General features: G+C 38.9%; 2 protein-coding genes across 2 annotated transcripts; both read left to right on the forward strand.

Annotated features, from left to right (window-relative positions):
- The first annotated feature begins 1477 nt into the window (after window positions 1-1477).
- Window positions 1478-78440, forward strand: HTT (huntingtin). The gene is made up of 67 exons (XM_074148136.1): window positions 1478-1578; window positions 7911-7994; window positions 8451-8571; window positions 12378-12437; window positions 14421-14500; window positions 14920-15058; window positions 15307-15448; window positions 16960-17138; window positions 17647-17851; window positions 18704-18751; window positions 22007-22087; window positions 22502-22866; window positions 24503-24626; window positions 24910-25028; window positions 25981-26092; window positions 26755-26895; window positions 27583-27741; window positions 27832-27929; window positions 28316-28455; window positions 29324-29387; window positions 29790-29890; window positions 31369-31515; window positions 32529-32649; window positions 32852-32928; window positions 34310-34461; window positions 34840-35042; window positions 35868-35994; window positions 36687-36814; window positions 37475-37585; window positions 38168-38245; window positions 38859-39082; window positions 39669-39747; window positions 39885-40046; window positions 40968-41023; window positions 41813-41961; window positions 42636-42772; window positions 44827-44943; window positions 46802-46924; window positions 47466-47704; window positions 48937-49079; window positions 51103-51310; window positions 51920-52061; window positions 53316-53495; window positions 54968-55144; window positions 55402-55478; window positions 56712-56850; window positions 57521-57643; window positions 58489-58702; window positions 58902-59047; window positions 59477-59654; window positions 59938-60033; window positions 61206-61393; window positions 62617-62743; window positions 63904-64004; window positions 66284-66438; window positions 66820-66959; window positions 67124-67206; window positions 68790-68920; window positions 69100-69229; window positions 70004-70159; window positions 73299-73489; window positions 74071-74185; window positions 74413-74626; window positions 74774-74879; window positions 76231-76393; window positions 77105-77265; window positions 78227-78440. The coding sequence occupies exons 1-67, from the start codon at window positions 1478-1480 to the stop codon at window positions 78438-78440; spliced, it is 9291 nt and encodes a 3096-aa protein (XP_074004237.1).
- A 17179-nt stretch (window positions 78441-95619) lies between these two features.
- MSANTD1 (Myb/SANT DNA binding domain containing 1) lies at window positions 95620-138165 on the forward strand. Its single transcript, XM_074148187.1, has 5 exons — window positions 95620-95635; window positions 105166-105258; window positions 118945-119209; window positions 129153-129437; window positions 137925-138165. The coding sequence occupies exons 1-5, from the start codon at window positions 95620-95622 to the stop codon at window positions 138163-138165; spliced, it is 900 nt and encodes a 299-aa protein (XP_074004288.1).
- The last annotated feature ends 6014 nt before the right edge of the window (window positions 138166-144179 follow it).

Here is a 144179-nt window from a genome sequence, read left to right on the forward strand (position 1 = left end):
TAGGTTTATTTTCAGAGGAATGTTTCAAGCGATTCATCTTTAGCTTCATTAGCATGTAAATAAACTTTATTTATAAATATAATTATTTACTAATTGGCAGGGATGTGATCAATAAGGTGATTTTGTTAGGACTTACGTTGACCTGAACAGCCAGAGACCTGAGCTTCGCTTCGCTTCTCTTCTCCATCCCTTCTGGCAATAACCAAGTTGGATACTAAGTCATTAACTGGGAATTGCTGTTCTTCAGAGTTCCAAGAGCTGGAACCGATTCCAGGTGTTCCAGATGCAGCTTCAATGGCCAGTTCTTACCCGCTGTCCCTTAAATAGACATTAAAATTGGTGGTTGTAATTGCGAACTTCACCGTAGCGTTGACTTAATTAAAAAGTGCTTAATAATAGAATCAATGATTTAAATGTTGCATACTGTGTGTTTAATATGTTCTCTAGTATCCCCTGATAAACTCAGCTCCAGCCCGCGGGAGGACAGGGGCTACGCTGCCAAGCTTTAAGTGTCCTGTTCCAGTAAGCGTTTCTCTCTGCTACGTGCAGCCTGAAATAAGACTGAAGTGCCGGGATCGCCCTTGGCAAGCACCGTGGGCCAGCTGGAGAGGCGAGCGGGCGAGCTGCAAGGGTCCCCCGGCACGCCAACTCGCTGTGAAGGCGCACGGAGCGTGGGCTGCTGATGGGTTACGATGGGCGCCGGGGTCCCACCTCTGCAGCTTCCCGCAGGGAAGGGCGTACCTGTACCCTCGCCCGGTACGGAGCGGAGGGCGGCCGCGGACCTCCCCCGCCCGGCGCCGCTGCGGTGGCGGAGCGGCTGCCTCCCTCCCCAGCAGGGGGCGCTGTGGTGCGGCTGGCGGGCTCTAGGACCCAGCGCCCCCTCCCCGCTCAGCCGCGGCGGGACGGCCCTTAGCCCTCCGCACGCGCTGGCGCCTGCCTCAGCCGCTGCGCTGTGGCATTCGGGAAGGGGCGGAGCCCTCTTTCTGATTGGGCAGAGAGCCTGTCGCTCTCCCTCCTGCCCCCGCGTGCCCGTGTGTATATGTACGTCAGGGTGCGCGTGACACCAGTCCGGGGGTGGATGGGGGTGGGTGGTGTCTGCGGAGCGCGCATGCGCATTCCCGCGCAGCTGGGGTCCCGCGGGACCTTGCCCCGAGGTGGGCGGGGCAGGGGGCGGGGCGGTGGCGTGGAGACTGACGGGAGGGACCCAAGATGGCGGCGGGGCGGCTGGGGAGCGCCTGTGGCCCCCTGCGGCCTCTCCCTCATTCATTGCGGCAGTGAAGGGGCGGCGCGGCGCGGGCTGCGGCGGCGCCTCGGCTGGCCTGAGGGCGCCGGGCGAGCGGGAGAGAGCGAGTCCGTGAGGAGGAAGAGGAGGAGGAGAGTCGGGCCCGCGAGGAAGAGGGCGGCCGCCGCCGCCGGGAGCCTGTGAGAGGGCGGGTCGGAGCGGCGGGTCGGTGCCGCCGGCGCGGGCGGAGCGGACATGGCCACCATGGAGAAGCTGATGAAGGCCTTCGAGTCGTTGCGTTCCTTCCAGCAGCAGCAGGGTCCGGCTGCCATCCCCGAGGAGCCGCTCCAGAGACCGTGAGTGACCTGCGGCCGGGGGCCGGGGGGGCTCCCGAGGTGCTTCGGCGGCACCTTCCCCTGCCCCGGGGGGAGGCCGCCCCGCCGAGCCTCCGCTCTGGACCGGCGAGCAGTCGGAGAGGCAGTTGGCGGTCCCCGGAGGAGTTAGTCCTGAGGTGCTTCCCTGTCCTTGGCAGGAGGCTGTTCTGTGGACGTGTCTGGGAGCGCTGCCTGCACTCTGTTTAAGTTTTAAGCTCGGAGTAACTTTCTGGGCAAGCACATTTGAAAATACAGCGGTATGGGTAACGAAGGGAAAACACAAGAATGCTCTGGGTTTCACAGACGGGTTCCAGGAAGCAAAACCTTATCTTCAGCTAATAAACTGCAGGAAAACAGGCAAAAACCCTTAAGCATAACTTAAAGTACTAAGCCTATTGCATCTGAGGGGAGTTAGTGTGGATGTTTGTTCCTGGCAAACTTCATTTAAAGTCTTGTCCTGTGACTTTTTGTGCAAAGAGCTAAGAGGAGTTAGTTTAAGTATTTGTGGTACCCTTTTGCTTTCTTAAGCACCAGGAGCAAATGCGTTACATCCATGCGATATTGAGGTTTCCCGTGGGGCTGAGAAGGGCGAGGAGCTGTTCAGCGCCACGGTGCTGCCCCTCACGTTTCCAAAATCCTCTAAAAGTTAACTCTTATTAAACAGGTGAAAAGACACTTAAGGTCTTTACAGGATAACTACATGAGTCATGCTGTTGTTTTTCTCTAGCTACTGGGGAGACAGGAGAAGCAGAAGGGTTGAGGAGCAGGTAACTTCTAAATTGGCAGTTTCATAGTGTTTTGGCAGAGGATGCTAAGCAGTGGAGCTGGGCTCTTGGCCACCTGCTCCCACAGTACATTCTGATATGGATGCCAACTAAATTATCATGGTTGATACTGCTTGGAAAGTGTTCTCTCAAACAATCTCAATGCATTTTCACACTTTTGGGTCATAATACATGAAAAACAACAATCTTTTTCACGAGCTAATGGTTTTTAGATGCCTTACTGGTCTGCAGACCAGTAAGGCATCTGTTGTGTGCATTTTTTGTGCTAGTACTTTGTGTGGCATGGAGAATAGATGGCCATCTATTTCCAGTCTTTCCTATATGTAGTTGAAAAAGTCTGTCTAAAAAGTTACTGATGAGATAGGTCATGGTATTTCAAGAGAGTCCTGAAAATTATTTGCAATGCTTGTGGAGGGATGTTATACTTGGTTTGAGGGTCTGAATTTACACATACTCTTCTCAAAACATTAAAAAATTAGGGTTGTAGTTGTCTGTATTGACTTTATTTTGCATTTAAAAATAGGCTGTGTGTTTTCAGAAAGCTGATGGTATTGTGTGTCCCCAGGAGCTCTACAAATTCAGTAACAGCTCTAAGCCTCATTAAAGTCTATGAAAGGGTATTGGGGCAGTCTTTGCTGAAGTTTCCCAAACTTTTAGTGAAATACCAGCTGACATTGTGAATGTAATTAACAATACTGTCTGCACTTTTTTTTTGTTTGTTTGTAATTAACTGTAAAGGAAAACTGCCTCTGTGTTTTCCTTGCATTTCAGGAGAGGTGTTCATCTTCATTCTGGTTCTGTACAAATAGGACTTAAATATTTTGTAGTCTGTGTGGTAACTTCCTACCGTTCTATCTCTTTACTGTTGTAAAAGGATGCGATTTTACCTCTCGGTAATGAAAGAATAAATTAATTGATGGATATCATAGCACAAATGCTACTGTTTTGCTCTTTAATTACTTCATTAGATATGTATTTGACATTGTCCATTAGATTAAAGTTGCCTAAATTAGACAAGTGAGAAGCTGTCATTCCTTGAGTTATAGAGTAATCTCATTATTACAGGTAGTGGTAGAGATTTTTTTTGTTGGACTTTTTTACTACAGTAGAAGTAAAACTACCTACGTCCCTCTATTTTTTTTCTTCTCCCAAAATAAGCTACCTTAATTTAAAGCAATACAATGTTACCTCTACATGATTAAAAATAATAATTAAAAAAAAATTTCCTGTTGGAGTAGGCAAAAATGGCCTTTTAAATGTTTTTGGTAGAAACTGAGCATGTTACATCTGGTTAGTGAATAAGTCCTACTAAGGGCTGCCTGTCTCCTGCTATGAAATGTTTTAAGATCACAGAGATTGGGGTAGAGAAGACTTAATTGTTTGCACAACATGTATTGGAGTTTTTCTTCACTATATTTTTAAGACAATGGCTTCTAAACTCTTGATAAAACTGATATTCTGGCTTTGCTTTTTTAAATTAAAACATTAATTGAATTCAAGCTTTTACCAAGGAGATGAGAGCTTTTTCTGTTTTGAGATATTTAAATCTACAGTAATCATGTATTATGCTTTTATTATGCATTGCAGTCAGATGTCAGTTTCTGGCCCCTTCTCTTATCTCCTGCTGGTTTTTTTTTTTTTTCTTCTATGAAAACTTAGGTTGAGCTCTCTGTCCTCATAGTTCTTCTATACGCTTCTCCTGAGGCATCTTATTTTCTTCCATACCTATTTTTAGCTTTTTCAGATCCTTAAATTTTCGTTGGAGTTGGGCGTTTTGTATTGGGTTACAAAGCTCCCACTAACTTAAAATTTGATTAGTATGATGTAAAAATTCAGAGTTTACTCAGTGAAACTAAAAAGCAGATGGGCTGTCACAAAACATCCTATATTTTACATTTTATTTACTTTTACTTCTTATCAGTGAGTTGAGAGAATGACTTGCTAATGTTTCTTCTGGAAAAGTATGTAACTTTCATTCGATTAATCCAAAGGTGGATTCTTCACCTTTTTTCTTGTTAACTTGTTCTAAAAGTTAATTACTATAGTTGGTTGTGCCCTACTTCTGATTTTTTTTTTTTCCTTAGATTTGATTCTAACCATTACCTTTACAGAAAAAGGTGTTGCAAGAGGCCAGGTGCTCTCCAGCAATATCCATTTTTCTATACTCATGGACTTTACTGGATTTTTTTTTTAATGTTTGACTCAAGCTGTGGCTGTACATTGGTTTCATGTTTCATCAGTGCTATATGTAGAAGTATCATGAATTTTTTGCTTAACTGAAGACCACATGAACTCTGTGACTAATGCCTATTGTCCTGCTTGCCAGTGGTGGTTCCTGGATGGGTTTTTTTTGAGTTATCATTTCTAGAGTGCGTTGTGGACATGTTCTCCTTTATTTGACTATCCATCATTGTCTGTGTTACTACACATTGTTTGAAGCGTCCACCGTATTTGGGCTTAGTTTATTTCTTGATCTGCTCATGTTTCTGTTTGTTATTAATAGAATCTTTTTTGCGTTTCCCATTACTTTTCTCAAGATTAATGTCAAGCCATTTGGCTTGGCCCTTTTTCTTTATGTTGGTTCACTTTCAGAGCTCCGGTACTCTTTTTACATATCCTTAATTCCAAGGCCTAATAAAAATTAGCATCAGTGAGCTGCATCTCTTTATAGCCAGCTCATCAGGACTCAGAGTGAAAAATTATCTGGGCTTGCCGGTTTTCCTATATTGTTTATTAATCTTCTTGGCTAGAGATTCTTTAGAAGCATGCAGAAGATTAAATTCTTCTGCCTGAGAGATGAAGCTTTCCTGTAGATAACTGCTGCTTCCGATATCTCCTGCCTTCTGTTACTCATCAGACTGAAATGGCCTTACTCTTGGGGCTTGCTACTTCAGCTCTCTTATAAGAAATATGTGATGCTGCTTGTCCCCCTGGGTACGCTCATCAGCAGTTTGCATGAGGACTTCATAATACTTGTGAATAGAGCTTTTCTTTTTTTGAAAACAAAACAAAAACAAACAAACCAAAAAAAGTGATTCCTCTCCGGATACTGTTCTGTTATCTTTGTCCTTCTGTAGGTACAGAAAATGTATGTGTGCACACAGGGTACATTAAATGTTTGTCTTCCACCTTTTCTTTCATTCCTTCAAAGGCTGTTTTTTTGGAAGTTGAATAACCAAATGGCAGATGAAAGATTCAGTACAGCGAATGGCTGAATGTTTGTTCTTCTTTCCCTTTGGATAGTAACTGATAGTTAGTCTTCAGCTCTAGTTTCTGTTATTTCAGTTTAAATGGTACTTGTTAACTGTATGCATTCCTTTTAAGTTTTCACATGAAATATTCTCTATTCAGGCCTTTTAAAATTTATTTCAGTGAGGTGGTAGATTCAGTGTTAGGTGAGCTCTCTGTTCTCAGAAATCTGCTGAAGAGGTTGATCTGTACTAGTCCAAGTAGTGTTGAACGCTACTGCCTGCCTTGCTCAGGGCTGTAGTATGTGTAGAACTTTTTTCAGGAAGCAGTCTTATTCTGCAATGTCTTTAATGTGTTTTGTATCTGAAATAGTGAGCTTATGGGCAAGTTCAGATGTGCTTGTTCTATTCTTGGGTGGAATATGTGGTGCTCATAGGAGATGTGGGCAATGCTAGGTAAAACTATCATAGAAGTTGAAATTATTTAATCTGTTTCTTAGGTACCTGTTCACATCAACAATACTTAAGTTGCAAGGTCGGTTGGAGATTTTAGGAAGTATTTGCTGTATTGTTAGAGGTGATCTGGAATTGCAGTTAAAGACTCTGTGGTGCCTTTCAAGATAGAAAGACATTGTATATCTTGATCTAATTCAGATTGGCTACTCGTGTTCTGCCAGTTGCTTAAGAACACAAGCCAAAGAAGAGATTCTCTTTGAGGAATGCTGAAGCTTACCTAAACAAAATACTGCCAAATTATAATGGAGAAAATGATTTTAATAAGAACTATTCCTTAAACTTTTTTAAAGGGAAAGCATTTCTGGAGTGAGATGAGAGGATCCTTGGGAAAAAAACCTGAAATCTTGGGAACACTTTTCAACCACCCACTTCCAACCTGATGGAAGAAAAAGGACAAGGTTACTCGCAAAGAATGGCTTTTTTCAAAAACTGTACTATTATTTGACCTAAAGCTTTTAAATATTACAGCTTAATTCTTCAAAAATTTTGTCCAACAATGTATTTTAAGTTAGCTTAATTTAATGCACTTATTGACTGCTTGCTCTAGGTCCTTAATATTGTGTTAACTATATTAATATATCTCAAGGCTGTTCACATAGTTTTCCAACTTCTAGTTCAGAAGCACTGTTTTGCTATTTGATGGTTTTGCTGGTTTTGCTCAGACAGAAAATTAAATGCTAAAAGTACAGATGCTCAGTTTTCACTTGGAAAACAAAAGGGAAGATTCTCTGTGAATATAAGTGAAGAGGAAACAGACGCAGGAGAGGTACCTTTGGGTGTGCAGTTTAGCTCCAGTATTGCTACCGGTTAATCATTTAAAAGTAATGTCTGCTTTCCTAAAAGTGATTCTGTGTCAGGAAAGTTAAGAGTAGGAAACACTGCATACAATGAAATAAAATTTCGCAGTCACAGTTGTGAATCTCTCCGCCTCTTTTTTTCACTTCCTTTGTTGGAAGGGTTGGGGGTGGAGCAGGGAAGAAGCTTCTGTTCTAGACTCAGTTGTAAAGGGTTGTAGGAGTTTATATCATGTTGAAGTGAATGTTAAACAAATTTTGCTTTTCATATTGTGCTATATGTTGCTTGTAGATATGCAATCTTCGATTCGGTGATTGGTTTACATTCTCTTGCTGCGAGTTGACTAAATTTGGCCTTTCCTGGACTATACCAAGTGTTACTATAGGGACATTATTCTTGATGGGCATAGACTGTGCCTAAAGCTTTACTATAATTACAAAATGATATGGGGGAATGTGGTGTATGATAGCATTGCCTCATCATCCTTTCCAGTTCAGATACAAAATGGTCAATTTAGTAGAACTCTAAGTTTCAAGAACTTGCCAGACAAAAAAAAAAAGTCTAAGGTGATATTATGTGTGAGGACGATCTTTCTAAAAGTGGTATTATGGCTTATTTTACCCAAGTTTTTTCTTTCTGTTGGCTTGTTTATTTCAGCTTTGTTCTAGGCCTGCTCCACTTTTTCCCTCCGTTCCCTTTACTCCTCTTTATTTTTTGTTTTTTTTTTTTTTCCCCAACATTTTCTCAGTGAAAGTTACGGAATTAGTATGATATTCCCTGTTAAATGGTCCATTCCTTTTCTAAGTTGGTATCCTTCCCTTTGCTTGTGAGCCTGCATGCTCTCAGCAGCGGTTAGTATACGCAGTCCAGGGACTATGGGTAGTTGGTGGACAGCTGTTTATGTAATGACCAGAAGAGTGCACTTTTTTCTTGTATAATCATTAGACACTACTCTAGCAAGAGTGTTTAAATGGTCATTGCTTACTTTTGAAGTCTTCTCAGACTCATTATCGTTGTATTCTTCTTTTAGAAAGAAAGAACTTTCAGCTACCAAGAAAGATCGAGTGAATCATTGCCTAACAATATGTGAAAACATAGTTGCTCAATCTTTAAGGTAAGACAATGTCTTTAATTTATTGCATTAATATGAATAGCTACTTTGGAGTGTTAGTTTATTGAAGGCTTCCTGATAATTGCTGATTTTAAATGCTCAACTTCTGTTTAAAACTGAAATGGCACACTTTTTTAATTATTTCTTTTATAACAACCCAAAATCTAAGAAGTAATTTTTTTAAGCATTGGTGGACTAGGCATTATCCTCTACCTCAGACAGACTAACTGAAGCACAGAGGTCAGATACCTTGCCAGATTATGTAGGGAAAGATCAGGGAAATGATCTCCCAACTCCTAATGAAGTGCTTTAATCCACTGAATGTCTTCTCCTCATGTATAACTCTGTATAATATATGTAGCTTGATTCTCAAAATCCCCTCAAAAGTAGCATTGGTGTTTGCTTTTCATAGTGTGCATTGTAATTTTGTTTGTTTGTTTGTTATGTTTGTTTATTTAGAAATTCTCCAGAATTTCAGAAACTGCTGGGGATTGCTATGGAGCTCTTTCTCCTCTGCAGTGAGGACGCAGAATCCGATGTCCGGATGGTTGCTGATGAATGCCTTAATAAAGTTATTAAAGTAAGAACTTCTATACATAGTGCTAATAGATTTTACTGCTCACCTGCAGTGTCCTGTATGAATTCACACTGATGTTTTTAGTTGCTTTTCTTATTATTGATAATATCTCATAATGTAAGAGGTTAAGTAAGCTTCTTTATGAAATTCTGTATGTGCTCTTAGGATACTTTTTATGCCCAGATCAAGATATTTAACTTGTCTTCTGTTGTTCATCATCCTAATCTATTCTTTTCTTCAACTCTTCAATTCTTTCTTCATTAACTTAGTTCTCTTCAAGTTAGCTAAAAGAAGAACATTGGTAGGGTAGGCAAAATCATCTTGTATGGGAGGAATACTCTCTTACTGTTCTGTAAACATAAAGATGGTTAACATGAGGAAAGGTAAAAATGTTATTAAAAAACAAGCTGAAAGATGTAGTGGCTTTTCATTCCAGACTAGTAGCATGCTGTAATTCAGGTGGTGTGATTTGCTGAGATTTGGAGAAGAAGCTTTTGGGCAATAATTCTGGAGATTGTTTATTACCCTGCTGTGATCCAGAATGAAGGGCTTGTTGGAGAACAGTGGACAGGCATTCATATGAGGTCAGGCAAGGTCTAAATCTTGATTGAAAGTATGATAAAGTGAACCTCTTGAGTAATTGATGTGAGCTGCTGCTTCCAGGACAGGTTTACCTTCATCTGCCCTTTCTTATTTGGTTGGGGTTTTTTTTCTTTTTTTTTTTTCTCCCCCCCTGTTTTTGAAATACTTGACTTTTGAGTCAATGTAGTGCACCTGCATAGTTAGTTGATGCAAAGTTTAAGTGCTTTAGAAATATGCAAATAATGATTTTCTTTAGCATGAAGCGGTGTGTAGAAGCAAGCAAACATCCCTATTTCTGTAGAGATTTCTCTCAGTTAAGTTCTATTTGTTTGGCATCTGAATGAATTAAGCTTTTGGGTGTTGAACTTCTGGCTGAAACTAGTATGCAGAAAGCTTACTGAATTATGTACTGTATGCCAAAATGATAGGGAACAAGGAAGTGCAAATGTCTTTCGCTTTTCACATTTTGCCCTGTAGCACTTTGCTCTATTCATTCTGATTTAAATGTTTTTTCATTTGCGTGAGTTTGCACTCTATGAAATGCATACACAATTATGTAACTTAATTTGGTTTAAAAGATGCTCTGAAACAGTTCTAATGGATGCAAACTTACTTCCTTCTTTGCACCAAACTCTTCTGTAGGCTTGGTATAAAATTGACCTCTGTAATTCACTGATCTATTCAATATTTTTGCTTTCTGGCATGTTTCAAGGTAACTTGAAAAGCTTTTTTTTTTTTTTTTTTTTAAATCTTTGTATAGGAGTTTGTTTTGTTTTAAAGATTAAAGTGACTAAGTTATGGAATCTTCTATCGGTTAAGCTTGCCGGTTGATCACAGCTATCAGATTGTAATAGTTGTGATATTCTAGCCACATGGATGTATCGGACTGTTATCAAAGCTGATCATAGTTTGCATTCTGTTTCTGTGTTTTACGCTGTGTAGAAGCAACCGAGTCTTCAGGCAGACGCTCTCTCGTGTATAAATGCAGAGAGAAGCCGTGATGCTTGTGAGGAATGGAACAGAGGCGTCAGGCCCCTAAGCTTGCATGTTAGTCAACATTCAGCGTTTTTAGTACCTCAGGCATTTTAGAGACTAATTCTGTAGCTAGAAAGATGCTTTAGATTTTCTCTCTTTAAATGTAAGAATATAGATTGTAAGCATTACTTGTGTAATTTTGTGTCTGTCTGGAGTTTGTGCTCATTAGCGTAATTAAACTGGTAACACATTTGTGTAGACAAGGCTGTAAACTGAAAACAGCAAGTAAGTTTAGATAAACACTTTGTAGGTCATCTTAAAGTATCACTATGCTTACCTGTCAGAACCTCACAGACGGCATAAATGGCTGAAAGTTTAAATAGCTTTGGTGATATCTTTATTTAAAAGTAAAAATACCACATTAGGATTTACCAGGCTTCTGAGAGTAAGGTGTTACTAAAGCTGTCTGTTTCTGAAAATGATGTATGATATTGTAGTATTCTCTGTTCTAATGATACTGGTGGGACTGTTCACACAGATTGGAGTACAGTTGGTCTCAGTAATTGGGACTTACTATTTCTAGTAATTTTGAGCTTACAATTTTTTTCTGATTGAGATGACTTTTTAGATTCTAGCCTGCTAAAAATATAGGTATACACGAGTAAAAAGAGTTGCTTCAGTTGAGTGTGTTGTAAGAACAACTTACCCTTGAAGCCAAAATAGTAGCTGGTACCTTTTTGTGTTGCTTGATATCCTTATAACATGGTCAGTGAAATTCCTGTAAAAATTAAGTTTTGTGATATAAGTGAGATTTATCCTTACCTGCTGTCATCTACGTACTTGCAGTTAATAGTTAGGGTGCTTATGACAACATAAAGATACAAGCCAGGTAAAATTTTTCTGGGAAGGTAATACCATTTTATTATAACGACTGGTATAATTGGGGGAAACAAAATTTTGGAGCATGCAGTTTTAGGCTGGGCAAATCATGCTTTGGAGAAACCACAGGCACTTCACTGATGGTGCTTAAGCTGTTGTGGCCTCTACATCAGCATGTGCCATGTAAGAGTAATCCTGTGAAGAAGTGAACTTAATGTTTAGGGGTCAAGAAGGCAGATGGAAAATTAGAAATTATTAAATTATTGGGCAAGGAATAAGGAATGAAATACTAAACATTATAGCGCTGTATAAATCCATATTGTAGGCACTTGCTTGTTGTATGAGTCACAGAATTGTAGGGGTTGGAAGGGACTGTCAGAGATCATCTAGTCCAACCCCCCTGCCAAAGCAGGGTCACCTAGAGCAGCCTGGACAGGAACGCATCCAGACAGGTTTTGAATATCTCCAGAGATAGCGATTCCGCCACCTCTCTGGGCAGCCAGTTCCAGTGAAGCACTCATTTCATCTGGGGAAGTGATGGTGGAAATGTTCATAAATAGTAGTATGGACTAGGAAAAAAATGGAAGAGAAAGGGTAATCGTATGTATACAAAATATTCCATAGGAAGAGATGATATAGAGCAGAACTATTTTCCTATTTTTTAATTCTTTGCCATTTTAAAGATGGAGGGAGAATGATTGAGTTGAGGTGAACAGAAAATCACTACTTCTTGGTGCTTACTTTCATTTCACGTACCCTAGTTGTTAGACAGACTGCAGGTTCAAACTACAATGTATGCTCTGCCGCACACTGCTTCATTAGATCCTGGGATGCGATGCTTCTGGTGTCCAGAATATCTTGTAATAAATGGATGCAGAAAATGGGCTAATTCATGAAAGAAGGGTTTTTCAAGGACTGTTAAAGGTAATGGTACAAATACAGCCTCAGTTTGAGAAATAGTAGGAGGCTACTTGACGGTAGGGATATATTCACAAGCAGTGAGAGGTATTTCCTGCTATACTATTTTTGTGTTTTAATATTCTATTAATGAGTATCTATTTCTGGCAATTGCCAAAAAGCATGTTACGTTGGCTCTGCTTGTAGTCTGATCCCATATGGCCTTTTTTAGGTAGAATGGGTAAAGCAGTCAATATTAACTGCAAATAATTGTTAGGGTTTGTGGAATTTGTCCACGTTTCTATTTTGTGTTTGTGTGAAAAGTAAAGGTGTCTCTCCAGTATTTAGCAGTTTCCTGGTTATATATGAAATACAAGGGCAGTTAGATAGTTCTGTGCCTTTTTTGCAAGTGTAACTTTATTCCTGTAAAGTGCTTCCCTTCTGATACAGTACATTCTCAATGCGTTTTATTGCAGGCTTTGATGGATTCCAATCTTCCTAGGTTACAATTAGAACTGTATAAAGAGATTAAAAAGGTGAGTTTCTTGCTTTAATGTCCTTTTGTAATATGGTATTTACGAAGTTTTTTAGTATATTGGAATGTGGCGTTAGTGTAAATAAATAGTGTATGTCTTTTAAGATCAACGTCAAAGCTTCACTTTTGAAGGATCTGTGACTGTTTAATGTATTATTCTACTCAGTTCCTCACTTTTGGCCCCATTGTGTAGATATAACCGCTCCTGACAGGTTGTCTGGCAGAAAATGTGTGAGCATTTGGTGTGAACAGCAGTCTGAGTTGACCTCAGTGACTCTGCACCCAAATGACTAAGGCATATTCATGATGTTTGCTCCACTGACTGAGCTGGAAAGAATAACTTCGAGCAAAAGGATGGTGAAAAGTAGGTGGAGGACGGTGACATTCTTAATTTGACATAACTTCTTGGAGGAATCATTTGATCAAGACCTGAAGTGACCCGATACAAGTTTTAACTACTGTTTTGTGAATGTGTGATGCATGCTTACAGCTTCTGTAAGAAACATGGGTAAAAATACTGAAACATCTCTCTTTGTACCAAAAGTCACAATTTAATTATGTCCACAGGAAGAATTTGAGTAATAGTCTTTCTGAAGTATATGACTAGAAAAGTGCTGTATTCAGGACGGTATCATTGAAAATCATGTCTCTTGCATCTATAAGCATATAGCAAGGCTTGTATAGAGAGAAAATATAGATGTTATTTATTGGACAGTAATGCTATTGCTTTTTGTTACATATCTTCGGGAATGATAGGACTCTAGACAATAAAATAATAAAAGCAATGTGGATAGCTTTTCTTCTGTCAGATGTGGACTACTTGTATGCCCTGTGTGAATCTTACTGAACTGTTGTACCTTCATGTCATGCAAAATTTTTGAGGGTATAGAAATGGATGTCTAGCTAATTAACAAAAACCAGCCACCAAAAAATTGCTCAGAAGTTTCTGCGCTTTATGACTAGGTGCAGAAGGAAATGTTTTGTTGTTCAGGTGGCATGTGCTTCTTGAATAGCTGGTCTCAAATTCATGGCAAAGGCAAGAGAGAGAGGTAGCAGACATTAAGAAGCACCCAGCAGACCAAATTTTGTTTGTGCGTTAGTTGGATCATTTTAGGAGCCATGCCAGAATCTGTTGTTCGGCTTTGAACCTGAAAAATGCACATTTTGTAATTCAGATGCAAGGTTTTTTTACTTGTCATGCTAACAAGACCATGAGCCTTTGATATACTAGCTAAAGAAAATAAGAAATAGGTGACAGTTTCTAAACATCTTAGCTCTGTCTTTGGAGGGGCTTGATTTGAGAAGCATTAGGTTCAAACTACAGTTGGTACACAATTTTTCCTACACATCTATTGACTTCCATAATTTTCTGTATTTGCAACAATACTAAGGAGCTTTACTATATAAGCTCTGGGTCTGTGTGCACCTGTCTGAAGTCAGGTGCACAACTGAAGGTGTTAATACAGACACACAGATACTAAATGTAAGCGTGCAAGCCTTTATGAAGTGACGCAGATCAGTATGTGGGGTTGGTTTTTTTCGTGCAGTCAAGAACTGAATATTATTTGTTTGCATTTCTCCACTGCTGTCAATTTTTTTCTGCATTTATATCTCTGCAAGTGTTCCAGTGATTTTTAGACTCTCACATCATCAGTGTTTCTTTGTTGGTTGATGACTTTCTCTGTGGTATTTTAAGCTTATTTCAGCAGAGTGGAGAACTCAGTCATTTCCTTCTCTTTCTTGGTGTTCTTCATTGTTCATTTTGGGTCACACGGAAAATTCCTAGCACCAGCTAGAAAGCTGAAGGCAGTCATGGAGCTGACTTGACTTCCTTTTAGCTAAAGGGAATTTATGGCTTCCAGGCACCTTATGTTTTTATATGTTTAAGTAAAATGGTATAAAACCATATACTATTGTATATTGTAGGTATTCTTTAGGAAATGGTTTTGCTTGATGAAATGTAATGATTATATACTCTTTATAGAATGGTGCTTCCAGAAGTCTACGTGCTGCGCTGTGGAGATTTGCTGAGCTTGCCCATCTAGTTCGGCCTCAAAAGTGCAGGTAAACACATCCTAGTAATGAACTTTCCAAAGAACATCTAACAAAATACAGATGTTAACAAAATGTTACTGTTCTCAAGTTTTAAATATATAATTGGGAGGTTGGAAGAATTCCTATCACTTTATTCTCTCTGAAGTAGCTTTATTTGGTTAGCTGGTTTTCTCTTAGCGGAATTTTAGTTCTGTGCTCCAGGGGGTGGGCTGGGTAAACTTGTGAAGACAATGACATATATTTTTTTTAAATGTATTCTCTTTATTTCTATCTTAATGTCTGCAAATTCTTTTTTTCTACGTTCTGTGTAGCTAACAGGTACATTTTTTAATGATGTAGTAATACCACAGAACTTGAGTATGAATTAAAAATGTTTAGATGGGTGAAGTTCTCATCTCAAATTTTTTTTTCTCCATTGCCATGCTTAGGCCGTACTTAGTGAACCTTTTGCCCTGTCTAACACGAATAAGTAAGAGACCAGAAGAATCAGTACAAGAGACCCTGGCTGCGGCAATACCAAAAATCATGGCAGCTTTTGGCAATTTTGCAAATGACAATGAGATTAAGGTATCTTTCTTTAACCTATTAGTGCTCGCTGTTATGTCTCAAAGCACAGTAAGCTATCAGCGTTATCAAGCAGATGTAACAGAAAGCAGTGTTACTGCTGCATGTGTGAACTAAGGCAAAAGTTGCCCTTCCTTAATGTACGTTAAGTAATGCTTTGAATGAATGAAAAATAGATTTGCTGACTTTTAATTCACTTCTGTCTCCTTTTCTTTCTCATAAAAATTTAAGTAAGATATCTTTGTTTTTAGGTTTTATTGAAAGCTTTCATAGCTAATCTTAAATCCAGTTCCCCTACTATCCGTCGAACAGCAGCAGGATCAGCAGTAAGCATCTGTCAACATTCCCGAAGAATGCAGTATTTTTATGCCTGGTTATTGAATGTACTTCTAGGTAAGATTCAGGGGAAAATTAGTTAAATTTGCTTCAGGTATAAGTAACATGATTTTATTTTTTTTTCCCATGTAAGATAACTTTAATGTGTGAGGTTTTCAGGCAAAGGAAAGATACTTAACATTACCAGTTACACTGCTCATGCTTTCTCTATTTTGTATTAAGTTAGATGAAGATATGACTAACTAACTTGTGTCTCTATGTACTGCAATGCTAATTCAGTAATGTTGCAAAGAAACAGCCACAGCTAAGTAAACAAAAAGCCTGTTGGAAAATGAGGAGGTCTAGGGGTGTGCTGGAAGAACTTGCTCAGGAGTCTGAAGGCTTGAATTGCTCAGCAGCTTGGTTGTTAATGCAGCAGGTCTGAGGTGCAGGATATGGCTGCTATTCTCTGGGTCAAGAACACATGCCCTTTAACTTCTTTTTAGAACAGGTACCATGTAGATTCTTTGTTAAAAACTGAACTTAGACCAGAAATTTTTTTTTTTTTTTTTAAATTTTATTGGAAAGCACAACACTTTGCATTAGGTATTGCTTCCGTATTTCTTCATCTGGGAAGTCTGCACGGTCTTTGGGATATTTTGCAACTCGTGAGACATTTGTCTGGATTGTACTGGAAATTTTTGCCTCAGTTTTGTTACTGATGAGGGGTTCTTTACTATGTAGGATATCTTGCAAAAAGGAGAGGTCAGGAAGACGAACGGGTACATAAAGCATTATCCTGTTAGCCTCGCTTCCTTTAAGAATGGGTGAAAAATTCAAATGCCACATAACGACTTATCTCACGCTCTGGGACTTGAAAATGATGCACTTTTGAGCACACATTGTTCTTTCCTGCCTCAAAGGTGATGTTTTATAACGTCCTGGCAATGGTACTGGCAATGAATGCAGAGAGGAGCACTAATAGGAGCTCCGTGAATTGATTCTGATGGGTTTTTTTGGTTGGTTTTTTTTGCATTGAACATTGTGTTTTCTTACATATCTTGTATTTGTTCTTAATATATTTTGGGTTTGACTCTGATTAGCAGGTAGGTATATGGGACAAGGCTCACAATACTTGACGGAGTGTACATGTCATTCATTAGGATAGTAGCAAGTGTGTGTATGAAGGAATTCTGTTTGACCTTAATTAAACTACCACGTGGAGGGAGGAGACAGGTGAAGGGAGCAAGAGAGTCTTGATCACTTGGTGAAGGCGTCCGGTATTACAGAAAAGAAATTTTTCTGTCTTTTTATTAAGCGAAAAGAGGTAGGGAACAAGGAAGGTAAGAGTAGACCTCTGACCATTCTCCCACATTGCTTAAATCATTGGCAGGAATATTAAATAATGCATATTTTCAAATGTTTCTACATTTAGAAAGTATTCTTAAGTTGCTGCTAGGCTTGGGTTTTTTTTTGTTTGTTTGTTTGGGTTTTTTTTAGAAGCTATTTTGTGGACTATGTGAAATAACATTTGTGTTGAAACTAACCACTGCCAATAATGGATTTGGGTACTTCTTTTCTACACCTAGGCTTGCTGGTTCCTGTAGAAGATGATCATCCTACTCTTTTAATTCTGGGTGTTTTACTTACACTAAGGTATCTCATACCTTTATTGCAACAACAAGTAAAGGATACCAGCCTGAAAGGCAGTTTCGGAGTAACAAGAAAAGAAACAGAGATTTCACCTTCACCAGAACAACTTACACAGGTAAAATATAAATAGTAACCCTAACCTGAAAAGTACTAACTGGAAGGAAAAGAAATCAATCTCACATATAGTGTGATACAGGACTGGTTTGATGTTGAACATTCTGAATTCTTTTCTCAAATTCCTGTTCATTTTGGTAAATGATAGTTGGTCCAGTGACTGGAATTACTGATGAATAATGTTAATAACCAGAAATCCCAGAAAAATGCATCATCAGTGCTTGTTAGGTGTTCCCAAAGAAGCTAAAGAACTTCATAATCATTCAGGTGTTCTTTGATGTGATTCCTCCTCCTATAACAATAAACAGAAATAACAGAATTCTACTAAAAGAGCAGTTGAATGGCTACAATTAATTGACATTTTCCCCTCGGAAGAGTGTGGTGAAGATTAGATACAGCAAATATCAGTCATTTTTAAAACATTACTGAAGTTTAATGTGTTATGTGAGAAGAATTGTGGTATGTTGCATCTTCATAGAGACTTATTCCAGTACTTTGTTGGGGTTTAGGTTTATGAATTGACTCTGCATTACACCCAGCATCAGGACCATAATGTTGTGACTGGAGCTTTAGAATTATTACAACAGCTCTTTAGAACACCACCACCTGAACTTCTCCATGCCCTGACTGCTTCAGGGGGCATTGCACAGGTCAGTGTATCCAAAGATGAATCTGCCAGCAGGAACCGCAGTGGGAGCATAGCGGAACTTATAGGTAAGCTATATTTTTGGTAATTCAAGTAAAAGGAGATGAACATACATCACTAGCTCTATTTCTCAGTGTTAGCCAAAAAGTATGCAGGATAAAATGAAATATATAAAATATGCATGACTTGCCTTTTTCCCAGGTACAGTAAAGGTTTTTTTCCCTCCTTTCTTTAGGTGGGTATACATTCATTGAGTAATGACAAACTCAAAAGTATTTTTTTTGTACAGTTTTTGTTGATGGTTTTTTTTTTTGGTTACACAGAGCAAGGTGACTGTGGTGGCAGACTTTTTTTCCCACAAAATTAATGTTCTTCTTGCCAAGCATCTGACAACTGTGATTCATAAAAACCTGATCTAATCAGAATTTATATTAACTGATGGGTCCTTGCTGAATACCAAAACCAGCATGAAATTAAAGCATGACTTAATTCTATCCATAACTTTAAAACTAGCTAATAGTGTTCTTGTCTGTGAAATGCATGTTCTTAAAATTCTCTCCTAACTGCTACTTACCTGTTTCAAAAGAATAAATCTGATTTCCATAAGGACTTCTGTATCGAACTAACAGATCATTCTAATATTGCTGCTATTAGAAGGTAATTCATTAGCCAGAAGCAATCATAGCAGTGAAGTTTAGAGCGTATTTTTTTTAAAAGCAAACTTTACACAAGTGACATACAAAAATAAAAAGTCACTTCATGGCAAATGATCCAAAAAACTTGTGCTTCAAAAGCAACAAGACTGCTATTTTTTCTTGGCTTTGGGCTTTTTTTTTCTTCCCATTTGTGGCTATTAGAATTCCTTCATGATTTCAGCAGCTCTGTCTTTGCCCTGATGTGTTACTTTCTGTGATTTGCAGCTGGAGGGGGGTCTTCATGCAGCCCTGTTCTTGCGAGAAAGCATAAAGGTGATTATTTTCAAAAACAAATCTTTAATTGCATTTCTTTCTGATTTTTTTTTTTTTTCTTCCCCCTCCCCACTTCATTGTCTTGCTGAACTTTGGTCTTCATTCACAATTGCCTTTGTGTTATCAGCTGAGCTTGATCACTGTAAATTTTACAACAATTCTGATGCAATTTCTGATATTGCAATCAAGATATTCTAAAATCATTCAAAGAAGTATAATTCTTATTTTTTCTATAGTTCACTGGCAAAATTATGGTCATGAATATTGATACAATTTTCATTTTTTTAAAGAGCACATCTAAAAATAGTCTCTCTCAACAGGGCATTTTTCCTTTTGATGGTAATACTTAACCTTTAATGTAACTCATAAAATAGTTAACCTTCCTGGTTTTGTTAGGCCGGTTTTTTTAATCCTTGTTTCACTAACGCATGTGTATGTTTGCATGCTTTGATATGATGCTTTTGAATTTCTTTTTCTGTTCTTGATGATTAATGCTATTCGTTCTCTGTCTTACTGTGTATATTTTCATTTCTTTCTTCAATAGGTAATTCACTTAGCAGGATTTTAAGTAATAAAACTTGCTCTGAAGTATTCTTTTCCCAGTTTGTGCATGCAAGTACTTCATATCTAGTTATACGTCTACGCTTTTAACATTGATCATATCAGTACTAGAATCACTGTAGGTACAGCTGTGTAACAGTTTAATGGTCTGGTTTAGGTGAGCAAAATATTGCAACTACAGTGGAACTATGTGTGAGTGTAGTGCAGTCAGTGCAAGCATAGTAAGCAGAGATGTGCGATACTGAAAAGAAAAACTTCAAGGGAAAATTGACTAAATTTATACAAACTTTAAGGACTGCTATAGCAACTAGCTTACGCTTTTTCCAAATGTCCTCTCATTTTTTTGTCCAAGGAATCTCATAATGCTTAAAGAATATACCTATATACTTTAAAATATACCTAAATGTGAAATAGTGGGTAGAGCTGAATGAAATAGTGCTTATGGATGCAGCAATAATTTCTAGTTTAGAAACGACAGAGTGAAAGAAAGGTTTTCTGAAAGTAGGTATTGCTGCAGCATCCAAAGGTGAGACAGAATACAACAAATCAGAATAACACTTTTAAATGAAAAATGGTAAATCATCATTTTAATACTTTGAATTGTTAGTTATCTGCATTGTAACTTTGAAGTATTAATAGTAGTGTAAATTCAATTAAAGTACTTGTTAAAACACTAACCTTTCCTTCACTCAGTGGGAAAACATGTATGAGTCATCAGCTTCTATCCTTTTTCAAGATCATGGTATAAAGATTTTGTGGTCTTAAAAAAATGGCATAAATGAATTTGAAGAAATCTGTTCATGATTTTGTTTTGTACAGGTTTAATTTTAAATTGTTAATTGTTCATTTCCGGCTGCTCTCCGTTGTAGAAAGGAGGGAAAAATCAAGCCTATTCCCAGTTCCTACTTGAAGTTGTTTTGCAGTCTACTGCCATATAAGTAGTAGGCTTCTGCTGTTGGCCATGGGTGAAACGTATCTGTAACATTCCTTCGTGTGTAGGGATGTAAAGTGAGGGTGGTCTACAGAAACCTGTGACCCTAACCTCAGAACTCAGGTATTCCATGTATTTTAAGTCTTGGTGTTTCAGACCAACTTTAGTCTTGAGTAGCTGGCCTATGTTGGTTTGTTTATGTTTCACCTTCAGAAAATTATTTGCAAAAAAGGCTGAAAACTAATTTTGAAATTAAAAACTTACGTTCTACATCTTAACTGATTTCTTTTTTTTTTCCAAATAGTGGAAAAGTATGCTACAGCTTGTTTTATACACTCATTTAAACATACAAAGCCTGATGTGCCTAACAAGTGTTTTTCAGTGTCCTTCTTCCTTCACTTTTAAAGGTGATCAGCTGTGGAAAGCAGAATATCCTGGTTTGTGTCAGTGAAATGGATGTAAATGTGAAAAAGAATAGAGAAGAATTTACTATCTTTCATGCTTTCTGTTGGGAACTCTTAGCAGGATTTTACTCATTCTTTTGTAGGAGTGTGTAGTTCTCAATTACTGTTATTTTACATAGACCATACATGGTGATGTCATGGTTACTTACAGGTTTGAATAGCATAAAACGTACTTTTTGAGGAAGACAATTCTGCAGTGTTACTGCTATGTATGAAATTAGCTGTGATAGAGAAATTAATGCAAAAGTCTGTTAATGCTTAAATGTTAATTTAATGTTAATTTATACCCCCTGCTAACTTAATGAGATGCAAAAGAATTCACCTAGAGTTATCAAAACATTGGTATCTTGCATGGTGAATCTTAAGACTACCAATGAAGCTTATTCTAAATGGCAAAACAGGCTTGTCTCAAAGCAGTTATCATGAATCCCTCTGTCTCAGCAAGCGTCTTGCAACATCCATGAGGGTGGGCTCAGTAGCTCTGTCTGCACTGTGTCCTGTCCCATTTACAGACTTTTCAGTGCAGTCAAGTCCTTGGTTTGCTCCTGGGCAGTGTGTGCATCTGCAGGTATCTTTCTGCTGCCTCTGTTTAAACTAGACATTACTCTGTGAGTAAGAGAACTCTATGGTGATTGTGTTAGGTTGTAAGTAGTTCTCATTTTTCCTATGGCAAAAGCCTCTCTGAAGATTTCTGCATTAGTAGCCCCTGGATTTTAATGGCTGTTATCAATGATTCATCATCCTGTTTCACTTATGTCATCTTGTGCTTCTAGACTCTGCTGCTCTTCCCCTTGGGTGTTTCCCATTCTGTTATTTTGGGAGTTCCCAGCCCCAAACTGCAAGTAGACTTTGATAATTTTCATAGCCCTAAGGAGGGAGACGTCATTTATTCTATTACTTGTGGTGCTTAAATGTCCTTCTGAGTTGCAGGCAGACATCCAGATGCCTTTGTAATAACACATACTTGACAAAATTAGTGGGATCTTAAACACAGTCCACAAAAATAAACTAGAAGGAATAGGATCCTAGGTAGTTTCCTGAATGGTTACACTGTTAAAGAAAATTACTTAACTGTGTTTTTCCTTGTCACTGCTGTCTATTTCTCTCCTGATCAGATAGTGAGGGACTGGTGAGATCACTTTCTTCATTCCTCTCTCTTTTTCCATCTGTTGCCTGTCATAGCTTTGAAAAAAACTTTTTAAAAATAGATTTCACATCTAACCGACTTCAGCTGTTCAGCACTTCAAGTTGACTGTAATTTTGGAAAACTGTAAGGGTTTTTCTTATATCACTTCTCAGGTAAAATACTTCTTGGTGAAGAAGAAGGTTTGGAGGATGATTCTGAAACCCGATCAGATGTCAGTTCTGCATCGTTTGCAGGTAGCTAGCTTTCCCTTTAGCAGTGCAATCAACCTGTGTTACTATACATTACAAATCCATTCTTTTATTGCTCAATGTAAAATATGAAAGTGATGCGTTATGGTGACTAGGAAGTGAATGGACACTCAAAAGGCATGCTAACAAAACTGAAACGATAAATAGTCCTGGGTATAAAACTTTTATACTTACTTAAGGAAGTTGACTGAATTTTGTTTTTAACTGATAGGCTGTCAGATGGAGCTCCTGGTATAGATGGCATGGTGTCTTACAGATGCTTATTTTGTTACCTGTAGCCTAAAAGTTCAGTTATATTCTTTCCTTAACCTAGTTTACTATGTGGTATGTGCTATCCCTATCAAGAGTGAAAGACAAGTTTAAACACTTGATTGACTCTTAAATGTCTGTGTTTTGCAGCTTCTATGAAGGGTGAGATAACCAGTGAACTGGCTTCTTCATCAGGTGTATCAACAACTGGGTCAGTAGGGAGTTCAGCTGCTGATTCTACCGGACACGATATCATTACTGAGCAGCCACGTTCTCAACATACATTGCAGTCAGACTCTGTAGACCTGACAAGCTGTGATTTGACCAGTACAGCTACCCAAGGGGAAGAAGATGATGTGCTGAGTCAAAGTTCCAGCCAGATCAGTGCTGTCCAGTCAGATGCCACTATGGACTTGAATGATGGTACACAGGCTTCCTCACCAATTAGTGATAGCTCGCAGACTACTACAGAAGGTCCAGACTCTGCTGTAACCCCTTCGGACAGTTCTGAAATTGTAAGTGTGCAACGGGCAGAGGGGGGATCCCCTTCTACTGAGGGGCCCGACATATCTCAGAGCTCTTCCATGGAGGGCCCAGACTTGGATTCATCTACTTACTCGACTTCTACTTTTCCATCCTCAGCTAGTAACAATGGAAAGGTCAGCAGCTCGCACCTCTATTGGAGAGCTTGACCTCCTTTTAACACTTTCACTTCATCAGTAATTGAAAACTACAGAGTTGTAATCAGTGTGTTCACTGGGTGGGTTATATGAAGGCATTAACAGATTGTCACTCACTGAAAGAATGTGGATATCAAAGGCTTGACATAAATACATTCTCTTTGCATATCCTTCATTTTGTGTAGATATTTTAATTGTTTTGACGCAGGAGGACTAATGGAAGTGTTAAAGGGTGAACAGTCTATTTGGAATGATAGAGGAGTACTTTTGAAACCTAATGCTTCACATTGTTTTCTGCCTGTGCTTTTTCACTTGGCAATACAACTCATTTTTTTCTTTTGATTCCATCTTAAGGATTTATCCTATATTCTGCAAATACTGCATGATTTACTAATGTAGCAGTTAACATATCTAATAAACACCTGAAATGTGCATACAATATACCTATTTTAAGACATTTGTCTCTCTTAGACAAGTGTATTGTGAGACTGTAATAAAAACAGCAAATACGTAATTCCTGGGAGCAAGAGCAGAAAATGCAAAAAGGGGAAAACTTAGAATATCTTAAGTTTGGTTTTGTGATTTTCTTTTTTTCCAAACATTATCAAACTTTTGACTTATGTCTTCTGATAGTAACTTTGGAAGAGTAATAGTCTCTTACCACTACAAAAAATGTTAAATATACAATTATGATAAGCAATTACTCCTGCAAGTGTGAGGATTCAAGAACCAAAGGAGTGATGATTGCACTGTCTCTGAAGTAAATGTAGGCTGTGCAGAGCCCAAAGTGAGCAGGCATTTGACAAGTTGTCTTTATTGACAAGATGCGTTTCTTGCAAATTCTTGTCAAACTGTTGCATACGTCAGTTTGCATACTGTTTGCAAGCAGTAATTACAAGTAAAATTATTTTTTCTGAACTGAAAGTGGATTGTCCCACTTACCACAGGCTTTTTAATGAACAATTTCCAGGTGCTTATAAAATCAGGGAGTAACTGAAGAAGTGTCTTGTGTCTTCTGGTAAACTTACAATGAAATGTCTTTTATTTTTACTGTCTTTCATTAAAATTATCAATTTTTTTGTCTCCTATGGTAATTTTTCCATGTACCTACTGCCTATATATTGCATTGGTACCAAGGGTCAAACTCTCTTCTAGAAGTGCCCATTTTAGTAGTCTCTGGTTTAGTGAGCAAGGAGAGCTGCAGGGGAGGCAATGCACCGACCGTTCGACTTTCTTACGGTTAATGTTCATGGCTCAGGTGGGCGACCGTCAGATCTAACTATGGCCTCTGATTAACCAAAAGCTGGAGGAGGAGGGGAACTGCTTTAGGGCCTGCATGCAGCTGTACACTAATATTTATCAGGCTCATATTTGCTTTCAAATTATTTCTAGATTACTAACACTGCATGTTTGAGATCTAGTACTGTGTGTTAAGCTGAGGTATTCTAAGTCCTGCCTTTGCACTGTGTAGGTTTTGGAGGGTGCCGAAGGACAGTATTCTGGAATGCAAATTGGGCAGCTGCAGGATGAGGAAGATGAAGCTGCAAATATTCTCCAAGAAGATTCATCAGAGTCTTTCAGAAATTCTTCTATTGGTAGGTTGATAAATGGGATGGGGGGAACAGAACTGGTGACACCTTTAAGGCAGGTGTCACCAGTTGCATCTGGTGTCTAACTTCCAAGGGACTGAAGACTTGCGTAATGAATATGGAAATCAAATAACTAGATTGAAATGTAAAATAAGGAATACATTTCAGCACTTCTAATGAATCACTTGTTTTGATCACTGCTAATTTATTTTTCATGTTTGTATGATTATGTTAAAGTGCTTTTAATTTGCATCTGAAATGTTATTTCATGAATTGCCTTTTTCTAAAGCTCTTCAACAACCTCACCTGTTGAAAACCATGAGCCATAGTAGGCAGCCTTCCGATAGCAGCGTAGATAGATTTACATCAAAAGAAGATGCAGCAGATCCTGGTGATCATGAAAATAAGGTGAGAATTAGTCACAGTGGTCTGGTTTAAAGTTCAAAACAACTAAGTTTAAAAAAAATTTAAAATTACAGTGATGATCGTGTAAATTAGTGGTAAACGTGGGTAGCCTGTATATGTGATGTACTTCATTACAGGTCAAAATAACTCAGATTTACTATTCAAACCTTAGTTATAGCCTGAATTTCATTTCACTTAAGATGAATACGCACGTGTTGATACCTTGAATGCAATCACCAGCAAAACCATAATAGAACACAAACTGCTGAGAATACAAATCCTTTTTGTCTGTACACTGTAGGGTACACTGATACTTTATACTGAAATATCTTTGTGCTGGTTGGTAGCTGTGTAGGTAACTTTATGGTCTCCTCGGTAGTTATTATGTTTTACTCTTCGAGCCTCCCATTCTGTGGTGAGGCTCATGCCATTTTAACCATAGGTTACTGTTTTCCTCTTACGGTTTTCTGACTTTCTCTTTGGGCCTTGTTCTGAGCTGGCGCAAAAGGAGTTTGGCTTGTGGCAGGCAGATCAGCTTGGGCTACTGGGGAACTCTAAATGTGTAACGACAGAAGGTTGTCAGCCTTCTCTGGAAAGAACTTGGGTATTAATTGCTTCTCAAGTAAATTTTCCGAAGATCATTGCTTGGTGACCAAAAGCAGTTTATCAGTTTATCAGACTCCTTCAGATACAAAGAGAAAGTCTGGGTAATTCATAAAATCTATAGAATGATTGTTGTTTCTGTGATAAAATTAAACCAATTCTGTTACTGGTTACAAACTTCCTGAAAGCATTTCATTTTAAGGCCTTTTTTTGGAATATGTATTAAACACATTTTGTGTTACAACTTTTATACATTTGGGGATGTGCAGTATTTCTAAACCTTGCTGTGCTTAATGTTTTAAGTTGAAGATTAATTTTTATCTATATAAAAATTGTGTTTTGCCTTCAATAGCCCTCTAGGGTAAAGGGGGACATAGGTCACTATACCGATGGAAATTCTGCTCCTTTAGTGCACTGCGTTAGACTTCTGTCAGCCTCTTTTCTACTCACTGGGGAAAAAGGAGGTAAGTTTCTGTTTAAGACTCCTTGGTTCATTGTGTCTTTCACTGTACAGAGTTGGAAATGGGAACAGTTTACTCTGGTTTTTAATCTCACTTCATTGGAGGTTTCGGAGGTGAGGTTTTTCTATGTCAGTCCCGATTTAAATAATCACACCAGGGTACAGAACAACCCACAGACACTTAAACTTATGCCATTTTACAATTAACCCCATTTTGAACCATTGGGCATCTAAAGAAGTGTTATGGTAACTTAACCCTTAAATCAAATAATTACATTTTCAATTTGTAAATTCTCTTGAGAAAACCTGTGGGGACATGATGGTTTATAGATTGTATGAAGCTGTGAAGACAATCTAACATTAGTATTTCTTTTCATCAGTGTTGGGTGCCCAGTTTGTCCGCTGTAAAATTATCAATACCTCAGTAGAAGCTAAGGAAACAATTTTCTGAGTTGCCATTGTGTTGTTTTTTACATTTTTTTTATTTTTGGGGGAAAAAAAAGTGCCATATATAACTGCTGCCTCTGATAAACTGGAACTACTTGCTCTGCCTTCTTATTTTTTGTCCAGGCTATGCTATTTATATCACACAGACATATTAATTAACAATTTAGGAAGCTTTTAATTACCCTTCCCCTCCTCCTCTTTTTTTTTTGTTCTCCGCAGCTTTAGTTCCTGATAGAGATGTGAGAGTCAGTGTAAAAGCCCTGGCAGTAAGTTGTGTTGGAGCAGCCGTTGCACTTCACCCTGAGTCTTTCTTCAGCAAACTGTATAAAACACCCCTTGAAGCGATGGGAGAAGAGTATGGTATGTTGCGGTTCACATATTCCATTTTAATTGTGTCTTTTGGTTTTCAAATAGTGAGGCAGCATCTATACTGAAAATTCTAAACCCAGTTTAGTATTTGCAAACTAATATTGCACCAATTGGAATGAATGTGCTGTCCACGCTGGTACGGCGTATCATCAGATAGGGATTTCTTTGGTAATAAGAGTTAAGTTTCAGTGGATGAGCTTGTACAGCTTCTAAAACAGCTTCAACTTGTCAGTACAACTTAAATAAATCACTTCTTTATAGATCTTATAAATGGTTTCTTCTAATTTATTTCAGACCATCTTATATATGGTTTCTAAGCCACTAGGTTCATTTTTATGAATGCTACAATATGATTGTCAGGGACCTGGAGTATTCAACCGGCTCGATACTGATAGTGGCAAAGGTGGAGTGTTGACCAAAACTGTTCTTGGATTTCTGCAGAGCAATTTGTGTACAATTGAAATAAATCACTAGTGGGTTTATGTGATCATTGCTCTGGATGGTGTGAATGATCTGTAGGTTACATGCAAGGGATCTCTGAAAGGTAGAACTATAGTATTGTGAATATGCTGACATTGTTTGCACAATAATTGGTACCTCCACTGCAACACTTCTAGGGATCAGTTAAGTCCAAGACTAGTATTTTTAAAATAAAGTAGTTGTAACTTATTTTCTTAGAGGAGCAGTATGTATCAGATATTCTGAACTACATTGACCATGGAGATCCCCAGATTAGAGGAGCTACTGCAATTCTGTGTGGAACAATTGTCAACTCCATTCTCACTAAATCCCGCTTTGATGTGGAAAAATGGCTAATAAATGTCAGAAGCTCAACAGGTAACAATTTATTTTAAGGGTGTCTTTTTTTTTTTTTACTGTAGCCAAAATTTTCTTTTGTTTCATTGCTCTAAATTATTTTTTTGTTAGGAAATCTCTTCTCCTTGGTAGACTGCATACCTCTGCTACAGAAAACACTGAAAGATGAGTCCTCTGTTACATGCAAACTGGCTTGTACAGCTGTGAGGGTAAGCAGAAGTGCTAATTTATTTGCACCACCACAGATCACAGGGGCGTTATTCGTTGACTAGGATCCTGTTATGGTCAGGTGTATAAACATGCAGCAAAAACAATTACGTCTTCCCCGGGAATTTTATTGTAGAAAACATGGATTCAGGCACAGAAATGGAGAAACAAACAGATGGAAAATAGTTATGTTGATTAGATTGTGTAGTGATGTAAACTGATCACAGTATTTCTAGTCTTAAATGTACTGGTATGAACTGTAATGTTACATTACCTAACAAACTCAAAATAGAACAAATTTTTATGGTAATTTAGATACTTTTGATTCAGAGAACCTCTTCGGTAATACCACTGAAAGTTTTGTTTCTTATTTTTTTTTTCTTCTTAGCATTGCATCATGAGCTTATGTAGTAGCAGTTACAGTGAACTGGGTTTACAATTAATTGTTGACCTCCTTACGCTGAAGAATAGCTCGTACTGGCTAGTAAGGACGGAACTTCTGGAAACACTTGCAGAAGTAGATTTTCGGTAAGCGTTTATATTTTTCCATGGGTGTTGGAGCTGCGGTGCAAAGATACTATGTATAGGAAACTGAAACCAAAATGGAGCGGTTTCTTGTGAAACATTAATGAGTTTTGTAAAACTGCTTCAGACCAATCATTCATATAAAGAATGTATGAATTCCTTTCTCAAGTTACAATTGACTTTGCTGCCAAGCCCAATCCTAGTGACATTGTATATGTGGTTCTAGTGTGGTGGTCTTTTTTATCAAGTCTTCTGTAAATCAGATTTAGATCAGAGAGAGACCATATAATTTGGAAACTAACTTGGATTTTATGTCCAGTTGTGTGTGTTTTTTAAAGAAAAAGTCCCTGACTTGTTCTCCGTTATTTTCAGCTCTCTTCTATTGCTCAGTTTGTGTTACACTGAAATGAATATGACTTTGCTTCCTCTTTTTGCATTCACTCGTTCTCTACAGGTTCTAAGCTGAAAGACCAAAGGTTTTTATATGAAAATTCTTCAAGTTAATCTTTAGTTATACAAAATTTGAGTATAAAAAAATTATACTCTGAGTGGTGATACTTGGAGTGTGTTACCATCTTTTCAAAACAGTCTGATTTTTACATGCATGGAAAAAAAATACAATTACAATCACAATGTGTAAATAATATTTTTTAACTAAAGAAAAGTAATTCTTCAGTTACGCTAGCTAGATAGTAGTTTAGCAAATAGGTTACCTATTCTAAAGGTAGCCACAAAAGTGTGTTTACTTCTTGTATTTTCCCTGCAGTGGTGTTTTTAAAAAAATAAACAAACAAAAAGAACCCTCAGAGCACTGAAGGAAGAAATAACCTTTAATGGTAACTAATGTACTGTAAATTCTATTTTACTATAGGCTAGTGAGCTTCTTGGAAGGAAGAACTTACAGCTTGCACAGAGGTGTTCATCATTATACTGGTGTAAGTAAATTACTCAATCAGTATATTGTGTTTCTGCACTAAGGTACCAGTGCAATTTCAGCACTTTATGTTTAAATCCTATCAACACTGATAATTGTTGTAAGTATGTTTTGTATAAGTAGGCTCATGTTCTGAGACATGTTACAGTTGGAAAGATACTTCAGAGATTCAAATGTCTCTGGGTTCTCTGGGGGCTGTGTGTAGTTTTTGTTGTGGGTTGGTTTTTTTTAACTTTAAAAAAATTTTGGCGTGTATTTAAATGGTGTATTTGGCAATGTTAAGGTAAAGATTGTCTTACAGACTTGTATGACAGATGAAATCTCACTTGTTAACTATCTTTTAACAATCTAGTCAAATGATGAAAATGTTCAGTGAACTTTACTGTGCTAACTTGTTTTCTAGCTACTGAAACTTCAGGAGAGAGTGCTTAATGATGTTGTAATATGCCTGCTTGGAGATGAAGATCCAAGAGTGAGACATGTAGCTGCAGCTTCATTAGTAAGGTATATATTGTTTTTTCATTTTCTAAAGAAGAAAAGGAGCTTAGAAAGATATTAACATGTTACTATGTACCTATAATTAAAATAATCCCTTAGTGGGTTTTTTGTATTTTTGTTTAATTGAGGGATGGGAGACAAATGCAGCTTTATGGTACCTGCGTGCGTCATTCTGAATCATTAAGCAATTTTTATTAGCATTACATTCTGAGGGTCACTTTGAGTTTCAACTTTCTCAAGTTAGTTTTCTGCATGCTGAAGTGATTTCTTCAGTATCCTGACAGTAGTTGATGGACTTAAAATGGTGCAGTTCTATCAAGTTGTCCTAACTCCCAGACATTGTACTTTCCACATGGGTGTAAGTAGTGTATCTTAAAACTTTCATGCTCACTGGTTGTAGTAAAGTAGCTAATCTTGTTTAAAAAGCAGCTGTTTGCTGTAACCTACTACAGTTAAAATTGCTGTCCCGATAAATGCACCAAACAGTAAGGATTAGTCAGTAGTTTGTTTATTAGAATTCAAGGATTTATGCTTTATGTTTAAAGATGTTGGGAGCATCTAATACTGAATTCCTGGAACATTTTACTGTCAGAGGAGTCTCTTTCCTAGTTTTTCAGACTATTAATTACTGTCAGTTCCTAATAACAAGTAAAGGACAAAGAACCCTTAAAAATTCTGCTACTTAAAAGCGTTTGTATTGTGCAAACAGCTGAGCAGAGAAATCATTAACTGCTGCATCACAGTTAGTATTTGTTGCTTTTATTCAGGGACTTGATTTTGAAATAGAGTTACTTTGTTAACTGAGGGGTAAGAAGTTGGAGTTTTTCCAGTGTCTTCGTGTTGATTTAGTGGCAGCATGTGTGTTATGGTTGGAAAAGACTTCACTGCCCAAGAAATCTGCTGCAATCCCTTTAAACATCCAGTATGGGCAGTCGTTGGAAGTACTGTCAGTGAACTTATAAAGAAAAATGTGTACCGCAGTTTTTCACTGTTGTTTAAGTTGAAAATATTGTTGGTCAAGAAGACTGGATCTTACTGTACTTTTAAGTTCTGTTGCATAGGAATCAGATGGTGAAAAATTGTCCTTTTCAGGTAGAAATTAGTTTTCAGTTGATGCAGATACCCATGGGGAAGTATCTGGGGAGACAGGGAACACTGAGAGAGAAATATCTCCAGCATAGTGGTCATCGTAGTGTGTATAGGTAGGTATCTCTATAAAAGAGTTGATGTTTTTTAAACTACCATGGGTCTAGAGCAGTTCCTTTTGTCCTGATTTGAGCTCCTTGATTATAATAAAAGCAGTTGTATAAAGACAAATACAGCTTAACAATATGAGTTTTACTTTGCATTATTTACAATTTGGTATGTCTAATTAGCGTATGCAGCTTTCTGAATTGTATTTTAAATGTATTTTAAATGCACTTTAAATTGTGTATTAAATATTTCTTGAGTAATACTTCTCCTTTTTGATAATTGTCATTAAGGCTTGTTCCGAAGCTATTTTATAACTGTGATCAAGGACAGGCTGATCCAGTTGTGGCAGTAGCAAGAGACCAAAGCAGTGTCTACCTGAAACTACTAATGCATGAAACACAGCCTCCATCTCACTTTGCAGTGAGCACTATCACCAGGTATGTTATGTGACTTCAAAAGGAACGTGGACCCAAATTTCAATTCATGATGCCTAGAATCATATTTAAATCCTGCAAATCCATGTGTGTATGAATTCTTTTTCTGATCTGTAGGAACATCTGTGGTAGTTCTAGGCTCTGCAGAAACAGACTCGTGTTTAAAAAACAAACTGGTGTGTGAATTACTAGTGACGTGCTCACATGTTGGTTGTTAGGGGGTCATTGTTCTGTGATAAAGTTTGTCTTCTCTTCATCGTGAGGTCACCCTGTTTGTCCATTAAATTGCACAAGTGTATGCAGCTTTGCAATCTAGTCATGTGTATACATTATTGTTGATCAGGATTTATAACTCGTCACATCGTGTGAATGATTGTGGTTACAGAAGCCTGTACTGACTCCTTATTTTGATAGTGTGATGTTGTTGCTGTATTTTTGCTGCCAGCTATACTTCCCTAAACTCTTCTGTTTAGATATCTTGTCTTATAGGCGTTATGAGTTGTATATATATTTATGGGGGCTCTTCGCTTCTGTCAGTTTGTCATACAAATTTTTAATTAATATACGTTTTCATACATAATCTTGATTGTGGCACTTGAGATTTATATACTGTAATATGGAAACTATAGAACTTTGTGGACATTGTGTATTTTGAAGTACAAAATAGTTAATTTTCTACAGCAATAATCCAAAGCTTGTGAACTTGCAAAAATGTTAGATGGATTTGAGCAAAAGCAAAGACTCAATGTTAAATTGGTGGTGATTTCTAAAGCACTTAGTTCAAGTATTGAGAGTTGATCTTCTGTTTGCTAACAAAGACATTTTATTTATAAACTAAATTGCTTTTGCTAGTACAAAAACATTAAAATATAATAAGGTGTTATTTAGAGTGTTCTCCCAATTTTATATTTTATAAGCACCCTATAAAATATGTAATAGTACCTTAAGCCATAGTCATTTTGAGGTGTTTCTTTTTTTAAGTACATGTTTTAGCGGTATAAATATTTTTATTTCAGAACATATAGAGGTTACAATATGCTGCAAAGTCCAACTGATGTCACTATGGAAAACAATCTCTCAAGGGTTATTGCAGCAATTTCTCATGCATTGACAATATCCACTACAAGAGCACTTACGGTGAGTTTCCTTATTACTATAGTGGCTGACTTTTCTTTTTTGACTAGCTTTTTAATTGTATCCTAGCTATATTGGCATCTACAGCTTTGCTACTGTGGCAGTGGCAATAGTAATATATTTCATTCTAAGTCTTAAGATACTTTGTTGTTGTTGTTGCTAACTCTTCCAGTGATGAAACTGATTCAGGTGTTGACTTTTTCAGTTTGGCTGCTGTGAAGCTTTGTGCCTTCTCTCCACAACATTTCCAGTCTGCACCTGGAGCATGGGGTGGCACTGTGGGTATGTTCCCTCATCTGTTATTCAAGCTTCTGAAAGTCATGTTTGTGAAACAGAAGTACAATTATTTAGGTATCAGAAGTCCTGGTTTAGATATATGCTGTTAAGCTTATTTTGGCACGTACTCATCAGTGACACAATGACATAGCCTTTGCCCTTACCTCTGTTTCCTTCTTCACAAATTTTTGTCCCATGTTCGTACTAATTTGGATTGTAATTTTATTTTGGATTGTAATTTTATTGTAATTGGATTGTAATTTTATTTTTGTGATACATGTTTATGTACATGTTATTTTTGTGATACATGTTTATGATACATGTTATTTTTGTGATATATGATACAAATGTGTCATTCTGGGTAATAGGAATATAATAATATGGTTAATAACATGAGAATTTTGCCAAAATTTTCTGTCTTAAGTATTATAGTTATGATTAAAAAGCTATGGGAATTGCTGCATTCGAACTCTGTACAACTCAACATGAATTAATTCATGGGTTTCTAAGTCTTATGTAAAGTAAACAACACTTGCATATGAAATATTTTTTTTCAAAAATACTATAACTACCTCTGTAGCTTTGTCAAAATAATAACTATACTTAGTGTAAATTTTATTTTCTGAAATGGCTATAGTTGTATTAGACCAGAGTGACTACACCAGAAGATTGGGTTTTTTTAATTAAAAAATATCCTGAAAGAATCCCTTTATTTAGAGGTTGCATAAAGTCTTTACCTGAAAGAAAGCTAGTGCAGGTCTTACAGCTTTGAAATGATGTGTGTAATTCGCACAGTATTCTGACAAATGTCTTTTGGTAATCTCTGCCTTCTCATTTTGAAACTTGAGCTGTGTGGGAAAATTTGATTTTAAAATTATTGTAAAGGGAAATATGGAATGAAGCAGCAAATTACAATCTTGGATAGAGTCCACGCATAAATCTAGATAATTTGATGGATTACAATTGTTTAATTAAATTCTTGTGATTTTAAAACAATATCTTATTGTTTTACATTGATTACATTGCAATACTACAGCTTATGTCTCCCATCCTTACCTTGCCTATACGCTCAAGACTTTTAACTGGAGATAGTTCAGGACCATACTGGTTATCAATTAAATGCAGAATTCTTCAGTTTATCAGTAGATGTCACTAGCAGCTTTGATATTTGCTATTTAAAAAACAAAAGTAACAGCTCTTCAAGAATACAAAGTATTGTCAGGTCTTTGCTGCAAATGTTTAAAGTCCTACTTGAGTGTTAAATGTGTATTTCTGTAGCACTGATGTTTTTAGACTAGCAGTCTACTTAACTGTTAGGTTTCTTAAGATTTTAACCTTACTGCAAGCGAGGAAAAAAAGTCATGACATTCCAAAATTAAACTTTCAGTGTTTCCCAGCCAAGTCCTTCAGATGAAGCTCAGAAGGGCTGCACCATTGGAATGGCCGGGATGGTCCTGTCTCTTCTTTCATCAGCGTGGTTCCCACTGGACCTCTCTGCACATCAGGATGCTTTGATTTTGACTGGAAACTTGCTTGCAGGTAGGGCAGAGCAATTGTCCTGTTATTTTTACCATTAGTATCAGAAGGCTTTTATCTCACCCTGTTCTGATGGCACGCAACAAAATACTTGCAAGATTGAGCAGAAGAAATAAAGCAGGAACTTCTTGCACTCAGGAGGTTTTAAAAGATACTGCTTCCAAGTTGCAAATTTCCTTTAGTTGCCAGAGAGAATGTGCAGTATGCTTAGTACAGGCTGGGTACAAAGAATTAACATTGATGCTGGGTTTGAAAACATAGGCTCACTTTTCCCTATTTGAATTTCTGCTCATGTAGAAATGATACGCTTCTAAAAATTTCTGATACTTAATTCCAAGTTTTTATCTTCTTTTTCTTTAAATAATGGGATTCCTATGTCAGCAAGTGCTCCCAAGTGCTTAAAGAATCCCTGGAGCGCCGAAGAAGATTCAAACCAAGGTGCTGCAAAGCAGGAGGAGCCCTGGCCAGCTCTAGCAGATCGAACTCTTGTTACTTTAGTAGAACAACTCTTTTCCCATCTGCTGAAGGTCATTAATATTTGTGCACATGTAATGGATGATGTTGCTCCTGGCCCAGCAGTAAAGGTATGTATTAGAAATAAATAAATAAAATTGTGTGACTTAAATACTGTTGTCATACAGACCTCTTCAAGGCATTTCAGAGTCCATACAGGTAACTATCTTATGCGTTGATAATATGACTACTATGTGTAGGAATGCAAGTAACATGAAAAAAACGTGTGTTATTCTTCCAACAACAGCTTTTTGTTTAGTTCTGCAGTGTTTGTAATATTACCTTAAATTTTGAACTTTTTATTCCTGGTGACTTCACTTGGAATTTCAGTGAGGAGTGACTATGGTTCATGGAGTATTTGATTGCGTGTTCTGGCAAACATCTGTTTACTTTTGAGTTGGTTGGCTGGCTGTAATACGCTGAGCTCCTTTTGGGGCTTAAAATAACTCTTCTATCTTTTGAATATCCTGCAAAATATTTTGACTTCTAAACAGCTCCTATGAGGTACTTTTGGGTGTGGGGTTTTGTTTTGAGGCAGCTACATTTTGAGACTGATTTAGTGACTGTAAGGTGATGTTATTAGAATTACTGATTTCTTCATATTTTAGAATTTTGAAAATATTTTTTGACGCTCTTTGTCTGGAATCAAAAGAAATTTTAGTCATTGAGCTCTAATTCCATCTCATTGGCTGATGCTGAAGTTGAGAAGGGAAGTAGGGGATATATTAAGCTTCTTCCTTTTCATTCAGGAAATTCATGTCCTGAACTTGAGAGCTGAGACAATTTAACTGACAGTCAAATAAAGGAGAGTTTAAACAAAAGATGAATATGCTTGTATTTGTGTAGGAGAAAAGCTACTTGTGCATACAAATCAATAAAGCTTCTTTTCATTCCAGGCAGCGTTACCTTCTCTCACAAACCCACCTTCCCTTAGTCCAATTCGGAGGAAGGGGAAAGAGAGGGAGTCTGTCGAACAGGCATCTGTGCCCATGAGCCCTAAAAAGGGTGGTGAAACGAGTCCAGGTAAGTACACTTTACTCCTCTTAACCATACTCAGGTGGGAGGATTATGGCGTAGAGAGAAGAAATAAAACTGAGTAACTTGTTTTCTGAAGTTTTAGTTTAAACAGCTGGCAGACCTACTGTCAGAAGTTCCTTTCAGTGCTACGTTGCAGAAAAGGCAGCTGCGGGTGGGGGCTTCTTTACTTTTTTTTTTAATGAAAATTAACTGTACTTTTCAGAGGCAGGGTGCTTCTGAATCCTTTTCCTCACTGTTTTTCTGAATCTGCTTAGCTATTGACTAAAATTAAGAAGTAATTTTTGCATGTATTTTAATTAAAAGAAGCTTGAAAGTTGCTCTGCAACTTTTTGCAGGAGTAGCTTACATTGCTCTTGGAAACAAGATTATGAATCTTGAAAACTTTCTTTTTCTTAGTAATGAGTGAAGGAAACGGGTGTTAATTCTGTTTCATAAATTGTACTTGCACTTCAATAATAAACCCTTTGGGTTAATTTCTCTTATCTCAGAGGGCTAGTTTCTTGGTATGCTAGTTCATTTTCTAGTTGGACAGCTTGTGTTTTTGCGGTTTAAAATACGCACGCAGATTGAAAAATTCATGCTGTCTAATAATTTAGATATGGTAAATTATGTTGAGTATACGTAACATCAGCACCCTAGAAAAAATGTGTTGTTCTAATCTATGATATATTTTTAAGCTACTAGGCAAACTGATGCTTCTGGGCCTGTTCCAACAAGTAAATCATCTTCAGTGGGAAGCTTTTATCATCTTCCATCATACCTGAAGTTATATGATGTCTTGAAAGCAACCCATGCTAATTATAAGGTACTGCATGATATTGTTTGGTTGAATTAGAACATGGTTGGGTAACCACTTTGTGTTTCTTTTAAACATGGCTCTGCTTGTATCAAGACTCGCTTGTTTGCCTGTGTAAACAGTTTATCCACAAAAAAAAAGTCACTACCACCACCAATAAAAGCAAAAAACAACCAACCAAAAAACCCTGATAGGCATTGTCACCCTATTGCTTGTCACTAATGTTCGTATCAAATGACCCTTCGCTGGCTTGGCAATTCTGAATGGATCCCAATGTCTGTTCTCTCTGCAGTTTATTCCAGGATGGGTAAGCTTTTTCCTCATTACTTCAGGTAATAGAAGATGCATTCCCTAGGGACTTGGTGGTCTGATTTGTACACTTCAGTAGGTGAATTCTTATTACACCTACTGTGTTTCTGAGAAATGTTATCCCTTCTCCATTACTTGCGAACCTCCTAGGCCTCCCTGGATGCTTTTTAGTCAAAATTAAGTCGTACCTTTCCAACAATTCATAAGGGAGTCTAAGCTGTCAGGGGTACTGATTGAACCATGCTGAAATTTTAGGCAAGAAAAAAAGAAATTTTTGTGTCAGTGCCCACTTCTTTCTGTAATCTTTATCTCCTTGTCAAGTAATTGTTAAGAAAAAGTGTGTCTACTTTTTGGAACCAGGTTACTTTGGATCTCCAGAACAGTAATGAAAAGTTTGGATGTTTCTTACGGTCTGCCTTAGATGTTCTGTCTCAAATATTGGAATTCGCTACTCTTCAAGACATTGGAAAGGTATAAGATTTGTGTGTTTTTTCTTTTGTGGTAAAGTTATTTAATATCTGTGGTCCTTACTGGAAAAAGCGCATATAATTGATTTTAGAATTGGTACTCTTGAGAGAGACAGTAGTCCTAGAAGCATTGTGCTACCACAATTGGGTAAAGTGCCAAAGCAGATTTTCTGGGTTAAATTGCTGCTATTGAAAACAGGAGTAATTTTTATTTTTTGCTGTTTAAATTACACGTGGAGATTTTTCTTTTTAGGAAGATGGTTTGCCTTCAGTCATTCTTAGTATACTAATATGTTTAAATATACTCATGTTAAATATACAAAATATGAAAAGGCATACTGCTCTCCTTCCTCTCCTGTGTCATCATATTTTTTCTCCTTAACTGTGGTGTTAGGCATTGTGGTATTTTTAGGACTAGGAGGCAGAACTTACATTTTTATTTCTTTATGTACTTCCACAATTTCCCTTAAATCAGTGTAGCTTTACTTAGTAAAAAAACTCTTTGTTATTGTCCGGTTTTCATAGTAATGCTTTATGTAATGGAGATAATTGCAATTAGGTGCACTTGTTTTTCTGCTTTTTCTAGTGTGTAGAAGAAATTTTGGGATACCTAAAATCATGTTTCAACAGAGAACCAACTATGGCAACAGTCTGTGTACAGCAGGTAAGGAGGTAATTTTTTTGTGTGTTAATCTTGATGTCCTGTAGTTATCAGTTGGATACTAAGACTGGCCATTCTTGTGAGGGAACTGTGCCCAGGTGGAGCAAAGAGCGTGTTTTTTGTTTAATTTTCATTACTTGTTGTGAAACTGGATACCATCTGAATAATACAGTTTTTTCTTAAAGTGCTTCCAATTCAAAGAACTATTCAGCTAATGATCAGAAAAGGAGTTTGTTTCCTGCCTTCCCAAAAGTGTTCTATAGCCAGTTAACTACATGAAAACCTGGAAAGCAAAGAATTGCTTTACTGATGGATTTCTTGCAGGCTTCCAGTTAAACTTTTGGGTTCAAGTCATCAAAGTTTAATTTTGGTGGAAGGCAAGCTTTAGTAGACTATTTGGAGTTGTCACATGGAAATAGCTTCAGTTGCAAAAACAATCATATCTTATTGGATGAGGTGTAGATTGTTTCTTTTCTCTGTTTTCTTGTATTTGACTATGTGATCCCTGGTGTGCACTTTGACCTTTCCTCTTAAATCCTTTGGGAGGATGAGTTCTCAAGTATTTTTTTTCTGAAATCTTAACTTTTTTTTTCCTTCCAATTTTTTTTTTCTCTAGTTACTGAAAACATTGTTTGGGACAAATCTGGCTTCTCAGTATGATGGCTTGTCTTCAAACCCCAGCAAAGCTCAAGGCAAAGCTCAACGCTTAGGTTCTTCCAATTTGAGACCTGGTCTCTATCATTATTGCTTCATGGCACCATACACACACTTTACACAAGCCCTTGCTGATGCTAGTCTAAGGAATATGGTCCAGGCTGAACAGGAACATGATGCTTCAGGGTAACTTTCTTCCCTTATGATATAATGTTAACTTGAATTAGAATCTCTTTTTATTGTTTTTCATAAATGCAAGTATCATAGGAAAGCTAAGTAACTTGAAATTAGTGTGTTGTGTATTATTTATTTCTTACAGACTTAAGCAGAGTAATTTGTCTTGGTAGTGAGATCCTGAATGCAACACTGTATTAATTATCACTAATGTGTTTTCCAAATTAAAGCTAAATCATTACAACAGGTGTCACTTAAGTTTTTTTAAAAGCGTAATAGTTTAAAATGCTTGTTTTCAAAACTATTTCATTAATTTGCTAATTGTAGCAAGTAGTCAGTAGTCTTAAAGGAAAGGCAGAAGAATGACTAAGCAAAGACCAGAAACTCTTTCTTTACTAGATGTTTGCTATCCAGAAATCAATGTGATCTGATCAAAGTGTACTGTAGGTTGTCTCTGTTCTACTAAGATTCTTGAAGCAGTCAAGTAGATAAAGAAAAGTTGACGTTGGTACAACAATATGCATCTAAGGAGAGTGTGTTTGTCCCTCCATTTTCTTTTTTTTAATGTGTATGGGTTTTTTTGGTTTTTTTATGACAGATGGTTTGATGTGCTGCAAAAGGTTTCTACCCAGCTGAAAACTAGCATTACCAGTGCAGCAAAACATCGTGCTGATAAGGTACTTGTATCTATGTACTCCTGAAAGAGCTGTGCCTTAGATTTAAATTATTTTTTTTCCTCCTTTTGAAACCTAATTTGGTTTTGAATCAGAGACCTGTTCAGATATTAGATTACTTTAAAATCTCTCTATTACAGAATGCTATTCACAATCACATTCGTTTATTTGAACCCCTTGTCATAAAAGCATTGAAACAATATACTACAACAACATCGGTACAGCTTCAGAGACAAGTTTTAGACTTGCTTGCTCAACTGGTTCAGCTACGAGTTAACTACTGTCTTCTGGATTCAGATCAGGTTGGTACCTCACCATTTTTGCAAATTTTTAATATAGTAATATCACCAATAGGCGTCATATTTACGGCAAAAATACTTACAGCAATCCATTCATTGTACTATAGGTGAAAATAAAGACTTGGAAGGTGAGACACAATTGCCCCCCAGCCACAAAGAGCTTCAAATTTCTAGTTTTCTATTGCATATAAATTACTTCCTAAGCTCTGCAACAAATATTTAAGAAGTGGTCATCAGATTGACTTTAGGAGTAAGACGATGTGGATAATACAGTGTTGTTAAGTAAAACTTCATTTACAAATAGAAATACCTTCTTTCTGTATTGAGAGCATGGACTTCCGTATGACTGATAGTGAGCATCGTGCTTAACAACCATTGTTTGATTTTAATGGTAAGGGGAAGCTAGTGGCAAATACAGTAGTCTGTGTCATTGTCCTTATAAGCAGTAAATTTGTAACATAAACTTTAAGTGTTTCCTTTACTACAGTATTTTTGGGTTTATAAACTAGTATGAGTTGCAATACATAACTTTCCTGTAAGTTTGTACACAGAGAAATCTTTTCAGTGCATGAATATTTTGGATTTTATCTTGGTATAGAGCTAGATTTTTGGTTGATTATTAACTTCTTAGCTGTAATGGCTCAAATAGTGTGTTACGTGAGTGAGAGAGATAAAAATATATAGGCTCTAGGTAAAACATGGCATAAGTTCATGCAAACCGTAATAAACTCTAACAACATTCTCAAGATCTGTAACTGTAGAGGGGACGCTTCATAACATAGTAGAAGGAACTATACATAAAAATGATTTTCAGTGTCGGTCTTTTCTTTCTCTCCTTTCAAAGCACACCCCTTTATAACTGTCAAAATTATTTCAAATGGAAATTAATGTCTCTATCTCTTGTATGCTTTATTCTCTCTTCAGGTGTTTATTGGATTTGTGCTAAAGCAGTTTGAATACATTGAAGTAGGACAGTTCAGGTATGAAATTAGTGAAGATCCTTTGAATTGTGTGGGTTTACAACTGTCTTGTTCTGAAGCGTGTACTGATTAGTTTTGCTGGTTATTTCTGCTGTATGAAAAAGGGAGAGTTACCTTCTGGGCCATGTGCTTGTTTATTCTCAGGCTCCAGTGGTATCCCTTTTAGATGATTTAGGTTCCGTGTAGCTGAAGAAATTGGCAAGTAGCATGGAAAAAAAATATCTTAAGCTGTGTTGTGCTGTTTCTGCATTTGGTATTGTAAAGCCATTCTTTTAGGACACACACCACCACCCCCAACTGCGCTCTCAGGAATCAGCATTTCATTGCTAGGATTCAGTTGCTGAAGTGAGAGCTATTTCTTCCTATTGTGGATTTGGTGTGAATCTTTTTTTCATTCTGATAACCTGGTACATTTTGTGTAGTACCTAATAGATCATAAGCAATGCAGTAGAAATTTTGTTGTCAGCTTTTTCTGTTTTTCTCTCACACTTGAGTTTGTATGAAGAGATAGGTGGGTTTTTTGCTCTGTTACTCTCCTACAGAAATACTCCAATGTGTGTCATGTGCATTTGGTAGTATGCTGTAATATTAGGAACTATGTAGTGGTCCAAGCTTGAAAGAAATTCCTTGGAAAAAAAGGCATAGTAAAGAACAGGGCACAAAAATTACAGAAATACTGTATGAAAGCAGAACAACACATTCTTAAAAAAAATCTTACTGTAAAAAGATTCACTTTGAACAGAATTGTACAATTCAAACTTGACACTTCTGGGTTTTTTTTGTCTTCAGGGAGTCTGAGGCAATTATTCCAAACATCTTTTTTTTCCTGGTGTTGCTGTCTTATGAGCGATATCATTCCAAACAGATAATCGGAATTCCTAAGATCATTCAGCTCTGTGATGGTATCATGGCCAGTGGGAGGAAAGCTGTTACACATGGTAATTATAAAAAAAAAAAAAGCACTGGTATTAGTAATAGTTCAGCAATAAAAACAGTATTGAATACTAAGCTATAGAAAACTGTAATCATACTGATTGTGCCAGAAGACACTAGCTTTTAAATTTTTAGTACATGAAATAAGTCTCAATTCCTTCGGGAAGTTTATTGCACCCTACTAACACTGCTACCCCATGTTTTGCGCCATACATAATAGCAATACAGCTTTTATTTGAAATTTTATTAGGTAGTAAGTTCACGACAAAGCAGTACTTTAAAGGCTTTGATTTTAATTTTCAGTCCCCTTACTTTTCCTTCCACTTTCAGTCTTTTAAGTAGAAGCATCTCTGTCATACTTTCCAGTGATTCTGCTGAGAAATACTTTATAAAAATACCTATTTTAGTTCTATGAGAATGGGCAAATATGTCCATAATAGAAATTTTCTACTAGAATTAAAACAATAGACATCGTTATACATGGCAAGTTTGGTGGTTTGGAGGGATTTTTGAGTGGGGTGTGTGTGGGTGTGTGTTTTTTGTTTTTTTTTTTTTTTAGGGATGAGTAAAACCTTTGTTAAACTAAAGCACAGTTTACTCTCAGTAGCTGAACTGTTAAAACAAGAAAACACTGCTCGAGTGACTTGTCTCATGCTAAAACAAACAAATCTCATTTCAGCAATACCAGCTTTGCAACCTATTGTTCATGATCTCTTTGTGTTAAGAGGAACAAACAAAGCTGATGCTGGAAAAGAGTTGGAAACGCAAAAGGAGGTGGTAGTGTCAATGCTGCTGAGACTTATTCAGTACCATCAGGTAAGAGAGGACAGCAAAGTGTTCCTGTTTATGATCTATAAAAGGGTAACACTGCTTTGACTGCTAAAAATGGTTTGGGCAGCATTAATGAAATTCTGTGGGAAACTTGAATAGATGGACTCTGTGATCTTTCTTCACAGAAAGAGTATGCAAAGATTTTTGGGGATAGAGGAAAGCTGCTGCAATACAAATCAGTATTTTAAGTCAAGTAACATGTCTGTGGGATTTTATAGTCAAGCCTGGGTAACAAAGCTCTGAAAAGCTCCGGTTAAGATCGCGATCTTGGTTGCATTTCAGATTGAATATACAGAAGGTTAATAGAAGGCTTACAATAAAATGGGATTCAAGAAACTTAAAGAATGGGGGTAAAAGTGGAAGAGAGGGCAGGATTAAATGTAGCAAACGTGCTACATAGAGATGGTTTAGGTATTGCTGTACAACAGCAATATCTTCAATAACATTTTAAAATATGAATTATTTGAATAAGGTAATGAAACTGGTAGACAGTTGTTAGCATTTACTGCTTTGCCCCAGAACTCATGGATCTGGAAAACATGTTTCTCCCTTGTAACAGTATAAGAACGACCTTCTTCAATACACTTTGTTTAAAAGAGAACCATAAAAGTAATTTTAAGAGAAGTGACATAATTAACATGGGATCTTATTGCTTATTCAGGTGCTTAACAAACTTAATATGCTTTTACTTTCATCATGTGAAAATGCAATTGTAGTGTATGCTAATGTAAGCAATGTATTTTCTGAGAAGAGTTGGAGGAAAAGACAGTACATCTTGTCAAAATAATTTGCTAGAACTGCATGTTCAGATTGGGGTAATTTTGTGTATCCACATTTTCTTTTGAATTTGTAGTTTTATAATCATAAAATGACTAATATAACTATATGAAATGACACTCTGTAGACACATGATGTGAAATAGTGAATAACTTTGTGTTACATAAGGTACTGCAATTGCTGTCACATCCCCTCCTGACACACTTAACCTATTAAAGACCACCCATGCACTGCTCTTCCCACACCATCCCATTTGTAGTTCTTATTCTGTCCCCTTGTGCTGGTGCAGTACACATAAGCTAACCCCTGGGCAGTTCTCCTGTTCCCTGGCTGTGGCTGTGATGTTCTGCAGTGGTGTCCCTGTAATTTTAGAGGCTCCGAGAGCTGCAGCCTCTAACTTTTTTCTGTTACAACTGTAGCTACTATCCCTGTTGCTCCAGAGTTCAAGTCATGCAGCCCAGCATTGCTCCTCTCTTCTCATGAGAAAGCTTTTTGGGAAGAAAGTCACCTGGTGGTCTCTTTTTTTTTTTCTTTTCTTTTTTTTTTAAATTGGCTGCATTTCTGAATCTGAACTACTTGAATTTTTTTACTAGTGTTCCATCTAACTAGTTTTCTGAACGAGATTCTTCTGTTCCACTTCCCAATCCATATCCTAATATTCCTGCTTGCTGTGTCTTTGGCCTGTTCTATCCTTGAAAGTGTGGTCTCTATAACCCTCAAACTGATTGCACGTTCAGCTACTAGAGTGATCCTTGCTGTTGGTGTGCTTTGTTACATGATCACCTGTACGCTTTTATATGAAAGCAACGTATCTCAGGTGAATGAGCTCCCTAAAAATGTCTATTCCGTTTCCTTGACAGAATTTAAACTTTATTTAGGTAAAGAAAGAGTAAGCACATGGGAAATTGCTCTTCATTCTTCCCCTTTTTGTTGAGTGTGTGATGCAGCATTTAGATTTACTATCCCGTTTCCAGTTGTTTGAGTAATCATTTGGCAAATGCTGTTTAGCAAGGACCCAGAAAGCATTTTTTTCTAGTTTATAAAAGTAACTGGAAAATTCTTAAAATAGTCATAACTAAGAACAAACTTCTAATGTGAAAATGGGGGTTTAAAAATATAGTATGATTTCTCATGTGAGTTTTCTTTTCTATTTGCTTTTTGGCAGATGGATGAAACAGTAAATATTTTTCCCACTACAGTATTACTTAAATGTTTTCTGTTAGTGTGGGTGTTTACTTCCATTTTTTTGGACTTTTCCGCAGGTGCTAGAAATGTTCATCTTAGTATTGCAACAGTGTCATAAAGAAAATGAAGACAAGTGGAAAAGATTGTCCCGGCAAATAGCTGACATCATTCTCCCAATGCTTGCAAAACAACAGGTTGTTACGTGATTTTTTTTTTAATCTATACCCATCTAATATAATTGTTATAGTGTATGTATGTATCAGTAATGGCTTTGGGTATTGTGATATATTTTTTTTCTTAAATACGAAGACAGATTTTCTTAGAAGTGTGGTTGCCACATCCAGAAAAACAATTACTGCAGGGTAAACTAAGTGTTTGAAGTGTGAAGGTCATATTTAAATGCATGACATACTTGCAGTATCTTTGAGGCTGTTTCCAGATGAAGCTTATTCTACTTCTCTTACAACATTATTATATCAGAGCACTTATTAAATGGTGGTGAAGATTCTCCCGTATTTATAGAATATCAATATTATTTTTTTTATAACTGCAGTGAGTCTAGTTGCAGGGCTTTTTAATGAGGAGAATGGAAAAACATAGTCCAAAAGTGCATTAATAAATCACAGAATCATGTAATAGTTGAGGTTGAAACAGACCTCTAAGTATTGTCTCCCCTCAAAGCAGGGTCTACTGGAGCAGGTTGCTTAGGACCATGTCTAGTCAAATTTTGACTTCAAGGATGGAGCCTCTGTAAGCTCTCTGGGCAACCTCCTCCATATCTGAGCGTCCGCACAGGTGGAAAACAAATAAGTAAATAAGAACTGTATTTAAATGGTATTTCCTGTATTTCAACTTGTGCCTGTTGCCTTGCATCCTGGTACCTGGATACCACTGAAAAGATTCTGGCTCGCTCTTCTGTACTTATGTCATCTCCTCCTCTTGCTTCCCCTGGTCAGATACTTGAACACATTGATAACGATCCCCCTAGGCCTTTTCCAGGCTGAACAATCTCAGCTGCCCCTTGTATGACAGATGCTCCAAGCCTGTAACCATCTGCGTAGCTTTCTCCTGGGCTCCCTCCAGTGTCTGCATCTCTTTCACTGGACTGCACACTGGGGATGGGGAGTGGGCCCTTTGTATCTGGGAAGAAAAGATAACTCCTTTTAGGAGAAAGTTTTTTCAGTGCTGCTCCCTAAGCAACAGAGGACTTGTATTTGTTACAGAATTTCCTGGAATTAGAAACACTTACTTCAAGGATAAAAAAATAAAACTAGTGAAATTGTACCCTTAATGTCCTTTGCTCCATGATGGCAGATCCCAACTCCCATGAGGAGATCTCATGGCTGGGGAGGGTGGGCAGTTATTGTGGATCAGACAACAGGTTTTGAGAAAAGCTAATATGCTGGCAAATTGAAATTGCCATTGGTTTGTATGAATCTGCGTGTGCTCAACTGTCAAATTATTTAGGCAAGATAAGGTCATCCAGATTGAGTCCAGTCCTTTGCTTTTTGCAGTTGATTGTTTTATAATTTATCTAAAAAAACTGATCAAGTGAGGTGTTCTGCCTCTGTTGCTGCAGTGTAATACCATCATAGGAGATCACTTCTCTGATGATTAGGTTTTCTTTTTCTCCTAGTTACCTGCTTAAGTTTATTCATGACCAGCTTTGCTCTCTATACATACGCCTGGTAGGATGTCCAGAGAGGAGAAAAGTTTTTAGATTTTATGACATGTCAGTCTTTTGGTACCATTCTGAATATGGCATATTTCTGCTAATAAAATATATGTGGTGTGTATATTGAATTTCATATGGTAGATTTTTTGTCTGTGTTCTCAAAACTCCTGTATAGGAAGGCCTGCAAAGAAACTTTAATTTACCTTTCATAGCTTTTGGTTGCTCTAAATTTTGTACTGTAAAGGGCAGCTTTATTACACACAGGTTGTCATAGAAATGTTTAAATTTGGTAATTTTTTTTTTGGTAATCTGTAATTTTGTGTTGCAGTTACCTTTAGTGGATAGTTACAAATTAGTTTTGTGTTTTTCTTTTGCAGATGCATATAGACTCTCATGATGCTCTGGGAGTATTGAACACTTTGTTTGAAATTTTGGCTCCTTCATCCCTTCGCCCTGTGGACATGCTTTTAAGGAGTATGTTTGTTACTCCTAAGACAATGGTAAGCAGTTGTTTCCAGAGAAGAATCAATCTGATGCATTTTATGCAAAACAAAAGAGAATGTGTTTCTCTTTCTTAATTTGCAATGTGGTGTAAAGTACCTGCAGCAGATTTTGGGAAATAATCAGTTGGAACTAATATGACTTACCAACTGGGAGCTCTTTATGCAGGAATGTTCTGCTTATGGATCACTTGCCTTCATTTTGTATTTTGAGGATCAGGAATGTAGAGAAACATACTGTTATAATAAATTCTAGAATGCAATTTAAGAGGTAAATCACATTTTTCTTATGCAAGTATTTGTACTGGTTTTATAGTTGAGAGATTGTTTAACAGAGTGAATATAAGCTTGACAGTTGCCACAAGAACAGCATTTTGGAAGACCTGAACATAAAAGTTATTTCTACTTGCTCCATTCTCAAAAGGGTCTGATTTTATTCAACAGTTAATGAAAATGTTAATTTTTTTTTTTAATAGATTCCTCTGTTTGTTTAACTTCAAAGGTATTCAACACATCTTCTGCATTTTTGTGTTTGTGTTAGGCATCAGTGAGCACTGTTCAACTATGGATTTCTGGAATTTTGGCTATCCTTAGAGTTCTGATTTCACAGTCAACAGAAGACATTGTTCTATCCCGTATACAAGAGCTTTCCTTCTCACCGTATTTGATTTCATGTCAAGCAATTAACAGACTGAGACGTGGAGAAAATAACTTACCTGCACCAGAAGATCGCACTGAGCTTAAACAGGCTAAATATCTGCCTGAAGAGACGTTTTCTAGGTATGCTGTCTCTTGAATAACTTAAATCAAGATTTCTGAGAAATCACATATATATTGTGCAATATGTAGAAGTGTTATCTGATAGGAATAAAGTCTGTTAATAAGTTGATATGAGAGGAGTGTGTGTGGAGGAAGGAATGAGATGGACAGTAGAGGGAGGAGATGAGCAGTTTGTAGTAGGGACTTTGGACTGTTTTGGTACCTCTTCTTGAGCCAAGTGAAGGACCTAATGGAGCTGTTAAAATGGGTGAATCTTGGACTTAGTAAAATCAGGCTCAAAAACTTAATTGATTAACCCTTTCTTCCCTCCCTGTGTGGGGACTGAGAGACGAGCCATCTCCTTTGTAGAAGCCCAGGTTCTGTACTAGAATCTTGGCAGCAGATAGATTTCAATCTATTAAGTTGGTCCTGATCTTTATTTCCTATTTTATCTGGTTAGCTTCCCATGCTGATGCCCTCAGAGTGACAAACTTCAGGCAAAAGAAGCGTGGAGAGGTGGAGATGGTATTATGTTGACATAATGTTTGTCACTAAAGCGTAATGTTTTAATGTAGTGGGAAGCATTTGAAATAGCTCCTTGCTTAAGAAAATAACAAGTTTTTATTCAAGTATGGAAATTCAGATAGAAATAAAATGGTGTTTCTTATTACCGTCACAGTGAGCTGAATGATGGGTAGAGGGAAAAGGGGCTTCTGAACTCCCTTAGTGTGACCTTATGTCCAACAGGAAGTGAGTTGAGGAACGATAATGGACAGGAGCAAGGATGACTTTCCTCACATGCCCTTTTTTGGTGTTTCTTCTGATCTTTTGTCCCTGGCTAGAGGTTTGATATGGAACCTGTGTGGTAGAGTGTGGATGGATGAGGCTGTACACGGCTGAATTACTGTGACTTGCTGAGTTACCGTTTCTCACCTGAGCTGTGGTAGCTGTCATTGTGTATGTTTAGCTCCTTGCAAATTATTATAAAGACACTGTAGCATTTTGAATGTTTGCTGTGTCAGTGAGGTGGGCTGTGTATGCATGTTATCATGACTTTAGCTGATGAATACTATCAGATTTGTTTCAGGTCAGCCTGTTCTGTAACACTTAATTGAGCATCCTATTTAGGATGAATGCACAAGGACTTCATATTTTATTTTTCAAATTTTCTGAGTTTCATGGGCAAACCTCATCTTGTTCTGAGATGTTGCATTGATAGTTCTTCTGTTGATTGCATACGTGGTTTTTTCAAGGTTCTTATTACAACTGGTTGGCATTCTACTGGAAGATATTGTTACCAAACAGTTGAAAGTGGACATGAATGAGCAACAACATACTTTCTACTGCCAGGAGCTAGGCACGCTGCTTATGTGCTTAATACATATCTTCAAATCAGGTAATACGTTAAACAATGCCTTGTGTTGTAGCATACAGTGGCAAGGTGGTTTTTCAACAATTGTTGAATGCATTGAACTACTGAGAAGGAATATTGTAAGTGCTGAAGACATTCTATCCTACTTAGTATAGAGAATCTCATCAACTTTGTGCTTGTGCATGCTGGACACATTTTTTGTGGAACCAAAATGTAACAAAATGCGACTACTGACTTCTCATCTCTCCCTTTAACTGTCTGAAATTTCTCAGAACAAAAATGCAAAGCATTCCAAGTTTGGGGCTGTATTTCTTATGTTTTTTCTCAATTTGGAGTTTGGTATGTATGTCCAGGCTTAAAATACTGAGTTACAGATAGGTGTATTGCATGATTTCTACAAATTATTTTCATGTAATACTACAAAACAACTCTAAATAGTAGTAGTAGTAATGTAGTTACCTTATATAGTGTAGCAGAGTAGAAGGAAATTTTTCAGACACCTGGGCTGTATTTTCATGTCATAGCATTTTCTTTCAGGTTTAGGCTTAGGTTAGTTAGTCACTAGTTTAGGCACTAAGTAAGTACCTGATTTGTAATACTTTTCTTTTGTTCAATTAAAACCTTTATGAATTTTTTTCTTTTCAAGTTATATTCTAACTACAGGTGCAGCTTATAGCAATTTGCGTCTGGGAACATAGACTAAGATCTTCTGTCATTTTTAGCCACTGTTCATGGAGTCACGGAATTGTCAGAGTTGGAAGGGACCTCTAGAGATCATCTAGTCCAACTCCCCTGCTAAAGCAGGATTGACTAGAGCACATCTACTTGGATGTTTTGTCTTCTCACCCATTATAGTTTTTTCAAAATGTGAGCGTTGCTGACTCCTGTGTATTCAACTGTAGGAAGCTACCTGATTAGAAATGAACATTTTAAGTTTTCTACTTTGAAGTTAGTAGAAGTAAAATGCATACACAAAGAAAAAGATTAGCATGCAGTGGCTTTCATGATTGTAGAAAGTCACTAGATGGTGCAATTACCGCAAAAGCAGAAAGCTGGAATGCTAATAGCACTGCCTTGCTAGGTAGTGGGCCTGAGTTTTGAGACTCAGTTATTTTTCCCATTCTTTGCTATTTACATTGCATATTTATCGGTCATGGGGGCAGCTTAAACTGGTCTTCGTGGCTGTGGAATTTACAGCTTCGTTCTTCTGTATATCTGGCAAAGCAAGCAAGCAACACTACAGATCTCCTTCATTATTCTGATTAGCTTTTGGTTTCTAACTGGTTCTGAAGAAACCCTTTTTTCCCTGATCTTACCTTCTTCTAGAAATTCAAAAAGTCCTGTACCTTTAGACGACTTTAAGTTTGTCCATTTTCCTTGTTTTCCCACCCTTTGTTTTGGCATATGAATACAGAATCAACAAGGTGGAAAGCAAAATTCAGTTTTTGCGCTGAGTGTTCAGTATGCAGGGTTGTGACTTTTGTCCACTTAAACGTTTACATTTTGCACTTTAGAAATTGGATGGAAGGGTATCAGTTTAGTTTCAACTAAATGTATTTGGGAAGCCCTCATCTGAAGTAGGATACTTGTAAGCAATCTTCCTTAGCATATAGAATAGTAGTTACAGCATGGTTCTTAATTAGAACTTCTGTGGTTTACTTTACCAACAAAAAAAAACCAAGCCCAAACCCAAAAGCCTGGTCTATAATTAACAGTTTTAAATTTGGTCAGGGTTTTCATGTATCGGATTTTCTTTGTCATGCATCAAAAAGTTTAAGTTGAGAAGACAGACTAGAATTGTAATGAAACCTATCTAAGGCATTATTTATTGAGTCTGGGGGCTGGTCATTACTGGTTTACACCCAGCCCTTGGGCAAACTCCATGACTTGCCTTACATTTGTGAAACCGCTTAGGATATACCTTTCTTCCAAGAGTGGTAGTGGCTTATCAAACCAGATTTGTATTCTCAGGGTACCTGGAATAATTTTAAAATGTCAGAATTCAGACTGGAGCGTTGTTACTCCAACATGCTTTTATTCTTTTCAGGGATGTTTAGAAGAATCACAGCTGCAGCCACCAGACTTTTTACAGGAGATGGATCTGATGGTAGTTTCTATACGCTTGAAAGTTTGAGTGACCTTGTTCAATCCATGATTCCCACACATCCTTCTTTAGTTCTCCTCTGGTGTCAAATCTTGCTTCTTGTCAATTATACCAACTACAACTGGTGGTCAGAAGTGCATCAAACCCCAAAGTAAGATTTGTTTTTGATCCCTAGTAGTAGTAGTAGTGTGTCTCATAATTATATTTGCTAAAATTATATTTTAAAAATCTAGCTTTTTTTCTGCTAAGCCTGTCAGCCTGTTGAATAGTACTATTTGGATTCTGAAATATGTAGTTCTGTATTTACTATGTGTATACATATTGTCTGTTCTGATATCAGTATGTCCTTCAAACGAAGGAAATGTGTTCTGCTCTCAGGCATCACTTTCAATCTGACACTAAACTAAGTCCTCAAGAACATTGGTTTGGATTGAGAATAAAATACAGTATTAGGTCCTACCAGATATGCAGTAGCCCATGTTTTTCTTCTGAAGAACTAAACAGGTTATTTAAAAGTTCTTCAGACTGTCCAAGGAAGTAATAAGCTTGGAACGAAAAAAGTGATGCTACAATTATTAGAAAGTAAAGAGCACATGGAAAGCAAAGTGTCTACTTCAAAGCACTATAATGTTTGAATAAATTTTCTAGGAAAATAAATATTATGTAAGGACATTGGTAGGATATTCCAATTGAATTGATTGTTATTATTTCAGTAGCCATAGTAATAAAATAGTAACAAAGTACAATGTGCTTTCTGCAGGAGACACAGTCTTTCTACTACTAAATTGCTTAGCCCTCAGATATCTGGAGACAGTGATGAGTCGGATTCAGAATCTAAACGTGGCATGTGCAATCGAGAGATAGTGAGAAGAGGAGCACTCATTCTTTTTTGTGACTATGTTGTAAGTTTTGAATTATTAATTTTATAATTTTGAGTTATTATGCTGACAGTCTTTTATAACTGATGTGCATTAACCGAATCTGTCTGGTTTACAAGTAAAAAATGACGACTTGTGAAACTAGTCATTTTATTTTCAGGTGGTGCTTCTGGAAGCTTAGTATGACCTCATTTGTTGGTTTTTTTTTTTCTATTCTGATCTGAGAATTCTCTTTGCTTGTAAAGGATACCTGGTGGGCAATAGAATTATCTGCCGGATATCATATGCCTTACTTGTGAGGTGCTAGGAGCACACTAAGTAAGTAGTGTTAGACTTCCCAATATCAGTAGCACTGCACAGTGTCAAGGACAGAACAAATTTCTGTCTGTATACCTTAAGAGGAGAGGATTTACTTTAATGTTTAATTCCATTTTATTCTCTAATGAGAGCAGTTCCTGTGGCTTTGGCCTCTTCCTGCCTCAGTACTAGCATTTTAGTTCATTGGGAATTTTCGAGGTGAATCTTAGTGTAATATCTAGTATTGGTTTGCACTTTGGTTTGCATTGGAATGCAAATGGCATTCCTTTCAGATTCAAGTAAACCAAAAGCTATGTTTAAGAAGCACTTCAAGTACTAACGGACATTCAGTCACCAGATCCAGATCAGAATGCTCCAAAACATCTTTACTGGAGAGTGTCAGCCTCTAGCATCACTTTATTAGCTCTACAGATCTTTTCATGGTTCATTGCACTGTTTGTTGATATCACATAGCCTCCGTAGATTTAAAATTAATTATTGACAGATCTCTTTGGATTTCCTTTCCAGAAATTACTCATCTTGTGTTTAAGGCCAGTAATAGTAAGAAATCTTTAAAATTTCTTTTTAATTTCAGCCTAAATGAAAATCACATTTTACAAGACTCTGTGTGCATGTTTATTTCAAACAGCATTTAATTAAAAGCAGGATCTTTGAATCGACCTTCTCAGTTTACTTGTTTCTAACCTGGATTTTTAGTGTTTAAAAAAAATAGTTTACAAACTTATTATAAATCTCTTAATTTGCAACAAGATCAAAAGCATTTGGAAAATTTGTCATGTGAAAATGATGATGGTGATATTACAATAGACACACTTTATGCCATTATTTTAAAAGAGCTACCAAAATTATATATGAATATTATATATTTTATATATATTCATGTTGTGTCAGAAACTTTTTAGTAATTAAATGCTTAACATGGGTATTACTGGAATCAGATTTTGATTTTTTCCCCTTTAGTGTCAAAACCTACATGATTCAGAACACTTGACCTGGCTTATTGTGAATCATGTTCAAGATTTGATTAATCTGTCCCATGAGCCTCCAGTACAAGACTTTATTAGTGCTGTTCACAGGAATTCAGCAGCCAGTGGTCTCTTCATCCAGGCCATTCAGTCACGGTGTGAGAATCTTGCAGCTGTAAGTTTAGCTTTTTGCCTTTTTTTTCAAAAGAATAAAGTAACTTACATTTCAGCATAAGTTTAACTGATAAGTATGCAAATTCTGACATTTCTGGGTCATCTATCAAGTTACTAATTTTATTTTTAAAGTCAGTTCTTTAAAAATGCAAACAATGAACCTAATAATATATTTGCAACTTCAGTATCAGAAGTGTTCCAATCCATCAAATCTATGAATTCAAGTAGAGTTGGTTAAGCTGCTTTTATTCCTTCCTGGGTATTATCTCCACATAATAAATATCTGAAGTGTAAATTAAAGCTCTAACTTCTGCCTTTGATTTCAGTACCTTGGTAGCATAAATAACAGAACTACTAACTAAAGAGGCAGGAGTAAGAACCAGTCCATCCTCATAGGCCCTAACAACATGAAAATGATTTGCAAGCTCATGCTTCCCCCATTGATCTGCTCCACAAGTTATAGCCTCTTGGTGAGGGAAATACTGCTTTAGAAATTCAGTGTATTATTTCTGTTGATTATTTTAGCTCTCAAATTAAAAGCAGTGGGCGTTGTTTTATAGGGATGTAAAGTTGTATGCATCCCTTTACATCTTGGGAACTCAACTAGGTGAGAAATGTCATTTGCTGGGCTTCCTCTGGAGCTAGTGGGGGAAGATGCTACCGCAGCCTGTGTAATCTGGTAACATTTCCTGTCTCTTCTCCTTGTCTCTGTGCAAATCTAGTGCAACTGCAGTGAGTAAACCATTTTAAAGTTAGGTGAGATGAATCTGGGCTTTAATGTCTGAGAATTGGTAGAACGGACCAAATGTTTGAATGGAAGATGTAGCCATTCGGTGAAATGTTTGATGATTATCAGAACAGTCAGTAAAATTAAATAGCTGATGTTTATCGTCTGCTCTAAACCCAGATGGGTTCCACAAGTCCAACTAGTTTGTGTTTCTCCTTTTAGATTATTGGTGCTCATATTTAAAAAAAAAAAATAAAAAAATTTAAAAATTTCTTAGCGCCTCCTTTTAATCTTGATTAGCCATCGTTGTTTCTGTGATTAAACATGTGCTCAAAAAAAAATCCCTAGTGCTTATCTGGGTTTCTGTACTTTCTTTTGTCTTGACTATGCTCATGTTCCTACCTTCTACCAGCAAGAGTTCAAGCTTCTCTCTGTTTTTGAAGCTTTGTGTACAAATTCCACTTAAGTCCCTCTAGCTTTTTTCCCTAAAATTTTTGCTCTCCAATTCTTGCTTACTCTTTGTAAGAGTGAGCTTTTACAGGTAAACATCAAGCAACTTAGTGTTCTTATTAATTAAATAACCCATTAACTCATATTCATATGTAAATGATTATATTGATCAGCTAGCTGTCTGCTGTAGTTTTTTCTAAATGCCTTTCCCTCCCTTTAGCTTTAAGATCTTTGTATTCCAACTGATTGCTTTTATTTTTGTCTGTTTTTCTGTTTTGTTCTGTTTCAACATCTAGCCCACAACTCTGAAGAAGACTTTACAGTGCTTAGAGGGAATACATCTCAGCCAGTCTGGGGCTGTTTTAACGTTATATGTTGATAAGCTTTTGTGCACTCCGTTCCGTGTGCTTGCTCGCATGGTTGACACACTGGCTTGCCGTCGGGTAGAAATGCTTTTGGCGGCAACTTTACAGGTAAAGATAAATATATTTGTTTGTAAATAAGATTGGGTAGTGCTAGCAATATAATCAAGTGTAATGATGTAAACTACATCAAAATATGATGAGGTATAAGTGATTTCATTGGAAAGGAAATTTTTTTATTTAATATATAGATACATGTATGTTTATATTTCACTTTATTTGCCTATAATTTTCCTAATCTGTTCGAAGTACCTGTGTGTATTTTACTAATTTTTGTCCTATAAAATTCTTTTGACTCTTTCCTATAGAACAGCATTACTCAGTTACCAGTTGAAGAACTGGATAGAATTCAGGAATACCTTCAAAACAGTGGATTAGCAACAAGGTAAATAATACCAGTATGTGTTAAAATGCCAAACTAAGTAATGTTCTAGTACTAATTGCGTTAACTCTTTTTTCCTACATTTGAGTTTTTTCTTAAAGATAAGATAGTGGGTCATTTTTGGAGATGTGGGCATATTCTGGCACAAGGACAGTCTTGTTGATTGAGTTGGATTTGCAATATACTTACAAATTAAAGCAAGCTAAAGGCTTGAAGGCATCAAATTCTCTCTCCCGTATCCCACTCAGTATTTAACTTTTGAGAGACAGAAACCGGAAATTAATTCATTGACAAAAACTCTATTGCTGGAAACAACTTTATTTTCCTCAAAACTTTTGCAGAATTTTGTGAGTCCACGCTGGGTGGGCTTGATTTTCTGGGTGTGGGGTTTTTGTTTGTTTTTTCTTTTCCACAGTCAACTGTGTTAAAAATTTTAACTGTTTAGTCTCCCAGCTGTTTAAAATTGCTGTTATAAAAAGGCGCAAATTATTCAGTTTCTGAAAAAGTTTTATTTAATGTTGGAAAGGGCCCAATTTACTATTCTTGATGTCATTGCTGTTTGAGGTTAGTATCTATTGACTAAAATAGGAAAAAAGTAGGGGGAAGAATCTAAAGCCCAATATTGCACTGGATTGATAGCAATGTGCCTTAATAGGTAACGTTACATTTGAATTTTTACAAAAACTCCAAAATCTCTAAGTGACTTTATATACAAGTTCTTGATAGCAGTAATAGAATAAAAAAAAACAACCCAACCAAACAAAAAAACCCCAAACTCCTAACACTGACATAAATCCACAAACTGGAATTCTTGATATATATTTTTTTAAAAAGAAAAGTTAAATTTTAGCGTATTCTTGTTTGGTGTCTGTTAGAACGTATCTGCCATCACATAATCTGTACACTAACTTTGATTCTTCTTACTCATTAACAAGATTTATTGCATAAAGAAAACTGAACAGCTTGCATTTTATGCTTAAACATGTACAAATTTTAAATCTAAATTAAATTTTAATCTTTATTGTCGGTGGTGCTGAGTTCATATTGGTTTTGGCTACTGATAGCTAGTAAGTTACAGTTTTGCATCGTATGACTGCATATATCCAACAAAAAACTTAAGACCCTACTGCTTTTCTCTCCCAGGATTAGAATTGGCTCACTGGATGTCTTCTATTTTTAAATGGTTTACAAAACTGAGTAAATTAGCACTCTGCTGATCTGTTCTTCTATTTTCAGACACCAAAGACTTTACTCGCTCTTGGATAGGTTTCGTCTTATGGTAGCACCAGACACAACTAGTCCTTCACCTCTGGTTACCTCACACCCACTAGATGGAGAAGACCAACCAGCTTTAGAGAATGTAATTCTAGACAAAGTAAGATTATGTTTACAAAGAGTCACTAAAGTGCCTTGGCTGTACACAAGCTTTTGCTCGTTACAAAATATTTAAATACAGCTTATTTTCACTATGCAGTGAATGTTCTCAGAATTGTCAATGAGTCTCAAATATAGATCAGTGAATGATTTCATGTGTGTTGGCTGACTGTTGAACTTTGAATGAATAATGAGCACATGCATAGATGTTTGTTATGTTGACAGTGCTGTGAAAAACTGTCAAGTTTTGTTTCTTTGCATAACTTTAAGATGTACCTGTCCCTATTGAATACAGAATATATATTATATATAATATAGAATATATATTATATATAATATATAAACATACTGTTGTTTTCTTGATATGTTTACTGCAGTGATCAGTTTTATTACTTTGCTGAAAACTGTTGGTTGTCTCTTGGAAATTAAGCACTACTTGTTTTCCACTTCTCCGCTTTAAATTACTTTCAGAGAACAATCACAACTACTTAACTGTTTCTGTCTTACATGTACTTAGATGTGTTTATTTAACAGCGGGTTGGGAGGCTAAGAGCAAGCCTTTTGGAGCCTGAGTCTTCCTTCCTTTCTAGTTTGTCCCATGGCACAGATAATGAACTGTATTATTTTCTGAAAACAAATATGTAATAAGTTTCCTTTTTTAATTATTAAAGGACTGGTATGTGTCACTAGTGAGGTCGCAGTGTTGCGTCAAGTCTGATTCAGCACTGCTGGAAGGTGCAGAACTGGTAAATAGGATACCTCAGCCTGACCTGAACTCCTTCATGACCAGCAAGGTAAATTCTTTGTCAGATGAAACACAATCAGCTGAAGAGGATGTAATTATTTCTAATTAATTATGCAATACTGGTAGTTCACTTCTTGAATTTAACTTCATTTTGGAAACTAAAATAGTAGATATATATTTCATTTCTGTGTCTAGCAATGCTGCTAATACTAGCTTTCTAGTAGCATGTGTTGGGTGTAGAGAGTGGAAGTGAAGGTTAGTTTATGTATTACAATCGCAAAAATCTAGTTTTACCATTTTACATAATCTTCTCGTTTTGCCATACAGTCTCTTACAAGGCCAGATGTTTCTGTAACCTTTTAAATATCTGTGCTAAATGACTTGCAATATGCCACTAACAGGACAGAAATGTAAATCTGGCATAAAGGACAAGTTGTATCCATTATTTCATTTTTTAAGAATGTATTTTGTTCAAATTCTCTACATTACACTTGCTTCTGAAATGCAGAAATAATAGTGGGGAAACTTTTTAAAAAGATTTTTGTTTGATTTACTTGCTTGAAAACTTACTACTTGAAGATTCCTTGTGTATAGGTCATCCTTAAGCATTATTCACATATGGATCTGAAAATTTCAAATAAGCATATTGATTTATCTGTCCAGTTCAGATATTGGGAATTTAAATGTGGACCAAATATGGGCTCAGTTATGGTATTGTTACACCACAGTAGAGCAGAGGGCATAATAACAAGTTAATTAATAAACTGTTAATTTACTACCTGTTAATTAATAACTGCTAATTACATGTACTAAGTGTACCCAAATAGTATCATCAGATACTTAGGTTCTCTTTAAAAGCAATTTCTTTACTTTTTATGTGCTATTTGATTTCAGGAATTCAACCTAAGCTTGTTAGCACCTTGTTTAAGCCTTGGCATGAATGAAATCTCAAGAGACCAGAAAAGTAGCTTCTTCGAAACAGCTCGACGGGTAACTCTGGATCATGTGTCTGCCACTGTACAGAACCTTCCTGCCAACCACCAGGTTTTTCAACCACTATTGCCAATTGAGCCATCAGCCTACTGGAAAAAACTAAGCGATATCTTTGGTAATAGAAATAATGGTCTTTTTAAGTTTATTCTCTCTTCTGCAAAGGTACTTTACAGATGTCTTGTGAATACATGAACTTACTATTTAAAAAAAAAAAAATCAAGATACCTGGCATAAAAGTGCTTATGAAATAATTCTGAAAAAAATTGAGGGGAAAAAATTCAAACTGCTAGATTTCATCAAGTCTTGTTTTATAGGAGATGAGGTGATGTATCAGTCTATGATGACACTTTGTCGTGCACTGGCTCAGTATTTGTTGTTACTCTCAAAACTACCAGCTGGTCTCCGTGTTCCTCCTGACAAAGAGGATGATATCCTGAAGTTCGTAGTTATGTCAGTAGAGGTAAGAAACTACAGCATAATTAAAGATGTGATGAAATGTTGGGAGACGGGACAGCTTAAACTGATCAATATTGAGTTACTTTTGATCTTGGCTTTCTTGTCTTAACTGTAGGAATTTCAACGGTTATTTTATTTGACCTGTGCTAGTAAATCAGGTGGGCTTATGGGACATGGGCAGCTGGAATGATCTTGGCATTTGGGAGAATCACCTTGCACTGATTTTTGGGACACTGAATAGACAGTATATAATGCTCATAATTTTCTTGTACTTAAAATACGTTCTGTTCTGTCGGGGGGAAAAAAAATCAATACAACTTGCTAATAAAATCTTACATACCACTGAGTAAAATACAAAACAAAAGCACCTTTGGTTATAAGTTCTTCTGTTGCAAGAACTTGCTACTAATGGGAAATTTTTATTTTTGCACAGGCACTATCATGGCGTTTAATGCATGACCAGATTCCATTAAGTATAGATCTCCAAGCTGCTCTGGATTGTTGCTGTCTGACATTGCAGCAGTCTAGTCTCTGGAATTTGCTGGCTTCTGCAGTTAATGTGACATATGCTTGCTCCTTAATTAATTGCATTAGGTTTATCATAGAAGCAGGTGAGTCAAATTTAAGCGGCTATGAGAAAATTTTGTTAATGAATTGTCAATCATCACTGATCAAATGCTAGGTGTCTGGAGTATTTTCTCTGAGTCCTTTTTAATTATTTCTTTGACAAATTTATTTTTACTGTTTTAATTTCTCATTTAAAATTGTGTTTACTTTTGAACTTGGCCAATGTCCTAGAGATGTAAATATTTAACTACTACGTGGTTTTGAGGAGAGAAATGGAATATGATGTATGTAATGGCTGTATCTTTTAAATATTTTTGTCTAATTTAGTTGCAGTTGAACCTGGTAATCAACTTCTTAGTCCTGAAAGAAAGAAGAATACTTCAAAAGGCTTAAGTGAGGTTGAAGTTGATTCAAGCACACAAAGTAAGCAGTGAATTACATGCTTGCCTTTAACTTTCAATGAGGAAGTATTTCACAGAATCTTCATGGTTGGAAGGGACCTTTGAGATCATCGAGTCCAACCATACGAAAAAAAAAAACCAAAAAAAACCCCCCAAAACCCCACACAACACACAAACCAAACACAAAACAAAACTCCCAACCCAACAGTCTTGGGCACTAGAGCATGCCCTGAAGTGCCACATCTACATGTTTCTTAAATACCTCCAGGGCTGGTGACTCCACCACCTCCCTGGGCAGGCCGTTCCAGTGCCTGACCACTCTCTCAGTAAAGTAATTCTTCCTAATATCTAATCTAAACCTCCCCTGCTGCAACTTCAGACCATTAATAGGTACCCTTCATACCATTTATAAGTACCCTTTCCGTTACTGTTTTTTTTTTTTTAACAATGAGAGTTCATCTGAGACCTTACTTGTATTTGATAAATGTTTTTTAAATATAGGTTGACATACTTTTAACAGGTACAGTTGTTTTTTTCTTGAAAGTTAACACTAATGCAGCTTTTTCTTTTGGGGGATTCTGTTAGCTGTGGAGCATGCTGCAGACTGAGGTTTTTAAAGTGTTCTGGGACTTTTAGTTTTCATGTGGGAGAGCTAGAATTGTTCATATTTCTTTGAAGAATGGCAGATTCCTTAACTGCCCTTCTGCGATACGGGAGCAGTATGTTGAGGTGAAGGTCAAGTGTAGTCCGTGAGTGCGGACAGCATTGTTTTCCATATCCATCTGTGCTGGTACAGTAAGATACCACTTCCATCTACAGAAATTACCTGCTTGTCAGATTTGGCACAGAGCCTGCTATGTGACTGTTTTCTCATAAAACAGATGAGTTTGGTCATTCGAATAGAGCATTTGTTAGAATTTAAAGTGGCCCAGTTTTGCTTGGCTTTGCATGTGAGCTGCTAAGCCGACACATCTCAGGTACTGGTTATCTCCAGCACTGAGACTGGCTAACAACACAAGCCATTGCAGAGACAGTGGTAGTAGTATTCTTCAACTAGCTGAAATATTGTTACAACTTTATCTTTTTTAGTCAACATACTCTTTCATTAAGCATTTCTTGTTTTGCTGTACCTTTTTAAATTATATGTCTTTTGAATAGATTAATAAAAGTGAATTTCTTTTTCTCCCAACAAAGAAACTAAACACATTACTGCAGCTTGTGAAATGGTAGCTGAGATGGTGGAAAGTTTACAGACTGTCTTGTCGCTGGGGCACAAAAGAAACAGCAGCATTCCAGCCTTTCTTACTCCTGTCCTCAAGAACATCATCATCAGTTTAGCAAGGCTGCCTCTAGTGAACAGTTACACAAGAGTACCTCCCTTGGTATGTTCGTTATGCTTTGTTTTCAGACTTTAAAGGCTATTGAAGAGCTTCTTGAAAACCAAATATGGTACTGCATCTTAAGTTTTATGTCAATAGGACTTCAACCTGCAGCTAGTTTGATCAGCCAGTTTGTCCTTTTAAACACCAAGTAGCAAAACATTGTAAAGATATCAAATAAGAGTTCACTTTGGAATCAGAGATTTGATTAGAAAGGAGTGTAGTTGCTCCTTATGTTCTTGTGTGAAAGAATGTCCAGGTGGTAGGTAAAGAAAGGAAACGCAAACAGTGACATGGGTGCTTTGTTAGGGCTAATATTTCCTCCTGCTCAGTGGGATTGCTTACCCTGGAAAGAGAGAAAAATCTACTCTGCTACTTTCTTTGACACCTGAATTGACAAATTCATTTTTTGTCATGCTGAGTACCACAATGGTGCTGAGGTGTCTGAACTAACTCAAGTATTTGTGTGTGGTACCGTACCGTGGTATGCCGTGCAGATACTTTTGGATTGTATGTTACCTTTCTTTCCTGGCTCATCTGGGATCCTTTGAACAAGGTATTTCAGTCTTTTCTTTTTGGCTGCTGTAACACGGATTTAAGAACATCTCATGATTGCCTCTGTGTATTGTTAGTGCTGTGAAATTACTTAGTCTTTATAAACTTAAAAACCATTATTAGAAACATTTCTAGATGCTTATTAGGTAGAGTAAAAGGGGAGTATCTGATATGTTCAAGGCCCTTTCTCTGTTTCTTAGTACTCTGTTTTTGAGGGGATATCAAAAGATACTAATTTTTTGGAGTGAGACTTTTTTTCCCACTCTTGGATATATCTTTGTTGTCTTTCAGCCATCAATAGTATGTGAACTATTTTCTCTGAGTTTTCTTTTAGCTTCTCTTAGTTTTCTGCACAATCTGGGAGTCCCCTGGCACTTAAATTCTAAACTGAAATATATGACAGGAACTTACTTGCTTTCGTGTCCAAACTTGGACAGTAGGACTGAGTAATTAATTTATAGTGAGAAATATACAAAAGAACTCCAAAATTAGGAATACAGTGTAAAATGTCTATTAATTGTGTTAGATATTTAATCTTTAAGTTTTTTGTATTAGGAGAATTACTATATTTACTGATGTCTTATTGCTTTTGAATGGTGAATATATATTTACAGCTGTTATGGTAATACTATTTCTGTTTGGATAAGAAGTCTTTCTTTATATTTCTTCAGGTCTGGAAATTAGGCTGGTCACCAAAGCCTGCAGGTGACTTTGGAACAGTTTTTCCTGAAATTCCAGTAGAATTTCTTCAAGAAAAAGAAATCTTTAAGGAGTTCATCTATCGCATTAATACACTTGGTATGTACAAAATTAAAAATTAATATAGTTGGCTCTAATTGGGCATTTACCTATTTTGTGAAGTTACTGGGTAACTGAATCTGGTACCATTTGTTTACTTTTGATACTTAAATGGAAGATAAATAATATTTCAGAGTAGGTTAGTAATTATGTTGCAATAATTCTTACGTTTTGCTCAATGCAAAGAAAAAATTATAAATTAGGTAAATAAAGCCAAAAACTATTCCTACTCAGGGAGGTGATTTCAGTGTGCTCTACAGAACAGCTACTTGTTTTCTGGAGCATACACTTGATGGCATGTTTCAGAATATTTTGCTTTGCCCCCTTTTTTTTATTCATCCATAGTGTATAAATAGAATTTAGTGCCACACTTGATATTTTAAATGAGATGCTGTCACTTTGAAGCTTCTGGATATGTCAAGGTTTACTGAAAGAGCAGTGGGGCTTAAGAGTTCAAGTCTTTGTCAACTGATGAGACTGTTAAGGGTGTAATGCATCAAAATTTATGTATGCTCACAGAAGTTCTTTGGGGTTTTTTTGGTTTTTTTTCTCCTCTGATCTACAGGTTAATATTTGACTGACTTGTGTAGCACTGATTTCTGTTTGATCACTGTAGTGCCTAAGATGACATTCTTATTTTTGATTCTTTAGATATCATTAGTGTAAACAGCAAGGTATTATTCAGGAATCTTCTGCAGTCTTTTATAGCTAAAAATCTGTTTGGAAAAACTTTGATACATACTTGAATTTTAATGGCCTATTTCTAGGCAATTCAGTCATTCTGCTCTTAGGACATGAAGATTTCTTGGATCATTATGGGACTCTCCACAGCTTGCTTTCCTGTGACAATTGGCCAATTTTCTGGAGAAGCTGATAAATCTCAATGTTTCACAAGTAGGACAGTCAAAATATTTAAATGTATATAAGAAACAACCCTCCACAGGACAATTTAAATAATAATGTTCAGAACGCTTCTAAAGGGTTTGTCACTTTCTAAAATAGAACACTTCAGTTTAACCTGTAGTGATTACAAAAATTGCTGAACCGAATAGGAATGGTATTAAATTAAATCAACGGAAACAATGTACCATTTTTTTAATGCTGTTTGATGCTTAAGTTTGTATTAAGACATAAATGGCTATCTCTGAGTGTTTCCATAGGATGGATCAGCCGTACTCAGTTTGAAGAGACTTGGGCTACTTTGCTTGGTGTGCTTGTAACTCAGCCTATCGTAATGGACCAAGAGGAGAACCAGCAAGAGGTAATGTCATTCACTGAATTTTTTAAATTCAAGTTTAATTAAACTAAGAAAAATGTTTCTTTTAGTAAACTTGTAAAGCAGAAAAGTAGTGACTAAAACTAAGAAAATATTTCCATTTTATTTTTCCTTGTCTTCATATCCTTGTGAGTTTAGACACATCCATCTTCTAGCTTAAAGCATCTGCATGAATGTAAATAGTATGGAAAATTTTTAGTGAAGCTGTTTCAACTTTATATTAGTATGTCACTCAACATGCACACAGTTCAAAGTTTGCTTGATTAGTTGTTTGGCTTTAGGCACAATAGGAACTCCAAAAACTTTGCAAGAAACAATGTGTGTGAGAACTGTGCCTATAGGAAATACACTAGTTAACTGTAACTAGTATGTATTACTGCAGTTATCTGTGCTATCTAATAATCAGCCTCCGACAGGGCTCTTTTGGTAAGATTTTTTTGGTTGGATTCTTGACTAAAAATGAATTGACCTGGAGTTGTATGCCCATGTCTCTCACTCCCAGTTGTAGACTGTGTATTGGGCTTCTAATTTGGATGCCTCAGGCAGGTGTTCAGAATTCAGTGGAAGGCATTTGGGGATCAGAGCCAAAGAAATTTGTCTATACCAAAAGCAAAGAAGAGAGTGAACTTAGCTATCATGAAAGAGACTCTCCCTCTTTAGATGTCTTAACCTACTAACGAACGGAGTTCACTGTGTTCTAGCTATCTGACCTGACAGGTTGTTTTTCCTAGACTCAGAGTTCATAGTTCACTCCCAAACTGCGAATGGTCCTGAATGCAGAGCCTAAAGCATTTTGAAGAATTGAGAGGGTGGATGCCTATGATTAGTGGATCCTGGGTAGCAGACAAAAGGGTTTGTTTCCTTTGCTTCCTGGGTGTGAGACTCCAAAACAGAGTAGTGCATCATCATCCCTCTTCCCTGGGTTAGCATTTTCTGTTAGCTAGACTGACTTGGAGACTTGTGCAGCCCGCAGGATTTTTAAGTTATTCTTTTCTACATAATGGCCATGTTGGATCAGACTTAAGGCAACCTTGCCTTTGGTGGTTCATTATTTGTGAGGTAGAGAGAGTTTATTTTTACAACAGGAGTAATACTGCTCCTTTACTTTCCAAGGAAAACTAGTATGTTCAAAATTGCAAGCATTTTAAGCACTACTATAAATTCCAGTGTGGTAATATTTTCTGAAATAAAATACAAGTTTTTGTGGGTTTTGTTTTTTTGTTTTTTGGTGGGTTTTTTTGTTTTGTTTTTTAAAACGTTGAATATTTGTTACCATCTTACGTTTTCTAAAAAGGTTCAGACTCTTGTGGTCTGAATCTTTCAAGAAGGAATCAGAATCGATACAACCAAAGCAAAAACTGAGAGGGATCCTGCTACTTCAGAATCTGCAAGTGTTTGTGCTGTTGTTGTAATTTCAGTTTGTAAAAAAGCCTGATTTAGTCAAAGTACCGATGATAAACTGTTATGAGCAAAAAAAGTTAAATGCACTGTGAAGGTTCCTTCTACTATCAACACAGGGATGATAGTTACAACCCACAGTGCCAGAAGTTTATTTCAAGAGAATTTTTTTAATAAGAGAAAGAAGCAGACTACTACGGTGGCAATGAATTATCCTGGCAAAGTATTTGATACCACATGTGTAGTTCAAAATACTTCTATCGGGGAAGAATATCAGTGCCTCAAGTATGGATAATAGATTGAACCTAACCAAACATTTTAAGAAAGCGTTAACAGTTTTATCACACTTTTAAAGTGGTGCTAAATACTGAATGTGTAGCGTCTTGGTTTAGAGAAAACATTGGGTGCATCTGGATAATGATTCTCAGCAAAATGCTTCTGAAAATTCATAATGAGGTTGAGTTTTGTTCCTAAAGGGCAGTTAATAAAAACAGTTAACGTGGATGCTTCTCTGAAGAGTTTCCAACTCAGATTTGGTCTTAGTTGATGATTTGTTTCAATGAGTAACTAATGGGTAGATGCAAAAAAAGAAGCTAAACACTTTGAAAGCTCTGAACTGGACGTCTTGAGGTTTTAATGCTGTTGGGATAAGAGGATGCATGAGGAATGGCTGATGAGATGGAAGGATATGTTGTTGCTACAGTCACAGTGCTTTCTGTGCATTCCTTATGTCAGCTAATTTTCTGGGTGGTAAGAATTCTGGATGTCAGGCTTACTAATGATAATTTAGTGGAAGGTGAGAAACTGATAGTGCTTTCAGGATTCTTTTTTTTTACAATTCAAATTACAGTAAGTTCATTTTACAGGAAGATACAGAGAGGACCCAAATTAATGTTCTTGCAGTACAAGCCATAACTTCCTTGGTGCTGAGTGCAATGACAATACCTGTTGCAGGAAATCCAGCAGTTAGCTGTTTGGAGCAGCAGCCCCGCAACAAAGCTTTAAAAGCTCTGGACACAAGGTATTTTTTTCACTTGTTCTGAAATGCATAAAAGCTATACTTGTGATTAATATATAATTATAATTACTTCGTCTGGCTCTAGCAAAAATACGTATAGACTGTATTTTCTAAGCAAGAGAGTATAGAGATGGATCTGTTTACAAGGAAGTTACATGGACTTAGCATCACAAACCTACTGAGTTAAAAGTATCTGAAGAAGACAATATCTTATTAAAATCTAGTAAACAGTGTGCAGAATGAATTTCTCAACATTTCTCAGTTTTAGCATCCCTAATAATGAAAATAAGCACAGACACATAACACTGTAGGGTAAGCTAGTCAGACTTGCACAAAAATGTTAACAGGAAAATCTGCTTAAATTGATTTCTGTTGGACTTTCAGGTTTGGGAGGAAGCTAAGTGTTATCAGGGGAATTGTTGAACAGGAGATCCAAGCAATGGTATCTAAGAGAGATAATATTGCTACTCATCACTTATACCAAGCTTGGGACCCTGTCCCATCACTTTCTCCTGCTACTACGGGTAAGTGCCTGTGCGTGGGGAGAAGGGGAGAGTGAATTTCTTTTACATTTAGAAAGTAGAAAATATACTCTTAGGAATTTATTTAAAATCCAGTTTGCAGGAAATGAAGCCACTTTGACATCTACTTTGTTATGCATGTTTTAAAAACTTCTGTTTTGTTACAGGTGCTCTTATCAGCCATGAAAAACTCTTACTGCAGATCAATACTGAACGAGAAATAGGAGATATGGATTATAAACTGGGACAGGTTTGTTAAAACCTTAACTTTGAACTTTTGTTACATTCCTTCCTGTTTGTGAGAATTTAGTTAAGAGTTTAGTAAGTTGCTTAATGTCAAATGTAAACTAAAAGCTCTGAGTGCTGCAGGGTAGATCATAACTGGGTGACTCCTCTCAGTAGCTGTCCCACCTCTCATGGAATTTTTGCTTGTGTGTGTGAGGTCTGCCCGTGAGCCAGCTACGGAGCTATACTTTTCAGCCTTGTGTGTTAAAGAGCCCTTGTAGTGTTAGCTTCCGCTTTAACTATTGGATTTTAATTTGCCGTTGTGTGCTTGCAGTAGTCCTTAGGAAATGAAAAATCACTGGGCATAATATAAGCAATGCTGTTTTAATTTTAAATAAACCCAGTGTAGGCACGTAAATTTCACTGGATGATGTTAGTTAGAAAGTAAGCAGTAAATACAATGAGTAAAAAAAAAAAAAGTCCTTATCCGGTTATTTATATCCTTGAAAAATTAGTCTTTACATAGTTACATATAAGTTTTATAAAAACTTATATACTAAAACTCAGATAACGTTACTTTTCTTGAGGAATCTTTTGCATAGGGAAGACCAAATGATCATTTGTCTGTCTCTAGGTGTCTGTATGTTCTCTCGAGATTCTAAATTGCTTGAATGTCGAGTATTTGCAGGTTTACAGACCCTACGTGTGTAATTTACAAAAATTAACTCTATAACAATACTAGACATTAGACATCCTGCTTGAGAAATAAAAGTGTATATATTTTCGCTTAACATGAAAAAGAATTCTATGTAAGGGTGATTTTTTTTTTGTCTAAGAAAGAACTCTTGAGCTATGTAAGGTAAGTAACCTTAGAGGAAAAAGTAATGTCTGTACTGAAACACAGGAAGTGCCAATTTGGTTTTGGAGTCTTCAGACTGATCATTTATGAAATGCCATCAGCAGGTCTTACTGTTGTGAAACTTCAATTTTATAAAGAAAACTTAAAGAAGAACTAAGAAGTTTTCTTCTTTGTAGATAACTGTTTATCTGGCCCGAGTCAAAGGTCTTGAGATTTTGGCCTTGTCTGATTTCAGAAGAAAGGTTATATCGTAATCAGATATGCTGAGTTATGATTTGAGATGAGTTAGGAATGTGTTTTCTATTGAAATGCAGTCATTGCAGTTCTTTCTGAATTATTTTCTTGCTTGATAGGAACTGTAAATATTTATACGTTGCTTTAGATTTTAAATCTGGTATGTTGACTTTGGGATGATGGGCGCACATTGTTAGAGTGTGCTTACAGGTTGTAACCAAATGCTACTTTCAGCATCACCTGTATTGCTGTACTAAGCACATGGTGCTGCTGGTTTTGCTGTACCATACAATTTAGAGTGAGTTAAACTAAAATGTTGAAAAGGGTTAAAATAAAAACAAAAAATTTAGTGATATGCAGTTAATGTAAACGTTATTTGAACTTGTGTATTTGTTGCCTGTCATTTCAATGAAAAACGCAGTGGACTTATTTTTCACATCTGACTCTGAGGGTGTTAAATGTTGTGCTTCCTTTCTATTTGTTTTTCTTTTTTTATTTATTTTTTGTGTTGCAAGGTCTCTATACACTCCATATGGTTAGGAAATAATATCACTCCATTGAGAGAAGAAGAATGGGGTGAGGATGAAGAAGATGAGAATGACATACCTGCTCCTTCCTCACCACCAACCTCTCCTATTAACACCAGGTGTCTTATTTTTTCTTGTCTCTCCTTTGACTTACCAATAAGCTTTTATCTCTTCATGCTGAGTTCAATAAGCTGGCTTTATAAATTGGACACTGGTAAATAACTGTATTATTTCAAATCAAGTATTTTAGCAGGACTTAAGGATAGCCATTTTAACACTTGCTTATTGTGCCTTGCAGGAAACACCGCGCTGGTGTCGATATACATTCTTGCTCTCAGTTCCTACTTGAACTGTATAGTCAGTGGATATTGCCATCAAACCCTAGCAAGAGAACACCAGTCATTTTGATTAGCGAAGTGGTGCGATCAGTAAGTCCAAACTATTATTCAGTTATAATTGAGTATTTGTTATCAAATGTTCAGAGCTAAGCAGCATTTGTAAAGCGTCTTTTAATATATGGAAAACTGATTTTTCTTGGCAGTGCTATTATATGGTCAGTGCAGAAATATAACTTTAACAACTATAGCGTTAAGCGATTTTAAACTATATAAGCATCTGGATTGCATGTTCTGCTGCTACATTACAAACACGTTATTGTCACTTAATGATAGCAATATTTTACTTGACTGCTTGCTAAAATTAAATTTCAGGATTTTGCGTTTTCTGTCTCCTTGTAAGAAAATGAAGATGGAACAACAATGTGTTCGAGGATTAAATTGGCTATTGAAGTGTAGAACCAAACATAAAGACCACAGGTGTGGAATGTGTCTTGATAGCCATTATTCACTACCATAAAAGACTTAAAATGAAACTATCCTTGCAAGAGAATATATGTTGTGGGGTGTGTTAGTACATTGCAAATGAAAATATTCCTTCATTTTCCAGGATTAGTTACTATAATGGATTTGGTTTTGTAAACCTTTTAGAAGAAAAGACCATTTGGAGGTAATTGTTATCTGAGATGGATGGTGGAATTAATTCTGGACAAGTTAACAATGGTTATTCCAGACACTTGAGTTAATGTTTACATGTTTAATACATTGATCGAGGAATCTTTTGCTGATAATTGTAACAGAACAGAGAGTCAATTTTTAGCTGTCTGCTAAAGGATTTTTTTATATTCAATTTTAATTTGTGTACAGCTTCTGGCAGTATCAGACTTATTTACAGAAAGGAATCAGTTTGAGATGATGTATACAACATTGACAGAATTGCGAAAGGTGCATCCATCAGAAGATGAGATTCTTATACAGTATTTGATACCAGCCACTTGTAAAGCTGCTGCTGTTCTTGGAATGGTAAGAAATTCTCTTGGAAGTTTATTGGAAATTCATTAGAGTCTGGTTAACTCATCCTTAGCTTCTGCTGCAAAATCTGACGTACTTCGTAAGAGTGGTTTCTCTCTAAGAAATTCCCTTAGCTCATCTGCACGGCTACAAGAAGTAATAGAATATGTATTCTGGGCTTTCAGAGGCTGCAGACATCATCTCCAGTTGCCCCATATTCAAACAGAAATGGTGTTTGGTTTGGGCAGGTTTTTTAACGTGCTTTTTGGTTTGTTTTACTCAGTTGAGTGTTACCTGTGGCCTGGACTCATTTATTACGTTTCAGGCCAGAAACAAGGACTGTGGAAACAGTTATTGCTAGATTTGTGTTACAGGGTGTATGGCTGTCATCTTGTGAGAGGCTGGGACAGTGCATGTGATGAATGCACAGGTAGCATGATAGTCAGGTTTTCTTTCCCTCAGTCTTCGCTTGCTTCTACTGCATTGTTCTGTATTTAGGGAAAGAACATTATTAATGCAAGTTATTTAATGAAATGTGTTGGTGTCTTTAAATCTGTAGACCAGTGAGCAGTAGTATTTTCCAATGGACATTTCAGAGTGGGATTATTTAGGAAAAAAACTTCCAAATCCTTTTCAAAGAAGTTAGCATTTCTAGAAACTTTCTCTGAGACTTCTATAAAAATATATGGGTAACAGTGATAAGAAAAATTTTGAAATACTTTTGGGGTAGGCCTCCTAGTAACTATTGTGGCAGCAACTATGCAAGGGAAGGCTGTGAAAGTGATGCCAGACATCCAGAAGTCGTTTTAGAGATTAGATTTTTCTGACTAGGCTGTAATTTCCCACTCAGTGAACTAACACCTTCTCACAAGCAAACAGCTGAATATAAGAGGTTAGTGGGAGGGGAAAAAAGGTTGATTCCATTGAGAGTTTTTTGTTTTCCTGTGCTCAGTTATGCAGAAAATCTGCTTAAAACGAGCAACTAGAAAGGACACACTGTAAAACTGGCCTGTACCTTAGATACTTAATGTAAACAGGGACAACGTTAACTGTAATTTCTACTAAATACTTAAAATAGATTATAAGAAAAAAATTTCTCAAAGCTAACAGTTTAGAGTAAATTTTGCATATTCCAGTGCATTTTTGTACTTTGATAACAGGGAGTGAAGTATCTAATACCAGCTTGATGTTTAAAGACTAAACATAGAGTCATAGAATTGTTTAGGTTGGAAAAGACCCTTAAGATCGAGTCCAACCATTAACCTAACACTGGCAAATCCACCACTAAACCATGTCCCTCAGCACCACATCTACGCATCTTTTAAACATCTCCTGGGACAGTGGCTCAACCACTTCCCTGGGCAGCCTGTTCCAATGCTTGACAACCCTTTTGGTGAAGAAACTTTTCCTAATACCCAATCTAAACCTCCCCTGCTGCAACTTGAGGCTCTTTCCTCTCGTCCTATCACTTATTACTTGGGAGAAGAGACCGACACCCACCTCTCTACAACCTCCTTTCAGGTAGTTGTAGAGTGATAAGGTCTCCCCTGAGCCTCCTTTTTCTCCAGGCTAAACAACTCCAGTTCCCTGAGCTGCTCCTTGTAGGACTTGTGCTGTAGACCCCTCACCAGCTTTGTTGTTCTTCTTTGGAGGTGCTCCAGCACCTCAATGTCTTTCTTGTAGTGAGGGGCCCAAAACTGAACACAGTATGGCAACAAAGAAGGTGAGGGGTCTGGAGCACAAGTCTTACGAGGAAAGGCTGAGGGAGCTGGGGTTGTTCAGTCTGGGGAAGAGGAGACTGAGGGGAGACCTTATCGCTCTCTACAACTACCTGAAAGGAGGCTGTAGAGAGGCGGGGGTCGGTCTCTTCTCCCAAGTTACAGATGATAGGACAATGGGTAATGGCCTCAAGTTATGCCAGGGGAAGTTCAGGTTAGATATTAGGAAATATTTCTTTACTGAAAGGGTTATCAGGCATTGGAATGGGCTGCCCAGGGAGATGGTTGAGGCACCATCCCTGGAGGTATTCAAGAGAGGAGTTGACATGGTGCTCGGGGATATGGATTAGTGTTGGGTGGTGTGGTGGTGTGTGTGTGGGTTGTGTGTGGTGTGGTGTGTGTGTGTGGTGGTTTTTTTTGTGGTGTGTTTTTTTTTTTTTTATTGGTTGGACTAGATGAACTTAAAGGGTCCCTTCCAACCTAGGTGATTCTGTGAATTCTGTGATTCTGTGATTTGACATGTGGCCTCATCAGTGCTGAGTGCAGGTGGATGATCACTTCCCTAGTCCTGCTGGCCACACTTTCTAATACAAGCCAGATTTCTGATATAAGCTGTTGGCCACCTTGGCCATCTGGGCATACTGCTAGCTCATATTCAGCTGGCTGTTGACCAACACCCCCAGGTCCTTTTCTGCCAGGCAGCTCTCCAGCCACTCTTCTCCAAGCCTGTAGTGCTGCATGGGGCTGTTGAGACCCAAGTGCAGGACCTGGCACTTGGCCCTGTTGCACTTCATGCCATTGGCCTCAGCCCATTGGTCCAGCCTGTCCAGATCCCTGTGTAGAGCCTTCCTACGCTCAAGCAGGTCCACACTCCCACCCAGTTTGGTGTTGTCTACAAAATTCCTGAGGGTGCACTTGATCTCATCCAGATCATGGTAGCGATGGAGAGAAAGACACGTAGGTCTGAGTGCCAGTCGTTTCGGAGAACAAATAAATGGAATGCTCTACTATTAGTTGAGTGGATGGCAGAGTATTATTTTGGATGCGGACTGTAGGCATCTACCAGTCAATTTCAGACAGAAGCATCCCTTATGGTTAGCTGGAAGGCCAGAAAAGTCTGTATGTAGAGGATTCTTAATAGCATATGTTATTTATTGAGCTTACCTGCTTATCTTGGGTTTTTTTGGCTTTAAATCAGGAGATAATTTTTTTACAGGTAAAACGAAGTAGCATCAGTTTACTAGTAAATCTGCAAGTCATCTCTTATCTGATTATGTTAATCTTGTGACATTGATTCAAAGTAGTTTTAAGCCAGGCTCTGGTTCTTGCCATATTTTCTGCTCTTGAATTTGTTCCAAGTATTTCCAAATGACAGGAGTCACCAGTATTGACCATTGTTTACTTCTAATGAATACTCTCATTGGATGTGTTAGGATAAAGCCGTGGCTGAACCAGTAAGTCGACTGCTGGAATCAACCCTAAGAAGCACCCATATGCCAAGTCGGATTGGAGCTCTGCATGGAATTCTTTATATCCTTGAGTGTGACTTGCTTGATGAGACAGCAAAGCAACTCATTCCAATTATCAGCGAGTATCTGCTTTCCAATTTGAGAGGAGTAGCACAGTAAGACTCTTTCTCCCTCCTTCCCCCAACCTGAACTGTTACATGCTTGTATGTGAACAAAAGGGCTCTTTCTGGTTTGCTATTGTTAGTATGTTTTAGAGCAGGCTGTTGGTTAGAGCAGGCTTTGGCATTTTCATTGAAATCTAACAAGTGAAGCTTATCAGCCAGTTTTTTAGGTTTGATTTACAGAAACAAAAGGGTTTTTGAGGGTGAAAAAACTGAGCTATCAAACAGACTTCTGTCTCTTTGGTAAATTCTGTTCCCTAAACATCATTTTTTCTGTAAAAAGACATATTCTTTGAATAAGACTTGCAGGATCAGTAATGAATCTTACTTCTCCTAAACAAGTCAGGGAATGATAGCTTGTAATTATATTGCTGAAATATTTCTTGTGTTGCACTGGATTTCCATGATAACCAGAGTTCTCTTATGGCATCTTGGTGATACTTTGTGATATAAAAAATTGCATAAATTTCATGTGAAAAAATACTTAGGGTTTCTAGGGGTTGTTTATATTGTCTCTATTTGTAACCTAGACAGCTTTGATGTAAGTGACCACTAGTGTTTTTGTTTATTTACAGTTGTGTGAATATCCATAACCAACAGCACATCTTGGTAATGTGTGCAACTGCTTTCTATTTGATCGAGAATTACCCACTTGATGTAGGGCCTGAATTCTCTGCAGGAATTATACAGGTATGTTGTGATGCCTCCAATCACGGGTGGTCGCGTAACCTGGGATCACCATATAGCTATCTTTAACGCTTAACTTCATTGTTGTGGTGTAGGTATGCTTTTGGGTTTAGTTTCATTAAGTTTTCTTAATACCTGATGCAGTTCCATACTAGCTGCAGTGGTATGGTGCTACAAGATGGCCTAAATACACCTCAAAAACAGGTAGTTGGCTTTTTTATTTATTTCAGATGTGTGGAGTCATGGTGTCTGGAAGTGATGAATCAACGCCATCCATTATTTATCATTGCGTCCTGAGAGGATTAGAACGACTCCTCCTTTCAGAGCAACTTTCTAGGCTGGACAGTGAATCGCTAGTTAAACTGAGTGTTGACAGAGTGAATGTGCAGAGCCCCCACAGAGCAATGGCAGCACTTGGATTAATGCTGACTTGCATGTACACAGGTATTTACTTTTTTTTTCAAACATTTGATGTGCTGAGAGACTAGCTTACTAACAGTACTGATTTTCTTCATTTATTTTTGTTACCAAGGATAAAAAGGTCTTATTTTAGCATTTACAGTAAACTTGTAACAAATCATTTTGGTTTAGGAAAGGAAAAAATCAGCCCCAGTCGTACCACAGATGCAAATCCTGCTGCTCCCGACAGCGAATCCGTGATCGTAGCTATGGAACGAGTGTCTGTCCTTTTTGATAGGTAAGAGGGTAAAACGTGTGTAATGGGACACTGGGAGGGAAATGATTCTGTTTGGCACTGTGTGGTCACTTCTCTTTGACAGTTCTAATATTTAATTAATGATGTTTTTCCACTTACCATTGCTTAAAATTGATATTTCTTGTATACCCAGTAACACTGATGGAATTGCTGAAGGCAGCACAAACCTACAGGAATGTAAATGAAAACCAGACATGTCCTAACTGATACTATGGTGCACAAACCATAATACATTATAAATGTATTTCCAGCTCCCTTCAGGTCAAACTCTTAAGTGCTTTTCAGGATGTCTTCTGCATAATCAAGGATATAAATCCAGTTTACAGGAAATAATCTTTCAAACCACCCTAAGAGTTTTAAACCTCCTTCCCCTTCCCCCACCCAAGTGTTGCTCTTTCCAAGGCTGTTAAGTAATTGCAGTGGAAGGGTACAGTAAAACTTCTGTATTCACATGGAACTCATTTAATGGAAATATTTCAAAACCCCTGTTTTGATCTGACAATCTCAAGCTGTCTTAAGTGAGCATAGCATGTTAGATTTTGCATAGTAGTTTGTGGGATAATAGTTTACATTTTTTAAAGCGTTCAGTGGTTTTTCCATAAAACTGGATGAGGGTTTTGCTTCTGCACTTGGTGAGAACAGAACTAGAGCAGTGCTTGAGTGCTTTTGAAAGTACCACTCCTAAGAGTTAGCAAAACCAACATGAATACTACAAGCAGAAAATAACTTTTGCAGGGAATAATCACATTGAGCTTGACACATGAACAGATGCAGCCTTTATTAGGAAGATTTTCCAATCAGTGTTATGTTGTCTTTAAATTGGAGTAGCTTTTCCCCTCTTTACAGTGCAGTGCAACTTGCTTTTCCTGTTTGATATATTGGTCATCCTGGGCTTGAATAAAAAAATATGCAAAGGTGTTATGAATGGAAATAAGTGTTCTCTGATAACTAGGAGTAGTCATCTCCATGTCCTTTTTTGTTGTTCTTAAGTTTTTTCTGCATTCCTAGTATTAAATCTTGCTTCTGATGCAATTCCAGAACTTCAAAAAATGCTGACTATTTAAAAAAAAAAGAAAAAAAGAGGGGAGGGGGAGAGGACATGAGACCTGTAACAACTTCTAATATCTTGTAACTACTTCTAATATCTTTGATAGACCTCTTTGGATAGATTGTTAGAGTAAGATTGCATGAAGACTTGGATTCCTGAGTGTTGAAGACATTTTTGCCTATCTACAGATAAAAGTAAAACGTTCTTTTTATTGCCAATTAAATTGGAAAGGAATGAGATTACTGGAATTCAATCATAAAATATGTTCTTTTTTATTATTTTCAGGATCAGGAAGGGATTTCCTTTTGAAGCTAGAGTAGTGGCTCGAATCCTTCCACAGTTCCTTGATGATTTTTTCCCCCCACAAGATGTAATGAATAAAGTTATTGGAGAATTTTTATCCAATCAGCAGCCTTACCCGCAATTCATGGCAACAGTAGTATATAAGGTAGTGTTTATATTTATTTATTTATTACCTTAAATGTTTCAGAAAGCTTCTTAAATAACTGACACCTCAATTGGAGGGGCAAACATCAGTTTTGTTAGATCTCATAAACTGTTTGCAGTGATTGAGCTGTACAGCTGTGAGCTTTGTCTTCTGGGCAACACGGAGCATCGGAGGACAGGTTTCCCGGAAGACAAAGCTCAAGAGCAGTCCAATTCAGTCACTGAAAATGGAAAAATAAAGAGAAAATTAGTAGTTGGGATCCTGGTGCTCAGACTCTTTAGATCTCAAGGAGCCAGCCCAGGTCATGTAGCCTTGTGAACTCTATACAGTCAAGCTCCTGAGGACTTAGTTGGGCTTCTGGGTATTTTGCTCTTCAGCACCTACTTACTGGACTCATGCATCACTTGAGAGTGCGTGTGCGCAGCACATTTGATGTATGAAAATAGAGACACTAGACAAGTCTTGCATTTCTGTGTGCTTACTTCAGTTTGGCACAGATGTCATGAGTCCAGTTGGATCCTGGCTGACTCTTGAAGAATCTCTTTGTCTCAGCATTGTGTTCATTAATTCTTTAGACTCAGAGTTGTCTCCAGGAATCCAGTTTGTGAAACTCAGGAGCTTTGTAGCTGGAGAGAACCTTTACAAGAGAAACTAAACTTTCTCCCTTGTCCATCTGCCATATCTTTATTCCTGTGTAAAATATTTTTGCAGGTATTTCAGACACTACATAGCACTGGACAGTCCTCAATGGTCCGTGACTGGGTGATGCTGTCTCTCTCTAATTTCACACAAAGAACACCTGTGGCAATGGCAATGTGGAGTCTTTCCTGTTTTTTTGTCAGTGCTTCCACCAGTCAATGGATTTCAGCAATGTATCCTAAAAACACTGAATGTGTGCCGTTTCTGGGTAAATATAGTGATTTTGTAAAGCACATTGATAGCCTTGAAGGGTAAGAGTACAAGCTTAACACTCAAAAAAAGAGGCAGGTTTACTGCAGTTAGTAGTGGTATATATCACTTTGTGCTATTGGTGCCTCAGGTTTGAGGGGAAAAAAGAGGACTTCTAAGCAGATTATGAGAACCAAGTTACCTAAAACTACTGTTTTAAGATCTGTTCCTTGTGACTATGCAAGATGATTGGGAAAGTCCTTACTTTAAAGGACTTTTTAAAAGCTTCACCAGCTGGCTTTGCAGTGACCTTTAAAAGCTTTGTTCTGTCTTCCTTCTGCAAGATAAAATACATTTAAAAAAAAAAGAGAGAAGAAACTCAAATTAAAGAAAATTATCCTCTACATACAAATTGTATTTTGCAAGTGTTCCCCTGGAGGTGCACTGCAGTAATAGTGAGCTTTGGCAATGGAATGACATCAGCCAAGTAAGTCGGAACAGCCAAAACACATAGGTGGTATCAGTGCTGGGTTCATTTAAAAACAAATGAAGAAAGCCCCAAACAAACAGAAAAATAACTGTTGCATTTTATGACCAGGCAAAAAAGTGGCCATGTGTCGTGTTTGAAACTTCCTCATGACTTCTTATCTCAGCAGTGCTTTTTGGCTATCAGGAGTTGTGACTGTGGTGCTGATTGCACCGTTTGCTCCAGTGGATGAAGAAAACTGTTGCTAGGTTAAAATGAATTTCTGGGGATAAGAAATTACATTAACTTAATGAAGTAGCAGTTTAACTGATTCATGACAGTATTTTGCACTTCAGCATTGGTGGTGAATTCAAAAATACACCGTTTTATTGAAGAACATTTTATTGAAGAAGTGTTTAAATTGCTATACTGAAAGGTGAGCAACTTCTGTCATATTATGACCTTAACTTATATTTCAGTCTTCCACATATTATCAGCAGAATGGGAAAATCTGAGCAAGTGGATGTTAACATCTTCTGTTTGGTGGCCATAGACTTCTACCGACATCAGATAGATGAAGAATTAGATCGGAGGGCCTTTCAGTCGGTGTTTGAGGTGGTGGCATCTCCAGGAACCCCATATTATCGCCTACTAAATTGTTTGCAAAATGTCCACAAGGTCACAGCATGTTGAACATCCTGATATGTAATGGAACTGCATGACTGGTGTTGGAATCTGATAGGAATAATGGGGAATGCAAGATCAAGAAAGTATCTGGGGTTGCATTTGTGATAACTATAGACCTGCCGGTTTTACTTCCAGAATGTACGGACAAGTGCTCTGCAGCACTGGAAATCACCTGAAAAGTCATGTGTAGTTCTTGTTGTTGTTTACACCAGACGCCATTGAGGGGAAAGAAATATGTCAACATTTTTCAAGTGGTGTTTGGGACTAGCCTGGGACGCACTTACTAACTGTAAAATATGAGCAAGTCCTACATGCAAGGTAACTGGTATTACTCTTCCTCCTTATATTCAGCTGAAGCCACTGTGGTGCAGCCGGTAAGAAACTGACAGAAAGACTGTTATTGCAAGCTGCAGTCATTAGAAAACTTCATAGTTTTATGTACCTGTATATACTGTTGTGTAGTACAGAATAGAAATTGTTTCCTAATGTCTCTCCCAAACAGGGAAAAGATAAAATTGCTTTCATGATTTACACTTCCAGCATGTAATTCCTCTCTCCGGACTTTCTGATATCCTGTGGTGTATGTGTTGTGATACAGTGCACATACGTAACCACACATTTTTTGTTTTTTCTTCTCAGGATTTAAAATTTGAGTACAGTATATCAGTAAAAGAAATTTTAACTTAAATATTTCTATATCATGTACAGTATGTAAAATTGTAAGATGTGTGGTGCATGAGCTGTGCTGTAATTTGAGATGAACAGAAGCCACGCTACTGAATGTCTTGACATCTGTATTGTCCTCTTTGGTTTTTTTTTTCCTTGTGCTTGAATTCATGTTCCTTTTGGAAATTCATCTTAATGTACAGATTACATCTTGTTTTGCATCTCACTTTTTCTTAAAGTGCTTTAAAACTGGAGTACGTTGATTATTTTGTCTTGAGAGACTGTACTAAGGAGGCATTCTTGTGATCCACTTCACTGTAGCTTCTTTTGAATTCCTTTATTTTGAGGCATAATGGTAAAAGAGAGGACTAGTTACTCTGGATCAGCCTTTTGTATACTTAAGAAACAGCTCTTATTTGCTGCACAGCATTTTAAGAGACAAAATGGTGCAAGCTCCCCCGGTAGTCAATAACCATTTGACCTTTCCTAACTGAGACCATGGAGTCATCTGGATTCAAACCACTCTCATGTAAACAAATTTATACTAGCAGTTAAGAATCAGAAGGCTGCTGTGGTCTACTTTGGGACTGGCTAAGGTGTTAGATTACACAACCTCTCTTACTACCTGTTGTATACATAATGCTTTAGACACAAACACAGTACAAATATCCATGAATTTCAGGACACTACACAGGGCCAGATTTAGCTTTTACTCACCACCCAGGGAACCCCATTGATTCCTAAGCATTACATGGGGAAATCTAGCGCAGCATTTGTCTTTAGTTGTATTTGTTCTAATTCTTCAATTATAGAGAAATGACACCTTGGTTCTCAGTCATGTCCTGTACTTAACCTCTCTTCGTTTTCTTATCACACCTTTTGGTGACACTTGGAAAAATAAGATAGTGTTGTCAGGAGGAGCATGTACTGTATGTATTTCTGTATATAATGTATATGTTGAAATTATACACGTGACAACATTTAATGTATACAGATGTGTATATTTGTATTTATTAAACCCATGTATTTAAACTAATTCCAATCTAGACCAAAAATTGTTGCTTCTGCCCATAAATTGATTATGAAGGAATTGTCCTCTGGTGTCACTTCCTTTTAGAAACTGATAGAGGAAACTGACAGTATGGGCAGTAGAAACAACTGTAGATGTTGCTCTATTTAGCTCTCTACAGATCTTACTATCTAGAGCAATTATTTCTGCCCTTAGTTGGGTTACTCTTCTTTCTTGGGCCACAGCACTGTGGTGATTTTTAAAAGAAACTGAACAGGAGTTCAGAAAAAAGGTTTAATAAAATAGATACTGCTTGAAAGTTTTTGAGTTATATTGGAAATTATCTTAATTCTGATAAGAGACTAATTCAAGGCAGTGAGATATAATGCCCTATGTTTTCATTAAGGGCAGTATAGATCACTCTTCCCTTTTGTAACCACGAATAATCATTTTGTACTGTAAACCCACACACCAGTCAGTTTTTGTATGATATATAGTTTAAGTGAAGATATTTTTGTAAGCTATTTTCCAAAATTTAAAATAGATTTTAGTATATTTTTTAAGCATCAGGTTAGTCATATTCTCACCATATAACAGTATATGTTGTGTTACAAACAGTTAAATTCTTCATCGTTTTAAGCTCCTCATGATTAACACAGAATAGCTGGTTACTTTACCTTGGGATAATGGGAGCTAGCCACTTTCCGGAACTTTCCAAACCAATTTGTGACTTGCCATAGAATCTTTCCAACCAGTGAGGGAATACATTGAATTAAGCAGTCAGCATGGCTGAATAAAAAACATCAGATGTTACAGACTCCGCTCCCTCAAATGCCTGTTGCTGGCCTTCAAGCAAGTATTTGCATTACCTGTTTCTAGTCAAGCTTTAGAGCTGACGCAGTTGAGTTCTCACCTCACACAGGTTCACTGGTGGTAATAACTCCATCTGTTTTAACCTCTCTTGGAGATTTGTCATAGTATACCCCTTGAAACATGTGTCCTACATGCCTAAAGAAGGGCACCTCCTCTTAGGAAATTCTCAGTGCCCCAGAGGGAGTGTAACTTAAGGGTCGTTCTAGTGTGGAAGTACACACTGGTAGTGCTTCAAATCTAGCATTTCAGCAGCACACTTTTCTGTCAACTTTCTAGACACACTTTCCCCAGCCTCACTACTTCTGGAGTGAAATTGTGTAAAATCACTCCTGGCTGCTTCTAGTGACAAGAGGCAAGAGTTATGGGATGGGGACAGTAACAGCAAAACAATGGCCACTAAGAAATTCTGACATTGGATTTAAAACAAAAAAAAAAAAAAAAAATCACTTGTCCCTTGAGATTGACTTCAGGCAAAGTTTTATTTCACAGAATGTTTTTGACTTGCTGTAGATGAAAGCTAATTCTGAAAATCAGGCTGTTCACTTTTTCATTGAGAACAGGGTAGAAATGTGTTTGGGCTTAAGACTTGCATTTGGTGTCCTGGCTAAAACCAAAGCAAACAGTTTCTTTAATGTGCTTTGCAGTGGACCTGGCTTCTTTACAACCTTATGAGACTTAGAGGTATGGCATGATTGGGAGCATACTTAAGACAGATTAATATTTAAAACTTCATTTACAATTCAGTTGTCAAAGAACCTACTTTCCTAAATGTATAATGTGGCCCTCCTTTAAGAACACTGTGCGCTAGTCAACTTTTTAGAAATAGCTGTTGGGCTGGCTACCCACTGGCCCATTAAATAAAGTTTGATTTACATTTCATTTCAGCGTGCCCCCTCCCTTGCACCAAGTGCAAGAGCGAGGAGTTGAAAGCTACAACCCATTGTAAAGCAGTTCTTGTTTGTGGCATTCAAAGTTTTTTCTTTACTGTTCATGCTCTTTGCCACTTGAAATTGAATGTGAGTTTATTTAAATCTTTTCTGAAGCGTACACTCGGATGTCATTTCTTGTCTAAAGCATCTAGTAAATGATTGTGCTTTACTTTTGCTTTGGTAGGAGTGCCTTCTCAGCACCTAGACATTGCTTGTTTCTTAACCACCAGCAGCATTCCTAAAGCACTGAGTAATGAGTGAACAGATTTAGATCAAACAAAGCGGGGAACAAGTGGAACCTTTTGGGTTAAAAGTAATTTGTTGATATTTAGTAGATTTGCCTTAAGAGCATTCTGTCTCGCCATTCTTCTTTTTAAATGGCTGTTAACTTTATATAGCAGATAAGGAGGTTGTGTCAAAAACACTGCAAAGACAGTTCTCCAAGAGCAGCAGACCTGGTTTGTCTTAAGTTTTTGTGGAGCTGTCATGGCTAAGCATTTATGCTTCCTAAATGAAAGAAATTTTAGGGTGTAACGAGCAATAAATATAGCAATAAGCAGTTTAACTAAATTTGCTTGTTTGGGATCTTACCCTTGGTTGAAAGGGGTGGGGTGGGGGGAAAAGGGGAACTGATTCAAGTACATTCATTGCATAAAGCAGAATTTTTTTTCCATGTACAATCCCAACTAAACTTTCTACCAAAGGTAGAAATCAACTGTGTGACAATGATAGGCGCTTTGCTCTTTTATTTTTAAAACAATTTTGGTGATAAAGATACTTTGATGAAAGTTGTAAGAGAGCAAAGTACCTTGGTAGTTTTTAGATTAATTATTTTCAAGTGAAAGCAAGCTGCTGTAAGAACTAGAGTAAGCAATGTAGCAAAACTTTGGGGAAGTCCAATATGCTAATTTTACCTAATCCTGAGATTTCAGGTGAACTCTGTGCATGCTACCTTAAAGTATCCATTGAAAAATCTGGAGAATTCCACAGTCATACCCAGGAGAGCTGCTATTGTGTGTCAGGTTTTAGCTGTATTCAAGTTAACTGGGTATCAATGCTGCAGAGCGTTTGTGAGGCATGCGCTGCTTTTTGTCACGTGCATTTTGTGTGAGCTTGTCATTCCCATGGGTCTGTGTGTGCATTCCATCCCGTCGGATCAGCCTGAGCAAGGATAAGGTGACGCACCCTGTGGTGGTGTCTTGTATAGTTGGAGGGCGATGATGAGCAAAAGCTTGGAGCCCCAACCCCAAAAGCAATTGTACTCAAAGGAAAAGGAAAGCATATAATTTTAGATGTATGTTTAAGTTTAAAAAAAAAAATGCTGAAAATACTGCACATTGAAACTAAAAGAGAAAATAAAATATAACTATTACTGTAAGTGATTTTTCTCTGGTTATTTAAAAAAGGTCTCGATGCATTCTTACTATGGTTTTTTCCCCAGTATCTCCTCTTTTCAGCAACTATCAAATATGGAGTATTTTTAAAATACGCAAGAATACTTGAATCCTCTGCAAATGTAGGTGCGCTTCGCAATTACAGTGCTGTTTGCAATTAACAGAGAAGTATCACAGTTGAGCTTTTAATTGTATCTAACAGCCATGCTTGCCAAAACTTCTCTGGGATTCTAGATGAGATCAGAAAACGCAAAATTTAAGTGTACAGCTGTATTTGTGAATGAGGGTGTATTTATCTGCAGCAGTCCTGGGGGGAGGGATAATGTTACACGGGAGAAGAAATGGTTTGACTTGCCTAAGCTTGGTTCCCCAGCTGCTAGGCTTGCATCTTAAAACAAGTTTCTGGGTGGTCCCGCTGCTGAGCACTGGAGGATCTCTTGCAGTACTCAACTGCTCAGAGACATCTTGTTTTGATTAACTTTGCAGCGCTCGGCTGTTCTCTGGAAATTCTGGAAGAAGCTTTAAAGGAGTAGCTTAATGTAGAAAGCACGTGCTGGTTTCATTCTCAGTCAAAATAACTCTTTTACATCGTGTTTTTCCTTGTCAGCATTAGTAGCGACTGATCAGCCACTCTTTTGTCACCTTTTAGTTTAGTTGCGGAGCCAAGGAACAGAACTGTGCTGTGGTAAGTGTCTTCAGAGTTGAAGACTTGTTGAATAATAAAGTCTTCATCTTTTTGTCACTCAGAGAAGAATACCTATTTAATTTTTGGAAAGATTATCCCTAGAGATGAATTGCCAGGCACAGGGAGATGAAGCACTGCTCTTGGAAGACTGGAACTTTTTAACTTACTATAACTTTTCTAATTTCCCCACTGCCTCTCCTGTCCCGTACAGGTATTATTTTGTTTGGTTTTTTTTGTCAGTGCAGCTGTAAGAGTACTGTAGCCATCATTTTGGAATTGGCTTCACTCCACCCCAGTTGCAAGACAAAAAAGCTTTGATTGCTTGTAGAATTATACCATAATTATACCATAAGTTTTGCATAACTGTTTGAGGAGATGAAAAGATTTGTAACTTGTAGGTTTGTTAAAAAGTTGGAAGTAGGAACATGAAAAAGTTTATACAGTATGATATCTTCTGAGCCAAACCTGTTCTTCTATTGCAGCCACAATTCTGCCTTAATTTTGTTTCTGTCCTTTCCCATGGCATACACATTCAAGTATGGCAGAGTAATCGTCACCCCAGGTGCTGGTTTCATATCCTCCAAATTGAAAATGTCATGGGTAGATTTTGATGGAGTGCAACCTGATTGTTTTGCCCTCATTATTTACATTTTGGAGTTCTTTCAGCCAGGCTGCAGTGTTTGGACTCCAAGCAAAATGCATCCCTGAGGCTTGGGTTTGACTGTGCCCCCGATGCCTGCAGAGTTGTGAACCAGGTTAAGTCAGAGCATTTAAATAGTATGTTTCTGCTCATCTAGCTCATCTTGAATTACGTGCACTGTAAAACTTCAAGTCAGTGTTCCCCAAACTGAAATAACGTCCCCAAATGAGAATCTTAAATACGTCTTTTCTACCCCTTTCTTCCTTTGAAGAAGAGGCACAAAGAGTGTTTTCATCCCTATCTTGCTGTTAAATGGCTTTAGGATTGAAGTATCTGTCATTTCCATTGTCATCCAATGGAAATGCAAGTGTAAAGCTTTGCGAACTTTTCTTTTCTTGGTATGTCTTGTTAATGTTGACATTTCAAATACCATCTTTGGCATTTGATTTAACATCTATGAAAATAACACAATTCGTCTTTTAACTTTTGTTTCAGGCAAGTTTGGGCAGATACTCTTTTAATTATACTTTGTTCATACTCATTTTTCTTTGCCTTCATAACTGCCTCAAACTAACACCGTTTTAAACGAACGCTGGATAATGGAGAGCTGGGAGGTATTTTTAAGTGCTTTTGAGGCACCTGATCCTTACATCTCTTGGCAATGGGGCTTAAGCTCATTCCTTCTCCTCCCGCCTTCTTTCCTCTGCCCTGACCCCTAGAGTAAATATTTCACCTGGCTAATGCTTTAAAATAAAAGTTGTATGTCATCAATAGGTTGGTACATGACTAAGTAACAGAAGATAAAACTGTGTGAGTCATGGTACCTGGAGTTTATGAATGAATCCTGAAGTCCTGAATGGTCCTGCAGAAGTGAATCTTAAGAAGGGGGCTGAATAAATCTGTAACTTTTTAATGCTTAATGTAATAATCTAAGGAAGTTGTTCAGATGTTTATCTTCATTGGTGCCAAAATCAAATGCTTTCCCAAATGACATTTCTGTCTCTACTTTTGCTTCTTTACTGCTTTTGTGGTTTTACCTGTGCTCATTTAAGCAACTTATTTATATACTGCAGAGTTACTTAAACGTGAGCTTGTGGATAATACCCGTTTTCATTGCAGTCTGATCTGACAATGTTTAAAAACGTGAGAAACGTGATCTGGGAGCCGGGAAGGCTGCAAGCAGCACTGGCAGTAAAAGTTAAAGGAACCTGCTGCCTCAGAAAACATTATCTGGGACCAAGTTACATTATCAGTGGTGAAACCGAAGCTTGTATTATGCTGATGTGTTAATTTTCCAGTTCTACCACTGGCCTACTGTGGTGTTTGAGAGTATCTCCGCATGCGAAAAAATATAGCAAACCTGGTCTGACTGTCTCAGAGGACTGCATTAAGCAAATCTATGTTTCTTAGACCCATAAAAATCCACACTGCTTATTATACCTTTGAAATTAATGATGAATCTAGTGGGGGTGAAGCAGTGTTGTAAGAAGTCACATTGAGTTATCATGTTGCACTTTTAAAAGATTGCTAGACCATACGTACCGGTGAAAGTATGAGGAGCTCAGTTTTTTGCAGTGAGATTTATAATGCTTAAAGTTATTTTGCATTTTTGCTGATATTTTGGTTAAATATCACCAAAGTTGCTATTAATTATTAATTTCGGAGTGAGGTCTGGGTCTCCTTTGTATGCGCTGCTTTTGTTCTCAGTTTGACTGCGTTAATTTGGGATCGGCATTTATGTTTCATCTAGAATTAATGATGATTAAACTGCGTTGTTCTCTGCAGCTTGATTACACAAAAAAAATCTCAGAACAGGAGAGCAAATTTGATTATTATTTCATGTGTACTCAGTCATGCTTTGCTGGCTATAAAATCTCATGTAGGCAGAATAACTTTGGAAGCTGAGTGCCATAAACAAGAATTTACCCCTAATTGTCTTGAAAGATGGGCATTCATTCAAAAGGAAATGATCAAGAGTTGACATTTTAGCAGGACCCAAAAAGAGGTAGTGATGAGGGTTGTCTGACAACGGACACAAGCTGGAACATAACAAGTTCCATTCAAATATGAGGAAAAACTTCTTCACGGTGAGGGTAACAGAGCACTGGAACAGGCTGCCCAGGGAGGTTGTGGAGTCCCCTTCTCTGGAGATCTTCAAGACCCGCCTGGATGCAGTCCTGAGTGATGTGCTCTGGGCAGTCCTGCTTTAGCAGGGGAGTTGGACTAGATGGTCTCCAGAGGTCCCTTCCAACTCTGACAATTCCGTTATTCCATGACATGCTTTTGTGTTGTTTTTTTTCCTTCTCCTTTTCCGCTCCAGAGCTCCAGGACATGATGCAGGAAGCAACGATAGGATTCTGTGCAGCAGCCTGGTGTGTGCTGTATATGAGTAAAGGACCTTTTTGTCTGCTGATGGATAGCGAAAAAATCAATGTTCATTAAAAAAAAAAATAATCACAACCCCAAGCAATTGGATGGTTCATTGCTGTCTGTTGCATATCATTGCTTTCTCTTTGTGCAGCCTTCACGTCGATACGTATGATCAAGGCAGTTTGTGGACCTTGAAGATGGTATCTTCTTCCTTGGCACCCAACAGCTATGGTGCACCCAAGGACAGAGAGGCACCTACGACATGTTCAAGGACATTGTAGAACAAGAGCCAGGCTGGCAGCTTCTGAGAAAGGGGCTTGAGAACCTTCGAGCTGAAGAGAGGACAGGGAATGGCTTCATATAAGGTGGCTGCAAGGTACAGCCCAGGGACAAAGGAAAGACAGGAAGCAGCAGCATCTTACTCTCCATCTTCAGTGGCTGTGTCCACTTCTCACATTGTGCCTGAAAATCTTTCCTGCCTGTTGTTAAAGGTTCGAGAGCGTTTTTCCAGTTTGCTTGCAGCTTTTGCGTTCAGTTTTCTCTGGTTCCGTGGTGTTTACAGAGGAGCAAGGAAAGAAAACGCATTTTTAGAGAGCTGTGATGGCAAGATGAAGCAATGTTGCAGAACTTGAAACTGCTTTTTAGTAGTGTTTTTTACCCTTATAATTAGACTTTAACTTGAGTGTTCCTTTATATTTGATTATAAAAAGAATAAATACTTTATTTGTTCTTTGAACTACCATTTTCCTTGTAAATTACTACTCCAGAGTCAGCCAGAACTATCTTTATTCTTTATATACTGGTGCCTTTCATCTGGCTGAGGAAAGCCGTGTGGATTTTTTTCTCTCCTGACAATCAAAAAAGTAATTTTTTCCTGCTTTTTTTCTAGCTACAATTGCACTTTCTCATATTGCTGCATTTTTCTCTAGTGACAACCTGATATTTTGAATTTTCACATGTAATATTCTTGCATTATTTTGTTTCTTGATCACATTCCAGAAAGTTACTTTTCTGAAAAGACGTTATTTTAAAATTACGCAGCTGTGATGTACAGAAGTTCAACATGTGCAACATTAAGATTTATCAGACACCGGTTGTTTCTGGTTTTGTAAACTTGACCTCTTGATAGGATTTAAAAAAAAAAAAGTGGGGTGGGGAGGGGGGCAAAAAGCAGCCTGAGGCCTGAGTGGAGATCAGTTGTAAAAACTTGGTATTGCACAGCTTGTTCCTAAATATTTAAATGCTGGGTAGTGCTTAGCAGTCCTGCTGTCAGGGGAATCATTAGGAAAAGGGTTTTGGTAGGATGAAGACAGCTCCTGCCCAAAATGCTTTTTGGGAAAGGGATAGTTTCTTATTTCTGTAGTATGATTTGGTCTTGTCCAGTCCTTGAGCTTTTTAGGTGTATATACACAGTTGTACTGAGGCTGAATATAGCCCTGAGAATTGCTTCATCCATCCAGCGCCGTCTCTTTGCTCTTCCCTTGCATCGTGCAGGTCAGTTGGAACAGGTTCCTGGCTCAGGTTTCGTTTGTCCACCAGGTCTCCCAGGTCATTTTCTGCAGAACTGCTTTCCAGTCCCAGCATATACTGGTGCACAGGATTACTCCTCCTCAGGTGCACAACTTCTAATTCCATTTGTTGAACTTCAGGAGGTTGCTGTTAACCCATTTCTCCAGCCTGTTGAGGTCCCGCTGGACGGCAGCACGCCCATCTGGTGCATCAGCCACCCTTCCCACTTTTGTATCCTCTGCAAACTTGCTGAGGTGCACTCTGCTCCTCATCCAGGTCATTACTGAAGATGTTGAGCAATACTGGGCGCAGTATTAACCCCTGGGTTATTCCCTGAGCAGCTGCGGTCCACTTTGTGCCACTGATCACAGCCCTTGGAGCCCAAGAGTTAGCCAGTTTCCAGTGCACCTCATCCCTTTCCACTTACCTAGCTCATACTTCATCAGTTTGTGAGGCTGTTATGGGGGACAGTGTCTCAAGCCTTGCTGAAGTCAAGATAAACAGGTTGCACTTCCTTCCCTTCATCCACTGACCTAGTCATTTCATCAAAGAAAGCTCTCAGCTTGGTCAGGTACGATTCCTAAATCCACACTGATTCCTGCAAATCTTTGCAAGGACTGGCTTTCCTAAGGCCACCCCTGCGTGCTCAGACAGGATGGTGGCAACTGGGCATCTAAAACAGTGTTTGCAAACCTGAAGGAAATATGATATGAAGTTAAGGGGAACCATGCTGAAAGCAAGCAAAATGAGATGTTTTTTCACTTGGCAACTAGTTAAGCTGAAGAACTTGCCAAAATTGTGGATGTTTGGATACTGAGGGTTTAGATGGCTTCAAAAGGAGGCTAGACAAGATCAGAGTGCAGTACAGAGGATTACTAAATACATGGGAAGCACATCTGCCTTGGGAAGTCCCAGGGCTGTGAACAGTTAAGGGTGAGAGAATGCTTTGGGAAATTCTATATGCTTGTTCTGCTCTTGTACACGTCTCCAGATGACCCCTCTCAGCCTCTGTTAGAGACAAGACACAGGTATTGGAGATTTTTTTCCTGACACAGTAACTTCTGGCTCCTTTGTGCTATCAAGGATCCAGAAAACAACGTTAAGTGTTCACATGTGTCTGACCTGGTGCTCCTGGACGATGCGATGAAGCATGTTTTTCCTCTGGTTGCAATCATCTTTTCCTCTGGTCTTCCATCATGTGAGAACTTTGGATCTGTAAAAAAAATTCCAGAGACCAGTTGCAATGCAAATCAGGGTTTGTAAAAATAAATTAAAAAAAACCAAAACTATTATCACAAGCCTTCAAATACGTTTTTATGTCAACTCTGCACAAAGCGATGTTTGAATAATTTTGCAGCTTATTCCACCAAATTTGGTGCTATATTGGACATGAGCTTTGGTTCTCACTTTTATTTCAAAATTTTGCTTTTTTTGTGCTTTTAGTACCTAACAAGAATGCTGAAACTGGGCTTTTTTTAATAGTACCTTGAAATGAAACCCAGCACGGTCCAAGCACAGTCCCCTCAGTAAAGCCATGTGCTGTGCGTCCTGCTGGTACCCACAGCACCCACCAGCCGCGGGGACTTCCCATCTGAGGAGGGGTCTGCTCTGCGCTGGGGCTCCTTCGAGCTGGTGCGGGGAGGGAGAGGCTGCCGGGGGACTACTGGTGGCAGATAAAAACCTGAATTCACAGCCAGGTTCTGAAGTGATCCCTTCCCGAGGTAAAGGCTTTTGTAGCTTTTTCACTTCACTTTGAGCACTCCTGCCTTTCCTCTCGATGGTTTAGCTTTGACTTTCTTCTCCTTATCTGTCACTAGAGAGTAATTGTCCCTTTCATAAGGACCTTGCTTTAACCTTGAACAGCAGTTCCTGTGGCACCTGATGTGCATTATGAACTATATACACTGATGAAAGAGCGAGTACAGTCCTAATGTCCTCCTTGATGTTTTCTTTTTTAATCTGTTTCAAGGAGCCCTTTCAGATGGGACATGAAAGCTTTCCCAATTATTATAAAACTCCTCGTGAAATGTTTTTATTTGAAATATAGATTTATATTTAGAATAGCAGGGAAAAAACACATCTTGGGCTGAAGCAGCAATATCTGAGCTGTTACCAGTTGCTGTTATCTGTCCTTTTGTCTGGGTCTAAACGTGAAATGGGTATTTTGTTATTAAATGCGTGCAGAGCCTTTCGTTCTGGGGGATACCCATGTACATACTTCACTGGGGGTTTTTGCAACGTGTAGTATCTTGCAGGCAAAAGGTAGACGTCTTTATGACAGTATTCTGACAGTGCTGCAAGAGGGTCATACACTGGAGAGGGAGAACTCTCTCTTCAGGACGTGGCTGAGGAGAGTCAAAGGAATAAAACAGAGGAGTTGTTCTGCAGAAGGTACCTTCTTGTGCTTGCACCCGGTGGCAGATGCGAGCCAGTTGTGGCAAGTGGATGCAACCAGAAATTCAGAATTGCTTTGTGAACGGAGGGCGCAGTGAGGGATTCTGGCTTTCTGCCCCAGCTGGACTTGCTGGAAAAGAAACGGGTGCAGAAACCGAGCTTTATTCAGCTCACAGGAGGAAAGCTACAAAACTGCCAGACGTGCAGAAAAAGCAAAGAGTAGATGTGTTATTAAAGGTAATGAGCAATGCACATTCTCAAGCAGGATTAGGATGGGAACAGGAACAGACTTGCCAAGCTAAGGTAAAATCCTATTTCTTAAAAAAATGAAGGAAAAAAAAAAATCCTATAATGAGGTTTGATAGGAAAAGTATTGACAAGTGTTACCAAGAATCAGGAAAAATAACAATTATATGGCCAAGCTGTGCAAGATGGCTGATGTTCACAAATCGTCAAAGATGAGCTCAGCAGTGACTAACTGGAATAAAAACTTGAGCGAAAATGTCGGAGGGTACTTGAACTCGTTGTTAGCTCAGTAGTGTCTGTCATCCTGCTGACGGTGTTTGTACAAGCACGACCTGGGCAGATGTGAGCCCAGCCGTCACTGCAAGTGCTGCCCTTGTAGGATCAAGCCCGGGGTAAGAAGTCCCGGTGTGGAGCAGGTCCGTCGGCTCTGCCCCACCATTGTACTAATGCAGTTGTTTGCTGTTTTGGTGGGAATGGGCACAGTAAACTTTCTTCTGCCCAGAATATAACGTGTAGATGCTCCTGTCCATCTCCCACAGCCTGCAGGACATAGATAAAACTTCTGGAAAGGAAGTATGCAAGCAAAAAAAATTTATGAGCTGGCTCAGAGACACAATGAAAAGCAGTTTGAAAAGTGCACCTATGTTTGTGCAAAGATGCAAAGAGGAGGAGATAAAACGCAGTGAGAAAAGTCAGCAGATGCGAAATGCAAGGGGTTGGAAAGCACTGCGTTGGGACACAAGCGGTGACTCGGAGAGTGAGATTTTACAGGTATGACTAGTGCAAAGCAGCAAAAATGACTTGTGAAGTGCAGAGCAGCACGGTGTGCCGGGGGAAGCAGCACAGCTCCCGAAACAGCGGTTGGCAGAGATGCAGTGAGGAACATGCGGGGTTACAGAGAGACTTCCTCAACCTGAGGTGAGAGAAGAGAGACTTGCAGCAATCCAAGCCAAACGACAATCGAACGACAGCTTGATTGTCCTTACCACACTACAAAGTAACTGGCGTACAGGGTTTTTGGAGATTAAGTATGCTGGGATTACAGGTCACACAGCAAACACAGGACTGCTTAACAAAAGTGAAAGTAGAAACCTACCCATATTAAACTGTGGACAAATTGCTTTAATAATACATATCCAAACAAAACAAATCAAAGTCATTCATAGGATAGGAAAAATAGCATCACGGATTCACTAGTTCCTTTAGGCTGAAAGTTCCTTTAGTCTCCTGTGGGATGCAATAGCTCCCGTGGGATGCAATAGCTGTGCTCAGTTACCAAAAAATAAATGCAGAGGGAAGGAAGCAGCACAGGAAAACTGAGATACAGGCACTGCCTTCGGAGGGCACAGAGGTGAAGGCAGCAGCAGAGAATGGGGTTTTATGCAAGTTCTCCAGGGAACCGCAGGGCTTTCCCATGAAAAGCCTTCTTGACCCCAGGCCAAAGGCTTCAACAAAGAAGAGACTTCTGCTCCTGATACTACCTTTTTTTTCTCTTTTCTTCCCTGAAGAAAAAGAGGACTGGTGAGTGATCTAAGATTAAAGGTGCAGTGTTGCAATTTTGGGGCATTATGTCAGTTGTGAGAGATCAGACTGCAAATTAGGGAAAAAAAAAAAAAAAAAAAGTCAATTTGGAGGCATTACTAGGAACCCCATTATTAGAAAGCCCAGAAATAATCCTTGATAAATCTATGAACGTTTGCCAAGCAATGGAAATTCCTTAGTGCGTATGAAAACTTAGAGAAGAGACAGCAGGCAGTGCTCTGAGCATGATAAAAAATTAAAACCATTACAAGACGGAGACCCGGGGTAGTACGTCCTGCAGAGCTAAACCGCGGAGACCCGGGGAGCTGCAGTGCAAGCTGAGCATCAGCCTAGTTTGGGGGGGGTGCGCAGAAAAAGAGGTAACTCTGCAACAGATTGTGTCATCTTTCTGCAGGTGTGCGGCGTGGCCGGGAGAGGAGGGCCGGCGCGGAGGACACCTTCGCAGGGGGAGCTGATGCTGCTGCAGCGGGAGATCATCAGCCTGAAAGGAAAATTGGGCTCTTGTGGAGCGGGATGCTGTGTGCAAGCCAGTGTGAAGCTGGCAATACCGAAAGAGATGCACCAGCCAGGAGACGGTAAATAGCTTAAATTCAGCGTTGGAGTTGTACACTTATCCCCGCAGAGAGAAGATGGGAACCAAGCAGTCGAAACAAATGGGGAAAGTTAGAGTTGGTAGCAGACGCTAGGATGGTAAAAGACTGTATGTCGCCCTCCTGAATCGATGGGAGCAAAATGATTGCGGTGTTTGGGGATGCCTGAGGAAAAGAGATTGCTCAGCAAGGCAGCAAAAAGTATTCAGGGACCCCAGTTTTGCTGTAGTTTCCTCAGAGGCTGAAAGACATGGTCAGAAAACTCCCTGCTCTGGGAAGCGAAACGCTTAGAGCTGAGGGAGTATGTCCCGAGCACAGTGGGATAAATATGGTGCTTCCATCTGTGGTTCCAGCCAGAAGCGTTTCTGATAATATATATATCAAGCCGCACTACCATTGGATTATCACTATAGGCATCCCTATACATATACTGCCATTGGCTCGTGCCTATATATGCATTGGCATGAGCCAATGATAGTTTCAGTCCAGCGTCTTTGATTTTTTTTTCCAAGATAAATACAATATAGTGAGATGCCAGCACAGCATGTCAAAGGCAGTCACCGCGATGCCTGCCTGGGAGACAGGAGGATAAAGAAACTGGCACGCTGAGCTATGCTGGGAATTGCCTGTCCAGCTTAACTTGTGCTGTGGCCAACTGCAGAGCTCTGCTGTCTGTACGTCTATTGAGCATGAGGTACAAATGTGTCTGTGGGCAAATCTGAGCTCTGCCCACCGGGGCCTGTGGCTGTACCTGCTCGCTGTCAGCAATACAAACCCTGGGAGCACCTAGAGCCTTGCTGCCCGAGGAAGGGCTCGGAGATGGATAACTCAAGTGTTCCGGGCCACGTTTACCTGGGTGGAAGTCTTTGATACAGGGAAAATCCACCAGAAGTACTAAGCGATGGTGGGGGGAGGATTAGGGGAATAAGCCCTGAGAAGGAGAGGAAGGCAGCTGCCTTTCATCTCCGTGCTGGCCAGATCGCTCCCAGGACCTGTGCCAGACTGAGAAAGGTTTGCTAGGACTCTCTGAGGGGTATCGCTATCTATACCCTTAGTTCCCCACCAGTAAATCTTCCCTGTAACATTAATACAAGTTACTTGCATTTAAATCTTTCCTATTTCTTTTATTTAGCCTGGTTCGAGTTGGCCAAGTGGCTTATTACACTTTGCACTGAGCAGAGAGCGGCTGGGCAAGCTGCTGAGCCAGGGGAACCCTGGCTGGTGCTTCCAGCCGGCTCAGGGATCGCAGGCACCAGCCGCAGGTGAGTGCGGGTCTGTGAAATGGCTTTGTCTAACCCACGATCACATCCTGGTCACCGGTGGACTGCTGCCTGCTGAGCCGAGGCGTGTGGCTTGCGGCTGGGACGATTCTCCCGTGAGCTGAAACGTGGTCAAGCCCAGAGCCACATCACTTTGGTGTTTGGGGAATTTTGCCTCTAGCTTCTGTCAGCATTTACAAGTCCTGTTAAACCTGAATAACCACAATCCGGGGCTCTTGCTTCAAAAACATCAGGCAAAAATGATGGTTCCCAAAGCTTTAGTGAAGTAAATTTGTCTCTTCAGAATACTGCTTACGCACTGGCCTTTTTTTTTTTTTTTTTTTTTGCTTTAAGAAACAGATTTATGGATTATGGTTGTCAGTGTTGGTGTCTACTCTTAATTCTTTGTACTTTCACACGGTTTCCACTGCAGATACTGAAAAGCTTGTGTGAAGGGTGTGCTTACGCATATTCACTCCCTGGACTCGTGCAGGGGGGGGTTCAGTGTGCAAAGTTCCCCGTCCCCTCACACGCCATCAGCCAGTGAGTCTTAGGTCACATCTGCATTAAAAGTCACATTTGTTTAGCTAAAGTAAAACTTTGAAATGTATTTAATTACACTGGTGTAAACTCGCTTGTGGGTGCTCTTCTGCGTGCTTTAATTGAAGTCTGCATTGCATTGTTTTTTTTCTTTTGGGAAGCTGAATCTGTTTAAGAGTATCCACATGGGTTTGCAATTGGTTTCAATAAAGAGAATCAAAACCAGGTTTTGCTTAAATCGCTGCAAGTTTTAATGCAAACAGGGCCTCGGCGAAACTGAAAATCCCCTTGATTCTTCTGGAGCGTTTCTCTCCCCTGCGAGAGCCGAACGTTTTCCGCGTGTTCAAAGGCGCTGCGAACCAGTCTGCAGGTTCTCCAGTATCCAATCTTTTCCTGAAACAAGCAAGCTACTTCGAGTTTAGCAGCCTCTCCCCTGCCCCTGACTGGCTCTTGCGCTTCCAATCAGGCAGAGAGGAAACATTTAAACAGGCAGCCCCTCTGCTTTGCCTCCCTGGCTCTGCTCAGAGCAGGAATCAGCCATGCAACTCAGCCCAGGTAAGGCCACACTTCACGCTCCCCATTGCGGCGATGTTACGTGTAACAGATTTTCCCCCTTCGAAGCGCCTCGATTTACTCTTTGTCTCCTCACTGCACAAAGAGGGGCAGAGAATAAAACCCCACCGTGTCCCTGGGGAAGGCAGAGGGATGGTGAGAGCGCCCTGGACCCAGCTGCTGCTTCGCCCTGGTACAGCTCACCCCAGCAGCTTTCCAGGGCTGGGATGGGAGAGGCTGGCGGGTGGGATAGGAAGGCTCTCAGGGGCTGTTGAACCAGCCCAAGTCCTTCTCCCACTTCTGCACCAGACTGGTGTGGATGCCTGGGGCATGGGGCAGCCCTCCAGTTCACCCTCTGGTGCAACCGGTCCCTGTTTTCTCTGGGCGGTGTGAATGGTAGGGTATCAGGTTTGATGCCACCGGTGAACAGAACCCTCACAGAAAATCCAGGAGGGCACGCACCTCCTAAAAACCTCCTCTCTAGCTTTCTCACATGCTGCTAAATTACTTTCATGCCTGAGTGTAATTTTCTGGCGGTTCCCCATGCCCATGAATTACCCAACATGGCATGCTGGATCCTTAGCTGCAGGACAGTTTTTCCAGTTGTTTGTTTTGAAAGCTCTTAAGAGCAATATACTATCAGCTGAGGTTTCTAATTAACTCTGAATAGCTAGTCTGCTGCCACTCAAGTATAATTCTCATTAGCATCTCAGCTAACAAGCTTCAGTGTTTGCCCTCCTAATTAGCTTCTAGTTAGAAGTCTTTCCCTATCCTAAGATGTGCTGTTGTTAATTGCAGTTCCAATTGCTTTTACAGCAAACTCCTGAGAGACTGCTAAAACTGCTGGTTTATATAGCCTGATAGAGATCAATATCTGGGATACTTACAACTGCGGGCTCTTTATTCTCCTGTAAGTGTGTGTCTATGTGGCATGTTTATGCAAAGAGAGGAGGGGAAGGGGCAGAGCTGCCGCTTTTAAAACGAATGAGGAAATATTTTGCCTTTTAAGCAGGTGGTACGAACTCAAAACGAGTCTGCTTAAAGCAAGGTACAACTTTCACAGCTAATGCTGCATAAACTGCTTTCCAGGGTGGGTTTTTGGTTGTTTTGTGTTTTGTTTTTTTCACGCAGCTGTCCATACAATGGCTGATTTTCTATGCCCACGGCTTTCCGAGCGTTCATGAGTGCCCGGCAAAATGCCCTACTGATGCTGAGTTTAAAAAGCAAGTGTATTTGTCGGTTGCCTGGACAGAGCATGTGTCAGGTTAGCTATTCCTTCTGGGCTGCTGGCTCAGGATGGTATTTCTGTGGAATGCTCTTAGCGTGGTTTAACGTATGCCTGAGAGTTGGATTAACCCCTTAGTCCCTGCTGCTCAGGAGTACTTACAGCAGGCTTGGTATTAGTGGGCTCAATCAGCTGTGGCTGCGTAGAAGAGGCTAATCGATGGAGCGGAGCCGGGTGCGGGGTTGTGCAGGTCTGTGCTAGAGCAGAATGAAGCAGGCAGGTGGAGAAAGGTTTAAGTCTTCCAGGTTTCACAAAATACCTGAAGTTGTCAAGTGCTCATCCCATGGATGTAAATCCATTCTGTGCAGACTTTCAAATCCCAGATTTACTTCTCAAAGAGAGGAAGAATACTGCTGAGTTTGTGAGGCTTGCCAGGGGGCTTCTCCCTCTGGATGTGTCCAGAGCCCTCCTGTTACCACTTACTAAACTGAAACCTACTTTTTGCTGAGGGTTCTGAAATTGGTTTAATTAATCACATCCCATGCACCCTGCTGCTCTGGCTAGGATAAGAGGGCAGTACTGAAACTGAATACTGAATTTTTTATCATAGGATGCCTGGATCCCTCTACCCTGATAACTCCTTCCTGCTTTTCTTTTTCTAAATTGAGGGGTAAGGTCTTGAGGTTACCTACACAGACTAGCTTTGAAGATAAAGATGAGTCCTTTTTTTGTTTGTCTTAGGAAAACTACCATAATCCTACATGCTTTATTATCCTGCAACAGAAGGCTCTGGTTCTAGAGGACCCATGCAGGAGTGCCCTTAAAGAAATGTATACATGTAAGGAGGTGCCCGATCAGATGCAGTTGTATCTGGCTTTTAGAAAGGGAAAAATTCTGGCAATAAATACGCTTTTGTTCACAATCCATTGAAAAATGGAATTTAAATATGGCCTGCTCACACTAATAGCAATAGATTTAATTAGTCACAAATCTTTCAAATCTGGTTGCTTCAGAAAAATGCATAAGCACCTAGGCAGACTTAAGGTAACTGGGTGAGTTGAAAGGGTGGGAGTATGTTTACACAATGTTGCATATATGTCTGGTTTTGTTCATATAAGATTTAATCTTTTGGTCATAAATTATTCATTAACATTTTTTAGCTGTAAAAAAAATAATCAGAATTTAGAACACAGCCCTTGATGAGAAGCTGATTTTCTTGATTTGACTGCCTATAACCAATTAGTGTGTTGGAAAATAAGAGTAATGATGAGCAAATCTCATTGTTTGAATCTATTTCAGTTACATATCAAAGAGGTGTATTTAAATGAACTGCTTTAACCTCTTTTATCTGCAAAACTGGATTCCAGATCACAAATATGACATTTACTGTGCTGTACTTCAGTTACAGATGGCAGCGTAAAGTGAATCACACTCAAATGATAAAACTTTTTTAGAAGCTTTAAAGCAAAACTTGAGTTTAGATTTGGGGAAAGGGGAAAAAAAAGGGTTTCAAGTGAGGGATCTGTAGTGCAAGTATTACATACAGATGAAGGCAGGGATTAATCAAAGGTAGCAGAAAGAAGAATTCAGAACAAAGGGTTCTGATGGTAAAAGAGAAAGACATAAAGCACTTAAGTGGAAGTCCAGCTACTGAGGGACTTTCCCCTCAGGGGAAAAAAACCACCAAAACCACAACCCTTTTAGATCAAAATTGTGCAGATGCTACCAACATGTGTGAGCCATCAGACATTTGCATGTCCTGCAATGTGAAAGAGGCGTTGACTATTTTATCCATTTGTGATAATGTATTTCCTTCTTCTTAGAATGTCCAATTTTTGAGGATGTCGGTGCTCTTAATGTCTAGGGGGGAAGGAATCTCCAGAGATCGGAGCTTGGGGTGTAACAATTACATTAACCTTGCAAATTGATGAATAGCTAAAACTAATTATGGAGGGTTTCTCATGATCTCTGTTGTCTTTAACGTGGTTTGCCTTAAGTATTTTTGTCATCAAACCAGTTTATATTGTGCTGGCTTATTGCCAGATTTGTCACATAAAGTATTTTTCTTGATGTGATTGTAAGCTAGATTGGTCTCATGACCGTTTTGTTAAGGCAAGCAATAAATTATATTCTGGGATAGAAAAATGATGATAAAGTACTATCTATGCTCACAGTGTAGAAAGAATAATACTGAATTAACTCATAAACAGACTGATTGAGTAGGCTCCTCTATAGATCAGGTAGAGCCTCGACTCCATCTGTTTTAGTAAATGTTCATGAGGTTTTCTGAGTCTGAAAATGGAGAGGATTTCATAATCCTAATTCTTTCTTCTAATAAGACTATGATCCAGGCCATTTCTTACAGCAGAACAGCCTTTCTGCATAGATTGTTAGAGAGGGCATCTCCTTAATTATTTATACTACACATACCAGGTGTGCTGATTATGAAATTTCCCTTGAGGCTCCAGAAAGAAATGAAATCCTAATAAATGCATGAGATAGTGGAACAATGCTAGAATCTCCTGGATGAAAATCAGACATCTGTGCCAGTGATCCTCCTTACAGTGGTTTTTAGAAAACATTACAGAAGCTAATCTTCTTAGACTTGTCATCCAAACTATCCTGGAGGTGTGAAAAAACTGCCCTTCCTGGGAACTTTAGCACTTTTGTGGGAAACAAAGAAAGAATAAGGTGAGGGGAATACATTTCTTATCTCAGAGAGATGTGGAGGTGGCAGGATTGATATTGGTGTTGACTCTGTTCATAATTAGTATCATTGCATAGTGATGACTGGAACGTGGTCCTGAAACTGTCTGGAAAATTCTCCTTCCCAAAATGTTGGCTGAGAAAAACAGAGGACTCTGTTTTGGAAATATGGGCTCTTCTTGTCTTGGCAAATGGATCAATTTTATTTGGAAGAGAGACTTGTATTTTTTTATTTTTTTTTTTGAGATACCTGTTATCAAGAGAGTATTTGGAGGAGTACAAGGGAAGAAAGGGCCTTTTGCTGAAGAAGAAATACCAATGACACCAAACATAGAATCAGAAAAGGAGGAGAAAGAACCCAATGTGAGAGACAATAGGGAAAGTGATGTATGAGTGTGAACCAATTTACTGTAATTAAGAAAAACAACAGTGGTTTTAAACCAGAGCAATGTACAGTGGCCAGGACAAACTCAATTTTCTTGTCACTGTGCAAACAAAAAAAAAAACCTCAATGAGATGGAATATGTAAATACAGGAATGATTCTTAAAATCTTGTGGTTCAAAGGAACAGCTAAAAAGAGTAAGATACTTGCAAATAACGTGCAGACAGTGAGAAGACATTATAATACAAGCTCAAGAAAGTGTGTACCTCTCTTCTATCAAAAAGCTTGAGCAGAACTCTCTGAAAAGCTGGTATTGTTCAATGGCAGAGCAGAGAGATGTTAGAAGTAAAAAGACATCTTTCCGAAAGTGGAGGTTGTGTTTGAACAGAGGAAAAAGAAAAGAGCATACATTCGAGTTAAATAAGGCAAGTTAAACAAGGCAGGTAAAATCAATTTTGAGGAACAACTTGCTAAACTCACAGAAACAATGAGAAAACCCCTTCAAACACACGAAGGGTAGGAAGCCTGTCCATCAGCAGGCTTGACAAGTGATTGCAGTGTAATAAGAACACTCAAAGTACATAGGGCTGTTACAGAAAGGCTAAATAAATCTTTGCTTTACTGTTCATTATAAAAGATCTCCAGGAACTTTCTCTTCTGGAGCTTTTTGGTATCTGAAAGAGTGCAAAAAGCTGTTTTAAATTGAAGTGTCAGCAGAACAGGTTTAGAACAGTTGGATAAAATGCATAATACTATTGATAAAAATAGGTGGTAGCCATGGTAGCCACCCAAGAGTCCCAAATGTGGAGTTGTCGAATTAATGGTTTTGTTTGATATGAATTAAATAATTGCTGCGGCAAGAGAAGGTGGCAAATGTAATTGATGTGTAATGGGTTATGTACACAGGCAAACCTAGCTTTCCTTGGGCAAGTTTATGGAAACTACAATGAAGACTTGACTTTGTAGAGTAAATATGATATCTTGGGTAAATGTCAAAATGGATTTTGTAGAAGGAACCTGTCACAGATCTGTGTGCTTTGAAGCTTGACAGCTCATGGGTAGAGGCAATTCGATTGATAAGGTATAGCTGGACTTCCAAGGTCCCTTACTAATTGGCATCAAACCCTCTAAATTCTAGAGAAATAAAAGGGAAAGCGCTCCTGTAGTTTTGAACTGGTTATGGCACCAATTAGTTAAAGGTACTAACACAGAGGGTAGGAACCGAGTCATCAGTTTTCCTATTGCAGGAAAGTCACCAGGCTGCAGGAGTCTCTGTTGGTATCTCTATTGTTAAATTATCTGCTAATGTTTTAGGAGAAAAGGAGAGATGACAAACAAGAAACTTTCACGGTAGTCAAAATTAAAACTGACTGTGAATATTCTTCTCCATTTTCTCCCCTGGTCTAGACAACTGCAAAGTAATATACAAGAGAAAAGAACCGTACCTCTGCATCCACAGAGACGTAACGTAACCATTCAGGAAAAAATCTTGGTGTAATTTTTAATAGTTTTGGAAAATATCAGCTCAAGCCTTAGTAGTGCTCAAGAAGGTAAATAGGATGTTAAAGACGTCTTTAAAGACAACTTAAAAAAAAAATTAGATTGCACTGTGTCTGTGCAATCTAATTGCACTGTCTTGAATGCAGTTGAAGTACAAATGGTACACAGAAAAGCTGCCATAATGAGAATACATACAGAATGGTTTCTGTCCCAAAGAACTTCAACATAGGCTTGGAGAGGACCCCTGGGATCACCATGTTCAGCCCTCTACTACTGCTGGCACCGTGGCATACAGCTTTTTCGTGTGTGTCTCAACAAATACTGCCAGAGAATTGTCTGGTCTCTATGATTTGAATGCATTAAGCTTGTTCAGCTCTGCTTAGATTGAGTAGGTATCTGTCCTATTCTTGTTCATTCCACATTTTCCCCCTCCTGTTCAGTGGTGCCATTCATGCTGAAAACTGAGCTAGCTTCTAAAACTAAAGGTGATAAGACTGCCCTGTGTATTGGCGGGTGGTATAATTAATTTTTGGATATTTAATTAAATAATATGACAGTATAAGCAGGACTGGCCAGCATTGTTCTTTGAATGACAGAAGCAAGGTTAATCGTCGTAATGCTCCCACACCATTGCAAATGCTGAAAAAATGGCCATAGCAAGTCAGTGGAGACACAACCGTACGGTATTTCTTCTATAGCCAACAGGTGCTTGGCTGAAAGGGCCATAAGCCGTGTCTGTGTCCTTATGCTCAGACTTATAAAAATGTGGGATCCTCTCTTATTTTTTCTTAGAATAAAAAAGAACTCCAAGGAATTAAATCTCTGTACAACTCTGTACTTTTTCCTAACACAAGCCTCCCAAACACTTTCTGATGCTCTAGATACAGGATATCAAATTCCACCAGCAGGTTTCTTCAGAGATGTGGGGGTCCAGCCAGGAGGTTGTATTCCTTGGCAGAGATTTTTAAATTATCACCTTGTTAAGGTGAGTGGGAAATTCTGTCTAAAAAAATCATCAGCGTGGAACGATGCAGAATTTTAGCTGTAATTTTCTTATTTTGTGGGAGGAGGTTTAGGGGTACTTGCTGTTCACCTCTAATGCTATTGGATAAATTAATGACTATGTCGCTGAGATGAGTCTGAAATCTAAATCAAAATCCTGTGTCAGACTTTATTTCCAAATGGGCCTGGAACAAATTCTGCAGCTCTTGCACACATCTAGCTACAAAATTATCTTGACAAACGTCTAAAATGAATTGCAGATATTTCCATTTACTCAGCCTACTCATCTACCCCTATTTAGAGGGATACCACCTCTAAATACCTCCTGTTTTGTCAAAAAGTGCCACTTTTCTACCGCACGGCTCCTATTTTTATGTTTAGTATATTTCAGTGACATTAAAATGTTAAAATGCTTATTTTCTCAATAGACTTATTTGTAACTTCCAAATAGTGCAACTTGTCCTTCCACTTCTTTCAATACGTATTTAAGGAATCACAAGAAAAAAACAAATTTGAAGAAAATCAGGCTCACAGTATTTAAAAACACATGTATAGACTTGCTCTTTAATTACAAACATACTCTTTTCTAACAATTAAGCGTAGACCTAGCTGTTACTTACTATCTTGTGTTGGTTTGTGATAAAAACACATCAGCTAACAAAAGCTTTAAAAATTCCTTTCAGAAATGCCTTTAGTTAAATTTCTGCAGCTAAAGTCTTTTAGTTTGCGGGTGAGGAAGGTAAGCACACCAGAGTTAGGCTACTATAGAAAGTTTCTGATGTTTTACTATTGGACTACAGAGTTTTATGATCTGCTTAACAGTCAAGGAGCCCAGATTATTTTTAACCTCAGCTTAAACAAACACTTAAGAATTCAAGGTAAAAGCACTTTGGTGGTCATAAAAGAGAATTTAGTTTGCATTTTAACCTTTAAAGTAATAGATTAGGACTTTGGTGGGAACTGATGTACCTCTGGTGATTTCAAGAGGGCCTGTTTGCTGGACCTTGTTCCCTCCCCAACACTTGTCCCTTGAGTTCTCTGCACTGATGTCTGCTTCTGGGTACCTTTTCCCACCTGTGTCCCCGTGCCAGCTCTCACGCTGCATCCCGCGAGCGGCTCCCACACTCTGCAAGCTCCAGACCCGGCCAGGGGAGTCAAACCTGCCCCTGGTGCCGAGGCCTCAGCTCACCGCCTGGCGCTCGCTGCTTAAGATACAAATGATTGGTGTGGTGGTTTTGGTATAATAACTTAATGGTTATAATACTCGTCTCAGAAGTGGTCGAACTTGGGTTTGGGTCCTCCTTCTCCCAAGGGATATTCAAATCCACCTGTCCCTTCCCAGGCTGTAGGCAACCTCTCAGCCCTTCCTATTGAAGTTGTGCCACGGTGCGGAGAAGGGTTTGCGGAGCCAGAGAGAAGCAAGTGGGAGCCTGACTGTGGCCTGCCGGCTGGGACCTCCCCTGGAGGGAGGTGGGGAGCAGGTATCTGGCAGCATTCCCAAGGCTGCTTACTACACGCTTTGCATGAAAACATCACTGGATAAAAATCAAAACCGGCCCCGGGGGCAGAGTCCAAACCCAGCACCTCTCTCCACAGGGAGAGGCTGCAACCGCCTTGCCCTGGCAGCGGGTGCCATTTTCCTGCCGCCCCAACCACGCCTTCTTCCTCCAGCCACCTCTTTAAATGGAAGTCGGAGCAGCTGCTCCCTCCTGCCGAGGCCAGAGCTGCGTTGAGGAGCGTTAGCTGTGCTCACGACTCCCCAGTCCCAGGCGGGCTTTCACAGGCTTAAGTGCCAAGAGGTTCAGCTGGGCCAAAATGGTGGGATTTCAGCATGGAGGAAGAAAAACTTGAGGTACCCAAATACCTTCTTTTGGTGAAAAAATGGGTTCCTGTGGACTGTTAGGCACCTAATCAATTATTTTCCTGGAGAAGGGGAGAAGTTGTGGGTAATTTAGCTCTGAGTCTTAGACTTGGAAATCACTTCCCACTGCGATACTCTTTAGGTACCTCTGTGGCTTTGAGGACCTTGCCTTAATTGAATTGAGAGCGTGTTTCATTTTGAGATGTGACTGAAGGACGTGCAAGGTTGACTTCAGCTCTGCAGTGTCCAATTCTCTTTTGAAAATTACTTCAGTTTCACAGTCATTTAGAAGCTTTTGAATTTTTCCCTCTTGCTATCTCTGGCTTCTCCTTGTGTAAAATAGAGATAACAATACCTTCAGGACCCACCATGTTTTAAAAAAGACTCGTGATCCTCTGAAGGACAGCACGTTGAGCATTAACTAACTCACTAATGGAAGAGTCTGGCAGATGAGAGAAAAGTCGGGAAAAACTGCGTCCGCTGGTGGCCTGGGTAAGGCTGTGGGATGTCTTTCAAAGAGACACCTTTTGCTGGCGGTGGTAACCTGTGTAGGTGAGGATGTTTGTCATATTCTGTTGGCTTAAAGTGAGTAGCTTTCAGCACACAGGAGTGAGGTTGTTGAAGGCTTACAGGCTGATTCAAGTCATTTATGATGGGACTAGATAGTGTGGGGAATATATTTGTCTGTGCTGTTTGAAAGACTGGAGTTTGCAAACTAAACTAAACCCACCTCACTAGACCTTTGCAAGATAACCTTGGCTAATCACAGCTGACCTTCCTCCTCAATTGCTATGAAATTTTTCCTCACTCCCCTCCCCGCACGGTGCCTTGTTCTGCCAAACTCTCTCTCCCCTAGACACGAAGTTCTGCTCCGGGTCGGTGATCTGCTGTGAGGACTCCTGCGTTGACTTCAAGGCTCATGGAGGATCTTCTGTTCCTAGGACAGCAGGTACCGAAGGTTTTCTTCCACACCATAAACCCCCCCAAGCTATAAAAGTGTGGGTTTGTGCGTTGAGCCTGTGCCTCCCTTCTGCTCCACCTCTGAAAAGCAGAGCAAGAGAACGGGGCCGAGTGTTTCAGGGTTGCAATTTCTGAGTGAGGAGAAGTTGCTGCGTTGTCTTCTCTTCAGCCAGAGGGGGTCAAGTTGATCACTGCTTCACTCCCTTGTAAGGAGTCGCCTCACAGGTTTGTACCTCGTGGATAGAGGAGTCCGTGTCATACCTGCTTTCTGTGGTGATTGCTGATTTGGGGGTTTATAGGGTTTAACTGATCAGTACTTTGTCCTTGAACCCATTTGCTTTCTCCTAATGTACTGGCTCCGAGGTTGCTGTGTGACTGGACCACGTCGGCGATGTTAGCTGGTAAACTGGGAGGGGTGTATTGTAAAATTTGTTGACTTTTAACATTTCTTCACAGTTTTGAGAATCCAACACTTTTTCTGTCTCGTGGTGGACATGCCTTCTTAGAATCCCATATTGGACTGGCAGGCAGTCTCTTTGTCTCCCCAAGCTTTTACATGGAGAATTTTCTGATGAGAATATTACTTAAAGAAAGGCAAAATAATTTCTCTTTTTGGTGATTGTTATGTAAAACTACAGCACACAGAAAAACAGCTTGTGGCATCCAAGCATGTTTTTGATTTTTAGCAGTCTCGGAGAGATAATGTGGAATCTGTAGGGACATGCAACGCATTTCCAAATTTTTGGAGGGAAAATACAGTGCTCCTCCACTTCCTGAGGGTTAATCTGTGTGTAGAGAGCTTTCCCTGGGCTCTGCTGTGAGGTGATGGCCTGGTCTTCCTTAAGCTGTCCCTTCCTCTCCTCTTCCAAGACTTATGTTGGAATAGTTGCTATTAGAAATCAGCCAGGTAAAATAGTGTCTGTGTGTATATATGTGTGTGTATATATATATATATATATATATATAAAAAGATATAAAAAGCCTGTGTGTGTGTATATATGTGTGTGTAGAAATAAAATAGGCAGTGGCACAGATGTTGGCTCTCTGACAATAATTAATACAGTCAAATGTAAATGAAAACCTTATTCACAAGATTTACTATTTTACTGTGGTTTCATACAGAATTGAGCATTTGAGAATGAGAGTTGATTTTTGACCATTTCTGAGTGCACTGCAATCATATCATGTTAATAATCTAAAACAAAGCTGAACTTGCTTTTCCGTATTGTAACATGTCAAAAGTAGTGGGAAGCATTTAAATGATCTTAAAAGTGAGAGTGATTCCGGAAACTTTGACTGATAACTCACACCACCTGTAATATCTAAAATACCTTAGATGAGAACTTGCATGTGATGCCTTCCTGAAGTTCTCGTTTGTAAGATAAAGATGGCACAGGGAGGCAGGATAGAATAGAGCACAATAATGTTTCTAAAACATTTACAGTAATGAGATGTATAAAATACTCCCAAAATATTCCAAATAGTTGTGGTGACCAGTGTTCAGGATCGTCTTCTACCTTTACAGCAGAAGAAAACCTGAAAATGTGTATTTCTGTCAAAGCAAACATTAGTAAGAATATCTCTGATCCTCCTTTTGGGACCAAGAATTTTATTATTGAGTGAAGTATCTGGTTCAGACATTCCAGGGGGTGTTTTCTGTTGCTTCAAAACCTTTTTGGACCTTTCTTTCAGCTTTCATCTCTGGTTAAATGACTCCTTAACCCTGCAAGGCACTGCAGAAAAAGCACGTTATTTTTTTCATCTGGGGGTCTGCCATGACCCATCATATTATGTCTTTTACCCAGAGGCTGGTGGAAGTCTGGATGTCAGTTGTCGTTATCTGATAGCCATGTACAATACCCAGAGAGGCGCTGTACGGATCAGAGGTCAGGGATGGGGCTGCAGATCCATCGATGAAAGAATTTGGTTATGGTGGAAGCAGCTTAAAGCAGGGATCAACATGAGTTACGGTAGCTGGGTTTTGGCTGGGTGTTGTGGTATTCTCCAAATTTCAGGAGGCAGAAAAGACCAGAGATATCTTCAGGAATATTTCATATAACGTCAAACAGCTCTTGTCAGACTTGCTCCTTTGTTTTCAGAAAGGCAGGATAATATTTTGGAAAACGTTTACTATTTTGGTTTTGCTAGACGGGTTTTTGCAGCCAGAAGAAATAGATGAGGGTTTTTCTTGTCCCATTTATCGAGGATGTTCCAAGTCCTCCTTTCCCAGATGTGTGTTGGGTTGTCCAGCCACTCCAGCTTGTGTGTTCAGTCGTCCTGCCAGATCAGCACTTCACTGAAGTTCTCCATAATGTATTCACAAAAAGTGATAAAACACTCTGTAAGAGGCCTCAAGGAATGATTAGTTTAATCTTCAATTAGTTCCCGCTGAGACTTGATGAGAAATCATTTGAAAAGGTATGCATGAGCTTTAATATAATCTGCCAGTCCAGTTGTCATGAAGCATAGTGTGCAGAGAGGAAAGATGTTGCAAATGGAGAAAACTATGGCATTAGGGTTGAGTGTTTTAGACTGCTGCCTGTGATGGGGTTTTGGTCTGCTTGAGTGGCTTCAGCCACTGGGATATTGCTACAGGGTATTAAAGACAGCGTGAGGGAACAGTCAGTGCAAACTGTATGTTGAAGCATATAAGCCATCACTGTCAGGTTAAAGCTGCAGTATGTTGGCAGAGAAGTATATTTTCATTTATATGGCTAGTGAGATGCTGACAAGAAGCAGTCATACTTGGCGTGCCCTTGGTTGGGAAGGTTTTTGGATCGGGCTGCTGAGCTTTTTTTACATGTCCAGCAAAACAGGAACTAAAGCTAGTCCAAGTAGTTTTTACAACACCTTTTTGCAGTGAGGTGGGGGGAGAAGAGGACTGACTTCCTAAGTCCTTTGGAGTTGGCCGAGTGCCTCTAGTAAACAGTTGCACAAGAGTGCCTCCCTTGGGAAACGCACTGTTGCTTTCTGTTTGCACAGTAAATGAAAAACACTGGCCACTTTTATTAAAGAGAATGAGATACTGTGTTGTGAACTGGCTTGGGTTTTTATAAATTGTTTAGTCTTGCATTTCTGCAATCAGATGGTGGTTCCTTGTTTTGTTTAGGTCTCTGGTCCTACAGTCATTAAAGTTGTTTTACGTAACCAAAAAAATCCCAGCCTTCTGAGCAATTGAAAATTTACTTGGAATATAGGGATCCAAAAGTGCTGCTTCTGGCTACGCAGAAATCTGTCATCTGTTTAGGGATGGAACAAAATAAGAATTCCCTAGTGCCATTCACATCGGCCACAGACTCTCTTCGGACAGCTTGTCTGTACTTGCATCTTCATGCTGGATGTCTCCCGCATCTGCATGTTTTTAGGTTCAATTCGTTTTCTGTCCAAATCCCCCCTCAAACTTCTGGGTTAGGTTTCTTATTTACGCTGGGTATGCCCGACGCCCTGTGGAGTTTGGCTGGAAATAGGTAGGCTCTGCAGGACTAAAAACAAGGTCTGTGGCTCTTCAGCTTTGTTACTATTCAGAATAATCTTTGCTGCCAAAAGAGAGTCGTTTGAGTGCTTGCTAATCTGCTGCAGGCTGAGTCCAATTAATCCATAATTTAATCTTGTTGATTGCACTTGCATGATCTACTCAGCAGAGGAATGGATGGTGGCAGGTACACTGTCGCTCCTTTTGGAAGCACTAGCTTTGCGTGCCTCCGCATCTGCATCAGGGGAAGTCCAGACTGGACATTAGGAAAAGGTTCTTCACTGAGAGGGTGGTCACTCACTGGAACAGGCTCCCCAGTGAGGTGGTCACAGCACCAAGCCTGTCAGAGTTCAAGGAGTGTCTGGATGATGCTCTTAGTCATATAGTTTAGTGTCGTGGTTTTACCTCAAACCAGGACATTCAGTTTTAGGTAGTCCTGCGAGGAGCAGACAGTTGGACTCGATGATCCTTATGTGTCGCTTCCAACTTGAGATACTCTGTGATTCTATGAGTTCCCACGTTGCAGTGGGTATTTACAAGCAAGCAAATCATGCTGCTTTCCCCTGCACAGATCTACACTTATTTGGGGCTCTTCCTCTCGTTTACAGCACTGAATGCCACGTTGAACGAAAAGCACAGGGGAGGACTTTAAAATCACTGGTGGTATTGGAGAGCTGGTGTTGGATGTGGAAAAGTTTGCATCCAGAAGTGGTTTGTGGGCATGCATTAGTTCAGGAGAACTTGCAAAAGAAGGAGGCAGATGGACTTCTTCAGGCTGGCCAGAATGCTTCCAGGTGCGACAGCTAGAGAATGTTTCTTTGATCCGTGGGCCGATGGGTTTGCTGGCAGCATTTCACCGAGGCCAAGGGAGGAAGCAAATACACGCTCCTTGGTTTAGCGATAGCTGAAACAATAGATTGGAGGAGCGTGCTCAGGCTGGAATATACACTGAACCCTGCTGGCTGGAGGGTGGCCGGAGCAGAGCTGTGTCTGATAAACAGCAGAGAGCCACAGAGAGGGGAAAAAAACAGCTGGAAAAAGCCAGGAGTCAATGAGGAACATAAAAGCAATTGCAGTACAGGCTTACGGTGAAGGCAGCGAGAGGAGACATGCCGTCCCAGGGCAGAAGGCCAGCTGGAGGGGGGCACTTGGATGTGAGAGGGGGAGATGACCGCTCCTGGCTGGCCCTGGGATGTCCAGGGAGAAAGGCTGTGCATGCTGTAAACCAAGAGGAATCACAAGACTCCAAATACTGGCAACCACTTTGTGTTAAAAGGGGCAATGTTATACGTATATTGCACTAAACCTTTCTGTGCTGAGATGGGTCATCCTCCTGCCTATCACAAGACGTGAGAGCTACCACTGGAGTTCCCAATACTGTATTTGTCTTGGAGCTGCAACTCAATGTCCCAGTAGCTTGCTACTTGTGTAGCAGACACAAAGGCAGAAGTCATCCTTTCAGGGGAAGTGTTAGGAAAGAGACCATGCAGGACTTCGCAGGCCATGTGGCCACACAATCTCTGTGGGACAACACGGAAACAGGTGCTTCTACTGGAAACTCAGTGTGTTTTCACTGGGGATAGCAGCTTTTCCGTGTAGCGCTCTGGTGGGGTACTAAACTCCCCTGAAACACTTTGAGAACAGCACTGGGAATAAAGTCCAGAACAACCACGACCTGCTGTGTGGCACTGCCAGTTGGGTCCCTGGGAAGCCATATGTGTTTCCCCTGGAAGGATACGGAGACGCCGCGGGATGGCTGACGTCGCTGGCGGTCCATCCCAGAAATGGCAGCTACCTCTTGTTATGGTCTCAACTTCCATTAGCAACCACTTCAGCAGATAAGCTCTTTGGCTACCACAGCGGCTCTGGTGAACTTGGTGTTACTTATCTTTTTGGCAGCTCTCAGATCAGGCAGCCTTTTTCGAGTATCGTCTGAGCTCTATAGGTTGCAACACTTTTCTCAAATTTCCATTCCTGAGGCTGCCTTGCAATAATACCCCAAACACCATTTACATTTTAGTACCTAAATCTTTTATGAACTGATACGAAAATCTCCTGTGCCCTAAATATTTTATCTGAAATATTTTATTTTTTTTTAATCTTGCAAATTTTCCTCTGCGGGGCTGGGAAGCTGAGCGAGCCCTTGTGAGGGGAAAAGCCCGCAGCTGGGGGTAGTCTGGGGTCTCTGAGCAGAAGCGCAGAAGGAGAGTTGGAGAAGCTCCTGCCTTCCTCAGCTTGGCAGACATCTTTGATCTCTAATGCTTTTTATTTTCAAAACCTGCGGCTGACTGAAGTGCAGAACAGCAAGACCCAATCCCACCACCGTCCCCCGTCCAGACGAGCTGGTGTGAGGCGTTCCCAGGCCACCTTGAGCTAATTGCTGGGCTCTCCTGGAGCGTGGCTGTGGGCGGAGGGCAGGGTCCAGCGAGGGATCGGAGCCTCCCCGCATCCACCGTGGGCCTTGGCAGGGAGTCAGGGAGAGAGTGTGGGGATGCAGACAGCTGCTAGGTGGATGCAGCAGGCTGCCAAGATAGTAGCAAGCTCCAAGCAGTGAGGCTGGGCTTCTGGCAGGGAATTGCCAGTGACTTGCACTGCAGTTTCTCCGAGATTGCTGGAAAAGGGCCCAAACCGCTCTCCTTTCTGGAAGAACAGCAAGCTAGAACCCATTGATTCAACGCTGTTCTAATGCTTGCTATCACAACGATGCAAAAACTTGCTTAGCTGGAGGCCTGCGCCAGTGCCAAGCTCCCTGCGCTTGGCACACTCTCATCTGTTTGAATCCCAGGGATGGTTTCCCACTAATGGATCAATGAATTGATAACCTCCTTCAAGCATTTATTTAAATATCACTACCTTTTATGCTGCCCTTGGCAAGGGATGACACCAGCAGCATTAATTCTTGCTGGGGCAGAAGCGATGCTGCGTCCAGCTGCAGCATCACCACGGTCAAACCAGCTGCTGTCATCTGTTTTTTGGTGACACGACATTTTTCTCCTGCCTTGCTGAGTCGTGGGAATGTCGCTCAGGCACAGGGCAGGCTTCTGCACAACAGGGATTATTTTTCTTCTTTTGTGGTACATCTCAAATCCAAACTGGATTAAATCATGGTCTACGTCTATAAAGTGTGAACTGTCTAGAACAGGTTCTCAGAAGAATTTACTTCTGAAAGAGAAATATTTGCATGGCATTTTAGGAACAGTTTTTAATGAACTAGACACTTTCCAGCACGTAGCTTGCTAAAATGTGCTAAAAACCAGACATGGGCAGGAGGATTTATTGACTAACCCCTGTAAGTAAGCAGGGCCAAAATAATTTCTTTCAAGTGGAATTTGGGAAACCATTCATTGGGAACCGAGCCATTTTCATTGTAATCTGATTTGTTGCTTGCTCACCAGAAAAGGAGTTTGTCTGATACTACGTACTGCAGGGTTGTTCTGTATGCTGAGGGCCTGCAAATGATTTTTTTTTTTTAAGAGTAAGCAAATCTCCAAAATGCTTTGTTTCCTATCAATTAAGCTGAGAGTATGACACATGTAGAACTGATGTTCTCTATACTATATAACTAATTTTTAAAGAATATTGCCTGTGTCTCTCTGTATACCTGAAAATTTAGGAACGTGTGGGACTGAAAGTCCATCGAGTCTGGCATCCTGCCTCCATGTATTGTAACTGCCAGATGTAACTTCTGGACATAAGTGATTTTTTCCCCCCAGTATGCTAAACTAGTGTCTGTAGCATGAGTGTTTGTGTCAATCCTAAACTTAAAAAATTACAAAGTAATTAAAAACATTCTTAGTAGCATTATTTTTAATTTAGCTACTACCAACATACCAGTCTATACCTGATTTCCCCAAGCAGCGAATTCCTTGGGTTCCCTGCAGTCCATGAGCTCCTTCTTGTAAAGCCCTGCATAATTCCAGTTCTCCCCGCTGTCTGTGCTTTATGCTTCCTGGTCTGACCACAAAAGCTGCTGAAGTCCCATTTCCTAGCTTGTCTGTGCTCACCTTGCTGTCTCCCACCACTCTGCTCTCTCCGACTGGATGTCTGTGCAAAGCTGGCTTCCATGGTTACTACTAAAATAGGCAAAAGAGTTATTTTTGGTCAGAATCTGCCAGTTCAGCAAGACCAATGTGCTTTTGGGAAATGTTCTGATTACAGTGAAATTCAAGCAGGATGTGGTCTAGCAAAATGAAATCAAAAACCTCTCCAGTTGCCTCCAGCTCACCTGCACCTTCTCAGACCACTGTCCTCTTGGGCTGCCCTGTACCCAGCTCTGCCACCAGGGAAACCTGCCAAACAGACAGCCCCGTGCCAGAGCATTTATGTAGAGATGTTTGGGTTTCTGTTCTTTTTGTTTCAAGCGTTGACATACCAAAATCTTCTCTGCTCTGTGTCAGCCAGGATGCCTTCCCCTCAGCCAGCTTCTTCCAGAGCACCCATTTCTGTTGTCAAACTTCTTTGCAGGTATTATTTATTTTAGATATACATAAAAGCTATTCAACCATGTGATGGCCTTTGCTCAAATGTATTTTGTCACTTGTCCTGTCTATCCTGTTTGTTTCCCTTGTGGCATGTCCCAGTTAGGTTGCAGACCTTCTGACAAAAGGGACTGTCCTTTTTTTATGTACCGTGAGACACCTACTACACTTACTCAGCCTGAGTAACTTTTTCTTTTTGTCTTTGTGATAGGACCTCCTGCAGTTTAGGTAGCTTTTTGCTTCCCTTACAACCGGCCTTGTACTGTTCCTCTGTTAAACTTCCCTCACAGGTATAGGGACAGCAGGCGCTGTGGTTCATGTGCTGTTTTATGCCATTAACTTGCTGGCTCTGTGTTTATGACCCTTATGGTTTTCTAGAGCTTCTGAGCCTTTACAAAGCCATGCGATTCCATCACCCAAGGAGCCCACCCATGAAGGGTGCATGGACCTTATCAGAATTCTCAAGCCCAGCTCCGCTCTCTGCAAGGGGCTTCCCTACCTTAGGGGTGAGCCTCCTGGTTTCCAGCACTCTCCTGAGTACAACGGCTTCACTGACATGGACCTGTTGGTTTAATGGAGGTGAAAAAAAAAAGGCAGCTTCTCCTCTGTGATCGCCTGTCCCTGCCTGTCTCCTCTGACCAAGGTTTTGCAGAAGGCAAAGAGTATTTCTCCTCTCATTATATTTATCCCTTTTTGCAAATTGAAGCACACAGTGATCAGAGATACTAAACCCATCAGTTTTAGTAAGACTTTAGAAAGTGGGCATTTTAGTCTGCTGGACAGCAAAATGTGGGGCAGGCTCCCAACTCGTGCAGACAGCTTTTTTGAACTTAAAACATAGTATCCCACTGCGATGCAAAACCCAAATGCTTTGTTTTTAAACAGACATGTACATACTTGTCTATCAAGTATGGCTATCAAGGTGTGCCTGCCCGGAAATAACCAGAGGATGAACACCTGTTCTGCAGCCACTCTCCAATTTCCAGACTTGTTATTGCCCACATATGTGTTACGCTCCTGGTGGCCAGACTGGAGGACTGCGAGGGCCAGTGATGAGCCAGTGCTTTGGATGACCTTGCTTTTAACAACTTGCCCTAAATATGAAAGGGTACAAGCAGCTTTGTTATTTTGAGTTATATGTAATCAAGACATTACAAGATGCCCTACCGAAATATCCATGTGTTTTAGAGAGTTGGACCTGTGTCTTTATGGGATGATGCAAACTTCTGATGGTCCTCGTTGCATGGACCTTTTCCTCCCAGTGTCACTGCCTAAAAGGGTGTTTGCTGCCAGAAATGATAAAACTGGGACCAGACCAGTTGGCCTCAAGGCTAATGTACTTCCATTTCTGAAATCCAAATAGGCAGCGACCTGTGTGTCAGCACTTCTATAGGCAGCTGCCCATTTGGATTTCAGGCACAGAAGTACGTTTAAGAGAAGTTCCAGAAATTTCTTGCGTCCTAATGGAATAAATTCTGATTTGCTGAGAAGGTGCTGCCTGACTTCTCCTACCACAATCCCCATCAGCAGGATTGGACGTGCTCTTCTCTAATCACAGTTAGATGGCTTGCAGTTTGTGGGCTGAGCTCTGGTAATTGACTGACTGGAGCCGTCATCTCCCTGCAACGGCAAGGGAAAACCCCTTGCCCTAAAACTTGGCTAAAGGAAGTTTTGTTTGGCATGCCTTAGCCCACACTTGCAAAGCTGAAGGCTATCTACACAGTTGGTTAGCACAGATCACTTGAAGTATTGTCAACAGTTATGTTAGGATTAATGTAGTTGTCTGAACTCTGTGAAAGAAACATCTATAGGCAAACTTCATTAGATGCACATCTGCAAATCAGAAACCCTCCTACCCTGTTTGGGTTTTGTTATCTTTAGAGAGCACCATGAAAGGTGGAACAGCTGTGAGAGCTAATATTCAAGCTGATATATAATGATTGCAAAAAAAGGTAGGGTGTTTAGACACATGATATGAAGAAGAGATTTGCAAGAGGATCCTTAAATTTGTGTTTCTCTGAGCTCTTAGGAGCAGGTGTGCATTAAAAGGACGGGCACGAGTGAGATCCTCAAGCCCACTGAAGTCAGTGTTCATATCTTCTAGACTTATCATTGCAGTGCCCATCAGAGGAGGGACTCAGGTGAGCAGGAGAGTGGAGGAGAACAGCTCTCTCCTACTGGGGGAAGTAATCTACAAAGGATGTCCTCAGGAGCTCTGTTATGTATTTCAGTGGTTTCCAAGAGAAGTAACATCCTAATTTTATAATTTTATTGAGAACAGTTACAACTTCAGTTGCTTGTTGGGTACTCGGTGCCAGGCTGGAGGAGGCTGATGCTGGAGGACTCTGCTGTCAGCAGAGACGTCGGAGCAGAACGTGTGAGGGATGTCAGTGCCAGGTCCATCAGCACCTGGGGTCTGGCAGAGGCAGTTATTCTGGGTTTGGTGACCAGCCAGTCTTGAGGGAGATGGTGAATCTTGTCTGGCCTCTAGCTTGAGAGGGGCGAGAAGCAGCTGAGTGCTAATGGAGCTTTTCCTCCTGATGGCCCCATGTCTAGCTCTCTCGCTGCCGTAGGGCTCCTCTTCCCCCAAAGATTTGCTGGTTCTGTCTTAGCTGTTCCTCCTGACTCGGGGGCCAGGACAAGGGGCTAGCGACTCCCAGAGACTGTGCAGATCTGTAGAACATCAGCAGAGAGAGGCACAGCCTGGAAAGGTGTTTTTTTCCTCCCCTGGCTCTGGTGGGGGCTGCAGGGATTGTTTGGGGGTAGAACAGCTTTCCTTGCTTTCAGCTCCATGTAGGAAAACAGTCGTTTCCTCAACCACTTGGCCACGTGTGGTTCAGGGAGGCAGAGGAGGCATGTGGAGTCTCCATAATTAACATCAACAACTTTGTCAGAGGAGGGGATAAAACCTGAGTCCTGGAAACTTAGATTCCCTTCTGGTGCTGAGGGGAGGGGAATAAAGGAGGTATTATTAGAAAGCATTTCTTTTATTTAACAGATGTTAAATAACACTATACCACTATATCAATCTGTCAATTACACTAATAGGAAACAGCGTATAGAAAAGTTAAGAGATGTGAATTGTACAGGGAAACAACACCCCCCTTCTGCAGGGGCTGGGGCTGGGCACGGTCCCAGCAGACGGTGTGGAGCACGAGGAGCAGCCGCACATATGCCAGGCACGTGGGGATGGGAAGGGGAAGGAATGGTTGAGCACCGTCACGGAAAGGACTTGTTGCAGCTGGACAGGTTCTCTCCCACCCTGTCCTGGTTGTCATGTTTGAAACTGGATTGAAAAAAATATCTTTAAAGAAAAGACCATACGTTTCTTTAGGGTTTCTACAATGTGTATGTATCATGCGATAGGCTTCAGTGGTGTTAATCAGCATTTTCAGAACCTAGATGGATTAAAACCTGGAGGGAAAAAACAAACCTCTAATGGATTATTACAGGTTGAAAAGCAAGCTTGGCTCTGCACTAGTGCATTGGTCTGAGTCAGACTCGGCGCTGGGACCAGAGAGCGGTGGTCCCAGTTTTTCTCTGGGATGCCATGTTGCTTCCTTAAACCTGCCCTGGTGATCCCCGGCCACCGCGGCCACCAGAGTTTGGTACAGTTTTATTAACATAGCTGCATGGAGCCCAAGGTTAAGTGATGGGAATTTCAAAACAAAACAAAACAATAAATTAATAAAATGAATGTGTCACCAGCTGATCCTCTTCTGACCACCATCTGTCCCCTGATCATGTGATGTCTCCCAGCTGGCCACCCAAGAGACAAACCATGCAAGATCATCATCACAACATATGCTGCTATTTACACATTTTTAAAGGTAATAGTTGCTAGGCTGTCATATTAGTAGTTAAAAGTAGTTATTTGGAAGCTAGGAGATTTTTTTCTTTCTTTCTTCCCTTTTCTTTTTTTTCTTTCTTTCTTCCTTCCTTTTTTTTTTTTTTTTTTTTTCCTTGAGGAAGCCAGTGACTCAGCAGGTATATTTCTAACAGAGGCATGTTCAGGGTTGGATCAGTGGAAGTTCTGTGTGACCCCCCCTCCCCTCCCCCTCCTGTTCTATGGTATGCTGTTGTGCCTTTTGTAATGAAGAGTTAGAATAAATAAAAAGAAGGAAACGTTACAACAAATTTTACTAGTGTACCTTTTAGGAACGTTATGTGCTGTCTTTGCCATCTCCAGGATGCAAACCAAGCTGTGCATTTTTAAACTATTGTTAAGATCAAGGATGTGGTTATGAGAAGACTTACAATTTATAGGATACTTAAGCATTAAGGATTGAGGCAAGAACATTTCCTGGGGATTAAGGACTGACTGGGTGAGCCTCAGGCCATTAACCCCTGCCTGTCATTAATCTTCAGGAAATGCCCTGCAGTGAGGTCATTATTGCTGTTTTATGCTGAAACAGAAAATAATAATAAGAAAGGTCCATGTTTTATATATTTATATTTTACATAACATGGTTATATCGGGACAGTAGGAAATTAACATCTTTCTCTTTAGCTGGTTGTACTGCTTCAATTAATGCAGTTCCTGCATCTCACTGGTTTGTGGAAGGTTATTGTCGGATTGCAGGAGCGTAAGCGGGGGCAGAATTTGGCCCGCTGCTTGTGTAGCACAGTATTTAATACGATGAATAAGTGGTGCTTCTCTGGTATAACTGCTGGCAGAATTTAGCCCTACATACAAACCAGCTCAAAATGCTTGTTTTACAGCAAAGCAATTTATTCACAGTTCTAAGCATCTCACAGCCTTTTTTTAACTCACTGAATAATCCTTTTAGGTTTCCCATAAAGCAGGTGAAATGCTTCTGCTGCAGTCCTAAGGCAGAACAGAGGCTGCATAAATAGCATCTAAATTACTAGGAATACAAAATACACACAGAGTAATACATACCTACAAAGGCAAATTCATACTGACAGGACTGCAGTGTGTGCTTATCAGCAGCAAAACATCTCGGGGAAAAAAAAAAAAAGTGGCTTTATATTGAAACTGTATATACATTTCTCTCTATTTTTAAACACTTAAATACTATTTTGTGCATGTTCTTAAACCCAGATGCAGGCTCCTTTTTAATGAGGCTGCCTGCTTAAACATTTATTAGCTTAGAGATGTACAGTTTTCATGAAGCTGGCTGAAGCTTTTTGCAGAATATCTTTGCAAAAAAAAAAAAAAAAAAAGCTTTTTTTTGTGTACATGGCCTCAGTCCTTGCAACCTCCTAGAGAGTCTGTCAAGGCGCAACTTAAAAGCTCGTTCAGGCGACCATGACCCCCTGCTAGCAGATTGTCTGCCTAAAAGGTAAGGGAAAGCTAAAAAAGAAGTAGAAACTTAAAAGTAGCTTCTCAAAGGCTGCATAGATCTTTTTTTTGTTAAACCTAAAGTGTTTAAAAGCTTTAATATTGATGGCCTGTCAACTTTGTCCTGATTCTTTGGCTTTCAGTTAAAAGGTTTTTGTTGTTGTAGCTTATGCAGTTGCTCTGTTGCTATGGAAACGTGACATCAAAATGACGTTTCTCTGTTTAAAAGCTTTTAACTAAATTCCTGCCTGTCAGATGTAGGCCCCATTTTGTGCACTCAAGCTTCAAGCTGTTGCAAAAAGGTTTCATATGTTCTGTTGTCATTCAAATTCTTTATCCACATATGCATGTCTTGCACTACAAAAAACCTAAACTAAAAACTCAATCTATATTAAGTGTCCTCTTTTAAAACCCTTTTAGGTCAGTCAGCAATGGCTGCAGCAGAAATTCCCAGTTACATTGTCTCTTCTCAGACTGAGAAACACAGGAGGGCCAGAAACTGGACTGATGCAGAAATGAGAGGTTTAATGCTGGTTTGGGAAGAATTTTTTGATGAGCTGAAACAAACTAAAAGGAATGCCAAAGTTTATGAGAAAATGGCTAACAAACTCTTTGAAATGACTGGAGAAATTCGCCACGGAGAGGAAATAAAGATAAAAATTACAAATATGACATTCCAGTACAGGTAAGCTTCAGTTAATTCTTTTTATTTTAAGAGATTTTAGCAGGGGCAACGCAGTGATTTTTGCCTTTCAGAAAGAAGTCTCCTAGAGGAAATCTGTCGATTAAAGATTGTTCATATCGCTTTTAAAATTCTCTCTTGCCAGTGCTGTTACGTCATTGTTAATTTTTTCCCCCATTTCATGTCAAACTCTGGGACAACTTTGTTTCGTTATAATTAGCTAGCGTTGTTATGATGCAGAGGGATGGAAATGTATTTAGTGGGAAAACAGATTTTTTAATTTTTTTTTTTTTCTGTCTTTGCTGAGGGGACTGATTGTGTTAGCTTGGCAGCAGTTCCTTGCAGTGAAACTCCTGCAGTTTGAAGTGGCCAGTGAGAATCGGGATTGCAAGGGAAAGTTTAAAAAAAAAAAACCAACAACAACAACCAAACCAGAATAATGTTTTGGGGGGCTGAAGCTCCTAGATTTTGTTCTCGTGAGTTGAAGGGTTACTCTTTGCGGGGCCAAGAATAATTGAATGTCTTATTACGGAGTGACACACATTGCTATAATTATAAGCAGCAGCAGCGAAAGAACTATTATATCTGCAGAGAGAGAATCAATGTGCAGTGTCAATACTGCTCCAGAGGAGTGGGGGGGAGGGCGGAGGTGTCTACAAGGGGATGATAAAGAACAGGCAGTGTCAGTCAGGAGGGGAAGTTGGCTTTAGAAAACACGAGGCAATTGTGCATTTGCTGTTTGCGGGGGGGGGGGGGAAATAATTAGAACTTAACAGAAATATTTGCATATCTTTTTTTCTTTTTTTAAATTCTTATCTCTGTCAGGCACAAACTGCCTCATACTGGAAATCCTGAGTGGTGATTTTAGCTATGGGCTTGTAATGCAAGAAAATCAAATATGTGACTCTTTTATTTAATCTCTCCTCAAAGCTTGTATTAATAATAAAAAAGGTTATTACAGCAGGCAACCATGTTAAAACTGCTCGCTTTTCTGTAAGGCACCCTTACTGTATTTAATGCAGAGACTACTCATCAATAGAAAACTAGGGAAAATCCTGTAAACCCTTAACTTTGAATGTCCTTGTTCTCCATTTGTATGATCCACAAGCATAATCTTTAACATAATTTCCCCTAATATTAAACTTGATATTTTGCAGCAAATGCTAACGTCTCTAAAATGTTGTACTAACCCTGCTGTAATCCTTGCAATGTTCTTCTCTCAGACGGTAAATGAGAAAGCTGGAAGTATGATAAATATTTGCCCAGCATCACCCAGCAATTCACACTCGGATGCAGATTTAGAAGTCAGGAGTTGTTGGCTACCAGGCCCTTGCTTAGTCTGCTAAATCTGCAGTCCTCCCTGCTGAGACATACGTCTTGTGGCACCGAGATTTTACAGGTGTCTAGCAACACTGCACGATATTTAAGTGCTGTAATTGCCAAGTGGAATAGGTTATTTCTGTCAGCCTTTGTTCTAAATTTTCAGTGTTGTCATCAGTCACACCGTCTCATTTTTTTTTCTAATTAATGTTTTTACTTTACAGTTGCATTGGGGGAAGGGAAGAAATAAAATTACTCACGTACATACACTGTGTGTGGAAACACAGTGCTTTTTAAAAAGATTCTTCTTATGTTTCTGTGAACTTCCAAGATTGCTTCTCTTGCATGCTGTCATGCTGCTTTTCTGGTTTGCAGTGCATTGCAGCTCCCTGCTTATTGATTAAGATGCTAATTTAGGAGAGTTAGAAAACTGCCTTGCACTGTCACGGTGCTGTTTCATTTTGTACTCTTGAATATGAAATGCATCTTTCTTCTTGTTTGTTCTTACCCAAAGCACGCCTGTGTGCTTTGCTTTCAAGGCGAGGTGGCGGAGAGAATGGGGACAAATAAAAGCTGTGACTGACTCAGTTTTCTGGGTACTTCTTGTTGCTGTGTGAGGATAGGAACCGTTGTGATGAAACTGAAAATGATGTGAGTTGCCACCGACTGCTGGCTTTGCTCTGAGGCAGCTGAGTTTTATAATCCACGTTTTGGTGCCTGGAGGATACTTGAGGAAGATGCTTTACCTTGCTGTATTTTTGGGCATCATCGCTGCACTGTGGCATAAACTGAAATAGAAGATCCTGAGGATGGGAAAATGCTCTATTTTGAGAGAATATTTTGTAATGATTACGTAGAGTTAGTAAGGGTGACATGGGAGAATGCAGCACCAGCAGCAGGAATGAGGGGGGTGTTCTGCACTCGAGTGATTATTTCTTCCCACCACTTCAGGACCCTTTACTTTTTTAGGCACCTGTTCACAGCGTTGGAAAGATGCTATGATCTGTAGCCTGTCTTTGACAGTCAGAAATTAACTGTATTGGAATATTTAATCAGATAATGGTATTATTTAGTGATGTGCCACAATTTCCTAAAGGAAAATAAACTTTCTGTCCTAAAAATTGCTATATGTGTGTACGTGCATGTATACAAATATTTTTTCCTACGAAAGAAAAAGCAGTACCTTTAACTAAGGCATATCTTGTCTTGGGACAACTCTTGAAACAGATATTAAAGATCTGAAACATTAAAGGATCTAAAATAGAAAGCAGTGGATGCATTTACAATGGTGCCTTCCAGTCTGAGGATCCCATAGCATTTTAAGATGCAATCCTGTGTAAATATTGTTTTGCTTGTTTTCCTCGGTGAAAGCCATTACTCATTGTGAGGAAGGTGTCAAAGTCAGAGAAACATATACACAGGTAGGGGAGGAGCATTTCTTAGCCAGTAATTAGTACAGTTGCTGCAGTTAATGCAACCCCGTGGATGCTTACAGTGGCAGGGAGCGCAGTACGGGGCTCACAGCCCATGCATTCACCCTGGTTCTGGATTCGTTTGGATCCTAAGTGCAATTTTCTGCTGCCAAATAAAGTTAGTTCAGGTGAAGTTCGCAGCATGTGAGGATCCATCACAAAAGCCATTTTAAGGTGATTGTATCCCATTTGTCCACACCTGAGCTAAAAACACGATTCAAATGTTAAAATGCCATTATATAAATCTGTTTTATGTCATTATTTCCTCCTTGAATTCTTGTGTTTCTTCGTCTGCCCTATATTTCAAGGAAGTGACAAGAGAATGAGATGATTAGAGAACACAATTAGGCTGAGGTATGGAAAGCTTTCTTTATTAAGAGAAATGGAAAAGTTTGTGACTTGCCTGGAAAGAAGGCAAAGGAATATAAATGAATTCTAGAGATGCATAAAAAACCACAGTACTATTTTGCAGAACGTAAACCAGACATTTCTTTTGCCGTAATACAAGAAGTTATTTATTGGAATTGCAAGGCAAGAAATGTAAAACTAGTTAAAGTCGTATAAATTTGTATTACACTGCATAATAAGCATGTGGAACTTATTACCACTGAAAATCATTGACACCAAGAGAGCAGTAGGTTGTTTTATTATTATTATTTTTACTGCAGATTAGATTTATTAAATAAAAATACAAACATTGTTTGTCTTCAAATTAGAGTTATGAAAGACAAGGGGTTTCAGGATATTACTGGCTGTCAATGGAAAAGTAAGCAAGTGTCTTTACAGGCGAATATCACCCCAAAACATGTCCATCAAAACAATTCTTGAAGTGTTTAACACTGACCTTTGTCAGAAGTGAGGCAGCGGGACGATGGGCTGATCTGGGAGCGGTTCCTGTATTCCCCTGCACTACTGTAGTCCCAAGTGCATTTGGAGGAAACTATTCAGGGAAGAAACACACCATGACCTGAAGTAATTCTTACGGGAGTCTCAGTATATTAAAGGACCGTTTAATCCACTGTGGAAATTGGCTGGATGGAAAATTCTGCACACCACCATAGGTGGAAGGGACAGTTTTTTGCAGGTGCATTTGAGTAAAATTTTCTGCTTTTAGGAATTGCAGTAGAATCTGAAATATCTACTGCGGATAGGTCAGCCACCAGGTTTTTAATGTTCAGTTTTAAAGACACCTGTGCGGTGAGCTGCACAAACCTCCCTATTTATCCATCTTGAAAGCAGGAAGGGCTGAGTCAAGCCTGCTGGAATTCCAAGTTAAGCTTTCTGATGCACTGGTCGTCAAAAGTTTTGCTGAGATTACCATGTCAGCTCTTGCACTTTAGCATCACTTGGAATACATGCTGAATTCTTTCTATTATGTAGGCTACTTGGGGCATTCAGCACATATAAACCTATAATTAGTCTTTCTAAAAGAAAGCACTGTCCTGTCACCACTAAGATGCTGGTCTTAATGTGTAACAGTGCACTGTAACTGTTGTAATATTTCCACTGACACAATACACACTGGCTTATAAAAAGGGTTGGTAAAACTTGCACACTGGTCCACTGGTTTCGACTGATTCCTTCTGATGTTTAAAAATAAGAACTGTGTGAATGCAAATTTATTATTTTCAAAAACATCACCCTCCCCGAAGCCTAGGAAACAGGATGCAGCTGTTGCTTTTTGATTTGAATTGCAGTCAATTAATGTTAATGATTGGTAAATTTGAATCAATCTCATGATTTGAATGAAAGGGTAGTCTAATTTTTTATTTTCATTTTTACATGGTAGCAATTAAACATTGTTGCTTGTGTAATCTGTTGCTATACTCTATGACATGAAGCAACTGGAATATTTGGCCTCTGCTACAGCAAATGATAAAATATAAGTGCAAATTACAGCAGAAAGTTAAATTTGAATATTTTACTAGCTTCCTCTTTAATTTCAATAATTTATATCAGACACACAACTTAGTACTGTACTTTCATACATCTTCTTTTCCTCACCATTGATTGGTTCATGAACAGTTGCTATTTATTATTTATTTTGAAAGCTTTTCTCAGAAACCCCAGGAGATGGATCTTGTATCCATTCCTTAAGGCAAGTAGTAATATCAAATACTGTAATAATAATAAAAAAGCAATAGTGTTTTGAGCAAGAAGTAAAAAAAAAGGCAAGTTATAGATTGCTTGCTTTTTACTGACTAAATGATGATGATTTAAAAAAACTCCCTAGAACATAATACTATAATAATTTTCTTTTAGAAGGTGGATTAATAGGCACAGAATAAAGTCTGAAGAAAGGTCAACGGCTGCACAAATTACTCAACTGGTGTCTGAGTCCATTCAGTGGAGCGTTTTGGCAGTAGGATCTCAAAGCGCGTTAATTTCTTCACTTTTCTGCAATAAGACAAGAAACCACCTTTTAGATTAACTGAATTGACAGTGTTTTTCAGATTTTGTCCACTGGAAACTTGACTTTGATCCCTGGGATTTTTGGAGAGCGTTCTCAGTTGCCTCTGCTCTCAGCTGGATTTTAATAGAGCCTCATGAAACAGCAACAGGTCTAGATAAACTCAGTGTGAATTTATTTTGCAAGCTCTGCTGGCTTTCTCACTTTATCCCTGCTTTTTATCTAATTTTTCTGCCTGGCTTGCTCACTCAGGCAGTGATTTGCCCAATGTCAGTGTTGAATGCTTGACTCATCTTCCTCTCTCAATTCTGAACTATTGCATCCCAGCCTTACTATTGTCCTGTTTCTTTTAACTTCTTCACTGTTCATTAAAACAAACAAACGAAAACCACAGAGAAACAAAACAAACAAAAAATCCAACTTTCCATTTTGGATGCAACTAAGACTTGCTATGATGAGTTACAGTAATGACTGACTTAGGCGTGTTAGACTTCAGTTCTGCTGGGGTTACGCTTACCTTGATGCAGGCAAAAACTCTCAGCTGTCTTGCTGGGTTCTCTGGACTTCTGGCAGTTGTAGAGAAAAATTTAAAAATCAGTGAATCCTAAAACTTGATATTAATATTACCAAGCTAGCTATTTGGTTTGGTTTTGCCAGAAAGCTAAACCATCACCACTGTTCCAGTGAATGTTCTCACTGTTTACCTCCACCTGCAGCATTCGTACTTCTTCTCCAAAGGACTGACACTCCCTTCCCCCTTATCTTCTCATCTCTCCATCTATTTCATCCTTTTTTCTTTATGTACGAGCCAGACTCCATACAAGTAGATGGTTGCTGCTGGTGCTGCTTTTAAGCTAACAAAGTTCTCTTGCCTACCTCCTGGTAGTTATCCTTTTTTTTTTTAGCCCAGAGCTATGGTAAGCAGTCAGAAGTGGAAGAATTAGTATCCACTGAACACATTCTGAGCCAGAGAAATACCTGGTTTTATATAGCTGCAACTCTGCAGCTGTGCGGGCAGATAATAAACAGCAGCTCTTCCTTCAAAATCATGATAGTTTTGTAAAAAAAATGGGGTCTAGGCACACAGTGGAGCTTGAACATAAAAACCAAGGTACTGACCTATTCAGGCAAAATACCTACTCCTGAAAACTTCATAGAATCATAGAATGATTTGAGTTGGCAGGGACCTTTAAAGGGAATCTAGTCCAACCTCCCCTGCAATGAGCAGGGACGTCTTCAACTCAAGCAGGTTGCTCAGAGACCCATCCAACATGACCTGGAATGTTTCCAGGGACAGGGCATCTGCCACCTCTCTGGACAACCTGTTCCAGTGTTTCACCACCCTCATCATGAAATATGTCTTCCTTATATCCAGTCTAAATCTTCCCTCTTTTGATTTAAAACCATCACCCCTTGTCCTATTGCAACAGGCCCTGCTAAAAAGTTTGTCCCCATCTTTCTTATAAGCCGCCTTTAAGTACCGGATGGCCACAATAAGGTGTCCCCAGAGCCTTCTCTTCTCCAGGCTGAACAACCCCAACTCTCTTAGCCTTTCTTCATAGGAGAGGTGTCCCACCCTTCTGATCATTTTTCTGGCCCTCCTCTGGGCTCGCTCCAACAGGTCCATGTCCCTCTTATGTTCAGGGCTTCAGAGCTGAACGCAGTACTCCAGCCTCAATCTGCTGGCCACACTTCTTTCGATGCAGACAAGTACGGGGGTACTTGTCACATTGCTGGCTCATGTCCAGGTTTTCATCCACCAGCACCCCCAAGTCCTTCTCCACAGGGCTGCTCTCAATCCCTTCATCCCCCAGTCTGTATTGATACTTGGGGCTGCCCCAAAAATCACCACCGGGGTGGGTGACTTAGTGAAAGCAGATGCAAGTAATAAGGCTGAGGATACTCGGTACCTTCTTTATCTCAGTCTTCACTGCCCAGATCTCTCAGTTTGGTGTGCCTGGAGTAGGGTTAGAGGAAATATCAGTAGTAGAAAAGGACTGAGTCAGGAATCATCTCTGAAAGCTTGTGAAGATTGAGGTATGTCCCTGAGGAGTGAAGAAAGGCCACTGTTTAACCCATCTTCAGAAAAGGCAAGAACAGGAATTAAAAGTTGATCAGCTTCCTTTCAGCTTCTGGGAAGATCACAGAGCAAGCCATCTTGGAAGCAATTTCCAGTCATAGATAGGAGAAGGTGGTGACCGGAAATAGCCAAAATAGATTTACTAAGAGGGAATCATATCTGACTGACCTGCTTGCTTTCTGTGATTCAATTACTAGATCTGTGGATGGGGGTAGAGCGATGTATGTTGTCTAGTCTGACAGCAGAAACCCTTTTGACACGGTCTCCAAGAACATCCTTGTTATCCAAGCAGGGATGTTATACTCCAAATGGATGGACTACCAGCTGGGTGAAAAACTGGCTGGTTCTCTGGTCTCGAAGAGTAGTGGTTAATGGCTTGTAGTCTACTTAGAGGCTCATTCCAAGTTGAGGACTGCAGAGGTTTATACTGGGACATGCCTTATTTAATATCAACAACCTGAAGGAGGAGATGGTGGAGTGCATGCTCACTATTTTGCAGGTGACACTAAACTGGGGGGCTGCCGTCTGCACATATGAGGGCAGGTCTGCCGTTCAGAGGAACCTACACGGGCTTGAGGAATGGGCTGACAGGGACCTTGTGAAATTCAACAAGGACAAATGCAAAGTCCTGCCCCTGGTGTGCCTGGGCAGCAGTTCTGCTGATGAGGACCTGGGGGCCTCCTCAGAGCAGAGTCAGCAGAATACCACCTCTCAGCTTTTCCTGTCCTTTTTGGCACAATGTTTTGCATTCCTCCAGGCTCAAATCACGTCTGTGAAGCCTCAATGCTGCTTCTGGGCTTTGCACTGGCATGGTTGAGATGTTCTCACACGTGGCTTTTTGCTGTCTCACCCATGGGGATGGGATGACTGACCATCGTGAATGTGTTGCAATGAGCAGCTGAGGATGGTAATGTTTTAAACCCTGTTGATGAATATATTGGGGGTTTCAACGTGGGCAAACATACATGGGATGTTGACTTGGCTAATAGCTTATAGTGGTTTCATTGGTATGTTTTTCATTCAAATAGCCTAAACAATTGAACTAAAAATAATCAGTATCAAGCGATGGTTGCTGTCAGCCCTGTATTCAGCTATTTTGTGTCTGTGCTGGATGGATATGCATGTATTTGTAGGATGTGCTAGATATTCTCTGACTATGAAATCGCAGCAGTAGGTTGTGGAACATGTATGAAATTAAAATTTTGAATGCATAGAGGGCATAAAAATACGGATGGCTGTGGAGGTTTACTGTGCAGGGCCACGGTGCACATTTCTAAATAGCTAGAAAAGCTCATCAGACCTTGCAAGGATGAGGAAAAAAAAAAAGAATCATTAAATGGCTTTAAAATCTAAGCAAATCTTTCTGCCTTCTTTCCTCACTGGTGGATTTCCCCTTACCCTAGGCTGAGAGCTGTTTAAAAGGAAGAACTTCAAGTTCTTGCTTTTAAGTTTGGCACCATTTTTATCATGTTTACATGTTATTTAATTCTATCCTTTGCAGGACTGGTGGGGGCAGGATGGATTCCGAGGAGGAAAAACCTGAAAGGTTTCAAGAAAAGAGGGTGGGCCAGGTGTCCAGGAATAGTTTTTATCCTTTTTTTTTCTGCAAATGGAAACCTCTTGCTAGCTGCGAGAATCGGATTTGGTTCAGCTTTTTGTTAATTTGAATGAAATCTGGTTTATGAAAATGGAGCATTTGTCATTGATCTTGCCTTTCCTGTTGTGTTCCCTTGTTGCATTTTCACTGGGAGTAACAAGATCCCAACTGGGAAAGGCAAACAGAAAGACGCTGGGGACTCTGGCTGAGCACTGGAGTTTCTTTGAGATGTGTAATTCATCTGTACACCTCAGTTTTATATTTCTCAGTAAAAGTAAATAAAATAACAACAGTGACCAAGTGGGATAGCAGTGAACTTTGTGTTAGGACTGAATAATAGATCTCATGATAAGATGCATGTGAAAGACAAGGTCATGGTTGATAGTCCTTTCACTGTAAGGTTTTTGTGCATGCTATTAATAATGCATTATTATCTGTTTTCATTGGGCGCTTTTTTTTGTGTAAATAAATGAAATTCTATAGTTCTTCCTACACTGATCTTTATTCTGTAACAGATGAACAGACATCTACATCTCATGGTTGTTACTAGGATGTTTACCTTGGCAATTCAGAGCTTTTAGGCAATATTAGGAAAAGAATATGAATTATATTTATAGTCATTTGTATTCATCATGGAAAATAAATATTCATTCTTCAAAGCATGGCAGGACAGGGCTGCCCATAGTTTGGTAAAGGCTGTGGTGTGTTGCCTATTCTAGTTGTCAAGGACTGCTGTCAGATTGGTTGGTCTGGCCCTCTGTAAGGGGAAGAAAAATTATTCTGCAACCAGCATAGTACTGTTTCCATTAAAGGTTGTAATGCTCTTTATTTGTATTGAATTCCATTTGGGGTTTACATGCAACTTGTAATAACGGGTCAAAACTAGGAAAAGAAACTGAAAGGCTTCACTGGAGATTAAAAGAAGAAAGTGTCTAATTTTATTCTCATTAGAAGTATTTGGTTTGACTCCTAAATGTGACCAGAACAAAAGTTTTGTGACAGAAGATCTGTATTAAAAGTACTTTTATAGGAAAACAAGCTTTAATGTTGTATGCCTTTTCTTACAGGAAATTAAAATGCATGACTGACAGTGAAACTGTTGCACCTGACTGGCCTTACTACAAAACCATTGATAGGATCTTATCCAAAGTGACAGACCACAGTGATGTGAAAATGCATGAAAATCAGCAACCAGGTCCTTCTACATCACAGACGGAGGCCTCGCAGTCTCCATCAGCTAAGTCTACACCTCTGTATTTGCCATATAACCAGTTTACATATGAAGGAAGGGAAGAGTGCTTTGAAGATGAACATTCAGAGAGCTCGTCAAGCCTACTTTCTTACAAGCTGAGGTAGTATCTGGTTTCTCCCCTTTCTTGTATTTCACAGAATAAACCGGATCTGCTAGGTTAAGGGGACACCCTAACACATTTTTTTCTAACAGCTGTGATATCTTTTCTGTAAATCAAAAATGAGATCTGCTCCCCAGTCTCAGCTGCTTTGCTGAATTAGGGCATTTTCTTTATTCCTTTGTGTGAGAGTGGAAAGGAGCACTCAGAGGACTGGGCAAACGTTGTATAAAACTGCCAAAACTCAGCGTGCATGTCGCTGCTCACATGAGGGAGAGTGTTTGTAATAGGAGTATAGGCATGTTCAAGAGAGTTCTGCAGTGTAATCAGAGATATAACATACTGCTTAGATGAGATTTTTGGCTTGCTCTAGTTTGCTTTTGGTATGAGTTTGAAATTTCTCTGGGTTCAGCTATTACTAAAATGCTGAAAAGATGCAAACAATATATTTCTGTGGACACTGAAATGCTACTCATGCAGTTTGAAAGTACATTGCAACAGTTCAAATACAATTGAGAATATCCCTTTTTGAAAGTAAATGCTAGTTTGAGAATGCAGACGTGTTTCCTTTTTTGATAAGATTGGAGTTCTCTGGAAAGCAGCACTTTAACAAAAGGCAGGCTTGTACATTTGATACAAGTTTTAGACTTTACTGGTCTCATTTTTCATCCAGAGTGGTGTGAAATAAGAGTTGATTACAGTTTTCTGGCAGGAAAAAAAGTTGATCTTAGAGATCCTTATCATGAGTCTGTGAGGCTTTAGCTATAACAGTAAAATTATCTGTCAGTCATGCAACTGAGAAGGTGTTGAGCTGCAAGAAGAACCAACCTAACAAGTTTGGATTATTGTTTCCAAGCCTGCTTTTGGATGAATAAAATGAGGGTAAATTCATTCAACCATTTAAGCAAATAGTCCTTGAATAGCTGATTATTTTTTAAAGCTTTTTTTTTTTTTAATGCAATCAAATATATATTATGGTGTATAATTCTTGAACTGCATCAACCTTTTTGTTCACAAGCAACAATTTTTTTCATCGTAGTTCATTGTAAGTAGTTGATATCCCTGATACGCAGTCTCTCTTGATTTTAGGATCTGCAGACTCCAAGATCACATTTCTGATGCAATAACTTTTCCCCCCAATTTGTAATTTGATTTCCAATAATATTATTTAACAGAAATTAATTAGAAGGTCACTTTTCCACAAGCATGAGGTATATTTTATTCACTAGAATATCTGATAGCATCAGACTTTTTAAAAATACCAGGTGTTAGGTTTCTTCAGCTTAGGAACAACTCCAGGACAACACAGATTTTGTACTGTAGGTGACTGGTAGGGGAGGACAGAGGTCACCACGCCAGGTTTCATTGCAGAGTGTAGACAAGCCATCACAGAAGTCAAGCTAATCAACCACAAATGCATATCTGTTGTGCTTACAGCTTGCACTTGGAGTCCCACTCTCATGTAGATGCTTTCTTTCACACCTTCTGAATTATTTCCATAGTCATAAGATTTGGAAAATTTAGGCTATAATGCATTTTAGCTAGCTCCAGGTTCAGTCATTTGTTTTACTTTGTCCAAGGTAATTACCTAACCTTTAACTTTACTTGGCCAATTTAGAAACTGCAGATGATTTAAATCTGGCCTTTAGTGGCATAGGCTGGCTTTCAGCTGGCTGCAAGTCTACATGGCAGGTAATGGCGCTTTGTCCTTGGAGCAGGTCAGGCTGCAGAGCTTCTGGTGCCTGCTAAGGGTGGCTGTGCAACAGGGTTTGGGAGCTGGAGGAAAGGGTCGGTCAGCTGTCAGCATGGTAGGACCTCCATAATACGTTGCACCCTAATTTACGAATGCAGCCATGCTCTCACAGGCTTCACTATGAAAGAATTTTGTGCAATATAATATTGTGCATATCATTTAATGGCAAGATATGTACATATTCACAAGTCAAAATACAGTTCTAATGTGTTTAAAAAAAGAAAAAGTTGAGCAGTAGATACCACTTGAGAGGTTACCATAGCATTTCAGGTGAGCATTGCAATCAGATTAAAAATTAGAAGGCACTTGTGATATTAATGGGGCATGTATCTGGAAGGAGGAAAAGCGTTATTCCAATAGTCATAGGGGGTTTTGAAAAGCTTGTACAGCTTTGACCTGTTTAGTTTAGTCTGACAAACGAGAGAAGAGTAGGGAACCCTTTCTTGGCCAGAAGGAAATCCAGCGCTTGCTAATGATATCAGATAGGTTAAAATCACTTAGAGCTGCCATGGTAAGATAAGGAAGATAATTCTTTTAGAGTTACTAATGGAAAATAATGAACTGCGAAGCAATTTTCAGCTTAAGCAATTAGAGTCTCATCCTGTATTTGAAAAACACTTTGAAATAGCCAACAAGAGAGAAAAGAATTAGCATACAAAATTTGCGTCCATCTTGGCTTTTTTATAAATGCCCTTGCCTCTAAACGGTACACAGTTGATCTAAAGATTCAAAAGAGGAATTCAAGACAACACTGGGATTTGAAATTGAAATAACGTTTCAAGTTCTCAGTTACCCTCTCAATTTTTGTACTTTTTGGCTATGCAAAACAAGTATTTTGAAACCTATTTTGAGAAATATGCACACACATCTATATGTAAAATATAGATGCATTTTACAGCTGTATATTTTACAACTGGATATTCCTTATTTTTCTATGAAGCAGACTATACACAGATCAATCAAGTGCGCAAAGTAAGCTTATGCTATGGGATTTTTTCCTTCAGTAATAAAAATCGTAATGTTATGGCAACAATGGATAGTGGAAAAAAACACCCTCAAACAGTACTTTGCTTTTTTTATGTCAACTTTTAAACTTCTGAAAACCTTACTGTTATTCCCTTAAACTCTCAAACACAGCTTTTGAGTGTCAGTTTTGTATTTCCCACGGTATCCTTGAACATAGCAGGAGGCTACTTGGCTATATAAATTACAACTTAAAAAAAACAAGTATTGAATTTAATGTTTAGCTTTCATGATAGAGAAAAATGTCAAGATTTATACTTCAATCAATACATACATACTTTCAAGCTAAAAATAACTTAAACTGGATTTCTTTGCATTTTATTTGAAATTCTTTGAGTGTGGGACCTTCTTACAAAACCCAAATTTAGCTAGTTAGTGATAATACAATTAACATGGGATAAAATTAATTTTAATTTTTGTTGCAATTTGCAGATAAGAAAAACATTTGGAATCCCTATTTCCCTTTAGTAGGTGCCTGCTATTTGTTTAGTATTGTTCTAATGCTTTTGGGCTTCAACAAAGCTTGTATTACACTGCAATGTCCATAAAACATCTGACAATGATAGAATTATTCTATTATGGTCAGATAATATAATGCAATGTGGTAGAGTCTTGTACTGCAGCTTAAACTTTTAAAATAAAAATTCCTGACACCACTATAAATGACTTTTTATCTAATTGAAAACAGTGCTTTTTCACCCTATGGATAAATTTATAGTCTTTATTTTCATTGTTAGAGTAATGACAGAACATAATTATCCAGACTGTGAATGTGGTTCAGACTTCATCTGTTTTACCATTTCTATCGTACTGAAAATGGATGTGAAAGAGTTACTTTTGTAGGTTAATAGACCATAATAAAACCATCGTACCATCTAGTCTGACTTTTTGTTAAATATCATCCATGTATTTGAATTCAGTGATTCTGGTGTGGAGCCCAGAAATGTTATGGAGGGGGTTCTGTGACATGCTTCCCTTCAGCAGAGGACTGCTGCACTCAGGAGCCCCACCTTGTCATCCACTTCTTTGTCTCTATGATTTGTTGACTCATGGAAATTTTTTTACTAGATATCCAGTCTAGATCTGATATATTCGGAAGATGGAGAATTCACTCTTCCCTGCAGGGATCTGTCCCAGTGATTAATCTCTTGCTTAAACCAGTGTCTTGTTCCTAATGTGAATATAGTGAATTAAACTTTCAGATGTTACTTCTATTTATCTTTCTTTTGCTATATTGGAGACCCTTTCAGTATTTTTTACTTTTTGCCTCAAGGTAGTTTTGTACCATGATAATACGATCTTTAGTATTCTTTAATTGTTAAATCTTGATTAAATAATTTGGCACAGAAGGTTTACACACAGAGAAAGAGTAAGAATTGGTAACATGAATTAACCAAGATATGAATTGTTTAATAGAAGTGCATTAAAACTTGGTGAGGATGCTAATTCAGGAGATAACAGTTTTGGCAAAGCCTTTAATCTTTCTAAAATTATGCCATGGCTATTTAAAATCTGAATGGGCAGCATCTACAAAGAAGTTTGAGCTTTAGGCTATGCGCATTATGTAATGCATCTTAACTCATTATGCAGACTTGTTGTCATAGCAAGATGCTTTGCCCAGGCTCCAGGCCGTTTTTGTGGTTCTTTTCTACACTTTACTTCAAGGATGAGCCTCGTTAATTCCTGAATGCATTTGGCTGTATTTGAATGAGCCTAGTTTACCAGAAGATCCGGGTTGCCGGATTCCCAGTCCCCAAACGCTGAAGGTTTTTGTGCCATCTCTAACATTAATATTATTTTTTTCCAGATCATTGTTAATTATTTTCCATAAAGATATGGGTTATGGAGATCTATTCAGATCTGTACATAGCTAAAAAAGCACAGCCAAGCCAGAAACAACAGTTAGTAGTTGAAAGCCATAAATTTCAGGAACCGATGGTACTGGAGACCATTTGCCATAAAGTAGTCAGAAAGGAAGAATTGTTTTTATGGTTTTGTGGAGGTAACACATTTTTGGCAAACAGATTACTCTTTGTATTCAACTCCTGTTTCATTAATTATTCACACACATTCCTGAACTGAGCCTTACTGGGTGAGTGTAGACAATCAATCAAGGAACTTTTAATTGAACAGTGAATTAAATTGATCTTAGATAGGTAGACAGCTAATACATTTGAGACTTGCCTAATATCTTGCCTGATTATATCTGGAGGTTTTGCTTTGTTTCCCGCTGGTCCCCAGTGCACGCTGTCATTTCTGCTCAGCATCCCTGATGAGAGGGAACATTTTCTTTCCCTTGGTTTGCTTCATTTGAACCCTGCCTATCTGTTTTGGAGCATAATGTGGAAATAGCTTTGCAACGTCCTCTTTGGAACATGGTCTCAATGCCAGAGCTCTTCCACTCTTTCTTCGTGTTGTCAGGGGAATACCAGTGCCGATTGTCTTGGAGGCTCCCTGCTGTATACGCTGGAGGCCCAAGAGTATCAGCAGATTGTATCTGAGGTCCTGGATTTCATAGACCCCTCTTTCCTCCAGATCTCCAAATGTACCTTCAGAGACTAGGTTTGGCAAAGAGTGGAGATGCTTCTTTGGCAGAGGCTGTGGAGGCTGTCAGGTTCTGTTGCACCCCTGTTGTCTGCACAGGAAAGCAACAAGGAGAATCATCAACAGAAACTGATTGGTATTTGCTACAGCAAACATTGATCATTTCTTATGCTTGTGCCTTTAGATTGCCAAACTAGACATGCTCCCCCACTGAAACTGTCTGAGGATACTGGTGCTGGGGGGTTACTCAGTGCTGAACCCATATTCTATCCCTGCTTCCCTCTTGACTTGCTGTTATAAAAAGTTATTGACGCTGGAGAGGTCTCTCTGGCATGCTACCTCGGAGACCTAGAACTTCTCAAGAAAGATGGCTCAGCATCTGAGGAAATGCTTCAGCATTCAAATAGCTCCTTCAGGCATCACTGGATATTTTAGTTTCATGTCGCTGAGCATTCTTTACTCAAATTAGATTCTTTAGATCCTTCTTTTGTAGACCCCTTCTCAAGAGCTCTCTTTCAAGAGCTATTCTGCAAGAAGAGAGGATTGTAAATTCCAAGTCCTTACTATGGACTTGTGAGTGATCATAAAACCCTCTCATTGATAGTCACTGGCTGGAGAGAAAAGGAGATAGGGAACACCACCAAAGCTAGGGTTGTCTGAAATAAGTATTTCTTTCAATTAAGGCTGTCTAATTACCAAGCCTTGTTTGTTAATTGTAAAGAAATATAGAGAGTACTTAGGAGACATTGAAGAATCCTTGTGCCCCGGCTTTTGGGGGGACTTGTCTGTGCTGAAACACAGTTTTGAGCAAGTGCTTGTCAGCAGGTACCTTCTCAGTTATTAGCAGACTGCAGATACTGCTGTCTGTTCCCCAGGTAGCTTCCATCACCACCACGCATTTTTCCTCTCTTTCCTGTTTGGAGCTGTGCAAGACAACCATACATCCAAGACAATAACTATATGTCTTACAGGTTTTTGATGGACCGCATTTGTTTAACTGAAAAACAGATAAAATCCTGTACAGACTCTAGGACAACACTTCAAAGGTGTTTGGTTTTTTTTCTTCTCTCAAAAATAAGGTTTATGTAGATCTTTCAATCCAAATCGCTTGGAATAAGACATTCAGTGTTGTCCTTAGACTGCTGTAGAACTTTTCCACTTGCTTGACCTCTTTGAGAACAGTATTTCAAATCATTCTGGCCCATAGACTTAATGGAGGAAACAGAATTTGCTGTCAGCCAAGACCCTTTCTTGCAGGATTGTCTGACTGTGATAATCTCAGTGATCAGCTGCAATCTTGACCCACAGTTTAGGCAGAGCAGCATGTTATTTTTTACACAATTTGATGCTCAAAATCAAATTTGATATATAGAATCTGCAAAGGTGAGTTTATTTGCTATATATTCCAACGGTTTTTTTTAGCATAAAGCTGATGGCTTCTCCTTTCCCTTAGCATTATCATAGCAGTGTAATGGTGATAAAACCCTTTGAATTGTACAAGTAACTTTAAATTCTCGGATAATCTGAAAGCCAGCAGTCTTTGTTCACCTTATTAGTGTACATTTATAAAGGAAGATTGTTCTTTCTCACCTGTGCACTGGGGGACACCACATTCAAATGACTAAACAGTTTCCCTGAAGACCAATCCTAATTTTTTTTTCTCTACTATTTTAATAGCATTTAATTTAATCCACTTGTTCCTTTTCACAGACCTCACCCTTTTTGGGCCATTGCACTCTAAATATCAAGGGACTTGTGTCTTTTTGTTATATTTGCATTAAGTCTTTCAGGTGCTACGATGTGCAGTTCATTTGTCTTCTACTTGCCTTTCTTCCTCCTTCACAATTCAGTGTGCTTCTTTCTTAGATTACGGGTTGAGAGAAACAGATCTATGTGTGTGGGCTCTGACTTGTACGCTGCGTAGGCTGGTTTTGAATTCATGTGTTGCACTGTCACCCCGTTAGTACGGCCGTGTGAACTACACGTCTTGAGAGCAGTGTCTATATTGCTAGGTTTAGCTCTTTCTTCCAAAACAGAAACTCAGCATGACGCAGTGTAGAGGAATTTCTTCAAATATCACCCAAATTGCACATGGCAGTTCTTCAGATTTCAGGTGAGGATGTACAATTTGATACATGTTTGTCTAACTTTTATACCCTGAGAGAACTTAGAGATGCTCTGTTAGGGGAGCATCAACATGACGGGATACATAGCCTTGGATTAGGCGGTCTGGTGTTCTTCAAAGGATACAGAATGTTTTTAACATCCAAACAGCAAATAATTACTATATTGAATACAGACTCTTGCCTTTATAGTACGATGAAAACAAAACTATAGGCAGACGGTTACAGCATACTTGAAATATCCATTAAAAGGTTAGGAGTCTGAATGGAAGTATGGTTTATTTTGTTAGCTATCCTACTTGATAAAACCTGTCATTAACCTAAATATGAGAAGAAGGTAGCCATAGTATCCTGTGTTTGTGACAAACACATTTAATCAAAAAAAAGTAATCTTAAAGTGCAAGTGGCAAATGCCTGTAAAAGCAAATGTGAAATGGGATCAATCTGTGACCTGTAAGAAAAGACTGAATATTGTAAGCTGCATCCTGCTAAACTTTTATGTTCTTTATAATGTTTTGTGATGGAATGTATGAATGAGTGGTCAGTGCAACTGCTGTGTCTCAGTGCAAGGGCAAATTCTGAGACTAGTATGTTGTAGTGATGCAATGCATTAAAAAACAAGCTGTAACTTAACTTACCACCACACAGTGCAGCACTTTCTCTGGATGGGATGGTTATTGCAGCCTTTGTAACGGCCAGATGAGCAAAATGTCTCTTCCAATAGAGTTTATAAATTCAATCTGTAAGAAACATCAAGATAAAAAAGGAAAAAAAAAAAAAAGGTTGGTATTCTGCTGGAAAGATTCTTATTAAAAATAATAAGATTTAAAAACTTTTTTTTTTCAGTCTGTAATACTATGCAATAATACAATAAATACTTATGTTTTGGCATGAACTTGAGAGGGAATTCATTGGAGAACACAGAGGGGTTTGAAAATAGGACTAGGTTGTAGCTTGGCCAAGAATGTAGTATAGAATTTTAGGTTCTAACATATTTTTTTTTTTTATAAATATGAGTTTAATTGTTAACAAATATTCACATTTCAGAGCTGAAGAAAGACCAGTTAAGAAAAGAAAAATGCAAAGCTGCAGCTTCCAAAAGAAGAAGCTAAAATTAATGGAGGCCATGTTGGAAGAACAAAAGAAGTTGAGTAGAGCTATGGAAGAAACCTGTAGAGAAGTGCGCAGGATTCTGGATCAGCAAAACATCATTCAAGTTCAAAGCCTGCAGCTACAGGAGAGAATGATGAATCTACTGGAGAAAATGATCTCCAAATCTAATGTGTAGTTTCCTTTGTGAATGCCTCTGAGATTACTATTGATATTATAGGTATCCCTTTATTGCACACCATATGTGTGTCTGTTGCCCTATTCCCAGGTTTTCCATGGAAATTAAAACCTTAGTGTGGTCTTAGTTAAGCAAAGAGAACAGATAATGCAGGGTGAGAGGTATCCAGTATGATAAAATTAGTGCAATATATGCCTAAGTTGAATTATTTTTATACAGAAAGGTTAAGGGATGAATAGCTCTGGGAACTTCAGTACTATTTATGCCTAGGTCAGGTATTGTTTTACAAACAGTGGTGTTGTATGTTGCTTCACATCATGGACTATAGCCTGACCTTCTGTAGGATAACAAAATAGTGCATTTCTAAACATGGTAACTGCATCTTGACTTTGCTGATGATTAAACCCTGTTTTGAAACATATGCCGTGATTGTACAAGTGACCTATGGTTCTTGTGAAGAGCTAGGTGGGACTATGAGATACGTAATTTTAAACGCCATGCCTGATATGAATAGTACTCTAAAGTATTAGGGTAAAAATAGTCTATTCAAATACACTTTTGATATAAAAAGAAAACCCCCAAACCACCTTACTATATACTGAATACTAAAATGTATAGAAGATACTTGAAGTTGCTTTTGATATTAAATGTTTAATTTTTTTCATTATTAACTGGAATCTGTTGACTTAATGAACAACCAGCAATGAAAACTCTCATATATTCTCTATCACGAAAGAAAAATATTGTACTGTGTGTATATACATATATATATATATATAATCTATCAAGTGAAATAAAGAAAAAGAAGAAACCTATTTATTATTGCTGGGCAGATAGTATGCTTTGGGACAGTGAAAAACACTGGGAGAGATAACCACGGTCAAAGTCTTTTAATTCTTAATTGCAGTGTAAAGATCCCCTATACCGACCCTCAAAACTAGAGATGGAAGTCATGAAGAACATTCAACATCTCTACAGTGGTATTTGCTGGTGGCACAACTTCGGTATGCAATTAGATGTTTAAAGGTGTGGTCTGTAAGGCAGATCAACATTGATACACCACAAGAGGGAGCTGGAGGCATAACAGATTGTATTTAAGTCGTTAAGGTGAAGTGCCAGCGAGTGTTTGGTTCTTTAGGGAAATATGACATTGAAATAACCTTTAACATAAATTCAAAAATTCATTGGCTGAATTTCCCATATAGCATTTATTTTTGCGTTCTCCTTGAAAAGCATATTTCTGCTGCTTTCACTGTATTTGCAAGACTGAAAGTTAGATTCAGGTATAAAAGTATAGAATTAATGTTAGTGCTAAGAACTCAGGCCATTTTCCATTCCCCCTATTAAGTAACGAACTGTCTTGAAACTTTGTTTTTGAAGGTGTTCACATTTTCCTATATAATTTAATGTATTGTTGCTAACCTAATGTTAGCTAAACCATTTTAAAACCCAGACCCAACCATTAATCTGTGATTATGCTTGGTGAACAGGATAAAGGTTATACTCACCAAGTAAATCAATAATATATGGAAATATTTCTTAGAAGATCCTGCAGGTATGAAGATTAAGAATGATTAAGTATGTAAATGTGGACCATTCCTACAGAGTTTAATTCATGATAACAGGATAATGCAACTGTAGTAGAAGACTGAACCTGCAGAAGATGGTGGCTGCTGAAATATAAATGAAATAACTTTCCTTTCCTCCACCTTTACTGCAGTGATTGGGTGATTGGAAAAACAACAAGTGTCTGGTCTGATTCTGCAAAGATAGGGTGATAGCGACATTTAGCAAACGTGAAATTCAAAATACTTTTGTGTATCTAAGTTGAATTAGTCATATCTGAAAGAGAATCATGAAACCTTATTGTATCTCTGCCAGCAGAATTACTGTTAAAAGCAGGACTGTTCCTAATGTCATATAGGTGGTCAGAATACTTGTAAGAGCATTGTCATACAGGCATATAAGAGCGAGGGAATATATGTTGTGTGCTTTGTCATGGTTTTGCACATTCCAAATACAGATCTGTCAGGAAGATATAAAGAACAGCTCCCGTCCCTGCCCTCCCCCTCACCCCCGATGCCATGGGAATTAATAATATTTACTGATATTATCCACTTGAACCTTATAGCAATTAAATCCAATTAATGAGCAATAACAATGGCAGTATATTTGAACCTTGTACCATATAGTAGGTAGCCCCTCTTGCATGCTGTGAGAATTATAACCAGCGCAGTAGGAACACAGGAATGGAGGAAATGTACTGATTCCTTGCCTGATACCACAAGCAACCGTATCGTATAATCCCTTTTGTAAATGTGTGGACCTGTATCTTAAAACGAATTAGGTGTTTTGTCCCCAGAATTATACGAAGAGCTGCATTACAGATGGGATTGCTTCTAGGATTGCTTCGGCTTTGGGGCCCCCAACATAAGAAGGACATCGACCTGTTGGAGCGAGTCCAGAGGAGGGGCATGAAGATGATCAGAAGGCTGGAGCACCTCTCTTGTGAGGACAGGCTGAGAGAGTTGGGGTTGTTCAGCCTGGAGAAGAGAAGGCTCTGGGGAGACCTTATAGCAGCCTTCCAGTACCTAAAGGGGGCCTACAGGAGAGATGGGGAAGGACTCTTGATCAGGGAATGTAGCAATAGGATGAGGGGTAATGGTTTTAAACTGAAAGAGGGGAGATTTAGATTAGATTTTAGGAAGAAATTCTTTACTGTGAGGGTGATGAGACACTGGTTGCCCAGAGAAGTTGTGGATGTCCCACCCCTGGAAGTGTTCAAGGCCAGACTGGATGGGGCTTTGAGCAACCTGGTCTAATGGGAGGTGTCCCTGCCCATGGCAGGGGGGTTGGAACTCAGTGATCTTTATGGTCCCTTCCAACACAAACCATTCTAGGATTTTGTTCGGTGATTATTCCCGGTAAATTTATACCATTTTCCTCTTGTAACCTGTGACCTTGCTGCTTTCTGTAGCATTTACTCTTGAGAGCCAGCTGTTGTGTCCCATGCAGCCCTTCTTCAGAAGAATGACGCTCCTTTTTAAGGTAGAGATTATGATGATGACTGTTTTTCTAATTTTGCTCTTTGAATTCATCCTTTTTAAAATTAATTACTAGAATGACAGACAGCATTCTGGATGAGACTCTGAATATTGTCTTACATAACGGCATTGAAGGAAGTGGTGTTTTCTGGAGGTTGTGAGATTTTATTTCTACATAAAACTTCATTTTTTTTAATAGCTAAATTTAGAAGTTCAACTTTAACAGAAGGCTTTATTCCCAACCTTCCAGATTATCTGGATTCCAGCCTTGTTTTTGTCCAGAGAGTGAATACAGCACTGCTGTAGACAAATATAACTATTTTCATGTGTGACAAAATTTTGCTAATGCTCTTTCTGACAACAGGTTGAAAATGTCCTACTTATCCATAGTTTCTTTTTGCTGCTGCTTCATTTGTTTTAGTCAAGACTGAACATTTACTTGAAAATACAGGTTGAGTGATTTTTCTGGTTGTGGGATATTTTTTTGTTGGTTGGTTTTTGTTTTTTTTTTTGTTTGTTTGTTTTTTCTAGACAGGCACACATTTCTCATCTCTATGGGACAGTTAGCTGCAGGTGAAGATACTTGACTGTTTGAGTTATTCAGACTAATTATATCTTGAAAGACTTGCCTAGAATTAAAATGCTTGGTAGAATTTCTGGTTTTGCAAAAATGAGACACTCCTCTGTCTGTGTGAGTAGGGAGTTCAGAGGGTAATAAGTATTCAGGAGAGCACATCACGGGTTACTCAAGTTTATCATTGTAACTATGACATTAAAGGAACTCCCTCATGGCTTCTAGAAGTGTGATCAACAAATAAACTGTAGCACTGGAAAACAAATTTCTTATTTTCAGGGCAGTAACGGGGTCAACACAGTATGATATCACTTTCACTAAGTGAAGCGTCTGTAGCACATATACCCACACACAGATGGTGCAAATGGAAAAAAAAAAAATAGGGGAGAAAATACACTGCCTGGAGGCAGGTGACTTTGAAAGAAATGTAAAAATAGAATGAAAAGGAACTTGAGGTGGCAGATAAGAAAATGAGACATTGAGAAACATGCAAGCAGTTGAGGAGAAGTGGACTGTGATGAAAGGAAAAAAATGTTGGGCAAAGGGGCAAAGTAAATGCCTCCAAACAAAGCTAGTAATGACAGGGATGAGAAGGAACACTACATTTTAAAATGAAGGAAAATGGAAATGGAAGAAAAAACATAACGTCAAAGGAGAAAATTTATGATATGAAGATCTAGCAGTAGTGAAATTCTGTGTATTTTGAATAGACAGCTCCTACAGCTAACTTAGAGAAGTTATAAATAATGTACAGCAAGCCGTGACTTTTTTTTTTCCCACCAGAGAAAAATAAGTCTCTGGGTAAACATTTGTAAGCAAAAATATTTTTCACAGACTGCAGAGCTTAAGTAATTTGTAAGAAGATTCCCTTATAATTAAACGGCATTTTCTCATGTTCGTAGTAACAATTTGATGGTTAAAATAGTTTGTAACTATTTATTTTTTTTCTCCTTGACTTCAAACTGGAGAAGTGTTTTAAGATTTCAGTTTATTTCAGGGCTTGCCAAGTTTACCAGTGGTCCACGAAACCAGGCAATATATCTGTGGACGTGGATGATCTTTTATCATTTTCATCATTAACGTCCATCTCTTGCGAAGTACAAAACCAGCAGAAAAACACATTTAAAGCTTTTTTAAAAAATATTTTTCCAGACTTAGGCTGCCCAGTTCAGTGCAGGCAAAAAGAGTTTACAACTCTGTAGACTTACGCTAAGTTGACAGCCTGGTTCTGTGAATAGCCTCTTGTACTAAAGTCAATGGGACTACTCGAATAAATTTCTTGAACTCTATATGTATATGTTTGCAGATCAGATCCTACGCTGATAAAGTAATGTGAAAGGCAAATTTGAAAAAGAAATTTAGGAACATTTGGTGGTGTTATATCAGCAAGTAAATACCAACCATCTGGTCTCTAGATTGCTAATCTATTTCCCCTGATTTTATGGGTAGCATACTTCCTGTGTGTGCAAGCTTGAGACTACATCATTAAACTTTTGTATTGATCTTTTTAGTGTTTTAACAGAAACATTACATTGCTTCACCATTTTTGGAGTAAAATTGTGTTTCTACGCATAATTTTTCTGGCTGGAAATTTTTCATTCTCCTACAGTTCATGTTAAGGTGTTTTATTGAAACACATTTCTAATAAGGATGAATGATTTCAGGTATGTTCTTTGAAAAACACATCAGTCATCTGCACCAAATGACATCCAGTTATCTAGAGCTGACTAATTACTACAGATAAGATCTCAGTTTGATCCTGGTTGAAAGTTATGTCTTTGTGAAATATTTGCAATGCAGTGAAGGGTGTTGCTTGTATTCCAAATCTATCTATCTGTTCAGTACTAAAATATTTTTTTAAAGAAAGTAGCTCATATAAAAATATCTTTCAAAGTAGCTGCCTTCAGTCATCTGAAAATGAATCCTTTTATAATCCTCTTTTCTTAAACTGTGTTTCTTCCATCAGGTTCTAAAAATTTGGCAAATAACTCTTCAAATGTTTAAGATGTTAAAAATATATATATCTGAATTCGGATTTTTAAACATGTTTGTAACATTTTCAATGGAAATCTGACTTCCCAACTGTGTGTTGTTATCTTAGGGGTAAGTTCTGGATTGCTATGCATTGCAAGAAAAAAAAAAAAAAGAATTGGTGCATACTATTAAAGGTACAAAATTTGCTACATACTTAAATGTTGAGAAGTACTTATCACAGCTTGAGGAAAGCTTGTTTCAGTGAGAGAAGCTATAGGAATATCAATTTTCTATGAACTGCAAAGTAAACATATTTAGAAAATTAATTAAAACTACTTTAAAAACTCTCCATGATCCTCATTCTTCCCCCCACAGGTTTAACTATAATTTATCTTTAATTGAATATAATTAGATCAAATGCA

Source organism: Numenius arquata, chromosome 5, assembly GCF_964106895.1.
Source record: "Numenius arquata chromosome 5, bNumArq3.hap1.1, whole genome shotgun sequence".
Lineage (NCBI taxonomy): Eukaryota > Metazoa > Chordata > Aves > Charadriiformes > Scolopacidae > Numenius > Numenius arquata.

What these genes read in the sequence shown, in the direction of transcription:
- HTT (XM_074148136.1), top strand. Translation starts at nt 1,478, where the DNA reads ATGGCCACCATGGAGAAGCTGATGAAGGCCTTCGAGTCGTTGCGTTCC. An exon ending in AAGAGGAGAACCAGCAAGAG is followed by an intron (nt 64,005 to 66,283) that starts GTAATGTCATTC and finishes TTCATTTTACAG; the next exon opens with GAAGATACAGAGAGGACCCA. An exon ending in GCTGACTTGCATGTACACAG is followed by an intron (nt 74,627 to 74,773) that starts GTATTTACTTTT and finishes ATTTTGGTTTAG; the next exon opens with GAAAGGAAAAAATCAGCCCC.
- MSANTD1 (XM_074148187.1), top strand. An exon ending in TTCTGTTCCTAGGACAGCAG is followed by an intron (nt 105,259 to 118,944) that starts GTACCGAAGGTT and finishes AAACCCTTTTAG; the next exon opens with GTCAGTCAGCAATGGCTGCA. An exon ending in AATATGACATTCCAGTACAG is followed by an intron (nt 119,210 to 129,152) that starts GTAAGCTTCAGT and finishes CTTTTCTTACAG; the next exon opens with GAAATTAAAATGCATGACTG.